This window comes from Chaetodon auriga, chromosome 5 (genome assembly GCF_051107435.1).
Source record: "Chaetodon auriga isolate fChaAug3 chromosome 5, fChaAug3.hap1, whole genome shotgun sequence".
Taxonomy (NCBI): Eukaryota; Metazoa; Chordata; class Actinopteri; order Chaetodontiformes; family Chaetodontidae; genus Chaetodon; species Chaetodon auriga.
The window spans coordinates 2,420,974-2,536,339 of NC_135078.1; the positions used below are offsets into that span (position 1 = coordinate 2,420,974).

The 115,366-nt window shown below is 40.3% G+C and overlaps 4 protein-coding genes across 7 annotated transcripts; 3 read left to right on the top strand and 1 right to left on the bottom strand.

The window, feature by feature from the left end:
* Positions 1 to 310: 310 nt before the first annotated feature.
* On the bottom strand, positions 311 to 40,739 carry LOC143320381 (multiple epidermal growth factor-like domains protein 9). The gene is made up of 6 exons (XM_076729943.1): positions 40,024 to 40,739; positions 32,992 to 33,196; positions 16,178 to 16,317; positions 12,861 to 13,010; positions 2,876 to 3,145; positions 311 to 2,412 (listed from the first exon to the last, which is right to left on the bottom strand). The coding sequence occupies exons 1-6, from the start codon at positions 40,589 to 40,591 to the stop codon at positions 1,868 to 1,870; spliced, it is 1,878 nt and encodes a 625-aa protein (XP_076586058.1). The 5' UTR covers positions 40,592 to 40,739; the 3' UTR covers positions 311 to 1,867.
* A 1,487-nt stretch (positions 40,740 to 42,226) lies between these two features.
* Positions 42,227 to 47,868, top strand: LOC143320382 (serine/threonine-protein phosphatase 6 catalytic subunit). Its single transcript, XM_076729944.1, has 7 exons — positions 42,227 to 42,369; positions 44,027 to 44,122; positions 44,278 to 44,343; positions 44,451 to 44,592; positions 44,701 to 44,780; positions 45,308 to 45,517; positions 46,942 to 47,868. Exons 1-7 carry the CDS (start codon positions 42,295 to 42,297, stop codon positions 47,188 to 47,190), a joined length of 918 nt encoding a protein of 305 aa, XP_076586059.1. The 5' UTR covers positions 42,227 to 42,294; the 3' UTR covers positions 47,191 to 47,868.
* Positions 47,869 to 49,283: 1,415 nt separating this feature from the next.
* golga1 (golgin A1) lies at positions 49,284 to 71,373 on the top strand. Of its 4 annotated transcripts, none has more exons than XM_076731385.1 (24): positions 49,284 to 49,443; positions 50,261 to 50,561; positions 54,009 to 54,099; positions 55,536 to 55,610; positions 56,788 to 56,885; positions 56,967 to 56,999; positions 57,851 to 57,979; positions 58,968 to 59,137; positions 59,325 to 59,436; positions 59,565 to 59,648; positions 60,665 to 60,790; positions 61,255 to 61,350; positions 61,540 to 61,635; positions 62,059 to 62,154; positions 63,700 to 63,840; positions 64,045 to 64,119; positions 64,490 to 64,579; positions 64,856 to 64,958; positions 65,519 to 65,679; positions 66,203 to 66,361; positions 66,495 to 66,554; positions 67,393 to 67,617; positions 67,742 to 67,828; positions 68,618 to 71,373. In XM_076731385.1, exons 2-24 carry the CDS (start codon positions 50,433 to 50,435, stop codon positions 68,696 to 68,698), a joined length of 2,517 nt encoding a protein of 838 aa, XP_076587500.1. In that variant the 5' UTR covers positions 49,284 to 49,443; positions 50,261 to 50,432; the 3' UTR covers positions 68,699 to 71,373. The 4 variants fall into 4 exon arrangements, with proteins under 4 accessions (XP_076587500.1, XP_076587501.1, XP_076587503.1 ...); XM_076731386.1 differs by having other exon boundaries at positions 49,295 to 49,443; positions 59,325 to 59,415; XM_076731388.1 differs by lacking the exon at positions 57,851 to 57,979 and having other exon boundaries at positions 49,295 to 49,443.
* Positions 71,374 to 71,758: 385 nt separating this feature from the next.
* Positions 71,759 to 74,320, top strand: rpl35 (ribosomal protein L35). The gene is made up of 4 exons (XM_076729845.1): positions 71,759 to 71,872; positions 72,401 to 72,537; positions 73,041 to 73,122; positions 74,128 to 74,320. Exons 1-4 carry the CDS (start codon positions 71,870 to 71,872, stop codon positions 74,275 to 74,277), a joined length of 372 nt encoding a protein of 123 aa, XP_076585960.1. The 5' UTR covers positions 71,759 to 71,869; the 3' UTR covers positions 74,278 to 74,320.
* Positions 74,321 to 115,366: the final 41,046 nt, after the last annotated feature.

Here is a 115,366-nt window from a genome sequence, read left to right on the forward strand (position 1 = left end):
TGAATCACTAATGGTGAGGCAGATTAATGAATACATCATTCATTCAAACATACGGTTTTCTTGATTTTTCACTGTGCAGACTGATGTATGTACAGAGGTCAAAGTTTGTTCTCATTCAGTTGCTGAAGGGAAAAGTGTGTGCGCTCACCTGAAATCTCAACATGTGAATGTTCAAACAGGATTTTGTGAAATCACAACTACATTGGAAGAATGAACTTTTTTTTGTCTCTTATTATTATGTCAAGCATACCTCTGGAGGAGATCTTTAAATGGTGCTAGTTAATTAAAGGCATGTGAGAAACACAAAGACAACAGTTAAACCCACTTTATTTGAGAGTTGAGCTCTGACTTTGGGGTATTATTTACATCACTTTATTCTTTGTTTTGAGTTCTTGGTGGTGCATTTTAGTCCTGCAGCTGTGTATATGGCAAAGTCCACTGAGAATAAGAAATAAAACAAAAATACAAAAAGCTGTGGGCGGACTGCAATATCACACCCTGCAGAGTGAAAGGTTGAGAGCTTGTTGAGTGACAGTGTACACACAATATTCTACCTGTACAATAATAGTGCTACTATTCACATTCATCTGTACAGTAATCATATTTACAGTGATCACATTAGGGAAAGAGCCAGTACCTGAGGAGTTAGTTCCATAATTAGCTTTACTCATTCACCGTGGTAAAATGAAGCACACCCAACCAATGAGAGCCTAAACAACACAGAAAACATGGAATCCGTGTCCAGAATCAGGTGTGAAGATTTGAAGTCATTTTACAGCAACTCACTGTTTTAGGTGATGCAACCTGATGGAGGCTGGTTTTACTCCATAGCAACAGCATCAACACTAGAGTACTGTTTATATTTAGATATCAAACAAACAGTCTTATACTGACTCTTTCTGAGTCACAGAACCCAACCTCTACACAAATGTGAAAAATGGTTTGTTTTTGCTGAGGTAGGCAGCAAAGAGTAGATTAGATTACAAGTAGGTTTACGTGAGTCTAGTATGAATCACTACCCTGTAGTAGTGCCAAGTGGTGAGAGTTTATAAACAGTAGCTGTAGTTTCTTTAAAAGAAACACTCCTCTTAGATACTTCAGGTGAGCTGGCACGATTTAACAAAAGACAGGAAGCTATAAACAAATGATGAGGTCATTAAAATGCTTGTGCCTGCAGCCTTCACCTTCCCCTATGACTCTCTCCTAAACACACAAACTATACATGAAAACATACTGGCCAATTCAAATTACCATTCAACAGCTCGTAAGATAAAACACCATGAATAAACACATCATACTGTGCAGAATTTCTCCCCCGACAAAGAAACATCAACCAATAAATAAGAACTGAATAAAAATTAATTAAATAACAATCAATGTCTCAGTTTAAGATCACTGTTCAAGTGACCCAGTTATAACTTAAACAGTCAAAAGTTCATTTTAAAAACATCTGAAATGCTAGGCTCCTGCAAGTCCTCTAGTCAGTGTCAGGATCACTGTTTCAGCTAACAGGTTTACGCTTTGCCCGTGTCTCACGCCATGCCAATTACCTTACTAGTCTGCACAACAGTGCCCTCTGCAGGCACAACTCAAAAACTTTTTTCTTTGGACCCATTTCAGTGATCGTCCATTCCACACAAAATAATATCAAAAAGGGAAAACCTTTCAAGTGGCAACTCTGCATTTCTTTTCCATATCTTGATGATGTCTGCTTGATTTCACTGTCAGTTTGCCAAATGTTGTGAAGTGCCACAGACCACTGGGTTACAACAAGCAGTCATACATGAAGGAGCTTTGGATTTGGTACTTTCCAGCAGCTTTGTGTCATCTGTTCATCTAGGTGTCCAGTCTGGGGATGGATGGAGTGCTAAGCCTTGTAGCAGTTACCCTGCGTGGTCAGTGCCAGCTGGCCGTTGGGCGCCACCTCATTGGCCTCGTCCTCCAGCAGGCCTGACACATCAGCATTGGGGATGCTGTCATGGTAGCTGCTGAAGCTGATGTTGTCCTCTTTCAGTTCGATGGTCCAGAACGGGGCGTTGAGCTTGCGGTTCTGGTACTCTCGGTAGGTGTACACGCCTCCTACAAAGCCCAGAAGCAGCAGCACCACCAGAATGATGATGGCTAGGATGATGATGTTGAACTGCGTCCAGGAAACTTCCGTCAGGGCCGCTGTGGTGTTGTCAGTGGGACTGCTCAGGCTGGTCAACAGGGCCTGGGTGGTGGCTGCAGTGCTCAGAGAGGTGTTCATGTTGCTTCTGGATGTGATGGCTGGGAAGCCTTTTGCTGTGGTGGAGATCAAAGTGGTGGTGGTGGTGGTGGTGGTGGTGGTGGTGGGTGTGGAGGGGGAGGATGTAGTCGATGTAGGGTCCTCTGTTGTGGTTTTATCTGCTGGTATGGCAACGAGCCGGGGTGCTGAGGAGAGAAAAGCATTGAAAATATTGATTAACATTTAAAGATTTTGTTTCTTAACATTGCTAAATTCGAAATCCTAATAGGCCAGTGCAATGAGGCCTGCAGTTACTGGACAAGCAACAGACTCTCAGGACTGCAGGTTGTTGATGTATAACCAAAGGAAACACTGACACCTTGTGGCAAAAAGAGACAACTAGTTAGTGCAGATACACCTGCTGTGTTCTTTTTTTCCTCTCCCAGTTGTAAGCTGTAAAGTATTGACTAATTGATTTAATGTCAGTATGTTATGTCACACAGTTGATGTCTTTGGTCCCTATATCATAGACACTCTAGTAGACTTAATAGTGAGCAGTTAAGTGAGATTTCACATTTATGAATCATTGTCATTTGGTGGTAAATTTCAGATGTATGTTTTTTTTTTTTAAATACACATTCAGTATGTCATGAAATCGTTTGGTCTTACTTGGACGGGTGCAGTTATGTGCTTGGGCATCCCCAATGAAGCCTGGAGCACAGAGCTGGCACTGGGGCCCGGTAGTGTTGTTGATGCAGCGGAGGCAGTGGCCGGTGTCGGGGTGACAGAGCTGGATGGGGCCATGAGGGTCTGCATTCCCATTGCACTCACATGGAACACAAACCCCAGATGCTCTGTAGAAGCCAGCGGTGCACTCGTCACACTGTGGGCCGCTGTACCGGGTAAGGCACTGGTCACACACAGGGAAGCCACTGGGATCTGCACAGGAACAGAACAGGACCGATACACATTAGCGTCTGACCTGTTTGGTTTTCAACAGATTTTCTTTAGATTCCACCTAATGCAGAGACACATCAGAAAATGCATTCTACTATTTTCCTGTGAAGTAACACTTTTGTACAATTCCCTGAGTTTCCAGTTTTTGTCTCCAGTCAGTATATCACAAATGCAGTCAGTATTTGATTGTATTTGTATTTGTTTTATTTGCTATTGTAAAAGGTAGTTTAAATGTCCAATTATAGCATTTTTTTTCTGTTTTAGGGAAAATAATGTGAACATGCATGCTCTCTGCAGAGCTCAGAGACAGGATTGTGTAAAATTTGAAGGCTTACATGAGCACAATGGCCTCCAAAATTCTTAAATGGAAGTTTGAAACAACCAGAACTCTTCAAAGAGCTAGCTGTTCAACTCAATGGTCAATCTAGCTGAGCTCCAAAGGTGTAGATATGGGAGAAACTTCCAGAAGGACAACTGTCACTGCAATACTCATCCTCCCAGAAGGACAACCATCAGAACAATACTCCACCAATCCGAGCTTTGTGGCAGAGTGGCCAGAATGAGGTGAAAGACACACAAAACCTGCTTGGAGTTTGCAAAAAAAGCACCTGCAGAACTCATACTGTGGGAAACAAAATTCTGATGAAACCAAATTTTAACTGTTTGGGGCTGAAATAAAAACCTGGTCCACACTACTCAGGACTTCAAACTAGCTTGATGGTTGACCTTCCAACAGGATAATGACCCAAAGCATACAGGGACCACTCTGTGAAAGTTCTTGAGTGGCCAAGGCAGAGCCTGGACTTGAACCCAATCAAACATCTCTGGAGAGACCTGAAAATGGCAGTCAACTGACGGTCACTATTCAATTTGACCTGAAAATGGCAGTCAACTGACGGTCACTATTCAATTTGACAGAGCTTGAGAAGATCTGCAGAGAAGTCTGTCAGAAAATCCCCAAATCCAGGTTGTTACGTCAAACCCAAGAAGACTCAAGGCTGTAATCGCTGCCAAAGGTCCTTAATCTAAGTACTGAGTTAACTATTTTGGTTTTGTCATCATGAGGTACTGAGTATAAATTAATGAAGGGAAAAATTACATTTATATTATTTTATCATAAGGCTGCAATATAATGAAATGTGAAACTAAAATTAGATAACAAGTTGCATTTACATTCATGTCTGTCTAGACTCATATATGCACTGAAGACTACGAAGGAATTCAATAAAAGGTATTAAGTGTCTGTTTTTAAATCAGTATATTGACCAGTGAATAATTTCCAGTAAGAAACATAGTGTCTTCACTTACAGACTATATTTACAGAGCTTTGTCACATGGACACTGAAAACTCAGTATCAGCGAAACCAGTGAACTTGTGGTGGACTACAATGACTCAAATGTGGTTGTTGCTGCACAGAAACTACAAATTGTAAAATGTGGATGTTTCACACACATCTTCAACCTGACAGCACACAAGATTTATGCAATCACCACATTTTCAAGATGGGCAGCCCAGATTTGTGTCACCAATTCAGTATCTGACCAAATGTGAAATATGGTCACAATCTCCTCCTCTGCTCCTGATTTATGGAGCTGAAAAATGGCCAGAAAGGTATTTTTGCAGAACAGTATGATGTCATAGTGAAGTTCACCTACTGGTCAAATTTTTCATAATTTGTGTGTGAATTCTTGAGTTATGGACAAAAAAATATTTAGTGAGTTCACAGTGACCTTGGCTTTTGTCCAACAGATCCTAATCCAACTGAATACCTACAGTATGAGAGATTTTTAGACCAGTGATTCTCATATGGGACCCATTTTCAGTGGGTCCCGGGCCAAACAAACAAACAAACAATGTTAAGAAAAAAAAAAAATCCTGTGCTTTTATTTTGAAGGGTTTTTTTTGCAGTGGAGTGCCATCTATTCCTGTCACGGCTTGGGTTGCAGCTTGTCATTAAGGGGTGACAGTGCTCTAGTGTTCTCCACCATCAAAACACACACCAAGTGATGGACTGTCTTTGGGAAGAATGCTGTTTATCCCTCCAGTAGTTTTCACACACTTGACAACTGATTTGACATGGAGGCTCCTGGTGGAACAAGGCCTTAATACGAGCTCACTTTATATTGGTTTTCTATTAATTTGCCACCAATCTGTATGGTATACTTTTAAATATGTACTTTTCTAATACCAAGCATATGTACTCATGGCTCTGTAGGTTCCATGAGTAAATCTAAAAGTGAAGATCTTAAAGAGAAGTGGAGTTTTTAAAGGTTCAGTTGGAGTTTGAATTGATCCCAGTTCCTTATGGTGACCATCAATCTTTATCAGCAAAACATGCATGCCATTTCAAAGGGTCAGCTTTCTCCTGCAACCTCTGGTCCTTGGTAATATGATGCCACAACAAACAGGAACTACAGTATAACAATATAATACTGTCAGCAGCACATTGTTCCTAACTTCTATTCCTATCACCTTTTAAGTCTGGTTGTAAAATCCTAAGTCAACTCAGAAAATTCTTAATACTATTCAAAGCCTTTTCTATCCTAGTTGTCATGTTATAGCTTTGTACTTAATGGTGTGAGGCATTCCTTTTATTTTATAGCACATTATAGATTTAAAAAAGATATTAAAATGGTGCAGATGAAGAAGTAGTAGTACTTCATCTAGTAGTCACAGTAGTAGCAATAATAGGACTAGCACATGTTATGGGGCAGCATTAGTATTTACAAAGTAATAGTGATTACACCTTAATTAGAGCCAGCATGTGTTAACCCTGTACCTAGCATTTTTAAAGTGGGTATTTGACAGTGTTTCAAGTCATGTCCTGAAAATTATAAATACATGTCCGCAAACACACATCTGTCCAGATGCCTTCAAAGCTGTTGCTAAATGCTTTCTACGGAATCCCAACACAAAAGATAATGCACTCATCAGCTATAGGCCAAGACTGGTGGTGAATCTCTGTCTGCAGACTGGGGGGCTCTGTTATGCTTGTTTGCTTAAAAGGCCTTGCCATCAATTGGAATGTGCATGCAAGCTATTAAGTCTCAAATTGCTGACCGCTACTGTAGTAAAGGAATAAGAAGAGTGTGGAAAACTTCTCAAGTTATAGGTATAAGAGCTTTTTCCTATCCTTATTCTTTTTTACAGTACACAGGGAGCAGGTAAAAGAAGGTAATGATTCATGTTCGGTACTTCTAAGTGCTTCCACAGGCAACTGGACTTGCTTGTGATTCTAGAAGACATTTTGCCTCTCATCCAAAAGGCCTCTTCAGTGGTGGGAAGTCCCAGGCATCTGTCCCCTTGCAGGATCATGGCTCTGCCCAGCTCTCATGCAAGCTGTTAGGATCACATGAATCATGGTGTTGATAGCTCAATATGAGTTGATCAGTGAGAATGGGTGGGTCGTTGACTCACTTGCCCATCATGTGACTCAATAGGGTCACATGAGTCCTCGTGTGAGTGGCTGTTAAGCTGCCTCAAGAGAGATCTCAGGGCTGCATTGTAAGTGGCTGATAAGCGGTGTCTTGTGCCAGCCATAGTCCACACTAATAATTAACACACACACAAGGATGAAGGTAGTGTTGTTAATACTATGTTCTAAAAACCTCACAAGCGATATTATTTTAATGAGTAGTTCAAGTTGTATGACGTAATCAGTAGGTCTCTACAGAGCTGAGGCATGTACAAATGCTTGGCAAAACACTCATTCGTTTCAAGTTTAACCGATATGCAAGCAAGAGCAGTTTTACTACACAGGCAACCTGCAAATCATGTTGTAACTGCATGTATAATATCACCATTTTTATCTAACACTGGTTTCAAGGTGGCATTTTTACTTAAGCATTTGTCTGTCTGGAGTAAACTTAGAAACGTATAATTTATAGGTTTATAAGTTTAAAAGTACAATGTGAAAATGTGGGCATCCAACCAGAGTAGACAAGATGGCTTTCTCCCCAGCCACTTCCTCCAGCTCCTCCTGGGGAATCTCAATGTCTTCCCTGGCCAAATGGAACATAAAATCCCCCCTAATATGTTTTAGATTTGCCCTGAGGTCTCTTCCCATTGGGTCATATCCAAAATACCTCTACAGGGGGGCATTTGAGATGCCCAAGGTTCAAGGTTCATTCTAACTGTCATGGAGGGAATCTCCGTCTGTATATATCCATGTGTGTGTTTGTCCTTTCAGACAGATCTTGAGTTTAGGTACATGGCTACCTCATGTATGGGTTAGGTATGGATTTCAAAAAGTATTTGGTGGGAATGCACCTCCTGTGTGACTTTGGTGATTCTGAGCTAATGCTTTAAAACACCATGTTAAAAGGAAAACACCGTTTTAAATGGTTAGTTTGGATGTTGTTGATGGTTGTTGACAACATACAGACATAGATGCAACTACTAGGCTACTTCAATACACATGGTGCTGTATGTTCTGGTCCTTTGCTTGAGGAAATTCTCTCTAACTGGACCTCTTTGAATTTTAATTGAATATCCCTAAAATATTACCTTGGGTAGCTGGCTAGCTTCAGCAGGTATTCATGATTTTTTTCAGTACTAATGATATAGCTGTGAAGATCTAATTCACTCACTGTTACGTCTGGAAGAAAAACGTCTGTTGTCATGTGTACAGTGTGTCTGGCCTACATTCAGTCAATTAAATGTCATTTAACAAAGAAGCAGAAATAGCAATGATTATTACTATTAATAATAATTTAAGTGTGGCTCAAGTTTTGTGAACACCTCAATAAACTGCCTAAAACTGGGGGCATATTATAATATTATTGTGCCGTTAATAGAGTTAAAAAATTGTAAAAAACAAAAACAACAAAAACTCTGGACCTGCTGCATCTAGAATTGCTGGAATTCTCCAGCTCTGCCAGTTGATGATATTGAGAAAACAATACCTGAGACAAAGCAATCGGCCTGTTCTGAACAGGCACATGCTGATTTTATACAACAAATTGCAAGCAGCAGTCCCTTTATGCTACCCCACCCTTCCAGCTCCCTATGTTAGAACACCCTGAGATGGATGTTCTTTCGGGCAATAGCTCCTGGTGGTCTTCTATAGAAAACTGTTTTCCAGTCAAGCACCCTTATGATGAGGTCAAAACAAGATATTGATATGTATGTACTGGTGTGGCAATAACAAAACTATTAAGCTGTATATATCTTTCTAAAAAACAGAATGGAATTTGTTGTATGTGTACACATTGGCTAATAAAGCTCATTCTGAGAATGAATTACTGTTAATTAGCCTTTTCTGCTGCTCTGTGGACCAACTGATGTTGCATTTTGACTCTAGTCCTTACCACACCAGAGTCCTCAGTGTTGAATCATTTAGACACAGATAGCTGCCCTCCAATGGCCTACATGTTGGTCTCTATCTAGTGTGGTCATGTGACTGTGTTGTATTCCAGCACTGAGCAGGCTGCTCCTGATAAGCTTGATTTAACCTCTGCTGGGGGTTCAAAGGCAGCCGGCCTGCTGGGTTATATAACCAGAAGGAAACATGAGCTGTTCTGCAATGCACAAGGCCAGAGGACCTGACCTGCTTGTTAACCATTGTCCTCCACTGTTTTGACACACAAACGGAGGTCTGGTAACTGCCAGCCAGGTAGGCACTGTCTAACACACACTTAAAAAAAGAAGGAAAAGAAGAAGAAACTAAAAAATAAATACAAATATTTAATGAACCTCAGGATAAAGTGAATGAGCCCAGCCACACTATCTATACCACTGAGTAAAGATACAATCATACATGGATGATTGAATATGTGTGACCCACATTCTGAACTGGTGCAATGCTCCATTTCACCTCTCTGTGTGTCAGTATGGAGGGATTTTCATTCACTGCAACAGGCCTCATCAGCACATTTAGAAAGCATCTATCCTCCAGTGTGGAGCCACTATATACCATTGTGGCATCTTCTCATTTGTCACTGTTTCCAAGGCAACCCGTATTTGGAGGCTGCTTCTCAGGGTTTCATTTAAAACAGCCTCCACAGCCACACACTATTAACGGAGAAACAGCTCTCTAAGGACACGATCCTGAGCATATTTCTGATCGCTACCTCTCAAACGCGGCTCTTCCTGTGGTGTTTCTGTCCAAACAGAGAGCGTGATGTTGCCCATCCCCCTAGTCTGTTGCAGCCTGACTGGCGCTGAAATGGCCCAGCTGTGTTCATGCTGTCCCAGCTCAGCACAGCCTGCTCATGTCCCTTCACCTCCCTCCCACATTGCGCAACCTCTGCAGTGGCCCCTGGCAGGGGCAAACATAACGTGACAGCCTAAGTACATCTATACATGGCTGTTGCCATGGAGTCCACTGGGGGGGGGGGGGGGGGGGGGGGGGGGGGTGTCAGGACATGGCAACACTGTTGATGATTGGTCCAGAAAGGGGAAGGGCAAGGTGAGAGAACATGATGAGGAAGAAGTGAGTAGAGTGAACACAGTGATGTAATGCTGAATGAAAGCCTCAATAGCCAGTTTGAAGAGAAGGTTCAAGAGCTGTTTGACGTGGATAAGCTGTGACCTAAGCCACTGTGCCACGGTGTGAAGTTCAAGCCCGATGAACTCAAACCATGACAGGCTGATGACATGCGCAACATGGCGTAACATGGCTCTTGGCCACACTGTAATTAAGGTCTTGGAACTGGAGTTAATCTCTTTCTGACTGATCACCCTATTAGCATAAATAAACCTCCAGCAAACAGAATGAAAAGGTTTGGTCTGGAGCATCACAACTTTTTTTTTTGGAATCTGGGTTGTATTTGTCAAATCCAGAAGGAATGATGAAGGTAAGCAGTGGTTTCCTTGGCAGTGTAGTCTGTATAATACAGGAGTAATCAGAAATGCTAATGAATTTAGCTGGGTTATTCTGTAGGTCTGAAATTCACACAAACACACGATGAACAAGATTACTTGATAAGTGTATTAATTTTGGGTACAGATATGCAATTGGTGTGTAGATGTTATCCAAGATGTGTGGTTTAATAGAAACCATACTATTGACCAAAATTGTTGGCTCAGACTTCAGAGGCTGGTTTAAACTAAAGGTAAACACAGTAGAGCAAACTTGGTAAATTAGCTGTGTGCAGAGGGGCATTTCACATATGGCTGGTGGAAGCTTGAAGTGGAGGGAGTGTAGTGGCATTTTCTCACAAAGACTTTGAGGAATTGTAGTGTCTGTTGTGACATGTCAGTGGCAGAAGGTAACATGAATTCAGCAATCTATCCAATTTCACCAACACAGTGTGAGGGTGTGCTGCTTTGGGATCCCCTTGCAGTTAGTTAAGCCATTTTAAAATAAAATTTGAATTGAGATATTAGAATTGAGGTGGTTTAGGAATATGACAGTGACTGTAGTTTAACCCAGATCTCAACCCAATAAAGACCTTTGGGTGTGTTTTGTAAGTGGGACAGCGGCAGCCTGGAGGTGAAAGAAGTGGGGTCATACAGAAAGGTCACTGTTAATCCCCGACTGTCTGGAAACAGAGATCGAAAGCACTCTAGTTAACTGTTTTGGAACTTTGGAAGATTAATTCTTACCACAACCAAAACATTATTTTGTAAATTAATAGAAATACTACAAGCAAATGTTTAATCATTTGTGTACAGTAATGGGAGCTGCCTGTAGAAGAAGAACTACATTGTCAATCCCCAAGGGGGAAATTCAGTTTTTCCACACCATTATACAGCTCACACACACACACACACACACACACACACACACACCCACACACACACACACACACACACACACACACACACACACACACACACACACACCTAGGGCCAAAATACCAACATACACACAGGACTCATAGCCATGTAGCACAAGTGCACAGTGCACTGAGTTTGGACAAATAAGGGAGTGGCGTGCAGAATCGGTGTGGATTGTGAAGCAGATATGTAAATGCACCTCTCTCTCCACAATTGGAGACTGGAACTAATGGCTGAATTTGTCAGCTTTTTGTTGTCTTGTTGGAGAATTTTGGAGAGCTTCATGTGTCCACTAAGGAAACTGAATTTAAACTTCAGTTTTGGTCACTGTGTCCATGGAGGCACTGAGTTGGTAATGCCTTAAATGGTCACTCTGAACAAATGGTTTTAACCAACCGCAGCTGACAAACTCTTAAGACTTTGACTATGAGGCTTTTACAACCATTAAAGGAATAGGTTGACATTCAGTTAATTGAAATATGCTTCTGGCAGGGAGTTAGCTGACAAGATTGATTCCAGCATTACATCTGTCTGTTAACTGTAGACTACAGCAAACAGCAAATTAGCTTAGCTTAGCACCAATACTGGAAATGGAGAAACAGCCAGCCTGATGTTGTCCAAAGATAAAATCCACCCAGCAAAATTTGCATCCCTTGGTGAAGAAGCTGGCTGAAAACCACCACGCACAGGGCTTGCACTAAAGCCCAGTTCTCTGACCCGACGCAAATCACACACAGAAATAGAATGCGCATATTAAAAAGCCTTTTTTGTCAGCTTAGCAGTTAGGTTACCGTTAATGTCAGTTAAGCCAATTTACTGTGTTCTCTCTGTACTCTCTGTTGCGCAAACCCATTGTATTTTTTGATTGGCCAGGATTTTTTTGAACTATTATTCTGAACTGTGATTGGTTCCTCAAGTTAGATCTGTGAAGGAGCCTAATTAATGTTGGAATTTGATAATAACTATATGTTCAACCAATAAAAAAAGCGTAACCTTCATTGATTTTACATTTAACAATACATTTACATTATTATTTGAGCGAAGAATTCTAATTATTATTAAACCAGGCCTACATCTCCAATAGGTCAGTGAAATACACAATTTCAATCATAAATATCAATATAGAGGGGTTCCAACTGCTTTCTTGCTGATGGGGGTCAGCAAGACGTGTGGGCAATGAGTAGAGGGGTGTTCATCCAAAAAAGGTTGAGAACCACTGCTTTACACAATCATGTATACCACCTGTTTACCTGTGGAATGTTCCAAAAGTGTTCTTGGAGCATTCCACAACTTTCCCAGTCTTTTGTTGCTTCTGTCCCAACTCGTTTGAAACACGTTGCTGCGTCAAAGTCAGAATAAGAAAATCAATGAAGCTGATGAGGTCAAACATTAAATCTTTTGTCTTTGTACTGTTTTCAATTGAATACATGTCATAAACGAATAGCAAATTATCACATTCTATTTTCTTATGTTTTACACAGCTTCACAACTGTTTTAGAATCAGGGTTGTAAGAGGGGTGATGTCATTTAAGTGTGACATTTTGTTTTACCAAAATTGCTACTGTGGTCCAAATAGTTTTTTATGTCAAATATATATATATATATATATATATGTATTTTACACACACACACACACACACACACACACACACACACACACACACTTTTTGGTTAGCCACTTCTTGTTTCTTGCTTGCTCAAGCAGTGCTCATCTTGTTCCTAAATATGTGTGTCAGGCTGATATTACTGGTGACATCATCAGTGTCAGGTTTTGGTGTCAGACTTCACAGGATTAAAGAGCAAAGATTTCTTTGTCAAATAAATGACAGTGCTCATATAGAATCCACATACCATTCAGACAACATTCCAACACTGACTGAGTGGTGTGTATTCAGCCAGTGAAGACAAACCTGCTCAATCACAGAGCACGAAACTGATGTGTGTGATGTGTGGCTGTGAGCAGCAGGGACTGACCAGTGTGACAGGTGCCGGTAGAGGTGGAGTTGGAGCAGGGACACGGAGCACAGATTTCGGTCAGGGCAGTTTCAGGGCTGCGGTAGAAACCAGGTTTACACTCCTCACAGTTGGATCCCTGGGTGTTGCCATCACAGTTCAGACACACTCCTGGAAGACAGAACAAGCATTACACAGTTACAGGGGTATTTCCTGGATGTGCACACAAAGTGACATGTGGTTATATAACTCACATTTTTGTTTATTAATCTCAAGATGGTCACTGCAAAATCTTCTCACCAATGTGGCTTTTTGACAGCTGCATGTGTAAAGTATTTGAATATGGGGGGAATGAGCTGGGCTAAAGTGGCTGTTTGAGGAACTGCAGTTTTTGCCACTTGCCACGTTAGCTTCATTTTTCAGACCTGGAGGTTGCTGCTTGCTCATGGTTAGAGTTTTCAAGCATTTAGTTTAACTGTTAGTTCGTTCTGGCTTCATATCATCACATGAAGTTAGTATATTTGTTGCCACATTTTTAACTTACCCTGCAATACTGACTAGTGTTTATTTCATTACTTAGATAAAAAAAAATAAAACTTCATATTCTCAGAATGAAGTCATTCATTGTAAATATTAATGAAGGTATTCTGACTGTTGTGCTGTACCTGAGCCTCTGTCTGTGGTTGAGCTGGTGTGCCTCTATGATCATAGAGAGAAGTTATGTAGACATGACTAAACGTGTCCACAGACCGCCTACTTGGTACATATAACTTTGCATAAAAGTGTTTTCAACCATGAGCCACAGAAGACTCTGCAGGCTCTCCTTCAAACCATGCATTAGCCCAGTGTCAACAGAGGAGCTGCTAATAAGTGAAATCAGCTGCTGAAAACCAACAGAGCCTCTGCATCAAACCCTGAGCATTACAGCTAAAATTGTTGGTTGGAGAGGGGTTCGGCCTAGAGAAAAGGGCTTTCCTACACCAAATTGTGGACCAGTGATGACAAATAACAGCTTCCATCCAGCATCTGCTGATAAATGATGGGTTTTCTGAGTGAAATTAGTCTAAATTAAAGTTTATGGTCACATAAGGGAGTAGCATATTATGTATTGTGCTAAATTGAAGCAATTGGATTTAATGTATTCCCAACACCCCAGTTTTACAGTGCAAGTTTTAAATACTCAAAGTTGAGAGATGAATATCATATCATAAATGTGTATTATTGGTAAAAATGTCCCCCAGTGACAAACAGTATTTTTTTTCTCTGCATGCTTTTATTGAGTCTTTATATATTACTTGAGCTGAAAACAGTGGGTCAGTGTGGGGACAATCTACCTCTGTTCTGTTGGAAATGACGACTTCTTGTCATGTTTACCTCAGGTCCACAGTGTTTGGGATACTGTATAATTTGCATTTACACAACGTGTTCTTGTGTAAGCAGCCCCGGGGAGAGGCCAGGGTCAGTCTCTAAAGGGAGCTGTCAAACCTGTGCTATGCTAATCCACAGTGAGCCAAGGTGAGGCTGCAGCACTCCATCTGCCCCTGCATTATAATGGAAAGACATATGGTTTCTAAAACTACCCCCTACCACCACTCTGTCCCCTCCACCTCTCCTCCTGCCTGTCGATGGTGGTTTAGTCTCAAAGCCTGACTGCTGGGGACACAGAGGAGGATGAATCCACTTTAAATTACATACAAACCAGATTGGAAACTGCATTTGTGATATTCTACATTTTACAATTCATGTGCTTCTGATTCTGCACCTTTCCTGTTCTCCTCAGGTTCCTTCTTACCCTTCTCTTGTGGCTCCACCTTAAATATTTACTTTAGAGACACTGGAGGGTTTGTGTACTGCCAAAGTCTCTAATCAAACACAACGGATGATTGTCAGAGTACAGTTAAGAGGTGTTTGTTTATGGGGATCATCATGAGCAGTTTATTGGCAAAGATTGGACTTTTAAGCTTCAGTTCTTTTTATGCAGGGGACATTTGCAAAGGCACTACATGCTAAAAGGAGCAGACACAGCTACTTCTTTCAATACAGGCACCAACAGATCAGTGATGTCACTGTTAGGGTCTTAGAGGGGAATCACCAAGACTTTCTGGTGTCTGAATGATACTGTCAGTCTAATTAACACACAGCTTCATTTAGATCCATTCATTTGTCAGAAGCAACTTTTTTTGCTTTTTTGTTCTTACACATATTAGGAACAATTTAGGGTTCTGTTTTTTGCTCAAGGAAGCTTCAACATGGCGATGGGAAGAACTGGGCATAAAATCAGCAACCCTGACATTAATAGTCACCCACACCTACCATCCAAAGTCCTCCTGCCCACAAACTACACCCTTGCGCGGGCTCATAACATGGTGAAACAGTATTCAGATCAGATAACAATGCCATGATGTAAAAATACTCTGTTACAAGTAGAAATGTTAAAGTTCTTGAAGTTACTTACAGTTATTCTCCATTCTTCCGATGCATTGTCAGAAACTAAAGCTCAGTTTTGAGAATAGGAGACACAAACACCAAATCTGTTTCCATTTCCAATTCAGCAAAAGAACATGTGAAAGGGTGTTGTGTTCTCAAAACTCTACACACGCTGTCACACATCACATACTGGTGTCTGAAATGTCTCACTCAAACAACCCTGTTTTTTAATGTCAGTTCAAACCTGCAGTCATTTCATGGAAATGAACGAGACTGAGAGTAAGATGAACAAATACAAATGTATTTTAAATATCTTTAAATATCTTGCTTGAAGTCATTGATTTACATCCACTATTCCTCTATTTCATCTTAGATGAGATAGGAGACACAGTGTGACCTGGACATCAGATCAGTAATTTTTCCATCATCACACTACAGAACTATCTGGCACTCATTGGGGAGGAGAGACCGTTGATATTGTTGGATGGACTTGGAACCTTTACATTGTCGAATATGACACAACAAAGTAGGACAACAGCTGTTCATTCAGAGATTTTCCCACCTTTCATTCACACACTGTGCATCACAGCTGCTTTTCCTACTCTCTTTGCTTATCTTTATGATTTTACTCAGCATCACACCTGTGTGGCCCTATGAGATTACAATGAGAACACATATGGAAGGTAAAGTATGTGACTGGTCCAATGACAAATCGTGCTGCAGCATGTTGTTTTTACTATTATTATTAATCCCGTTGCCCACAGTGTGAAAAAACATTTGGAAAAAGTCACTGCATCAAAGGGGACCAGTGCTGACTTGCCCAAATATTGTTTTTTTATTAATAGGAAAACAGCAACCAGCTTCTTGTATTGGTCTAACACTGACATTTTCTGTGTCCTCAGCAGACTCACCGGACTGTGGATGGCAGTAGTTGGTGTGGTTCTGACACTGGCAAGGCCGACAGCCAGTGCTGCTGAAGTGGAAGAAACCTGGGTGGCATTCATCACACTTGGGTCCATACACTCCCGTCTTGCACACACATATCCCTGAGCTGAAAAGGGCAGAACAGAAGACAAAGTCAATAAAGTGCAAAATACAGTCCCCAAGCATTTTGTTAATGAAACAGAACACCAAAAGCGAGAGGTGTGAGGGTCGCTGTGTGCATTTTGGCTTTGGAACACAGTTCTGACAGCTGATGTCCAGACTGCTGTGGTGATTCCACACTTGACCTCCTGCAGGTTCGTCCATTCATCCATCTGCTCTCTATAACTCTGTTCCAGGTATGCATGTGGGAAGCACCCTGAGTCACAGTATCGAGCTATCAAGACTGCTCATATCAGTTTGTCTGCTGTGTTTGGCATGCAGCGCTAGGCAGTGTTGAAGAGTGGTGTCCAGCACCTCACTGCATAAAACCTATTATTTTTCTTTCATAAGTAAAGGATTGGTCCACCAATACCACTAAATAACACCTCACCTACCACTAATATTAATCTAGTGATACAGATAGTTTTGGTTTTATTTGGCCTTGTTTACAGATTATTGCTGCCACCCCAATACAACTAATTCAATATGTGGTGATCAACAATACATTGAACAATTCTGTTCATATATTATACAACAAAACATACAATTGCTGCATTAACACAGAGCAAAATCAAAAAGTAAGGAAACAAAAACCAAAAACTGCATTGTGCACAATAATCACTCATTCGTCGATTAAATCTAGGTCTTTAACATAATTAATGAAGGGCCTCCATATACTCTGAAATGCATGGTGTTTAGCCCTTAATATGTAAGTTATCGTTTCTAATGGAAGGCTTGATAACATCTGTCTTACCCACTGACTAGTGCTTGGTCTGAATCAATACGTTTTTGGGGATAAGCAAGCTGAGGTCTATACGTGCTTGTTCATTTTTACTGTAATTATGATTTTCTTTATATAAAGCCAACAAAAATGTTTGGGTCCAACAAGATTTGAAATAGTCTTCTCTGTTACAACTCTTACCTCTTCCCAGAGCATCATAATCTTTCTACATTGCCAAATACAATGAAGCACTGTTCCTGTACTTCCTGTACATGCTGTGCATATCTTGTATGTTTTTGCCATACCTATTTAATTCCACCGGTGTCATATATGTCCACACTAACCATTTATATTGTATTAGCTTAAGGCATGTGCAAGTGCTTTCCACCCAAGAAATATACCCCATTAACCACAACATGCATCTTGAACAAATCAGATATGGTTACAATCCTATAGTGATGCCCCTGTAGTGATGGTAGCTTAAAGGCACTAAAAATACTCTGAAATCAGCCATCTGTTTCCCCGTTACATTAAAGCGACAGGAAGAAGGGAGCGCCAGAGATTCTAATTAGCAGCTCCAGCGATTTCAGCACACTATCCAACAGAAAGTGTAGAGTGCTGTTGTAGCATTTATGTGATCCCTGATCAGTGCAGCCATGGAATGATCTGTATGGGTGAGAGAGCTGAGAGGCTGCAAAGACGTGGTAACAATGTGTTCCACCTGTATGGCCAATTGGATCACAAACCATCCTCAATGCATTTTGGGTACATTTACACTGGCACCTTCATATGGTCAACCACTATTTGACTGTGATCTAATCACCCAAAACACATTTTAATGTGAATCAGCCCACAACAGTTTAATGGCCATGTGTTTATGGCAGCTGATTCGATACAGGAAATTTCAGTACAAAAATGCCAAACTAGGTTTTAAGTAATTAAGAAAAAGTGTCACCTCTGTGTAGTTTGTCCACCAGAGAGCACTGACAAGTTGATTTTTACAATGTAAAATGTCCCACTAAGTATGTATTGCACTGACAACTCTTAGAAATCCGTGTTGAGGTTCTGTTTATGAAAATAAAAATAAAAAATATTGGGCAAAAATTGTACTTTTGTTTTTTTGGATGGGCCATAAACAAAACTAAATACAATAAATCAGAGCACTGAACATAATTGAGCATTATTGGCTTTATGCGTTCTACATAACAGAGTACGATTGCTCTCAGTGAACATTGCCTTCAGGAATGCTCCAGTAAGGTTAAATCCAATTATGTTTGAGCTCTTCAACAATAATGCACACTACACACATGGCTTATTTCATTTGTTAATGTGTTTTTCCTAGGTTGCAGCTGCACTCCTCCATCATGTGCTTTTTTATCCCTTCCACACTTGGGGTAATTTCCTTGGAAAAGTACAAAGCCAAGTCAAGTCTGATGAGCCCTCAAACCCAGACAATGGGCTCAGAAACATAATCTGGGGACAATAACTTCAAAACAATAGAAGTAAATCAATAGTGACTGTGAGCACTTTCCATGAGCGTGTGCGTGGGTCTTCAGACAAACAGGGCTTTGTTAAAACAACTGCACTTAATGCAAATGAAGAGGCCCATGGCGATGCTTAGTGGGGCGTGGGCACTGCTGAGGACAAGGCTGGGAGATCAACAGTCCTCATTCTTCCAGCTAAAAACACACGCACACACATGCCCACACACACAAACGCGCGCACACACACAAACGCGCGCGCACACACACACACACACACACAGAGACAGACAGACAGACAGACAGACAGACAGACAGACACACACACACACACACACACACACACACACACACACACAACAATAACAAAAAATTCCAACATGCAGCATCATGACCTCAGCATGTCCAACTGTCACAGAGACAGCGAGCAAAAACTCCACTCATGATTTTATCATAAAAGTAAACATTAAGCAGTGAAGGTCTTGAGATCAGGGATGCACTGTTGATAAGTTTGGCAATATTCATCTGCATGTATTTCACTTCTGTGCTTATTCTGTCTTCACAATAATCACAAATCACAATAAGAATATGAAAAAGATGCTAAAAGACACAAGGAAAAAAACTTCTCAGGTATCAGAAGTTCTGAATAATCTGTATTGATGTATTAAAAGCCCCTATTGGCCTATCATTAACCCCAAACTGAATATATACTGTAGTTAATATTTATTAATTAGATCATTACATGAAAAGTTTTAAAGCAAATTCGTAGCAAAGAAATTAGCAAAAATTTGATCTGTGTGGTTAAAGTTACTGCATTGTCAAAAACAAATCCATCTGCAAATCATCAATGAATCTCTCGATTGTTGTCTCAATTAAATGATGAATTGTTTGCTCATCAATATTGTGAAAAATGTCAAGGTCATAATTTCCTGAACCAAAAGTAGCGCCTTCAAAGGTCCTGTTGTCTCCAACCAATAGTCTAAGTCCAAAGATGTTCAACTGACAATGAAGCAAAGGCACATCTGAGTGTAAAAACAGAGAATGCTTGACATTGGTTATTTGATAATCAAAATAGTGAATAATTATTTGTCAATCCACTAATTAATTAACTGACTAATCATTTCAGCCCTAGAAATGTAATACAATTTGAATTCTAAGAAAATCAAAATGGTGTTTATTCCCTGATCAGCAGTTAGTGAAACAAAGAGCAGCTTAAAGCTGTGATTAAGCCTGCAGTGGGCAGGACGGATTTGAAATAACTCTCATTTACATATTTTCACCCACCTCTTATTACAGAAGGAGCAGTGAACCTCTCGGAATGGTCCCTGTCCTAAGTGTCCTTGTTGTGTGTCTGACATAAATTTTCTGATGTTTGATGTTCAGGGCTCTAAATTAACATTTTTCATCACCAGCCAAAATGGCTAGTAGATGTTCATCTTACTATCCAAACACACACTCCCTAATGGGTCAAAGTGGCTAGTAAGGTGGTCTTTTCTACCAGCCAGACTGAAATTTCACCAGCATTTGGCCGGTTGGCTGGTGTTAATTTAGAGCCCTGTTGATGTTTCCAGGCCCGTCATTGGTTGATTGACTATTATAAACACTGAAATCTACGAATTGAAATTCTTAAAAGTTTTATCTTACAAAAGGCCATCAGGTTGCAAATATTAACAAGTTGCCGATGTTGTGGACAAGAATGGTGAAGGAAGATCAGTGTAACTTTGTTTCTGCACTAACCAACTTCCTACATCTCTCGGTGGACTAAAGCCCAACAGGCACAGTGCTGGTTCATGCCAGAGGGCCAGGCTTTCTACACCATTTATACTCAGCATACAAACAGCATGTCGCTTGTGCTGACATGCATTGGCGGTTTGTGGAAATACCATGTGTACCACACAATAGACACTGCTTAACACATGGCCTGGCATGGTTGAAACCACTTCCCATACTGCCTCTGCCAACAGCTCACCGTCTGAAAGCTGGCAGGAATGATGGCTGCATACAGCACTACTGACTGGGATACTGTCATTGTCTACAATGCTGACTTTTTCTGGTACACACTGGTACAACTCATTCTCAATAAGCAGCAAATCAGCACCTTCAGCCACCAGGAGAGGTAATATGAATAAATCCTCTATCACTGTAAACATGTTTTAAAATCTTAGCATGAATCTGACAGTTGACAAATGTATATTCTTTCATGGTATATATTAGAGCTTAAATGATCAGTCAATCAATTAGATGATCTACAGAAAATTAATCTATAAATACTTTACCCAAAGCTCTCTCAGTTTTCAGGATTTTCTTTATTATTTCTTTAACATCATTTGAAGATGTCACATTTGGTTTTAGGGAATTATGACATAAAATTCTAATTTCTCACTATTTTTTGACAATTATAGAGAAAATAATTGATTATATCGATAGTGAAAGGAATTCTAAGTTGAAGCCCTAGTTTATATCATCATCCTGTTGCCCAACCTCCCTGTTGCTGCCCATGATCAGCTGATAAAGATTCAAGGCAAAGTAAAACCTGCTGCCCACACAGCTCTTCCCACAGGGGCAGGCAAATTCCAGCACACGAGTAAGGCCAGATTATCTGTTGCCTTTGATTTATGTGTTTTTTTCTTGTAAAATAAAACCTTCAACCTACGGCTAATCATCGCTACAGTAATGTCTGAATATTGTTTGATTTCACTTAATTTCAGATTGTTATTAGAAGAATGAAAAGAGTGAGAGGAAGAAAGAATGGGCAAACTAGAACTACTGCCTCGTGGCTATATGCCTCTGCCAGCCAGTCAAGCTGCAGTTCAGATTAGATGCATGTCTGTCTAGACTCATATCTGTAGTGAAGACTTTGAGGGAATTTAGCAATAGGAAATAAGTGTCTTTTTTGGTGAAATGGAAGTTAGGTCTATATTGACATGTATGATTCCAGAGAGTCATTTCCAGTGAGAAACATGCTGTCTGTGTCAGAGGAGTACAGAGGACTGATGGAGAGCTTCATCACATGAGGCAACAACAATCATCTGAAGCTCAATATCAGCAAAACCAATGAGCCTGTGGGGACTACAATGCTGCAAAGAAACTAGAAATTATAAAATGTGGACCTTCACACACATTTTCAACCCGACAGCACAGGACATCTAAACAATCAGCACAGTTTCAAGGTGGATGCGCAAAAAGTTAGTATCTGACCAAATGTGAAATGTGGTCACAATCTCCCCCTCTGCTCCTGAGTTATGGTGTTGAACAATGGACAGAAAAGGGTTTTTGCAGACCACTATGTCACAGTCAAATTGACCTTTGACCTTTTGGATATGAACGGTTAATAATAATAATAATAATAATAATAATAATATAGAAAAGAGGTGTCCAAGAAGTTAGCTGTAATACAACACACACCTCACATAATAGAGGCTGGAAAACCATCCAGTGAGGTGTAAATCAATTAGGCAATGTTGGAAATTAACAAAGATCAAACAAATCACCCTAGAACAGTCTTTTAATGTGCTGCCACTGCCTGCTATCTGCTCTGACTATCAGTCTGTCGGGCTGGGAGCCAGTCAGACACTGACCTGTGGCAATGAAGCACTATCTGCCATCTGTGTCTACTGAGCCTTCATCTTAGACTGAACAGGTCAAAAATGAAACTGTCTCTTATCAAGAAGTTTGTCATCTAATGTGCAGCCTGCACAGCCACCAGGTCCACTGCTGCCCCAGTGGTGAGGGGACTCAAGGACAGATTATTCTCTTGGATGCACAGAGGTGAGGCTTTGGAGATGCTGAAACCTCCTCTCTCAGTGATCAGTAATCCTGGTGTTAATGTGTGTCCTCTTGGCCCGGAGGAGGGGGTTGTTATTGTTTTGGTGTGATTTCACTTCACTGTGCTGGCCTAGCCACTCCGCGTCAGATCTACATGTTAAGTAGGTCAGTATTACATGGACGACAAAGCTTAACCCCATTCTACGGCTGCCGCGGCAATGCTAGCAATCGGCTGTAACTTGTGTCAGATAAGAGTGGATAGTTGCAAGCATCCTCTTAGCAACAAGGAAGAGATCACCGGTTTAATTAACAGGAGGTAAATGGTTGGCAAAAATAAACAGTGAACTACACTTAACGGGTTTAGTTGCACTGCTGGGTGTGCAGCCAAATCCTGAAAGGGTATATTAAGCAACAGAGCAGCAAGACTTTTCCTGGCTCATGCAAGGCTCTGCTGGCTTACCTCCTCAGCACAAGTGTGAACAAGTCAAGTCCTAACATTTAGGAGAGCAAATGAACCAGTATTCAGAAGACAGGCTGAAGACTGAAAGAGCCCAAGTCATGTAGTCAGAGAAATGTTGATGCTTAAATGGAAATATCTCAAGGGACACTGAAACATCAGGACTGACCGGGTGTTACCTGAGACTTTTGGAAACAGTTACGCAGACGTAAACTTCGTGATTGGGTCTTATCAGTCATGAGTGTCCATCACGTGACTTTTCCAGAAGAAATCAAACAATGTCAGCCTGTGTATACTGATGAGCCTTGATTACCAGTGGATAATTTAATATGAGTAACGAATTACAGGCATTGCCAACCTTGTTGTCTATACCAGTAGCTATTGTGCAGTAACATTCTGTATTTTATCATGTTACTATTGTCTACATGTGCAGGAGGAAAACACCAAACACCAGCATGCGAAAGGCCAGTGTATGTGACTGGTCTGATGTGTATTATCAGGTGTGTTAGTCTGGATGGGGATCATTTCTGATACTCTGCTAAAACATTCACCTGGATGGCAATCATTTTCTCTTAAAACAACATTTTAAAATAAAAACATATTAGTGTGAACATATCCTCAGGCATGTGGCTCTAACCCTGCAGTTACTGTTGCTTTCTGATGATAGTAGGATTCTGGGAATCAGCTCACTGCTTCAACCACATGCATTATGTCAAATGTTTGAATAAAAACAGGTGTTGTTGCTTACACTTTGGTTTAAAACTGTAACCTAGTTTGTGGAACCTGCTTAGTGGGCCATTTGTTTGATCTCTGAAAAAAATGTACATACATTTTAGCCAAAAATAACAATTGCAAAATGATGAATTCAGAATTTTTTCAGTGTACATTTTCTCCAAGCAGCCTGATAAAAAACATAAATATACCTGATGCAGTGCTTCCTGAATATAAAATGTATTAAATTACAGAAAAACATAGAATTTTCACTAAAGTACTCATTTTACCAGCAAATAAAATCAAACAATATCAACAAGACCAATACAGAGTAAAGATACTGTACAGTGATGGCAATAATGCACCCACTACAGAGTGACACATGATGCAGAGGCGGAAACATCTGGCCCCGCAATCAATATTTCATTGCAGACTGTGGTGCCTTCCATACTGTAGTGTAAATAAAAAAAAAAAAAAAAGCTTCCAGACAATGCCCACAGGAGCAGACCCAAATACAGTACTAGTACAACTTTTAGTTTAGACTTAGGGTTAGGGTTTCATTTCATTCTAAGGGGAACATGAATATCTGATCCAGTCTATTCAGTTGTGACACCTCAATCAAAACCTCATGAACCTCATGGTGACTACAAAAGAAAGTCAGTGAGTGCTTTAATTAGGGTTCATTCTATGGGAACCATGTACAAAATTTCATGGTAATCCAACTACTAGTAAATCTTTCAGATTTTGAACCATAAACACTTCAATATGTCTTGGATCAACTGTGTTAATACTAATACTAAATACTAAGAATAATCCACTTGTCAGTGGCAGTCACACATCATCAGAAAAATATTGCTAAACCAGTTGTCAATTGTCAGACTTTCCTGGAACACCGAACTTAACTAAAACTGAGACTAATGAAATTCCTTCAGGTTAGCAGCTCTTTAAAGTTGGGTGAGATCTTTATTCAATGTTCTTAACAGCCCTAATGAGATTTCCTCCTTTTGTCCTCTCATAATGTGCCATTCTGCCTGCAGTCATTCTATAAATCATATGATGTACATGGACACACACTGTTAACCACGTTGTTAGGCTGTGCCAATATTTGACAAAAAAAGCTGTATTAACCACTTGTATGTCACTAATAGACATTACATTACATTACATAAAAATACATTACATAAACATTAAATAATTTTCCAAATTGGGATCAATAAAGTAAAAGTCTAAGTCTAACTTGGCTAATCCTCTAACTTTTCATTTAGCGTTATCTGGACAAAACATTCGTTTATTTAATAGTTTGGTTTATGGATAAATACCTGCAAAACAATAACATTCCCATCAACCTCAGCTGTATTCATATTTAGTAGGGCCTGCTAATTAGCATATGTTAGCATGCTACAGCACTAAAATAAGATGGTGAACATGGTAAACAAACATAACCTGAAACATCAAAATGCCATTATTAGCATGTTTGCATGCTGAGGTTAGCATTTAGCTCATAACACTGTTGCACATAAGTGCTACCTCAAATAGCCACTAGCAAGGCTGCCTCTTAAGGTGGCCATATACTCCATAAGATCTGCTTGCTGGGTGGTTGCAGCTTTGGAAAACCCTCTGCCCACAGCTTTCTGAGGTCAGTATTGGGGGTGTTGGGTCCAAAAAGTTGTGTGACTCTCTCAAACAATCCAACATTCAAGCAGTGACTGGGCAGATGTGCAGGGGTAGGAAAGTAAGCAGGGTTTGAACTTATCTTGCAAGCACAATTTTTTCAATTGATATATAATTACTCGATCTGTTGCTTTTCATGCTACCCTGCATTTGAGTAAGACCATATAGAATAGCTGTAATCACATCTGATTTCAGATGTGGTCGCACAACATGCTGTACAAACTAGTTCTTTTCTAGCATTACCTGGCCCTTGTTTTGTATTTAAGTGTGTATCATCCATTCATTATCATTCATAGCTTTATGCCTTCATATCCCACATCCATCACACTCAACTCTATAAAACAAAATGTGACATAGCACAGGATTTCATTCATTCAAAATATCAAGAGTGCTGCGAGAAATACACTCTGATTATCACACTGAATCACAGTCGATCTGTCAAGGGAAAAAGGATGTAAACCTTTGGTATTGGTTCCAGAGATAAGGTTACATATCAATTTCTCCTTGTAACAGCAAGTTTGTCTTTGCTAGATGTACAGTACATTTCCCCTGTGTAGCAGAACACTGGTAGGGAGCATACATGCATGCACGCACGCACGCATGCAATACACTACCGTTGGCCAAAGATAAACTTCCACCATCAAGACAGGGAGCATAGGTCACATCATTATCAGTAATTCTTGTGAAAGGTGAGTTAATCAATAACCTGAAGCTCTAAAAAGAGCTTGGTGCTTGTTTGTACAGATGGATGGCTGTTTCCCCATTTCATGCACCCACTGGGATCTATGCTGTTAAAGAGCACAGCCGGCTGTTTGCAGCCTCAACTTCATATTCTCACACTGAGAATAACTAGGGACATCTGAGGGCAAATCAGATGTCCAAATGCAAGGTACAAGAATGCAAACATCCAGCGCATTTTAACCTCTTCAAATTGAGTGCTACTGGACAGGATTTTGATCAAATTGAACTTAGTGTTCTTGACATTAAATACAATAATCTGTGTAACTGCCAGCATAAAGTCATTAGTTTGTGATACTAAATGGATTTTATTTTTAAGTGAATTAACTCTGATCCTGAATTTGAGGACATGGAGAATCTGTTTACTCAAAATACAACATGTCTTGTGGCTTTCTGTGCATTCTACTTCTTTGAGGTTAGAACAAAATGACATTCCATATTGCATTTTATGTTGTATATTGCTGAATGACTGTGCAAACTATTTGCTCTAGAGAGAAGGTCTTGCTCTTTGATGCAAAGGAGCTGATGTGGAATTCTGACGTTTAAACTGATGTTTAATATAGCTGAAAATAAGTCTTCTATTACAGTCAGCCCTAGCTGCTGGATATATCTCCCTGTGATGTCATGTCATCTATATTTGGCAAGCTAGTAAGACAGATGCACCACCATACAAAAACAGTGACTCAAAAATGCAAAGAACATTCTTAATACTGTCCAGGATGTGTATGTAGTTGAGTTGGCATTACTTTATAACTAAAGCCATGCAAAAATCCAGATCTTGGGGTTTCACAACAAATGAGAGCCTTTTGTTAGAAAGTTCTGCCTGCTTTGATCTATATATTTTACTGCAGTTGCATAATGCTGCCTCAGACAAACTGTGGGACTGCTTTATCACAGTGAACACTTCAAAACAGCTCCGACTGAGTTACATGTGCGGGATTGTTTGTGTGTTGAGAATATTTCCAGCTTTTCCCTCATCCTATGCTGTCAGTCAGCTCTCAGGTATCTGGAAGTAAACCTGCCTCTCACAGTGTGTGTCTATCATAAATGGATTAAAACAAGAACTGAGCGAAATCATGAGGGGACTCAGCTCTTGTCTGAGTATCAATTAGAAGGTCTTCTACTTAGCATATAACAATTGGATACTGCAACTGAAGAACAAGTTAACACCAGAGGCTGCTAAAGGCTATAACTCCTGCTGCTATGAAGCTCATGTTAAATTGCATGTATTGTACACTGTACGGCCCTGTGTACTTTTGGTCTGGGGCTAATTCCATTTAAGGGATATGTTAATGCCTCAACATGATATTTTAGGCAATAACGCCCTTTAACTTTGTGACAGCAGTTTGGACTAGAGGACCCTTTCCTGCTTCAACATGATTGCCCTGTGTACAAAGCAGCTCTATAAGAAATGGTCTTTCCAGTTTGGTGTGGACAACTGCATAGATCCCTGGCCTCAACCACACCCAACACCACTGGGATGAATTTGAACACCAACTGAGAGCCAGACCTAGTCCCACAACATAACTGTTGGATCTCACTAATGCTCTTGTGGCTGAATGGGAGCAAAACTGGCAGCCAGGTTCCAAATTTTGCAGAGAGCTTTCCCAGAGGAATGGAGACTGTTATGGAGCAGATTCAAGGAATAGTATGACATTTTGGAATATAGGCTTTGCTTTATTTTTGACAGTTAGATGAGATGTTATCATGAATTAGTTTGTTATTTAGTTTGTGCACAAAAAACAAAGTGTAAAAACAACAATTCCACATGTATGAGGGGTTATCCCCAGATTCCACCAGGTGCATCTCCGTGATGTTGTGTCTGTGATGTGATTTTGTTCCATCCTTCACATGGCTGCAAACACCACCGGGCACATTTCAGAAGCGGAGCATTTTGCCTGCCTGTTAAGGGACAGAAGATGTCTGGTTCGTTAGCCTTCTTCCAGCCTCTTGACACCATCCCTTTACGAGCTGAATTGCCTCCTGTATGATGGACTTGCAAGGCAATGACATCGAAGACAAGTATGCTCAGAACACAAGATAACCTTGGGCCAGGGCCTGGACATTAGGCCCACGGTCATCTTGTGGTAGCAGTCCCCAGACTTCTCTTGGGGCCCGCTACCAACTGGATCCAAAGGCAAGTCAGTATGCGGAGATTACTGCAGTGCCCACCATGTTCCAACAAGACGGCGAGTTAGCTATTGTGCAGCATCTGCTCTGACTGCATCTACACTTGTCAAAGCTTCAGTCCTCATGTGCTATCCTCAAGTTCGCTTAGAAGGAAGTCAAACATTTGGACTGTCTTGGCTTACGACTGACTTGTGGTTGTATCAAAAGATGGTCCAAGGTCATTGTCAATTCTCCAGTCCTAACAAGGATGGTAATGACAAAGCCGACCACCTTGCCTAGCTATGTGTGGAAGAGGGCATGTCCTGGGAGCTTCAGGATGACTGTTTCCTGATATCCAAGCTTGCTCTTTGAATGTCATTACCCATCAACAGGTGAGAGAAAAACCAAGAAGAATACTCCAACTTGTACAAAGACCTTGCACATGGGTTGCAAACCCAGTGATGCAGATTTGACCACCATGCAGAAGCGAGATCTAGCTATTGAAGACATCCAGCCGCTGGTGTTGAACCCTATGCTGCAAGGGCCTTCACAAAACCCACCTGTCAGAGCTAGAAAAGCTGCAAGCTTTCTGCCATGACCAGTTACACTTCGAGCTGGAAAAGGGTTTGTTGGTCTCTGCTTACAACCGCCAGGGACCAGCTTGTTGGGTCGTCCCAACTGATCATGTGGTGGTGATGCTAGCCCATGCTCACACCTCTCCTGTCAGAGACATAATAACAGGATGTTGCAGATCAGTGTGTATTTGAACGCTACAGGCCAGACTGTTTGTTCCACCATGTTTTGTCACCAATCCAAGACCATCCCACTGAGAGAAGGATAACTTTTAAGTCCCACTCAGTTTCAATTAAGGCAACTTTCGCTGTTTCCTCCACCTGCTGTCAAACTCGCTTACTAATCAATACCTGTCACTCAACTTGGAAAAACTCTGTTGGATATACCAGACGGACAAACCCATACATTAATCTCTCCCTATGGTGATCTCAAGTAAGAGGCTTTTGTCTGGGCAGAGACAGGTTAATAACAGTATGTTAATGTAAAGTCTATTTTGCAAGCTTTACTGTATTGTTGTGAAGTTAATGAACCACTAAGTCCTGTGTTGCAGTTTGAAATACATCATTCTGCTTTCTGCTTGCTTCTGTGTAACACATGATATGAATTGTGTTGTCTCACATCATTGGGCTTTGCTTGTGTTAGTTTCTGACACTGCACAAAAAATTAAGTTGTAAAGTTATGTTACAATAAGTTGCATTTTATCAGTTAAAAAACTAGTGCCTGGTTGCAAAGCTGAGTTCCCATGGCCGCTTCCTGAGTGATAAAAGGGACAGTTATTGTGTCCTTATGCAGCAGTTAAAGTCTTCTTTGCCTCACTTTGAGTGAAGACTTCTCTTTCTCTTCCCTTTACTAACCTACGCACGCACACACCTACGGATTATACACACATCCACACACACTGAAATGCACAGATAGTGTAGCAGCCTAACTGAGCTTTGCTCCACGGCATCTTGTTGTCAGAGACATGTAAATCAAGTTCTCCATGTCACTTCTCATTCTCTGTTTAACTTCTGTGGTTCCGCATGGTCATGGTCATGACCGCCATCTTGCCTTCCCCGTCTCTCTTCCCTCTCCTCCTCTTAAACACACACACACACACACACACACACACACACACACACACACACAAACAACAATTGAAATGAAGTCGTAAGTTACCGAATGTGGACAGTAGCAAGAAAGAGGGCGAACATCAGAGAAGCATCAGGGGAAACAGCATAAGGCTGGAATATTTTCACATCTAACTCAGGAATTAATTTCACCTGACATTGCGACAGAAGAATTTTCTGACTCCTGTCTGTCATGCATTGCTTTCAGTACAGTCATCACAGATATGATGTTTTTTTTGTTTTTTTGTTTTTTTTAAACACAATGGAATATTCATTTTCACAATCAAATGTCAAATCATTGTTTTACAATTCAAATATAAATTTGAATTTAGAATAGTCAATGACAGCCTTAGTATTAAGCAAATAAGCATATTTCCTAAAATGTCAAACTTATCTTTTAACGCCCATGGTTTTTATAGTGACAGGTTCAGCTATCAAACATGGCAGTAATGTCCACATACTTTGTTCAGGTGTCCACATACTTCATTGTTTTAATAATTCTCAATTTTAATTTTCAGTTTTCAGTATCTTAAATGTATTGTGGGCTGTTAATAATAAAAATTGAAATTACCTGGAGGTTTAAACAAGTAAGATGAAATATGATATACCGACTGTAACATTGTTTCATGACATTTATAAGGCCACCCAAACATTGGATAGCCTTGTCTACCTAGCGTGCATCCTTCTGACAGGATGAAGACAGTAAAACCCACTGTGTTAAATCTCTAAAAGTACCAAGATGTATCTGCAGCTTGTTGGTTCATTGTGTAGTTTCTGAACATACAAACTAATTTGTTCATCAAGATTTGTTCTGTTCTCATTGCCACTGGTGTGTTCCTATAGCAGTGAACACAACTAAAAACCACCTCTATCTCATCTAGATTGCTCTATACTTAATGGGAAAGGTACCTAAAGCAGCAGGGTGGGGGGTAGGAAAGCTGGCTAATCTGTGTAACTCACAGTGCTAAGCTTCTGAGGGGGGCTAGGGTAGGCTAGCAGGGTAAGAAGTGGCAAGGCTTGGCTCAGACTGTCTGAGAAGGATTGTAATAGGTGTGTTTCTATGTGAAAGCCCTCAAATAACCCTTCACCTACATGCCATTGAGCTCCAGATGTATTTTAAACTTTATAAATATGAAAAATACAGACTGCATTTCCAGCGAAGGACTACACCTATTAGGATTTAGCTTATGTAAGCCTGTGACGTACTTTTTAGAGCATGACAACACAAATCTTCCACGCACTGTGGACATTGACTCAAGCTTTTGAAAAGCAGCAGTATTCCTTTTCATGGATAGAGGCAGAAAGTACAGTCGCTATTTTTATCACGTTCCTAACCCACACACTCAGCCTCTTTTCCAAATCACAGTTCTTGTGACTTGCGGAGAAGCTGTAAGGTCCGCCATGTGTTTTCTGGCTTTGATTTTAAGGACTAAGGCTCCTGAGGGTCTGAAAATTCTGCTGCCTTCAGGGTGGTTGGCAGGATGATGGCCTGATTCAGAGGGCAGAATAATGATTCTGCAGGGCTATGACGTTATGACGAGCATGAGCACAATAACATCTTGTTCCAGTCTTTATGAGATAACAAACACTAATTCACAAAAGACAGTCTGTTTAGGCTTGGCAAGCCACAGCACCTTTTTGCTGCTAAAGATAGTACTCCTTTAAAAAGCTGATGCCACTTGGCAGGTACGTCACATCTTCCAGAGGCCATGTCTGTCTTCTAAGGAAAATCCATTGCAGATAATGCATACAGCCAGGCTAAGTATAAGGGAGACCTGAAAACATCCATTAATGCTCAAAATAAATCTCAACAGTCTGATAAACAGGATTTGTTTCCAAGTTTAGATCACAGTGGCACAATTAGTCGTCTTGTTTTTCCCACGCTCTGCAGAATGCTGTGGTGGGCTGTCAGTCATAAACAGCACTCACTCTGTGGTCAAGCCGCTAGTTCTCAAAAACTCTTGAAGGCTCAGTGAACAGTATAACTAATTGTGAAACACAACAATTTCCATTTCTCAATCTATGCTTGGCTGCCAGACAGTTTTGTCATCTCCATCTAATCACCATTGAATAGCTTATGGAACCCATATACAACTACTAGCCACAGCTAATGCTAGTGTAACAGATATTGCAATTCCCTGACTGATATGACTGTGTTTTCAGTCTCATTTGTTGCCTGATTACATTTTGTGGAAGGTTAGACCACGGACTGAAAATCAAGCTTTATAGCTTGTTTATGATTTAGGAAATAAAACTGAAGTGGAACAAGCTGTAAACATAACATCTCACCTATTATCTTCTTATTATATTGTTTTGGCAAAAGTGTTATCAAACAGTTGCCTATTTACAAATCCAGCAGGCAAGGAGGTGAGCATACAGTATATGGCTTTATTTATAAGTAGATGTGGAGAGGAAGTCAGTGAAATTGTGAGAAGATAGTGAGGATGAAGATGAGGGAAAGAGAGCCAAATTCAGAGTCTGAGCCAGGAGTTGTGGGATTGTGATGTAAATGGCTTCACAGAAACAGACTTCAGCTCAGTTCAGGCTAGCGAGTGACGTAAAAGTCGCATGAATTCTGACTAGACTGTTCAGACTGAGGTCACATTGAAAAAAAAATCTAAACAAAATCAGACATTTATCTGATTTAGAACCACATAGGAAAGTGGGCCACACCAGAATCAAAGAGATTACATTCCATGTGATTTGTGCTGTTCACATAGTCCAGAGAAAAAACAAAAACAAAACAAATGGATGTGGGGCACCTGTCCCTGCACTGAATGTAGCTGTGTCTATCTGTTTGGTGCTGGGAATTTAGGAGAACAGTGAGTCCATCAGAGTATTTCACTGAAAACAGCTGCCTACTGCTGAAAACAAGGTTGATGAGAGCTGTGAGATGGAACCAAACAGTCATGTTGCAGGCTGTAAAACTAAAACACTGTGCTTATGAGACACTACAGAGCTGATGGAACTCCCAAATTGAGTGATAATTCTCTGTGGGTTTATACTGTAACTGCAAGGAACTCCTTTCATTTAACACATAATCACTTTAATCAATATCAATATAAAAAAATGTGATTATTGCATCTTTAACCTCTCATATAATATAGTTAGCTAGTGAACAAGTTAATATTGTCTGAATACAAATTCAGACCAATTCATTATTGCTGAGACAAACACTTTCCAGCCAAATACAGCACAGAAATTAACCAGGTCTGTTCAGTTACAGCATGTTGACACAACAAAAATACACTTCCAACATAAGGGTGTGTTATTTCAACCCTACACAAAGCATGGAAAGCAGCCTGACCTGTCACAGAGGTGGTTCACTGCACCGAAGGAGTCGCAGGCGCAGGGCAGGCAGCCACTAGTGCCGTTGGTGAAGTATCTCTCATCGCAGTCCTCACACTGCAGCCCAACGTAGCCCAACAGACACAAACACTGACCGGTGCTCTGATCACACTCGTCCGGATCCAAAATCCCCTCACCACCACTGCTGCAGTTACAAGGGCCCTCTGGGTAGATGAATGGAGACGTTACAGTGAAAAGGACAGACAAGAAATGGGAAATATTGCATGAGGTGTACTAGCATTGGCTTAAGTCTGAATGATTACATTTTATTTTCATTTATATGGTTTATATTGTATAAAAATAATTACAACATGGACGATTTCACCAACTGACCAATTATTAATTGAGCTAGAAAAAAAAAAATCAGGACTGAAACAATTGGTCCATTAATTCACAGACAGAAATTTGATTGACAACAATTGTGATTATTGCTTAATCACTTGTAATTTATAAATAAGAAAATGCTGTCAGCTTTCCTGATTTGCTGCTTTTCTCTGTTTAATATCACTGTAAATCAAACACATTTGGGTTATGATGTCTGATCTCATGATGTCACCTGGAACAGGACCTTTCAATGACACTTATGCATTGATGTTTTCCAGCCTGCCATAAAAGAAACCAAAGCACTGGTCTTTGACATGAGCAAGCCTGTTATTTCCTGACAGATGAAAACACTCACTACAGTCTATTGACATATATTTCATGTATATCCATTCTGGTAGTACGACTCAGGAAGCATGCTGTTGGTATACAGGAAGCATGGCATTGACTGACAGTTTCAGCTATCTGACAATCTCAGATACTTCAACTATCTCGGTGTTACAGTTCAAAGTAACTACTGCTATGAAAAAAAATAAAAAAATCCCCAAAATTTGGATCATGCAACAAGGCAGGCCAGCTTGGTTCCTTTGCAGGGATTTAGCCATTTTAATGCCAGGATTTGCCTATGCACGTGAAAATGTTCAACCATAACAACTTCTCCATATTATTTTGCAAGGGCACCATCGCTGCATCCAGGCCAGAGTGTTCTTTCACCTATTTCAGAATGATAATGGGTTGAGCCAGACCTTTCTTGAATGCTGACACAGCGCTAAAACAAAGTGTGGAGATAGGTCTGGCTATGTGAAACTACTATTCTGGTAGCATGGTTTCAGAATTCAGAGCAACCATTAGTGTTTGGTCGATTTGGATGTCCATCAGAGGACCTTTCCTAGTGGGAAGTCCTTGACCACATTAAACAATAGGGTGACCAGCCTCAGTGCCACTACTGGTCAGACCATAACACCTCACTTCATGGATATCAAAACAGACATGTAAAAATTAGTTTGCAGAATATGCTACATTTTCCTTAATCAAAACCATCTAATAGGTGGAGTTAAGACAGTTCAATACTCTTTTCCACTAACATCCAACTTGACATTCATACAGTTCGAATGTGTGGTAACATTAGCACCAATGTCTCAGAATTATTTCACTTAAATTGAAGCCTGTATGCATAAAAGAACATGTGACATATTTAAGACAGCATTTCCTGTTTTGATGAAATCTTGTGGCTGACTAAGGCAGACTTGCTCAGGTTAGAGTTTACCTTTGCTGCTTGGATTTGACAGTAGAAACTACATTTACATGCACATTAATATTCCACTATTGTTACAAATAGGACAATATTTCAATTTGAGACAGATCAAGTAGACAGCGTATTCAGTTTGAATATTCCAAATCAGGTCTTATTCCAAATGTAGCATTTTCTGATTAAGACCTGTGGGATATGCCAATATAATTTGGGTTTCAGGAGCATTCTTTGGACATGTACCGTACACAGCACATTCAGAATATATGTCTCAATTGATGCTTTCGCTGCAGTTTACGACACATGGCCTCTTGCATGTTTACAGTCAGCTCTGTGTGTAACCTGTTGTTTAGCCAACAGTTTGCAAGGCTGGAGTAGACATGCATGCACAAAAGAAAAAAAAAACATATTGCTGGTCTGAAGGAGAAACACATCTACTTTTAACATTATGAAGGACTTGGATATCAACAGGTTTTTAGATATGCACAGTCTTAATCTCATCCTTGCAAATGGCAAGGACGAAACACTACATTGAATGCATGTGACCCCGATCCCTCAGGTGGCACTGCATTAAAAACCAATATGACTGTATAAAGGATATTAGTACAGGGACTCTGGAACACTTTGGAAAACCATTACTGGTAAACAGAGTTGATTGCTCCATCTACAAATGCAAAGCGAAAAGCATGTATCAACAACACGCACACACGCTGCAGACTTCTCTGGGGCTGAGCTCATCTGAGATAGACTGACACAAAGTGGAAAAGTGTGCTTTCAGTGTTTTTGGAGATCATGGACTTCGTGTCCTCTGGCCTAAGGAGGATCATCATGGGACCATCCAGACTATTACCAGTGTTAAGTTCAACAGTCAGCATCTGTGACAGTATAGGGGTGTCGTGGGTGTCCATGGCAACTTTCACATCTGTGAAGGCACCATTAATGCTGAAAGGTACATACAGGTTTTGGAGCAGCATAAGCTGCTATTGAGATGATTGCTGCTTATTCGAGCAAGACGATGCCAAGCTGCATTCTGCATGTGTTACAACAGCACAGATTCGTCGTAAAAGCGTGCAGGTTCTAGACTGGCCTGCAGTCCAGATCAGTCTCCCATTGAACATGTGTGGTGCACTCTAAAGAGTAAAATGCGACAAAGGAGACCCTGGAAGATTGAGCAATGACAGCAATATATCAAGTAAGAATGGGAATGAATTTCACTTCCAAAACATCAGCAGTGTCCTCAGTTCTCAAATATTAACTGAGCTTGGAACACATGGCAGGCATCCGATGCAGAGTGAGTGGATATTTACCAAAAACAATGAATTTACTTTAAACCTGAAATATTGTGTCTTTGTATTGAATTCAATTAAATATAGCTCAGTAAATCAATGCATTCTGTTTTTATTTACATTTTACACAGCGTCCCAACTTTTTTGGAATTGTAGTCACACAAACTGTAGAACTGCTCCCATGAGCACATGAGCACTGCTTACAGTCACTGTGCTCAACATTTATTCATTGCCCACACTTGAGCTGTGGATTACATCCTTTTTTGGGCCTGAGTCAATGGAAATTTCATTTAGATGATGAGCTAGTGTGACCATTCCTACAAACAGTAACACTAGTGCAACTAACCTTCCATTATTTACTTAAAGCTGCTGAGACAATGCACAGTCTTCTTCCTGTGTCATCAGCTCCTGGGAGCTTAGATGTGCTAAAAGAGTATGGAGAGTTGTTAATTCACTTTCCCCATCCATATTTCTCTCATTAATAAAGTAATTCAGACAGGCAGCCCTTTCTCTATTCTCTACTATACATAAGCAAATTGAATGTGGTTTTCAATAAGCATGATTAATGCTTTTTGAAAGACCACATTGGCATCAGATCCATTTATACTACTTGATGTAATTTTGAGTGTAATTAATTCACCTCATGAAATTTTATGCCAGTCAACAACAAAGATACCTGGAAAACTTGGTTAACTGAGTCCTGCTGTGTTACCAATGAATGATTTTGCTTGTTCAAGCCTTGAGAGACCAGAGGATATAATAACAGACATGTGCATGACCCTGTAGAGTAGTGGCAATCTATTATTCATCTGATCTCAGGTTAGGCTAGGTGTGGCAAGTGATGACTGAACGCCTGACTATATGTCTCCAGTTGGTGCTCGGCAGTCACACATAGAAAGCAGACAGATAAGAGATGCGAAGGCAAAACATTTGGTATGTGCACAGATTGCACGTAATGCCTCTGATAGATTAAGTAAGTAATGTATTCCTGTCCTGGCATCCCACTCAGATTATGCTCCTCTTTCTCTGTTGCTTGGACTTTTATGTAACTAAGAAAGGCCTATGGTTATGCAAGCCAGTGGAGTACACTGTCAGACCCTTTGTTACCGTGACGCCTACTGAAGAACTGTTGGCCCCAATCATGCCTGAGATCCAGTGAATGCATATCACCTCACACACACACACTGCAGTTCAGTCTTAAAACCAGGCTTTCTCTGGGTGGGACAGGGCTGATCTGTGAAGCCACACAACAGGTTTGATGTAGATTAGACTGGGCCTGTGTGTAGTGGAGAGAGAAGTAGGGAAGCGGAGGCAGAGTTCACCTCTCTTCTATCTATCTGACTGCTGTAAAGTGGTGTGACAACATGGCTGGTATTCAGGCATGGGCAGCAGCAGGCTGTTCAGAACAAGTCATGTCTCAAAACTCCTCCCTTGCCTAATTCTCCACTTGCCTGTCTGCACAGCTAAACAGAAAACTACTGCACAGAAACAACTGCTGCACTTTCAATTTTAGTTCGCACGTCAAACATGGTTGACTGAAAATGGGAAGAGATGTTTCAGCTAAAGAAAGTAGACGGGAATGCCTGAACTATGTGAAAACACACACGATATCTGCCTGCAAGGCACCTGCCCTGACAGGGACTGCACAGTATATCAGTAGCTGGGCGAGGTGTTCACTCAGGTGATATCTTTGTTGGAGTGATATTATCGTGTGAGTGACCTTTACACTAGAACAATGACAAGTGTTGAGGTTGCTGAACATACTTTCAATATGGCAAGGTGACGGTTTTATGCATGATCTCACCAAAGACAGAAGGTTTCATTTTGACTTTTGGGTTCAAATGAATGGCAATAAACAACACTGGCACATCTACACGTTCCCTAAGGGAACTGCCTAAATGCCAATTCAATTCATCTGCATTACTGAGAAAAAAATGCACACACTAACGTGCACAAACATATTTTTAAGTATGTTGATTGATCATTTGGCTGCAACTAGCAGTTTCATTATTGATGACCCTGTCCTTGCCTTTTTGATTTCTGTACCTATTTTCTTGTTTGGTCTATAAAATGTCAGAAAATGTGAGCCCCATCTCCTAGAAATCCTGTTTATATAGAACTTATTAGCAACAGCAAATACATTTTGAAGGAAACATAATGCCAACAAAATCACGTTTTGTAGAAACACAATGAGGAATTGTTGTTAATTTATGTACTTGGCAAGTTGCAAAAATGTTGATACTGAATGCATGTTTACTGACAACAGATTTCATTTGTTTTCTGCCAAAATAGGCAATCATGCAATGAACTATCTACTCGTAGTGACAACAGTACTTTTCAGCTTTTTTATGGTAATGACGAGGCACTGACAGCACTTGGTTAATGTTCGGGACAGATCATGGTCTATTTTAATGCAGAAAAAGTAAGCAGCAATTGTGATCTTTCCCTAACCTGAACCAAAGTGTTTTTGTCACCTAAACCTGACCACAGTCTGGACTCAAACCCTGGATTCTGATGTGACTGACCTCTGTGCCATCACCTCGACCACATCCATGTGACTCCAGTGCCGTACAGTGTCGACTCAGCAGCGATTACGTTTGCCAACAAATGTAATTATGGATGCAAATTAGTTGTATATAAACAGAATTTATAGGAGATAGGGTTGAAAATACCTAAAACCAAATGGCTTCATATTCCTGGTTTTAACAGACAGTACAAAACCCAAACATATTTAGTTCACATATACATATACGACAAACAAAGGCAGCAAATCTTCACAATGAACAGCTAGAAACATTGAAGGTCTGCCGTTATTGCATAAATCTTCTTGCAATCACTGAGATATTAATGCTGCTTAAGTAAGGTAGAGTCTGGAGAACAAAGGGTCAATCTATAAAGCATGTCTGGACTGGACTAATGATGTGAGGGGCCAATATCATTGAGAATATGCAATAAAACAGAGTCTAGATTTTCTGCTCTGGCTTGGGGGTAACATGAAGTCACAACTAGAATATGATATTTTCTGGGAAGAAAAATAATTTGTGTAAGTTGTGATAGACAATAAGGGAAAGTAAGGATTTTGCAAATAACATATGAAGCCATTTTTATTTTGTATTCTTTGTATTCTCAAACTGGATCGTCAATTCGGCTTCTAACGCATACTTTGGGAAGAGCTAATAAGCTTCATCTATGAATAACGAGGCAGAACAACCTCTTACAGTATTTGCTGTAAACCCACACCTCTGGCATCAGCACACTTGCCCAGCCATTAAAGAACCATTTCGTGCAGGATCCCTCGTCTGTGCTGCTGTGTTGGCTGGAGAACAACACATCCACATGGAGACTGGGATATGTGAGGTGTGAAAGGAGGGGCTCCTCTGTCATTGCTCATTCATGACTTGGCCTGCCTGGCCATTTTGGTTGGACGGCCCTGTTCTGTATAAGCCATGCAACCAACAATAGAGGGGATGAAGCAGCTATCTGAGCAGCTTCTTCTAATTTCCTGTCAATATCAGACATGTCTGGCCTAACACAAAGGGATCACAAGTCTGTATGGATGCTACACTGATGGATTGGATAAATTGACTGAAAAACAACAGGATCAACCTTACACCCCTCCACCCCCCATAGCCCCCCTTTTCTAGCCCACTGTAATATGTGGCACACTGATTCTATAATAAAAGGCCTCTGGAATATAATATAGACTACACAGCAAAATAGCTAAATCCACATTGAATAGATTGTGCATGAACGGTGTTTTTATGATAATACATTTTGGTGGTTTTCCGATCGTTTGAAGGGTTATACCATGCAATCTGAGGGGTCTGCCCATTGTTGCAATCTGGTTTATTCGGTCGCTCTCTGCGTCAAAACCACAGTGCGACCACCCTGCTCCCTCTAGCAGCCTGCATTAGACATGAGTGTCCTCCTCCGACTGCTTTTCTCAACATGAATGTATTGAAAAAAAAAAAAAAATACGTAGTCCATCATTTCTCACTTAATTGTCTCTTTTTTGTGATCGTAAAGCAGCATCTACAAAAGGCAAAAAATCGGATTTTTTTTCTTTTTCTTTCTTTTTTTTTTTTTTTTTTCTTTTGCATTGTTTCTGGGAGCTCTTTCATTCAAAGGTACTCACCTTGATTATTCTCAGCTGAGGTAATAGTTGTGCCAATATAATCTGCAGCCCAGGCATCGTTTGCTGAGCGCTGGGAAACCATAGACACCATGGTCTGCAGCATTTTCTCTGGAGCAAAAAGTGATGTTTGTGCATCAGCAGATCTTTTGCGTATGCCGGTTAATCTGGAAGTCGGCGCTGATATTTGCTCTTTTGTGTCTGAAATTATTCCAGTATCAGGGGCGGTAGTAGTACTACTAGTGGTGGCGGTGGTCGGGTCTGTTGTTGGAGGCTGGAAGGTGGTTGCAGTTTTAGAGATAGGGCTAGTAGTGGTCGGGCCGGCAGAAACAATGCCAGGCGACGGTGTTAGTCCGGTTAGAGGCCCGAGAGCGAACCTGCTCTCGGGTAAAGTACGAGGCATGTCGGTGTGGAAGGTCTCCCAGGTGTCGGAGGCTGAGCCGGGCTTTCTGGAGATAGGCGACGCATCGTAGGGGCTGATGCGAGGTGCAGCTTCAGAAAATCCAATATATACATACAAAATAACTAGCAGAACCGGAGATATGTACATCATTAAGGACGTTAACCTCATATTCAGTTTCAGCTCTCCATGTAAGCCCCAGTAATGGTCTCTCTCAGACCTTTCCCTGAATGGACGCGTACTCCACCATTGATGTCCCCCGGTGGCGTACGCTGCTGTTTGTTGCCTTATGAACCACAGTCAACACTTCACCTGCTCTGCAACCTACCATGAGCCACCCGCGATTGACGTACTTACGAGCCAATGGCAAAAGCGGTTTTGGGCACTCCTTCATTTGCTGCTTGGATAGACGTTGTGACGCCCTATCGAGACACGACAGTTTTCATTTTTATACAGTATATTGCAAATGATCAAACGGCCTCGATGAAAATTAAAACACAACCCAATTCATTCACAAACTGAACAATATAGGGAAGCCTATTTTATAAAGGAAGGGTACCTGTAGAGCAGAATTTGACAGTGTGATGCTGTTAGAATTATATACCTAAGGTATGCTCCGCTATCTGTTGTGAAGATGCCCAATTGTGGCGTGTCGAGGTAATGATGTTTTTAGTAAATTTATTATTGGCTACCTCTGTTTAAGTTTGCAACACTCAAACAATACTGGTTTCACATCAGAATCTGTATGAAACTGTACCTGAGTCATATATTTTTATGAAAATAAAAAACTTCATTGATGGCTCAGTTAAATAAGGCAATCCAAATCCCACATTTTTTCAGTGACACAGAACATTTGTGATGACAATATCAGGTACAGTTTTCATTTGACTTTGTTTACCTTAGCTAATGCGACTGGACACTTAAAACATCGTCTCTTTGGGCTAAAATATATTTGAGCACCAACATTGCATACGTGCACTTCTAGTTTAAACCTTTTTTATTTTGAATGTTGCCACCGGAAGTAATACCATGTTTTTGCCTTGACGCTTTGTTGTGTCTATTCCCGAGTGATTATATACGGTGGCCGACAGAGGCAAACGCGCAGCAACGGCCCTCACATCAGGAGAGAAGTGCTGCAGGATCAGAAACGGTGCCAGTCCCGAGCACATACAAAAATACAAAACAAATATAACAACGGAAACGTGCTGCAATGTCAACACGGAAAGTTCTCGTTTCTAAAGCTGCAGCACTTTCTCCAATGGATTTTTTTGGGCCGTTGCAGCGCGTTTGTCATTGTCGGTCACCGTTATTCACCTCGGTTTTCACAGTGAATAACCATACTGCTTGTCTATCGTACACGGTGATCATATGTCCAGCTAAATCTCTGTGTAATGCAATAGTTGTATTATGAATGTGATTGTTTTTTCTAGTTCTGAACCGTAATTTGGTTAAATTATCATTTTTTTCTGGGTTGCTAGTGAAGTCAAATTTGTAATCTTTCCGAATGTGCAGTTGTAGTTACTCATTGTGAACATTAAAGGGCAGGAATACTCAATATTATAGATACGATATTTATACCTGTTGAGTCAGACACAAAATCACAGCAATGATTCCAGTGACAAACAATCAAAACGTCCCTAACAAATATACATTCTTATATTTATTACTGCGGACGAAAGACATTGTGTGTTCATTCTGTTTTTCAATCTGATGTTGCAGTTTGCTTTTCAATAAGTCACAAGTTAAAATCATAAAATGCTACTTAGTTCTATTCGTGAATACAGACGATAGGTGGCAGTCGAGAGCGAAGAACAGGTGTGGAAGTGGAAGCTGAAGTGTTGCAGGAAGTTGCGCATGACGACTAGCTTGGTATAATGGCGCCTCTAGACTTGGATAAATATGCAGAGATTGCAAAACAGTGTAAATACCTCCCAGAGAATGACCTCAAGGTAAATTTGTCTTGATAGAAATATTTTTGAAGAGGATATGCGATGAGCTAATAATGGTATCGTTAGCTCACTGCTGTTTTATGTTGTAATAAATAGTGTGATTAGCTAACGTTAGCTTCAGTTAGCTAGTAACGTTAGCCTGCTAACCTTGTCTTTTCACCAGGAAATCAAAACTGTGTAAGTGTATTGTTCATCCTAGCTACAACAGCTAAATACAACTCCAACTATCATATGAAACGTTATCGAAACAGGAATGACAGTGACCTGCTTTGGCATGCCATTATATGCCGACGTTAAACTGACCAGATAGCCATAGTAACGTGATGATGCTGACTGTCATGATGTTGTGACAGCTGATTGTTTATTGCCAGTCTGGACTTTTTCAGTTTTCAGGCAGTCGACAAGAGTCAGTACCAACCACTGACTAGTCAGAATTATGATGATTAAACAAAGTTTGTCTTAATCTGACCCTTTGCGTTTGGTCCTCTACAATTGTAGGGTTATTCAATGATTCCCACACTGTACACACGCGAATGTGTGCTCCCTCAAGCAGTTGATGCCAACAATACTTAACAGTTTTCTGTACTTTGTTTTGTAGTCACAGTTTGATTTTGATTATGAACAGCCCGTGTCACTTCACTATGAGAAGGTCCTGGCTTCATATTTCAGCCCTGTGTCCGTCAGTGTGATGTTTGCTTGTCTTATAAAGATGAAATATTGCAGCTATCCAGTGTTCCCTCCTCAGTCCACATAAATGTTGTTAAATAGGACATTTTAAATATCTTACAGTGACTATCACACATATGTTTTATGTAATATGTGTTTCTGTCTGTGATAGCCCAGCAATAGACTGGTAGCATGCCCAGGATGCCTCTTGAAATGTACTGTGCACATCAGCATTCCCAAGATTTGTTTTATGTTGATTCTATAAAGTTAATTTAAGTTTATAATTGGGCTGTCATCCCCAGTAGGTCTGGGACAATATGCTTATCAGGTGGTTCAACACAGTGACACTTGGGTGCTGATTCAATATGTATTGCGATTCTTAAGTATTATGATTCTCCAAGTGTTGCGATGCAATATTACATTTTTGTTTGCTTTTTTTTAGCACTTATTTATGGGATAAAGTTGAATCATGCACTTTTATAGACTGTATATCATGATTCATATTTCCAAAAACAATGCTTGTTCCATGTCAGTTAAACTTGCTGAGTTTTATTTCAGCAGCGTCATTGCTCTACTGCATATAAAAGCAGTAAATAAAATATTTTGCTCTTCCTGCTTATTGTATATAGTATATATGCACTGCCCTTTCCTGGCTCCTGCTCTTGAAGCTGTTTTATGTGCAACCCTGTCCTGACATGCATTCCTTCTGCTTAATGCTGGATGCATTTTTTTTTTTTTTTTGATTAAAAATGTTTTGCTGTAGTAGGTTTTCTTTTGAAAACATTATTCTGGCATCTCGATGTGTCATTGTTATTGAACAAGTGACATTAAAAGAATCTCATTAGTCCAGGTGTCACTGGAGGGGTTTAGTGTCCCTTGATGAACTAAATGATGTTTTAATAAGCTTTATGTTTGATAAACATTGAATACTTCTGATTCTGTCATGAACCCATATCACTTATGTCTGTGTGTTCTGTCTTTATCTACACAGAGGTTATGTGACTATGTGTGCGACCTGCTGCTGGAGGAGTCCAACGTTCAGCCAGTTTCTACTCCTGTAACAGTGTGTGGTGACATACATGGACAGGTAAAAGCAGTGATTAAACAGGAAGAGCAAGTGCACCACAAAAACACGTGGTTTACACTCATACTGCAGAGCTGATGCACACATTTATTTATTCATATTGGTCTGTTGAACACATGAAATGTTTACATGATATTTTTGATGTCTTTGTGTCTTAGTTTTATGATCTTTGTGAACTGTTCCGAACTGGTGGCCAGGTTCCAGACACCAATTACATATTTATGGTTTGTATATTGAAATCAGTTTGAACTTGAGAGGCGTCTATTTTAAAGCATTCTTTTTAACTCATGTTTAGGCACAGTGATGGTTATAAACTTTTTGTCATCTGCAGGGCGACTTTGTTGACAGAGGGTATTACAGTTTGGAGACATTCACTTACCTGCTGGTGCTGAAAGCCAAATGGCCCGACCGCATCACGCTCCTACGTGGAAACCATGAGAGCAGACAGATCACCCAAGTTTATGGTTTTTATGGTGAGATCAGTTTTTGGTCATCTGCAAACTGCATTGTTGCTAATCTGGCTTCCTGAACAATAATCACACTCTTCTGTTTGAAGTGAATGAGAGCTTTTTGTCTTACAGATGAGTGCCAGACCAAGTATGGGAATGCAAATGCCTGGCGTTATTGCACCAAAGTGTTTGATATGTTAACAGTTGCTGCTGTAAGTACTGAAGTGTAACTGTGCTTATTTGTTGTTATTTCATGTAAGAAGATTGACAATGTGAATTCCTAGATTGAGGCTCATGTGGAGTCATTTCTTAGTAGGGAGCAGCTGAACTATAATGAGCAGCAGTGTTTGGTAACTGTGAGGTTGTAGATTCATGGCTGTTTCCTAACCTTGTCTTAAAAGCTGCATTGCATAATGTGATGCTGCTATGTGAGCTGACTTTTTACGATCTTAGGATTGACATGGAAATGTGTAAGTTCACTGTATTTTGCAGACACCATTGTCAGTTGACACTGTAGTGTCAAACTACAGCAAGCACCCAATGCTTCTTCAACAACTGCTTAGAAATAGCCAATTGGTTTTTACATGTCAAACCATATTTTTCTCAATTCCTTAATTACTATTTTGTAGCATAATCTTAGTCTGGACTGCAGCCCTTGGTCACACATTTCCAACTGTCAACACAAACATGATGTATGGATAGTGTCCTAACTTTTCTATTCCCGTGTGTTTTTTGTCAGCTGATGGACGAGCAGATCCTGTGTGTCCACGGAGGCCTCTCCCCAGACATAAAAACTCTAGATCAAATTCGAACCATTGAGCGGAACCAGGAGATCCCTCACAAAGGAGCATTTTGTGATCTGGTGTGGTCAGACCCTGAGGACGTGGACACTTGGGCCATCAGCCCCAGAGGAGCTGGCTGGCTCTTTGGCGCAAAGGTCACAAATGAGGTTGGTTGCTTTTACTTTTTTCAGCTCAAACATAGTTTGAGTGACTTGCAGTGAGTTCACATGTACGTTAAGGTTGAATTCCATGATCATCAACATTATTTACAAAAGCTGCAACAGGTGCAGTTGTTAAAGCCACAAGGTAGAGCAAATACAGACCTGTTTTGCTTTATCTTATTTTATAGTTGTTATATACAAAGGATTGTTTCACACAGAATGAAATCACAGAGTTTTACTGCACTAGCAAACATTTTTATGTAAAAATACCTCTGTAATATCAGTGTAAAGGCAGTTTTACTAATATAGTTGTTGTCACATGATGACGTAACAACAATGGCAGGTCACCATATTGTTTACATCTCACAGCTTGCAGTCTTTGAAGAAAGCCTAAAAAAATACACTCAGACACTGGCACTTAGACCCAGTTATCAGTAAACTGAAAACACATACAAACACATACTCAGATAAATCCATAGATGTTTACAGTCCACAAAGGAACAGCTGCTGGTTTAGTGTATCTTAGAATAAAAACTCAAAAAGGTGCTGGTTTTTCAGACCATACCCCCCCCGTCTTCTGACACATAGTTAAAAGGCACAGCTGATATCAGTGTGGTATTTGGGGACGACTCCTCAGAGTCAGGGACACACCTAACGTGCGAAAATTGCATTTTTCACACACCATGAGTGCGCACTCTGGAAAGGTAGTATGACAGGGTCTTCCATGATAAGATGGAGTGTGTTTATGGGTTCATATCTCTGTGCACATATCAACATGGTTTGTTTTGGGCACAATCTCTCTTTATATACAGTTTATCCCCAGAAAATACAATTACAACAAACAACAGCATCAAACCAACAATGGCTATATTCCATTTTGCTGCTTCAGTTTCAGGCTCCTGGTATGGTTCATGCTGGCTCACTGTCACACTGAAAAGAGCAGAGCCATTATTAATGATATTAGTAACACCTATGCTTTCCTGCTATGACAAGTCACAATGTCTGCTGTGAAAAAGGCCTGCAGTCCTGATTCCAAAGAAGTTGGGACACTGAAGCATAAATAAGACAGAATGTGATCATTTGCTAATCCTTTTTGACATATACTCAGGTGAAAACAACACAAAGACAATATGTTTAATGTGTTGCCTCATCAGCATGCACAGCTGCAGCCAAATACTAATGACAGCAAAGAAAAACTCTTTGTGCTGACTTGTGGTAAATGTAAGAATATTTCTCAGACTCCATTCAGAACAGAAGTCTCAAGCCTTGGCCGAACAATCAGAGAGTACTTTTTCCATCTGGTGGGAAACATGGTCTCATGTCAAGTGGTGATCACTCACTGCCCTCTGGGGTCACCAAAGAAATATTCATATTGGCTTTGTTTCTGTTTTTTAACATATATTTACCCTCTGTCTTCCAAAAAACTGCAGTTTGTTCACATCAACAACCTGAAGCTGATCTGCAGGGCGCATCAACTTGTCCATGAAGGCTACAAGTTCATGTTTGATGAGAAGCTGGTCACAGTGTGGTCGGCTCCTAACTACTGCTATCGCTGTGGCAACATCGCCTCCATAATGGTCTTCAAGGACGCCAACACAAGAGAGCCAAAGCTCTTCAGAGCAGTGCCTGACTCTGAAAGGGTGATTCCACCTCGTACAACAACACCTTATTTCCTGTAAGCACATCATACGAAGAGAATGCAGCAATCAGTTCAGTGCACGGATACCAACTGGAAGAGTGCATCAGCACTTGTGAACCCATTTTAATTTTGTATAGTACATTTATAGTATTTACAGTGTATTTCTTGGTGCCAAATGTCAGTTCTTATTCTCGCTCTGCTCTGGCATTTAATGCTATCATTCTACAGACTAAATTACGGCGAAGTTAGTTGGCTCAGCAGTATCATCGTGCCGTTGAAATGCTTCAGAGGAAGGATTCAAATCTTCATATTTAGAAATCTCTGTTTCACTATACAATAAAAATTCACTCTGCTGAGCAAACTGCAGGTGCAGCATTATCTACAATGTTTCATTTTGTTTTGTTAGAGTAATGTATTACAGCTGGGTGTAAAAACATAAAGCACTGCACAAAAAAACTGCATCTATTCTGACAAATGTCATTGGAGTTATAGACTTACTGTTATTATGTGATCTTATATGATGAAAACCTGAGAGTTAATGTATAAAAAGTTATGATATCCACTTGTTAGAAATCTCAGTATTGTCAAGCCTGTGGTACCTTAAAATATTATCTGTAATTGCCAGATTTGGAATCAGCTCTTGTAATTATTTTTCTGTGTGTCACCATACTGTTTTTAAATAAAGAAATCAAAAAATTGAAAGAAGATAGACATCAGTGCTGGGATGAAAAGGACTCCATGCTTAACCAATGTCAATAACTCATTATGTTGGGTAGAATAGATAAAATAAATAGCATCTTCAAACATCAGCATATCCATTGCAGAAATCGAATGAGAAGAATTGCATTTTATGGTAATGCAATCAGATCATGTCGCTAGATGTTCTATATTTGAGTTGCAATAACTGGATTCACTTGGCACGTGTAGAATTGATCAAAGACTGAAGCAGACCACAGCTAACTTGTTTCATTATTAAATCAACACTGTCATTAAGCTTGACCATCTAGGAGAGGCCATTGAGCAGTTATATCTTGATGGAAGTAAGCAGCCTTCAAGTGTTGATTGAAGTGGCCTTCGTAGGAGTCACAAGTGTGTGCAGCAGCCTGTCTGATGGGCTTCTAGGGTCATGTTTAGGGATGATTTTGCCTTAAGGTGACATCAGAGTGGCACTTGACCAAGCTAGATCTTTAGAGGTCACTTGTGCTGTGACATGCATGCAAAGATGATGTACATTATTCCCCCTCTAGAGCACAGACAATATCCTTTTTTAAAAAAAGGTTAGAACAAGAATTAAAGGGCAGATGCAGCTGCCTCTCTTTGGGCATACTGCTCTCAGGTCAGTGAATGGAGAAGTGTGTGGCAGAGAGCATTTTTTAGCCTTTGCCTTTTTTTTTTCTTTTTTTTTTTTTTTTAGCAAATAACCAAAATAACCTAATTTCTTTGTTACTGTGTTACATGACTGCAAGTACTGTAGCCATAATTTGTTAGGCTGTGTCAATTTCTCAGTATTTCCCTCTGGGTTCAATCAACAATTCACAGGTTTCAGCTGAAGAACACCAGCCGGAGAACATGCTAGTCGCCTCAGCTTTTTATGCAGGTGCAATCGAACATCAACAATACTGTTCCCCAAAGGCTTTGCAATAATTCTACATGAAAGGAAGAAAGCATTTGCTTAAGCACACACGGTTGTTCCAACAACACAAATGTCAGAAGGTGGTGGAAGAAATATACACCAAATTAGGTCATTACAGGAGGAAAAGAGAACCAATTTCAATGGTTAATGAAACTCTTACTACAAAAACAGTTTCCTCTTTCAGGTCACTGAAAGTGAAGAACGGACACTGAGTAGTCGCTTGGAGAATTTTATAAGGTCTATAAGGACAGTGGAAGTATAGATTTCCATTACATGATAAAGCCTGTTGTGTTATATCATTAGTTATGGTCAGAAATAATAAGCAGCCTGACAAAGACGCCGTCGTCTGCAAGCCTGAAACTGCTGCTGCTGGTACTTTTCGTGCGTCTAGGGGGCGCGTGTCACCAGCTACATAGAAACGCCTCTTAGTTCTTCCACCCAATGAGCGGAGAGGCACAGCCGTGACGTCATCAGTCACCTGTGTTGGGGTGATTACGTGTAGCTCGCCAACGAACAGCTAGCTTGTCAGAGGAGACGGTTCCCAGCGAGTTCGTGTCGGTTGCCACAGCGATTCTTTGAGTGCATACCGAGAGAAGGCAAATGTACAGTCATTGAGGGACTGAAAGAGCCGTACACTGATATTTTATGGAAGTTAATATGGTAAGAGAAAAGCGACTTTAGAGAACGAGCAAGCTAACGACAGCTAACATCACCCGGCGGTGGTAAGGTTGACGTTAACTCTCATTGTTCTGGCTAAAGAGCTAGCCGTTAGCTGTCTGTCAAAACAGAGTCCGTACCAGTAAATGTACATTTTCTCATGAGACTAACGCTGATGCGACACATCAGAGAGAGCTTTTACTTCACAGCAATTACGTATGACATAGTTTATCCACACATTAGCTAGAAGGTTGATTTAGCGTCAGTTTGGACTCACTGTAGCCCAGCCAAATTTAACGTCAACCTCGTAACAAACTCAAAATCTGTTTTTGCTTTCTAATAGTCATTTTTACTCCAGAGTGAACCCCGTGGTGTCATGTTGACATACACGTGATGTTTGGTCCAATTGGTACTACTAAAGATTCATTCAGAAGGTCGTCATCTGCCTTCAGTAACGAAATTATCAGCAAAATATGAGTGTACTGTGGGAAACATGTTGTCTCCCAAGCCAGTGACTTATCAGTTTGAGTAACCCTTGTTTTTGCAGTGAAATAACCTTTAATCATTAGTAAAAGACTTCCAAATGATGGCTATATGCTTTGCTCGACGTGGCCAATAGACCGAACAAGGCTAATAACTACAGCCAAATTGTTCTAGCGTTTGTCGGTCTGTCCTTGATGTGTCAAAATTGGCCGCCTGTTATAAGATAATAATAACAGATGCAAAACGGAGTGAGTCCAGATCTGACGTAACAGATGTTACAGACAAGTAGCCACTGTTGTCAAACCTGGCTTTTTAATAATGTCTTTTTTCTTTCTAGATGTAGCAGAATGGAATTACCAGCACAACCTTGTTCTGAGTGGCACTGCATAAGGACGCGGCTCTGTTTCAGCCCACACAACAAGGAGCCGTGAACTCCATGCATCACGTGAACTTCCGTACTCTCCAGAAACTGCAGTTTGCACCCAAAAAGAGACACTGAAAGGACAGACATGTTTGCCAAGTTGAAGAAGAAGATTGCCGAGGAGGCGGCCACAGGACCTCGGAGTGGCGTCCGTATACCGCGGACCATCAGCAAGGAATCCATCACCTCAGTGGGCGCAGATTCAGGGGATGACTTTGTAAGTACTCTGTGGAATCATCACCAGTCACTAGTTTAATTCTCTGAAATGTTTGCTTCTGGTTTTCTTGATGTTGTGCCACATTTTGAGTGCATAATCAGCCATTGTAGCCATAATTACAGTTTAAAACAGTCACACCTTCGTGTTCTAAATTGCAGTGACAAGTAGGGATAACTTTTAAGAGTTAATAAAGCTGGAAAAACCATATCAATAAAAACTGGTATTTGTAGATCAGTTTATTTCAAAGTAGTTGAGTACTTAGCTAATAAATGTTAATAAAAATAGTAATAGTTAGAATTCTTTCTGACTTGAGAAGAAAGAAAATTGTTGTAGAGTTTTGCAGCTCTCATAGAGACAAATCCATCTGTCAGCAGAATGTCTTTGTATTGCACCACTTATTGATAAAAGCCCCACTGGAAAAGTGGACTTTCATTCAGAGAGATAGACCAGTCTGTGCTTTTCTTCTGTATGCTTCAGATTAACTAGCACTGTATATCATGATCGCTCTCTATATACTCACATACCTTTGCTTTTTGGATTAAGTTCCTGTGTTTGAGTAGCATAATGTCGCTGTACCTTAAATGAGCACTATGTAGTACTTCTGTGGATTTTAAAGGGGTTCTCCAATGTAAGCTTGCAAGAAACACATTTAAAATAAGAATAGTCAAAATCGCTGCAGAGGTGGGTGAGATGTCCAGGCTGGATTGTGCATTTCCTTTACTGCAACTTGATAGCATCTTTCATTCAACTTCCCCTGCCAGGTGTCGCTCCAAGTCCATGCCCCTGTTTGTGATGCAGGGTTTCTGTCATAAATTTGTGTTCTCCAAGCCCAAACATTCAATGACACATTAGAAGTTTTGAGGGTGTGTCCTCCTCGCCCTGTAAAACAGCTTGTATGAGAGTATACTTAATAATCACACCTGTCAGTGGAACAACTGCTCGTCTTTGTTTTGTGCTGTCCTACATTCCAGAGTTTTGTAAGGTAAAACAAACACCTGCGTAGTTGACTTGCTAGCAGAGAGAGGACTTTTTTGCTCTGACCAGATTCTCATGGATGGAACAGGAATTCCTGTAAACAGCAGGAGCTGCGACTAGCCAGCCTAATGTGCCTCTTCCTCTAAAGCAGTGATGCTGCTCTGAACATGGCAGTGAACACAGCAGCCTTTATAACAAATTGACCCATGCTGTGCTGAAACAACAACAATAACAACAAACTAATTGTCAACTCAAGGAATATTGTCAGTCAATTCCAAATTTCTGTATATAAGATTTGAACATATAGCAGCAATCATCTATTACTGATTATATGATCTGGTTCAGCGATGACATTCTGAGCAGAGAATGAAATTGCAGTCCCTTTGTTTCTGTGGCCAGTCTGGCCGTGGGTACTGGTGTGTACGTCTGTTTGTGTTCACTTCGCCTCTGACTGAACTCAGCAGTTACCAGAAACTCTGGTTCTTTCTGTTATTTCCCTCCCGTTTCTCTTCTTCTTCTCCTATCGTTTCTGTATGTTCATGAGGTGCATTTACCTTCCAGTCAGAAATCAGCATGGACAAACACAGACTAATTACATTATAACACCTGGCAGTAAAGGTCAGCACCTTCGTGACAGGTTGAGAGGTGAGAGTGAAGATAAAATCTACTTTTCAATAGCAAAACTTTAAAAAATAGACCCTGAGCTCTCATCCTGGCTCTGCGTCAGAGCAGAATTCAGTGTGGCTCTGGGTGTTTGTTCCTCCAGAAGCTCCTCTCTGCACCCAGCTCTCTCCTCCACAGCTCCTGGTTCCTTCATGGCTATTTGTTTTGGTGAGATTTTGGTACTCTAGTGTGACATCTACTGGTAGTGAGTATCCTATATTGAACCTTTAATAAGGGTCAATAATATTGATCAAAGGGTGTGTTGACTGCTTTTGAAAGCAGAAAGACAGAACATGATGAAAACAATGCAGCATAAATGTCTGTAGATGCTTTTTGTGTCCACCCTACAAGGCAGAACTGTTCTATTTAAGCCAGTTACCTAAATGTAAGAGACACTCTGGCAGCTTTTGCTGATGCAGATGGCTGTGGTCCAGCTGCGTTAGTAACCCCCTCTGTGAAACATCCCAATGTGCAACATCACTGCCAACTGTATAGATGTCATCATTATCTCTCCTCTCAGTGATGGTCACAGAAGAGTAAAAACAGCAGCTGTATTATGAGATAATTAATTGAAATCTAGATGTAAACTCTACAGAAAAACCTGAAAGCTTTTCATACCTACAGTTTATCTTTAGTCTCATCTCATTACTTGTGGTGATATTAGAAGGATGAGAAATTTAATTAGTTCTCTCAAGGAAGTCAAGTTAAATGTCACAGTAGTTTCCGAGCAGGTCTTTGTACAGAAAGTAGTAGGTTTTATTTTTTAACTTTGTTCTTGCATTGATTGCGTTGCACTGTTTTTAGTCAAGCTGTAATGGAATTTAGTCACTTGTCGCTCTGAATTAGTTCAGAGAGTCCTGGAATTTGAGGTCAGTGCTCTGATTGGAACCTTAGCTGCCTTAACAAGTCACAAGTCAGGCAGTTCTAGCAAGGCTTGGGTGTGACTGACATTACTGTAGAATGGGGATGACTTAGTGGGTTGTTCTCCATTGTATTGACTGCATGTAGCCAGGATACGGTGTTACTCAGTCTTAAGACCAACCAGTGTCACATGAAGCGCTGTTGATAAAGTTCTCTTTCCATGACAGACAAAACACACTCATAGCTGACTTTTATTCCTGAGTTTTTTTATCTGTTTGGTTGTAACTGCTCATTTTACAGTGGTTTCTGCTGCAAGTGCAGTGACATTTTTTTAGGATTTTGCTGATGTTTCCTTATTGTTTTCAAGAGAAGTGTTTTTTTCATAGCTTGTATAGGAAATCCATTTCTGTGGTACAGCTCTGGTGACTGCATCTAACAGGGTAGTGCAATCTGTCACAGGGGAAGCTAGACTCCTGAGGCTGTAGTGCCATCTCAGTTGCACATAACTAAATTATTTAGTGAAGTTGCTGAGTAGCAATACAGCCAGCTGATATGCGACATTGTGTTTCTGTTACAATGAATACTTTAATAGTGTGGGTGTCACAGTTCACCCATCCCACTTGCGTGACATTGGCTGATAGCATTTTTCCTTTCTGTATCCATTTCACATATTGTATTATTCTTGCAGCTGACTAGCCAAATACCACTGACATTATCATACAGAGGTATTTGCTGTGCAACAGCAATGTAATGTAATAACAGAACATCTTTCTGTGATCAGAAACATCAAGGATAAATTTCAGGTTTTGGACTTGATTTCCAGAGAGTTCCTAAAATGAGTTACCAACTTGATGATTTCTGAGTGTGAAAGAACACCTTTTGCTTTTAATTTCCCACTTGAATAGAATGAATATTAAACGCTACCTTATGCTTCATGTGTGTCTTCAGGCATCTGATGGCAGCAGCTCCAGGGACGACCTGCCTGCCCAGCTTCTTAGAAGGAATGATCAGATCCGGAAGCTAGAGGCCAAGCTATCAGGTAGGACATGTCAGACCAGGCTTAAGCAGCTGGAGTGGCTGAGTCTGTAGTTCTCCGGAGACATCAGTATCCAGAGCCAGAGAAAGTTAAACCCAAGTGCATCTCGTTAATGATCTAATAAATTATCTGCTGAGAGCCTACTGCCTTGAAGGCAGCCCTGATGGCCAAGCTCACATAGTGTCCCATTTTTAAAAGAAAAAAAAAAAGTCAATTTTACTTTGTCTGCCTCTCGTTTTTTTCTGAAAACCACAATCACGCTCACAATAAATCAAAGCACTTTACTTCATAACTGCCAGACCATGAGAAAGTGTAAAAACGTAGATAGGCCTGTCTGTGTGACCGCGCAGGATCAACCATCTGAAGCACTCATCAAAGTAAACAAAAGAACCATCTGGACAAACATCACACACATAACAGACATAATGTAGGATAAAACAGTGGTCTTGGTAATGAAAATTGAGTGCTTCTGCTCTATGAGACTGGCCACAGCAGCATAAATGCAAGCTGTGTTAAAGCAAATTCCATTTAATCAGTCCTGCTTCTGTCATTAGGTACTTACATTTCTGTGCTTTATTCTTTGTGTGACAAACACAAAGGAAACAAACAAAAGCTACAAACACTTCATGCGCCTAGCTGCATCACTTTCACTTTTGTTCAGCTCACTTTATTGAACACACAGTGTTTCTGCCAGAGATCCAGTTTCTGATCTTGAATGAGTCAGTTTTTAAGTAAGATTATGGCAGCTTATCAGAAATGACACACTTGGTAAACATCAATATGCAGCACCAATGCCAAGTTAATTGTGATGCTGTCAAAAGTGCTAACTATTTTGCATTTGGCCTTTCACTTCCTCAAACATCTTAATTTGCCACAAGTCTGAAACCTTAAGCTCTGTGTGCCGGGATGAACAGGTCACTTCCTGTGTACCATTTAAAGGGAAAGCTGACATGACATGCTGTAGAAGGCAGCACTGTGCGTGTCTATGGTGTTATTTTAATATCTCGGAATGAAAATGGTCATTTGTTGCAGTTAAAATGTTTTATATTGAACGGGGCAGAGTTAACACATATTTACCGTTTTGGGGTGTTTTTTCTCCTCTGCTAGGTATAATGACTCCCCTTTTCTTTGGGTGGTTTATGTGATTTTGCACCCTAGACAGGTTAAAGGTTGCACATTCTCATGCAGCCTTTTAACCAGCATGGTTTTCTCAGATAAGAAAATCATTAATAGTTTTACCTTCCATTATTTCTCAATCATGTTTTCCCTTTTGCTTTCTCCCTCTCCTTTTATTCACTTTCTCTCCTGCCTCTCTCTTTACCGTCATCTGCCTGTTCCTCCTTCCTGTTTGTATTTTGTGTGTGTGGTTGTGTGTTGGTGTGTGGGTGTGTGTATGTACTGTTGATACCCCATCCCATCACCCTACTTCCCAACACTAGACTACGCTGAGCAGCTACGAATTATGCAGAAGACCAAGGACAAGCTTGAAATTGCATTAGAAAAGCATCAGGATTGTACGTACCTCTACTCTCCTCCCAATTAGCTTCCTTTCTCTCATCTGTCTGTCAGCTGTAATAACCATCACCTAGTGTATCATCACTTCCTCTCATGAAGATCTTTTTTTTTTAAAATTCTGGATGCTAATATTATGGGCTTTTGAGGTTTGCTTTGGGAGCACTGAATGCTTTTTCCTTTTAATCTAAAAATCCACCCTCAGATCTTTTACACTGGTATTTGTTCAGCACATTGATTTCAGAGTTATGTATGCCTTTTCTGTTACTTCGCTGGTGTACCCATTTTACTTCAGTTTTCCCAACGTATCTACTTCAGTTCATAGTTTCCTACTTTTCCTACTATATGTGGTAATAGAGATGTGACTGGAACGTATTTCTTTCAGCTCAACAAATGTGCTGAAGAAACCGTATGATATAAACATAGCTTACTATGCTTATGAACATTAGGGAAATATCAGCATGCCGTGCTGCTTGCTGGTCTGTTGGCCTTTGAGTCGTAGCTCAACAGGAAAGTGACACAGCTGCATGCATTGGACAGGAGGTGTTATCAGCAGGTTGCCATTAAATTTACAAAGCACATTCGTGTTCCCAGGAGGATGAACCACTTCCATTTTGGGCACTCCATGAATCTCTAGTGCAACCATCAGGCCACAATGTCATCTTTTTTCTCAAAACAAATTATTTAGGCATAAACCTTTTAATTTGGATGACCCCACATCTCCCCTCTCAGAACTGATCATAAAGGTTTAGTTTAGCATAAAGAAATACTGATTACTGAGGTTTATTTTCAAGTGTTGCATATTAAGGCTCTAAGAATAGTTTGCTGTTGGTTCTATTTGGTGCTTTAGTGTTGTGAGTTGTGATAAACAGTGCAGTTCCAGGAGACGTTGACTTCTGGGTGGATTTTTTTCTTAGTTCACATACAGATATTGCAGTAAGCTTTTGCTTTAACTAACTGTTTTAGTTTTTGTCAGTTGCCATGCATCGCTTGTCTGTGCTTGTCTTTGCTTCTGGGATGAACTCACTTCTTAATTGGATTCTAACTTTTCACAGCTTCTAACGGTGCCACTGTCTTTGCTATTTAATATTTCTGTTCTTTTTGGTTGCATACAAACCTCTCTGTATGGTTTCTATCTTTCCCTTTTTCTTCTCCCTCTCTCTCATTTTGACTGTCTAGCATCGATAAAGAAACTTCAAGACCAGAATGAGTCTCATCAGGCCAACAGAACAAAAATGGCAGAGGCGATGACTTTAGCACTGGAAAAGAAGGATCAGGTAAATATGTCTCTGTCTTTCTAATTGTACAGTCCTGATTTGTGGATTGTATAGTTATTTCTTTCTATCCTTTACCTGCAGGAGTGGATGGAGAAGATGGATGTTGTGGAAAAGGTAAGTCTTTAAATCTATCTTTGTTGACTCTCAATAACATGCTGTTTTATGATGATATTGACTATGATCATAAAATTTGGCTGTTTGTGCCACACCTAACAAAAATGGATCAAGAACTTGATCAGCCGGCTGTGGCTCAGGAGATAGAGCGCTCTTTCACCAATCGGGGGGTCGTTGGTTCGATACCTGGCCTCGGCAGTTCATATGCCGAAGTATCCTTGGGCAAGATACTGAACCCCAAAACTGCCCCCGATGCTGTGCCATCGGTGTGTGAATTCATATGTACGTCGTTTAGATAAAAGTGTCTGCCAAAATGACTAATTGTAATTGTAAAGAACTTAAATAACAGTGCAAGACTGAAATTAAGTAATCATACCTAACCTGTCAGGTGCAGTTCAATTAACCTGTGGATCATTTACCTGTGTAGTTCAGTTTGCTTGAGCTGGTGTGAAAGTTGTCTATTGAAGTCTGATGTGGAGTAAACAATTGGGCTGAGACCCTCAGAAAAGGAGGGCCTTGGTTTGGTTCCAGTCGAACTCTGGTGCAGTTTGGTTGTGAAATGCAAACAAAGCAGACCAGCCACAGGGTTTTATGGTGGCACATATATGATTTTAACATGAATTCAAAGGGTATGTGGTAATGTGAACTGTTCAGAAAATAATTTCCTGGTGGAGGCTGTAAGAGATGCAGAGCCGGTATTTCTGGCAAACAAAGTTACATGTATGTGTATTGCAGGGATCCCCCTCCACACACACACACACACACACACACACATATTCACAAAATTTGCCTTCTTGAAACCTGCACATGCACCTGTATGTTGGTATAACACAACTGTTGTGTTTGTTCAGGAGAAGGCTTCCCTGTCAGCCCGGTTAGAGGAAATGATGGAGCAAAGCTTAGCACTCTTCCAGAAAAGAGATGACCTGGATGAACTGGAGGGCTTTCAGCAGCAGGAGCTCGCTAAAGTTAAACACATGGTGGGTACATGTGGAGTTAGATGGTTGGGTTTACAGCATTACTTAAGAACAGTGATACAATTTACTACCCTAATTTTTTCACTTTGCAAAGCACTTGAAAATAGGAGATGCGCTGGAAAGGATTTTCAGTCATTTGAAGAACTATACTTTAGAACAGGGGTGGGGAACCTCCGGCCTCCAGGTGAAACTGTTTGATCCAGGCCGTGGGGCAGTTCATAAATACGAACAAGCAATTACTTTTTTTCAGCAATAAAGAAAATATCATAAATTAGAAGACTAATATGTTCTCTCTGAACGCAACACACGTGGGGCGGTTGATATCACATCAGTGAATTGTAGCACCTGTCACCCAAAAAAAGTAGTGTTGAAGAGAAATGGACAAATGATTATTTTTCTGTTGAAGTGAAAGGTAAGGCAGTGTACCTAAGTTAATTTGTGGGGATGAGCTCGCAGTGATGAAAAAGCCAATGTGAAGACTCTACAACTGCAAACATGTTTAACTGGATGAGCTACAGGGACAGATGTGCTGGGATGAAGTTCACTCTTCAGTTTTCACAAGACCACATTCTGACAGTGTTATGTATGTTTTGTGGTGATCTGAAAGCTCATTCAGTGGGAGAATGTGAAGGAGAACCTTGTTGCTACTGCAGGCCTGCTCCTAGTGTCAGTTTGGCTGGAATAACTTATACAGATGAAGGAAAACCTGATGTGGAAACTCAGTGATAGCAGTTGTCTTTATGATTTGACCTTCATGGTGGACATTGAGTATTCTCAGGCCAAACTGATACAATTGCTGCCCCCAAAGGAGAATTTAAAAATTGAAATGGTCCTTGATAGGAAAAAGGTTCCCCATCCCTCCTCCAGAGTAATTGCAGTCTCTGAGCCTCAGTGCTGGAGAGTTTCTTTGGCACTGAATGCGTTTGAAAGCACTTTCGTTAGTGCATGGATGTTATTTCATTATGATTTATTTCCCATTTATGTGTATCAGTTGCTGAAGAAGGAGGAGCAGTTGAGCCAACGGGAGCGGGAGCTCCAGCAGAAGGAGGCTGAAGTTCAGTCTGCAAAGCGAGGGCTGTCTGAGACTCGGGGGAAACTCCAGGCCCTGAAACAGCAGCATGAGGAGAGCTGCAGACTCAATGCTGAGCTTGAAATAGAGCGGTAAGAAGGAATGCAACAGGCAGCGGTATGTGATAGTGTGCTCTTAAATGTCATCTGATGAAAAACTGTGGGAATCTTTAAAAAGTTCAGTATACACCGCACTGTAGAAATCTGCATTTGTTGTTGAGCTGTGATTTCTGTGAAGGAACACCAGAAGACTAAGTGGTATCTCGCTGAATTTGTGCAGAGAGGAACTCCTGCTGCTGAGAGAGGAGGCAGACACAAAGATCAGCGAGCTGGAGGGACAGTGTCGAGAGCTGCAGTCAGTCATCCAGCAGGTCTCTGAAGACTTCCAGAAAGTCAGTCCTGAACACAAGCTGCATTCTGCTACTTCTTTCCCAAAGTTATTAACACTATTAATTCATACATCATTTTTCAATTCAGTTGCCTATGAATGAAGTGAGTATGTGGAATGTTTGTTTTGCAGTCACAGAGTATGGTGTCAACTTTAGAGAGGTCCCTCCAGGAACTGCAGACCAAATATGATGGCCTGAAGTTGGAACAACAAAAGGTCAGAACATAATCAAACTGGGGTTCTCCATCCATGTGTATGGTCATTTGCAGACATTTCATGTAGAGGCCACCCGATAATGGATTCAGGGGGCCAGTGCCAATACTGTTATTAGGGATTTAAAAAGTCTGATATTGATGTATTGGCTAATGTGCTTACACACACACACACACACACACACACACACACACATATATATATTGAATGGCAGTCAGAAACACTTTCTTGCTTTGCACAACATGTCATGTTACTGTATAATCATCACAGATATTAACTCATGGCTCACTGCTGCGTAGTCAAGAAATGAACATGAGCTGTTCATGAAATGAACATGAACTGTATCTCACCTGCTCGATAACAATGAATGATAAATGATAATAAAGAAATGAACATGAACTGTATCTCACCTGCTCGATAACAATGAATGATAAATGATAATAAAGAAATGAACATGAACTGTATCTCACCTGCTCAATAACAATGGAGCACAAAGTTATCTCTCAACACACTCAAACCACTGTCGTCTGCTGAGCTGCAGAATGAATAGAAAGAGATTCTCTGCTGCTTATTTTTCAATCTGCTATGTTGCTCACTCTACTGACAAATTTTAACAAACAGATTTGGTAAGCATGAGTGGTGCAATGGCTGTCAGGTTGAGGGTTATATTGAAGTTAGACTGAAAAGGGAAAATCATAGAGTCATTGTTAATTAAGTTTCCAGAAATGTATTTCACAAACTTGTCAGCAGCACTTGACTCTGCACCACCGTCTGCTCAACTGTGAATCATACTCCATACCTGTCAAAACTGGGATTTGAAAATAAGGGAAATTTCTGACACCCTGCCCCTGGGCCCTCCCACCACCCTTACCACTGTCCACATAGCCCTTATATTCAGAGTACAAGTATGGTTTTTTTCATTTTGAAACATCTTGTCAGGCTAGAAGAACAATATCAACAATCTAGGTTTTACAATTGAGTTGTGAGGCCCGTTTTAAGCTTTCTCTTGACATCATCAGGTTGCAGTAACAGAGGAGGACAAGGAGCGCTTGTTAACGGACCTTCAGAAGAAAGTGACATCTCTGGAGAGACGGCTGCAGGGGAACCTGAGCCAGGATGAGCATCTACAGGAGCTTCTCCTGGAGGTGAAGAACCTCTAGAGGATGACTTAGTTTAGGCCAGCGTTGGGTGGAACCTACGACTTTATTTGATGTGGCAGACATTGAAAAAATCTTGAGACAAAATGTATCTTTTGGAAACCATTCAGCATGGCTTTTCATTCAGTAATATATTCACAATTGTATTTCCATACCAACTTAATAAGTTTCATTCAGTCATTTATAAGGCTGTGACCAATCATCCATTCAGACTGAAAATTAGCATTATGAACTGTATGTTATGTGCAATAGAATTTATTTGACCATTTTACTGCAGCATTTACAAACATTACTGATGTAAACACACATTCAGCATCAGAAAGTGTTCTGATCTTAGATTGTAATGTTGTCTATTGGCCAGTTTTTCTAGAAAAGCTTTAGATCCTTGTTTCATCTGATCAGTTTGTGGTCGTTGTACACCTGTTGTTCATTGTGCATTGTTGCTTTTTCAGAAGTCCAGCCTGGAGCAGAGTCTTGCAGAGACCAGAGCAGAGTTGCTGGCGGTTCGGACAAACCATGCTGATACTGTCAGCTCTCTGGAGGCACAGGTAAACCAGTGCATCTGTTCCCTAACCCCTGACCTTTGGTAAGGTCCCTACATCTATTATCATTTGCCAACAAATCTGCAAACCTGTGATTCGAAATGAATATCATTTTATGAATGAATAGTATTTTTTGCAAATTAAGTAGAGTAATGACTCCTGAGATCCAGCTGTGTCTCCTCTGTCTGACCTCAGGTATCTAGAATGAGCTGCAGCATTACTGAGCTACAGACGCTTCTCCGACACAAAGATGACTCCTCCAGAGCCTACAGAGAGAGAACAGACAGACAGGTAAGCAAGCAGGCACAGTACTGCAAGCCACCAAATATCACCAGAGTCTTATGTTTTTATGGCTGCTGCGTGAGGCGTTAACTCCCAGTGAGCAAAACCCTTCCACGCTACAGTCGTGTGACTCATTTGATTTCAAAGTTAATAGCAAAAATTCTGCAGGTGTCATATTTGAGATTTTAGTTGCTGTAGATGTTTAGTTATCAGCTAGAGAACTTCTTGATCCTTTTGAAGCATTTTTCCATTAACAAAATCACATGGCTATGGAGACCAAGGAAACATGCAATAATGACTAGCAGCAATGAAAAATATGTCTGGTTCCTCACCTTAATAGTAAATAAATGGATTTCTGCTGAGTTGATGATGATGTTGCTCACAGTGTTGAAGCCTGGTCACAATTAATCATTGTACATTTTTCTGCTTCAGATTGCTGATCTGGAACAGCAGGTCAAGGACAGCAGTGAGAGACTGAAGAGTGCAGAGCAGCAGATCACAGAGAAACAGCAGCACATGGCTAAACTGGTGAGTACTACAACAGCCAAGAGCACAAAATGAGTCTTTTTTTGGAGAAAGAAATAGGCTTGATATTTTCCCAAGTGGCTGTTCGAGTAGACAGGCTGCACTGAACTTATAAACGTGTGGTTGAAGTATGCTCTCTGAGCTCATGTGACATATAATTCCCAGCCAACTGGGAAAAATAGCCTGGTACAACTTAAAACCAACCAAAAATAGAATATAAGTGAGAACTATGAACAGAAAGTTTAAGCACTTTCCTCTGTCAGTTACTGGCCTGTTATCAATTAATGGTTAATCTTTAAGATTTTGTTAGATATTAAATGCATGTTTTCCTTTACAAATTCACACAAGTAAATTATCAGAATTAAATATTACATAAAAATAAAAAATACTGCTCCTGCTCTACATGTCATTACTCAACAAATGACCACACAAAATAAAAAATATGAACCTACAGCTGAGATCATCAACTACATTTATCAAGGGCCAGAATGTTTCTAAGCAGACACTGTGGGGTGGGTGCAGGGCTTTTAAATAAGAAAACTAATGTATTTAGGCCTAATTAGATTATTATCCATAATTATACTAGAAAGTTGACTAGAAAATGACTAGGAAACACTTTTGCCAAGAAGGAAGTCAATGCTTAATACAAAACCCTCAGTTCAGTTACCAATGAATGAGTCATTATCTCAACAAACGCTCCTCTTCAGGTTCCCAGGAAGCAAATAAAAACATTCAGTATGGGACTCAGTACAGCAGTTGGCCAACGAAAACAAACCCAAGTGACACGTCTTGCGACTAAGACAAGCTTTGTGATTCTCCAATAACTCCTGAATTAACCCCTGTTATCCAGCCAATGAGCTGCTGTCAGCTCCAGGGAATGGGCAGCCTGGGAGCTGAGCAGTTTCATGATAGGTCAACGGAGTAGAGAAGACGGATGTGGAGAATAGTCTGATGAACTATGAATTATGGACTTTTTGGCCCATTGCCAGGGTTTGTAAAGCTAATCAAGGATCATTCTCAGCACAGATTGGACCTCTTCCACTGGTGGTTAACGGTATATCTGCACATTTTCTGAATTCCTGAATATTCTTTACTTTGCTCTCATATGGTGGTAGTATCAAGAATGACACTGTGACAGACAGCAGAGGACACGGCATCATTTCAGTGCAAATATTCAGACTGTCAGATCGTTGAAAGTTGTCCTGGCCATGCATCACCACTGCTTGTACAAAAGTGCATGTGGAACAGTATATATTAGAACCCACATCTTTTTAACATCACAGTAGAATTCTGTTGTTAGTAGAGACAGTTTTGGTTAATGTCCAGGAAGTAAAATGTTAAAAGCAAAATGCGCAGTCTCAGTGTACATGGTAATTAGTACAATGAGCTAATGAGCTATAAAGAAGGATATGTTGCTACTAAAAACCTGAAATCATCCACTCATGTCCTGTTTGAGGGAAAATATGGATTTTAAATTGGGTTAAAAGGAGTTTAATTCAGTTTTTGTATGAGTATGTTTAACTTTGCATTTGCGTGTGTTTTGTTCAGCAAGGAGAGTGGAATGCACAGAAGGCATTTCTGGATCAGCAGGTGTGTTTGTTGGAGCAGCAGAGCCAAGAGAAGGCCAGTCGGCTGGAGGAGAACATCACCTCTTTACAGACAGAGAGACAGATGCTGCAGGATAGGGTGGTATGTTCTGCTCCCATTTTCAACTCTTGATCTTTCAAAGATTTATTTGTAATCTATAACACTGTGCAGTAGTCATGGTGTTACACTGAGAGACGTGGGTTAATGGGGCCGTCATTCAAATAAATGGATTTATTGCAGTGAAGAGAGCAGAGCAGAGTTTGCTCTACAGTATATTGACTAATAGTTTCCTTTCTTGTGTGCAAGGCTGATCTGGACAAGCAGATGGGCGAGGCAAACTCCACCCTGAGGCAGCGGACAGAGGAGCTGGAACAGAGCAGGGTAAGAACAACTACAACACACCAGGTTTTTTGAAATGCCCATATTCATTTTTGACTGACTTCTTAAAGCTGAGAACTCATAGTTTTTAAATATAGACATGGCAATATTTGTGTTTTTAAATACAAACATGTCATTGAAAAATCCATTTATTCCAACTATTCCATTCTAAAGTCTGTAAATATATAGACATACTGTGCAAACTGAGCTTCAATGACAGTCATGCTACAATGCCAAATGCTTTATACATACTGTACAATTTCACCAAAATCGTCAGATCCGCTAGAAGGTCTAAAATAAAAAAATAAAAAAATAAAAAGATTTTAATATTTTTTGTCCTCAATGCTGTCTTGTTTTTGATGTGTTCCCTCAGGCGGAGCTGAACAATCGCCAGACAGTGAGCACTGAAATTGCCAAAGCTCTCGAAGAAACCAGACAACAGAAGGAGGAGCTGCAATCGAAGGTCTGTGGGCAGACACACGTCATGCAACATTGACTAAAATAGAAAGGCAACAGCTAACATGTGGCCCCCCAAAAATGATGCAGCCAGTCTTCCTCTCACAAACACACGTATTCCTTTGTAGAAAAGAAACAGAAGAGCTGTTATTCAGTGGGCTGTGGCTTTATTTGATCTCTCACAGATTATAAGACAATGTTAAAGAATGTGAAAGCTGGGTGTCATTCTGTGTAGGAATGTGAAACTTGTGCTGTGTAGTGAAAAGCCTTTGATTGTTGTCAGGTTGGAGAGCTGACCTCGTCTCTCCAGAGCTCACAGCAGGAGCTGTCCACAGCCACTGAGAAGCTCACACTGAGAGAAGAAGATATCAAAGCACTCCAGAGTGGTACATACACACACGCAAACACATGAATGTATCTAGCTAATGTATTTCCTCTTTGTGTAACAATAATTGTTGATTTGTTTAAATAGTGGACTCTAGGGTGACTCAATCATACAAATCAGATGTGGTCCATACAGTGTGATTCATCGCTGTAAGAAGGGATGCAGATTTCAGGAGAGAGATTTAACATGACATGATGCTAAACAGTGCTGTTTCAAAGGCCTTTCCATCTTAACCAGACTGAAAATATAGGTGATGCTGTGAATACCATACTTATGCCAGCTATTAGCAACTTAAATTAACAATTTAAAAATAGTGGTACTGGCATTTGAAACACCTCTTAGAAATGCAATCACAAACACTACAAAGAGGATTTGGCTATGTTCAGCTGTCTGTCACTCTGCAGAATGTGTCAAAACAAAAGATGTCTAATTACTTTTTTTTTCTTTGATAAACACAATTGTTGCAACTTTCATGAAGTGGCTGATTTTGTCCACCATTACTGTACAATTTTTGGCATGAAAACAATCAAATGTACATGCATGCGTGCATGTGTGTTGCAGAGGTGCAGCAGCGGCAGGCATCACTGGTCCAGCTGCAGGAGGAGGCGGAGCAGCAGCAAGCCCAGCTGGAGCAGCTGGCGCTGGACAAAGACTCCCAGCTGATCAGCCTGAGGGAGGAGCTGCTCAGCCAGACACAGCAGCTAGACAGCTGCCAGGCACGGGTCAGAGACTGAAACACCTACAGAAATGCATCTTCTCATATGTTGTGTACAGTATTTATGCAGCAAGCTAATTCAGTAAATTGTTTGGTATTTTAACTCAAACCAAAGTTTCTCTTGTAAACGTTCAACACTAACCAGAAGTCAGCAAGTCACCAATTGTTCATCTCTAGCTCATTATTGACCTGTTCATCACATAAAAAACAGCAAGCCAGGGATGACAGTATTGAATATTTGGAGCTCAAACTGAAGCCCAAAGTTTAATAATGATGAATTAATTTTCATATCATGTATATTTTCATTTGTCTTGGGTGTTTTACTGCCAGTGGTTTGCACAGCTTTGGAACTGTAATCACTTTTTCTCAATGTGTTTGTTCTCTTTGTGTGTGCCACCATCGGTTTGGTCTAATCTTGTTTATATTCTCATTTTCTCGTATTTTGTAAACTATTTTCTGCTACAGCTTCTCAGCTGCTACAAATTCAAACACGAATTAATGCTCGGTGTGGTTTGATATGTGTCACCCAGATTTCATACCTGGAGGTGGAGGTGGAAACGCTGACTGAACAGCTTCACAGCCCTGAAGTGTGTGAGGAGGATCAGAATGGCAGTGTGACAGTGGATGATCTGGATCACATTCAGAAGGTCAACAGAGAGCTGGAGCAGCAGCTCAGTGACAAGAACAGGGTCAGCTACCTTTATACTCCTCCTGCTGTTCCTCCCGCTTTTGATAAAATATTCATATCAGATACACTCTGCAGATACATACCAGCAGATCCACCCATCACCATACATAAAACAGACTGATGTTCTTTTCCAGACCATCAAGCAGCTGCAACAGAGGCTGGCAGAGCTGAAGAGGACGCTGCAGAAGGAACTGGTGAGACACACTGAATCTCATCATGGGTTTACTGTTTTCTTTTGTTCAACAATATGTCTGCAAACTAAACTTTACTTGATGAGAGAGCTAGTCCACCCTGCAAAAACAAAATGAATGAATGTGTCTTTGAGCAGTGATGCGTTCACTTACTGGTGTACAGACAGAAGTGAATTTGTATGGGGAAAAGTGGACAAGCTACATCGTCACTGACTACAAATAGTTGAACTGAACTGAATGAAGTGATTGGAATCAGTAAAGTGGTGAGGACAATATTCTTATTTTTCTCTCTTCTGGTTTAGGCTTGATGTCAAGCCAACAAGGCCACAAATCCAAATCCGTATTAAGCCCAGCGAGACCCGCTGAAATAATTCCAACACAAATACAACTTAAAAGTTGACTCATGGGCATGAGAAATTGATCTGAAAAGTGTGAACTTGCACAAGCGGTGTGAAATAATTCAGAAATATGAAAGTAGATCACCAATCTGATCTATCAATCTATGAAGCAGCTGTGTAATATCCAACTACATACAGTTTACCTTTCTGAGTAACTTCATTGTTCTATACTGAATGTTGTAGACATACTAATAAAATGACCCTGTTTGTAAAAGTGTTCATTTCATCATTCATGTCTGCTACCCCTTGCATGTGAACAACACATAGAACACACCTTCCTGTATGATACAGTCCAGTACACTGTCATAACTACCAGCTATGGCTTTAGAAGTGACTGTTGAATCAGCTCTGCCCTGAACATTAGAATCTATTGCAGGGACACTGTGTGGGATATAAAAATAGAATAATGATGAAAATTGTGTTTCTTTCTTTGTGCTCTATAGAAGCTAAAGCCTGAGCCAGAAGCTGAAGGGAAGGAGAAGTTGCCAGAAAGCCGTGTAGAAAAACAAGAGAGGGTTTGTCCAGACCCACAGCCAGCATCCACCCCGAGCCCCCCAACCTCCAACACCACGGTGACCAACACCTCAGACCTCAACGACTCGAGAGAAATCAACTTTGAGTATCTCAAACATGTCGTCCTCAAGTTTATGTCATCCAGAGAGGCTGAGGTAAGTCCGCCGTGCTCATTTTTAAAGTCCCTTCAATTCAACAACCAAGCAAGCTCAAAGAGGTGCAGCCTGCCATGACCTCGGTTACAAACCCAACCTGTATCTGTGTGTCTCGGTCTGTCAGGCATTCCAGCTAATACGAGCCGTATCTGTGCTGCTGAACTTCACTCGTGAGGAAGAGGACATGTTGAAACAAACTCTAGAGTACAAGGTTGGTGTTTCATTAACTGTATTCAGTTCAGCTTCAAGTGCTTTATCGCAAACCAGACCACTGCTTTAGACACCCTGTTTGAGTTAAAGGAAAATGAGAAGGCTACTAAAGCTTGTTTCTTGAAAATCAAATATAATTTGCATCCAAAGTCAAAGGTGTTACCGTGATGAGGATGGAAAAGTCTCAAACATCTACACCATCATGGGACACTGACGAAAACTATACATTTCAACTTACTCACTTCAACAGCAGTACCCTGTTATAACACCTCACAGTGCAACACCACGTATCATAGAATGTATGCTCCATCTCTCACACTCACTTGACCACCTCCCGTCTAAGTCATGCATTTTCTTTTGCCAGATCTTTTTTAGCAACATCATATCAAACCATTCTTTCTTTGTTTCTATCATGGCACGCCTCTGTGATGACATGATGTTTGCAGCTGTGTGGATATTTTATAACTGTTTTGGGTCCTCTTATGTGACCATTGACACTGTTAAATTTGTTAGGTTTTGACTGCTTACTTAAAGCTCTGCAGTGTGAAGGTCTTATTTTTAGCCTTGGCTAGTTTTTCAACTTGGGCTTCAATGAGCAAACCTCTCAGAAAAAAATAACAGGGCTTGAGGAAAGAAGAATATGAAGTTTTTCGTTTAGGAGCCAATCTTGTGTGTGTGTGTGTGTGTGTGTGTGTGTGTGTGTGTGTGTGTGTGTGTGTGTGTGTGTGTGTGTGTTCATTGAAGCTAGTTTCGTTGTAAGCTATGATTGATGGTATGTTTTGTGTTGTAGATGTCCTGGTTTGGATCCAAGCCTTCTCCAAAGGGAATCATCCGGCCTTCAGTCTCAGGCACTTCGTTTCACTGGAGCTGATGAGCAGCAGAAGGGACTAAAGGACCATCTCCTTGAGGAAAAAGTCCTTTCTCTGTGGTTCCCAGCATTGAGCAGGACTCTAGCTTTAAACTTTGAACAGCCTCCCACAGTTTTCTCTGGCTCTGTGTGGAAAGGACTTTTGTTTTCCGCTCTGTGGGGACAGAGAAGGGCTGCACAGTATGTTTGGAGGATTAAGGCCTATTCATAATCAGTTGTTGATTTTAAAATGACATTATTTTCTTGTCAGTGGTGAAGGCAGGTGGACTTTCGACTAAATGCGAGAGCATCATTCACACTGGAGTTTTACGTGTCTCATTTTTCTTCCCTGACATATGACACCGATCTGATAGTGAGATATCATGGAAGAAAATGAGAGAAAACATTAGAAAGAAATCACAGACTGACTTGTCATTTTAGGAACTGCCTCGGAAGTCATGTGCTTTTGTTTGTGGCTTGTTGTGACTGTCTTCACTGGACTAACAGTCCAGTCGTTGATTGTTGAAGGACCTTTAGCCTCTCACTTTGTTAATTTTTTGAAGTTGAAATCGCAGAGGGATTCTTAATGCAAATTTGTCAGTTAGTGACCTGTACAGGATACCAAAGCTCATTTGGTTTCAGTATCAGTGAGAATTCATTGAATAGTACCTACCAAATGGACATAAATGGTTCACATTTGTGTCAAAGGATCTAAATTTGTCTGCATGTAACATTTGAAGCCCTTTTTCTGAATTTGTCATCCAAATGTCATCAACGATTTTCTTTACTGGAATAGCAGTAAATCTGTTGCGTTATCTGTTGAAACATTTATGATGGCATTGAAAGGTATGTGTGTCTACTATGTTTTCCAGGGAAGGGGATCCAGGCGTGGACTTGTGTCCAATAGCACTCCCAAATTCCAGAATTTTCTTGAGAAATGAGAATGCCGAAATTTTACCGTTTGTGATTGACAATTAATGGTTACTCATGATTAGCTGTGTTGGAAGTGAAATGATAAAGAGTGTGCTGAGTGTGCATGTTAACAAAACCTCATTGTTCTCATTTCTCTTTAGAATTATATTTTCATCATATTTTTTCATGCTGTATCATTGAAATCCCCAATATAAGATGGTCTGAGCTAGAGCCTGACTGGGACTGAATTTTGAAGTCGATACCAGTATTATAGTCAGTGCAGAGTAAAAAATCTTAGAACAGTTTGTCAGCCAATCATTTTTTTACATATACACATAAACCTTTTTGATAAAGATCCCTTGAATTTGGTTAATAAATAATTGGGACCAAGCTACCTACTGAGAGCAACACATCAACCTGTCAGTGCCCTCTGGTGAACAAACTATGTAATGGTGACACCGTTCTTTTTTAAAAATCCTGAAACTCTCTACATATCTGTAATTTTTTGTTACCTACTGGCAGACATAAGCGTACAGACTGATACATTGGCTGGGCTATAGTTCAACAGGTCATTGAAATGGATATGAAAACCTAACTACTTGGCCACGACTGTTATCATTACTATGAGCTGAGCCTCCCAGCAGACCTTGCTCTCAAATCTCTCTGCTGTCACCTGGATTGGCAGCCCCTAATCTATCCACGGCCCTACACTAAACCGCCTATAAGATAAAAGTAGGAGAGCTTGTTGTGGGATTATGTACAGTATATGTATGATGGAAGCGCTTGCCATGGAGGCTTAGGTCAGGAAAAGACTACACACAGACCAATTTAGGTCCTTTAACATCAATATGAATCATTTAGAGTGTAATTGTCCATCTGGACGTTAAAATGTGATGAAAGAAATGAATGCTATGTAAAAGGTGACTGGAGGACATGCTCTACCTTTACCTGCCTTTGCTAATGTAAATGAAAGTACATTCCACATGTCTATTTATATATAGAAATATGTACACACTGTATGCAATGAGAACTTTATAAATCAGTTGATGTAAATGGTTTGATGTGACCAGTTTGCAGTATTTATCATCATCATCATTATCATCATCAACCAGTGCTGATATCTGTCTCTGCCTTGGCTTGTCACTCAGTCCCACTGCCCATCGCTGTCCTTCTTCCTCAGTGTAATGTCCGTCACAACATACATGATGAGGTTTATTTTTCTATCAGTGGGAAGCCCAGGGAATCTGCATGCCTCCTGTTAAAATGCATTGTTGAATCCGTGAAGCAAACTGGTCAGTCTTTTTCAATGGTTCTCATTTCTAAAGGCCAGGGGATTCTGCATTTGTATTCATCCTGGTAATATGCATCAGGGTGCTGTCTGCATCAGATTATCAGTCACAGAAAAGAAAAGTCATTTTAGGTCCAATTGTTGTTTTTCTGGTGTGTGAAGTTGTATTGCTGAATACATTATTTGTATATTTGGATGCAGGAGTACATCTTTGCAGTACTGTCATCTCCTGGTACTAATCACGGGCAGCACACTGATGTCATCACCCAGACTCTGCTGGGTAATACTGTATGTCTCCATGAGAATCAAAAGAAACAATGAATGCACTTTTTAACCTGATTGATTCTGCTGTGTTAGACCCGAACACAACTGTACAATCACTACAGCATTTCTGTCTTTTGCATTTTATAATTTATCAATTTCTGCCCCTAAAAATGTTTTCTTTTCCCACATTTATTAATAATAAATCTCAAATAATAAAACAATGCTTTCTGGCTCCAAATCCTGCGTGTTTTGGGAGGAAAATCAATTTTCCCTCAATTTTTCCATGTTATGGTATACATTAAAACATGTCATTTTATTTATTATTCATATCCTCATCAATACATTTTTCCTTCATATGGCATCAGAATATTTCAACTTTGTGTTTGTTGCAGACATGTAGAATAACCTGTTTTCAGTTTAAGTGAAAACATTTAATTGCAAAATATAGAGATAAACTACATATACATATATTTCGATTATTGTAATGTATATCGTATTTTCTTTTAAATTACCAGAAACGTCTTAATTTTCTCAGGGATTATAAAGGAATTATAAAATGTTAACCTCTTGATTTTGCGTTGTTCCTGCTTTTCTAACGCTCTGTCCATCAGCGGCGCTGTTTGCATGTCGTCAAACTGAAGCTTAAACCGACGAAGAAGAAATTCTCCGGAAGCTACTTTTTCTGAGCACGCGGTGTGTCCGGCCTTTCCAACAGGGCAGCGAGAAGGAACATGGTGAGTAGTCGATTCTCGTCTATCAATTGTGATTTTCTAGGTTTATCTCAACTAAACCCCATCAAATGTGTATTATGTGTACACATAAGCTTCTTGTGTAGTTGTTCATGCATGTGTTTGCAAGCAGGCTGCTACCGGAATGGAATAAAATGTTATATTATGGAGCGCTGTTAGCGACCGACGCCGTTGAACGGAGTTGCTAGCCATAAGCTAATGAAAATATGGCAGCCTGCTAGCTAAAATGAGTTACTGCATAGTCGTGATAGATGATGTACAACCAATGTTTTCTCGTAAATATTGGTCGGGGATAGCTTGAATTAGCGTTAGCTGTGTTGCGTCAAACGGATAAATGATTGTATAAAGTGATAATGTTTTCGGTCTGCCAAACTCACCAAACTGTGTTAGCTTGGCTGACTCGTGTCGGAAGAAGAGCTCTACCGATCTGAGAATAAGTGTGCGGGTCTCGCCTGAGACTGTGTTTTATGCGGCGATGTCACTTACCAATGCTTTTCTTTTGTCACGGTCCAGGCCAAGATCAAGGCAAGAGATCTGCGGGGTAAGAAGAAAGAGGAGCTGCTTAAGCAGCTGGACGACCTGAAAAATGAACTGTCCCAGCTCCGTGTGGCCAAGGTTACCGGCGGAGCTGCTTCCAAACTCTCTAAGATGTACGTACAATATGAAAATGATTTAACACTTGGCGCCTACTTTTCTGCCAGTGGACAATGTTGGCACAGATTTGACATGACTGGTGTTGGCTAGAAGGTCGTAGCACGTACAGGTGCTTATTTTTTTCTTCTTCTTCTTTTTTTTTTTTTTTGGTGTCTGTACAGAACATCACAGTGTAGTTCATTGGTACTGTGAAAGCCAGGAGGCTAGGGCCATAATTCATTTGCTGTCTCCCAACAAAGTTACTATTTTTAAATGTGTCTCAGGTTCTCCAGACCATTGTAAATTATAGGTTTTGGATTCTCCAAACTCCACACTATTGTCACTGAATAAGAAAAGGGCACAAATGGCAGTATTTAATAGCATGCAAGTCCTTTGAGTTAGTGGGGAGTTGGACATGTGCATACTAAACACTCAATTGTGTTCTGTTTCAGTGTGATTTAACATAATGTAATCTGTGGTGCAAAAAAGGGGGTCTGATTTTGCTGTTTATTCCTTCCAGCCGTGTTGTCCGTAAATCCATCGCCAGAGTCCTGACTGTAATCAACCAGACACAGAAGGAGAACCTGAGGAAGTTCTACAAGGTGAGAGCTGCGAGATCTCTTCACTGAGAACACAGACATGCCTTCTTAGACTAGGCTTTTCCTCTTAGGTTCTCTCGTCGAAGATGATATTTGTTGAGCTGATGCTTTGCTGATGCATTCACAACTGCTTACCAAAAGACTGAGACTTGAGATTACCTGAGTGAGCCTCATAATCAGTGGCTGTTTATATGGACTGCAGTAATTCTAATTAAGACATTTTCATTTGGCTGTTCACTGGTGTTGCATACTAAACAATTTTAGTAACATTTCTATTACCCCAATGTACACAAAGGCCCAGTTAATTACAGATAATGGCATAATTTTCCCTGCAACATAAAGCACAGCTGTCATGTTGCTACTCTTTTTTTTTTGGTCATAATTTACATAGTTTTTCTACAGTTTAAAAATGTTCTCTTGGCACACGAGCAGATTAAGATGATACATATAGTTTCCCAAGATGACACCATTCAGGAAATAGCCACAAGGGGAAATGTAACCAGTATGTGCTGCTGTTTGTGGTGCTTAAAGAAGAGACAAAACAGAGTGAAAGGATGACAATGAATTTCCAGAGGAATGTCCTGCGTTATAATTACGAGATTTCTGTTTGTGTGAACGTAGTGAACATTACAGTAATGTTCTCCTTTTCTGATGCATTACATGTCTTGTGTCCTTGAGCTGGCCACTGAACACAAGTGTTTTTTTTTTTTTCCCTTGTCTTTCTTTCCCTCAGCATTAAATGTAGTGGCTGCAGATTATTTAAATAACATTAGTGAAATGCATTAAAACCCAACATTGTGCTTCTTTGGGTTAACAAAATGCATGAGAATATTCAACTTAATGGTTCTTTGTGAAATTTTAAAATGATTAAGCATAGTATACTTCAGCCAAGTGTCAAACCCTCTAGGTCTTAACAGCTGCAGATGAGCCTCGTCCCTCCCTTTTGTCAGTTAGCATTTTGATAATAGTTGTTTCAGCTCAACTAAGAGTTAATTGAATTTCTTTCAGGGTAAGAAGTACAAGCCCTTGGATCTGAGACCCAAGAAGACCAGAGCTCTGCGCCGCCGGCTTAACAAGCACGAAGAAAGTCTGCGGACCAAGAAACAGCAGAGGAAAGATCTCCTCTACTCCATTCGCAAATTTGCAGTCAAAGCTTAGAGGCTTTTTCTATAGACAAAATAAAACCTCTAAAAGACCAGAATCATTTGTGCAGTATTTTCTCCACAAATATCATCATGCTTGCACTTCGGTCACACTTGAACCAGTCAGATTATTTCTATTGAAGCAAATAAGATCAATAAACACTGTTTTCATTTACATGAAGCTTCCACCTGTTAAATGGACAATTTGTTGTGACATCTTCAAAATCTCAATTTCAGTGGTTTGTCTCTTCAGTGTTAGAATGAAGCTTACTTTGCTGATTATTAAGCTTTTGTTGTCACTAGTTAATTCAAATGTATGGAGGCTGTTTAAGCAGCCCACCACAGGAGGGCAGAAAACTTCCACATGAAGTCCAAACGTGACATCAAAGCCAGTAATGGACAACATTGATGTTCTTTCCCACTTCCTGTGCGGCTGTGGGCCTGTCATAACAGCCTTACACGTTTTATTATCTTTGTTTTAAGTGGATAACACAAGGAGTGTGTTTTCATGCACATTGGTATAAAAAGTACAGTTAATTGGTTTCCTGTGGAGAGTCAGAAGAACAAAGTAAATAATGATGCATATGATGAATAATAAGTGCAAAGGTTTGTTTTTTAAAGAAATTTCAGTGAATTTCAACAATGACAATACAACTGCAGCAAGCACTAAAATGAGCTGACGTCTGCTGTTTCCGGAATATAACACTGTTACAGTCAAATATTTAGGTGTGATCATTACATAAGATCAGAGGAGTGAAGAGAATGAAGTTAAAGGGTCAGTTCATCCACATCATTGTTTTCCACTTCGCTCCAATGGTACAAAGTCATGCAGATAGTTTTGGGTTTGTTTGTCCAGGTATTAGATATCTGCCTCTGTCCCATTGCGATGTGCGTGAATGGGATTGTGTTTGCTGTGCTACCTGCAAAACTCAAGAACATTATATTTTTCCAGTTTCCTGAGTACTCTGGGTAATCCACAGACCTTACTCTCTAACACAGGACACTACAGTCTTTCCTGCCTGTGCTTTGCTGCATTTGGAAAGACACTGATCTGAGCACGGTGGGCTGCAGGAATGCCGGGAATGGCAATCACCTTTATTCTAATTACTTTCCAACCGTCACCATGCTGTTAGCCGCTCCTTAGTTACCTAACAACACACATCTTTACTCACTGTCACTGTCCTCTGCACTGCAGTACACTGTCACCATGAGCTTTCAAACTGTCTTTCTCACGCTCTCAGTTTGTTTTTGCTTGTCTTCTTCATCTGACTCCCCTCATCCCAACTCGAAGAAGTCAGACTGCTTCAAAGTCAACAACTGCAAATGCATCATGAAGGATGGGAGCGGTGTGATAAACCTGAAAGCTATGGGAGATGTAGATGGTTTCCTGGGGCGTTTGAAGCCTGTGTCAGCAGAGAACGTGCCAGTGAGTGCAGAGATCCTCCTGTCCTTCAGCCCCTGCCAGCCCTTCTCACAGCCAGAGGACCTGACAGGAGCTGGCTGCACCAACGTCGCTGCATGCCTCATTGTCAGGTAGAGTAAACAAGACTCTGTGCTGAGATTCATGAGACAGACTTCCTCAGTGTTTACAGTGAAGCAAGATTTTGTTGGACACATTCTGCATGTGCTTTTTCAGAACATTAGGATCCAGCTGCACACAGCCACACCTTCCTCCTCCACTTCCACCTCTTCATGTCACTCTCGCTGTAACTGTAGGTGTTATGACTTTAACCCTTCCACTTCTCGCTATTGCTACTACATAAGAAATGAAAGTTTGAAGTGTTTGGAGAGCGGGATGGTGTGTCGTGGTAATGAAGGAACATTTCACTCTGTGCAGTAGTGAGGCTCATTGATGTGTTTCTGGACAACAGTGGAGCTCTAGAGGAAGAAGATAAAGCAGGCTTTAGATGCACACCTGTTAGTAGGACAGCTCTATTCATTGGATTTATTTACAATGAGGAAAACAGAATATCACTTTTGTGACAGCAAAGGCAGAAAGCTTGCACTTCTTTTCCCTCTCATAGTAATTCAAAGCAATTTTCACTTTGAAGCCAAGTGAAGATCTGGGTTATTCCTGTTAACGTTGAATGACAATTATTTTTGGAATTTGTAAGGTTGACTTTTAATTTATCAAATTCATGTGACTTGTATCAAACACCTCAGGTTATGGAAGATGTTGACAGGATTTAGTTCATTTACTCCATTAAAAGTACCAGTACCACACAGTACAAATATCCCCTTACATGTACAGCTCTGCATATGAAACAGAAATAACGTACAGATGAGCCATAAAGTCACTGTACTCTACATGGCAGCACATTTCTTGCAGTAAGGTGGATAAAGACTTACTGAGCAGTTTATTAAATGTGTCTGCCACATGTGCAAGTCTTCGATTTTGTTCCATTTAAAAGAGATATCTATATTTCCTGCTTCTTTTAAAACTAAGCAGCTGTTTAGGAGGTGGTGGCCACCAAGTGGCGTCCAAACACAAACTGAAACTATGGAGACTTTTGTACTTTTGTCAGATTTGAAGGATTTAATGCTCCCCATAGTGAAGAAAGCATGCTCACTGTCGCTGATTGCAGTGCACATTGTGCACCTCCTTTGTTTTTAAATAGCAAGGCATCAGCCCCTGATACTGAAATATTATATATGTTTTTAAGAAAAGCAACTTTTCATGTTTTGGATTGAATTCAGCTTTGGGCTTTTAGTAAATATCCCTTCATCAACACATATTTAACTTGATTTATTAGTAAAGGTTGTATCTTTAGAAAAATGTTCCCATCTGTCTGCTTTACTCATCCAGCAGATGACTCAAAAATTCAAAGAATGCTCTGTTCTTGTCACGTGATATTTTGCCATGTGAACAGGTATCACAGGCTCAGCAGATACATTAGCCGCTATATCAGCTATGGGAGACATGAAGGGAATGAATTCCACTACAACAACACCCTGAAGATGCTGTCTGTCTCATATTTTTGTGAGCTGCAACACACACATTCCATCTGATTCATGTCACCGATCACTTTGTGACTGTAGTGTGATGACTTCTTCTTCTCCTGTCCCAGCTCATGATGAGCAGCTGCTGACAGTAGTGCATTACCACTGTAATCCAAATCAGTCCACCTCTTCCATCCGGGACCTGAGCCTCAGCATGGAGGAATCCTTGCAGATCTGGGTGGAAAGCCCCTGTGCTTGTCCAAACGCCTGTGCCATGGGAGATCTGGGTTTAGGCACCATCTTCCTCATCATCCTCTCCGTCAGTGCTGCTGTATACTTCATCCTTGGTAATGCCTTGTATGATACTAATTTTGTGTTCTGGGCACCTATAGTCTGTAATGTTTATGACACAACACCTTAGTGTTGGACTACCATAGGCTACACTGAAGAAATTAAATTATACAGCACATTTCAAGAACACAATGTCACAAAGTGGCGGCACGGTGGTACAGCAGGTAGTGCCTCACAGCAAGAAGGTTGCAGGTTCGATCCCCGGGTCGGACAGGGCCTTTATGTGTGAAGTTTGCATGTTTTTCCCGTGCATGTGTGGGTTCTTTCTGGGCACTCTGGCTTCCTCCCACAGACCAAAATTGGTGACTCTAAATTGTCCTTAGCTGTGAGTGTGAATGTGTCTCTATATGTTGACTGGTTCAGGGTGTACCCCTGCCTCTTGCCCGTTGACAGCTGGGATAGGCTCCCCCCCCCCCCCCGCAACCTCGAAAGGGATAATCGGTGTAGAAAATGAATGAATGTCACAAAGTGCTTCACACAAAGAAAACTTGCAAGTTCACTGACAAAGTGTTGAACTCAGAGGTGATTGTTTCTGAAATTGAAATTAAAATGAATTTGTTTTTGCTCTCCTACCTTTTCATTTGTTTTTTGTGGAATGGACGTCCAAGAATGACACAGCGAGCTTAACACACAAAGTCTTAATTGGTTTCATCTCTGTGTGACCCTCATCTCCCTCTCACTGTGCCCACAGGCTCCTGTGCTCTGAGGCCTTTTCGGAGCAGCAGTGGAGTCCAGATCTCTCCAGATCACAGTGTGTGGTGTATGATCTGTTACCTCTGTGCTGAGAGAAGGCCAGCAAGAAGACACTACACAGACATGACACACTGTGAACGATAAACAGCTGCACACCTCTGGAACACTACAAGAAGTCTTGTGTCAAGTTTTTTGACCTCCAGGTGTCATGTCCCATTGAGGGCAAAGAGTAAGCATGGTTTGTATCACAGTTTTCTGAAAGTGACAGGCTTGTGCTCTGTAAACTTTTACAGAGCATTGTATGAACTCAATCAGCAAATGAAAAATGTCCTTTGGTTTGTTTGTTTTGCATAAAAATTACTCTGTTTTGTGTCCATATATTTAATAAATGTTGAAGGTATTTATTACTCATTATGCCAAAAATGTGACAGTCCTACAAAACCACCGTTCGATTAGACCCGTCTTTATGAAAAGAAACACAGACCTACTTTCCACAAATACGAATGACTGATTATCAAGTTCTTGTTTTTTCTTACATCTGTGTGTATTATAGCAAGAAAGAAATTCACGTCCCAGCTTTGTGAAAAAAAACTCCACTGAAAACCTAGAAAACATTTAAAAAAAAAATTTCTTTACTGGTCCCAAATGTCAAGAATGAACATCCATATGAAGGCAGTAGCCGGGATTTAAAAAATACTGAGGTCATGCAGGTGGTTTTTATGGATACAATTTTTTTTTACCTTGTGTGGTTAAAAAATGACTCGAACACTTAAATTACATGTGATTCTACACACATTTCTCTAATAGGGACTAAAAGTGTTACAAACAAATGTGTGCATGGAAGCAAACAAAGCAGATTCGTTAAAGCAAACTTGATGGTGAAGCATATTATACATTTTCATTTTTTGAAAAAAAAAAAGTGTCTGTGACTATCAAAAATAAAATCACACCAAAGAAATGTACAGAAGGCCATGGATGCCAACACATCTGACAAACCTGCTGCAGGGCCTGACAATGTCCATCAGCATTAACATGTACACATTGTAACAGGCTGCGAAACCCCACAATGGTACAGCTCTGATACATGCTTTCATACTTGACACTCTGCATTGTCCTTTTCAAATAAACAAACCTCTTTGGTCAAATTTGTTGAATTAACAATATTTTGTTCTTTGCATAACTTTCTCCTCTGTTCATAGTCTCTGTATATCACATTATATTTACAGCTAATTTGTGGCGAAATATTTTTACTATATTTTGTTTTCAGTTGCTCTCCTGTGTTATATGTTTGTATATAACTTGTATGTGTGTACACACACACACACACACACACACACACACACACACACACACACACACACAGATAGGGGGCAGCATATCACCGGAGTAACTTTTAACTGTTTGCTATGTTCTTGGCTGTAATTATCTTTGGCAGTAGCTCCTAGCTGCCGCTCAGTTAGCCATGCAGCTAATGGTTCCATTAGCTGACTGGAGTCTGCACCAGTTTTGTTGGTTCTGCAGGCACTGGATCTGGCCTCAGCAGCCCCCCAGTGAACAGGCAGATCAGCACTGAACACAGAGACTCAGAGACTGATTTACAGCACCTCCGACAGGGACTCTATCCAAAAGATTTTCACAGCTTACCTGGAGAACCAAACCAGAGTTGGTCATTGTTGAAACGCTGGACAAGATGGTTTTGGTGAGTTTTATTTTGTTTCTGTTGAGTGTGAGTGTTTTATGATGAGTCATCCCAGCAACTAAGCTCAACTTGAATTCAGAAGGTATACTGTTGTATTATTCTGTCTAATAAAGAAAAGTGGCGTAAGAGAATATTTTGTGAGTTGATTTTGTTTGTTTACTGGACTTAAAAAGCTATAGCACTGTGAATCATAGCAAGCTCGCATACATCTCCCAGCTGAAAATGCAGGGTGCTGCACTGTTGAGGTACAAAGTGGTATTATGAGACAGGAAGGGCCAGAGCTAGCTGGTTAGCATGCTGACTTATTAATTTGTTACTGTACTTACATTACGTTGTTGTTTGCTTTTATCTGTATTTGTGGCACTGATGTGCTCAGTTGTATTGTGATTACATGATGTCATGTTCTACAGATCCCTGTTTGAACTTTTCTATTCAACAAAGTGAGAGGAAAAAGTAGATGAACAAAAAAACCTTTGAACTCATCTATCGTGAAATGAAAAGCCCTGTGCACATAGTGGATGCCTAGTCTCAAAAAGTGAGAGATGCACGATCACACACTGTGGCAACTTCTCACTCAATGCAAGCGGCACGATGACACCACTTTTTCAAATGCACCCTCGTACCAGTGACACTGCTTCGAGCATAAATAAAGCTTTACAATGTCTGGCGTGGGAAGTCCAGACAGTTCTCAATTACATCCTCAGAAGTACATTGACCATACATTGTCCAGCCATACACTCAGGTTTGATCTCTTGTTATTTTGGGTAGACTCTCCAGCATCCCATCATGGAGCCCATGTTTTTAATCCATCTGTGGGGCCTCCATCTGTGGACAGCTGCAGACATTATTAGCAGAGGGCTGTTTTCCCATTGCTCTTTTCTGCTCTGCCCACATGGAGGTTCTTAAGGGGTAAATTGGCTCAATCTGTTATCTGCTCTGAGCTCTGCTGTCCTCTATACTTTGCAGCTGTGTTCAAAGTCCTCTGATGTGAGGTCATCAGAAGGTGTGCCGTGGAGTGTCGGGTCCTGTGTTGGGCTGGTCTTGGCTGGTGTGTGAAGGGTTGGGAGACACAAGATGTTTTTTATTGTCAGGTTTGACCGCGGATCCTTGAGTGATAGTCTTCTCTGCTGAAAGGAAAGGAGTACAGATACTTTATATGCAGTCATGTAGTGGTTAGGTCCTGAAACACATCACAACTTTTGATGGCTGTAAATTCCCCCCCAGCTTCCAGTCTTCATTAGTTTTATCTTCTGACTCTGTAAGACAACAAACAAGAGAATTTCCCAAAATGCTGCAACGTGCCTTTAAAGTTAAGCATGCAATATAAAAATGTCATAGTGTGATTACCTTGTGAATTACCTTGGTATTACTTTGGTAGTGAATGAAAATCTCTGATCAGTATTAAAACATGAATAATAATAATAATAATAATAATAATAATAATAATAATAATAATAATAATAATAATAATAATAATAATACCTTTATTATTTGTCCCTTAGGGAAAATTCTTTTTTTTCCACTCTGTTAGTGTGTTCACACACATACACACACACATGGAACTGATATGGAGAGATGCCACACCGCTAGATCTGCTGCATAGCAGACCACTGTAAGTGGTTGGAGCTTAGATACCTTGCTCAAGGGCCCCTCAACAGTGGCCTAAAGGTGAACTGGCTCCTCTCAGTCAACAGTCCGTATCGACCGGTCCATACTGGAGAGAGCTACTGCTGCCCCAAGCATGCAGCATAGCACACAACTATTGTGTCCAACCCACTGTGTGTGGCACAGGATGGACTGACTCTGCTGCTAATGACAACTAAACTATACTACAACCATGGCTGTAGTGAAGATTTTAGAAAAATCAGGGTCAAAATGAACTGAGGAGGGTACAGAGGGAGCTGAAAAAGGAGATAAGGAGAGGCAAGGACAGCTACAGGAGGATACTGGAGGAGCGTCTTCAATGGAGGGGCGGAGAAGAGCTCAGGAAGATGAAGGTGAGGAAGGCTACAGGCCTGGATGGCATCAGATATTTATCACAGCTGAATGAAATGGAATACAGTGAAGTTATCACTAGCTTTGTTAAATGGTGTGGACTGAACCACTTGCACATAAACACCAGCAAGATGAAAGAGATGATGATTGACTTCTGCAGGAAGGTGCCACAGACTGCACCAGTGAACATCCGGGGTTTGAACATCGAGATTGTGAGCGAGTACACAAAGTTGACTCCATCTGCCAAGAGGACTGAGGTCCTTTGGAGTATGTAGGAAACTGTTCAAAAACAGAAAAAGACTGAACACACTGGTCAGGACAGCTGGCTCTGTCCTGGACTGTCCTCTGGACACCATCGAGGAGGTGGGTGAGAGGAGGATGTTAGCTAAGCTGACACTGATCATGGAGAACCCCTCTCACCCCCTGCATGAGACAGTGGGAGGCTTAAGCAGCTCCTTCAGTGGCAGACTGCTGCATCCAGTGTGTAAGCAGGAACGCTACAGCTGTCAGACTGTTCAACTGTAGCACTGTTTAATTTAGCACTGTGTTAACACATCTACTGTTTGCACTACTGTGATTTATGTTTAACATTTTGCTACTACATCCATGCAATATTTTATCTTATCTTACATATTACAAGGTATCTATGAATATGTTAATTGAAAATAATTTTTAGGTAACATGAGGCAGTTCAACAAGCTGTAAACACTGGCATATTATCACCTCATAAAGACGTTAATTTACACATCCAGCAGACACAGAGCAACATTAACATTCATTTGGAGTCATATTTGTTTCCAACTGATGAATGTACATTTAATATTGACTCTCCTTTAAGCTCTGGTTTGGTCTCCACTAACTCCTGAGAAAAATGTCTGGCTCCTGAGCTGCTTCATGTTCCACCATGTTCACCAGGTTGTCACTAACTTTGTCAGTCTGCTGAACAGATAGTGAACAGTAGGTTTATCAGAGCCTTTTCACCAAAAACAGTAGTCTGTTGCTGCTCTGAACAAAGTTAATGAGAGCACTGAAACTGAACCAGAACAGTAAAGCTGTGGTCCTGAAAACCAAAACAATTAGAGACTATAATAAGCTCAACTGCAGAGATGAGTGGATAGACTCACAGTATGTGGGTTCATCACTACAAGCGACACCTTTCATATTACAGTCTTTTGATCAATTTTCCATATAAAAATATGAATTAGTGCAGCTTTAACAAAGTGGTAAACTCGTTCAGGTTTATTGAGTTCACACTCCTCCATAACATGTGTCTCCATCAGTCTGTACATTGATGTTTCACAGGACTCCTGTAACTTCATCCTCTTTGTCTTTGTTGCACGGAATGATTCCATGGATATAACAGATCCCATTTAGACCCAGTGGGCATGCCTTTACATGCACTGCAGTTGTTGTAATTGCTTGGGAAAATATTTTTTGTCTCCCCACCCTCCAACTGACATCACTTCTGAGACCTGTCTTGGAACTCTGTTCCAGATTTTGGAAAGGAGGTTGAAAACCACAGATGTGACGTGAAAGACATTATCCAAAGAACAGTTCACGAAAATGATGCAGATGTCTGCTCTCCTATGACTTGCAACGGCCTCCACACCCCAAACACCACCAGTAAGAACTCATACCTCATCTCCTCCGTCTCAGCGTCCTGCTCCTCATCATCAAAGATCGATGAAGGCAGATACAGATGGAGCTCTGCAACCTTTGTGGCGTCGGGCTGTCTGTGATGAGCCTGCCTCTCATTGTTGCTGGGGGTTGTGGGAGTTTCTGAGAGGAAAATGTGTTTCAAAGACTAAGTCATGGTCAGGGATGCAGCTCTGAATTCAGTCACATTCATGCTGCAGATGTCATTTACAGCTTGCCAACAATCCAGACATTACAATCTGGGACTGGGTGATAGATTGAGCACAACTACAGTCCACTTGAACAACTGTGTCTGCTTATCACACAGTGCAAACCCAAAAGGCAATTACCAAAACTGCAGAAAAAACATACACTGCCCTCAATCCAAATAACATATAAAGAATGCCATATACAGACACTTTCATGTCAATTGGCAATGAAATTGGATTGTTTGAGTCATCACAAATAAGCACAGCTGTTCCTGCCCAAAGCCAGAAGAAAAATGTCATGCATGTTGTCTGGATATGATTATGGAGATTTTCAGGCAGATGAAGCTGTTGTGTTTATTGATCAAGAATTTCTTTCAAGTGGTTGGCAGTGTGTGAATAAACAGCAGCTTTAGTCCCCATTGTGAAAAGTCAACGAAGAGTCAGTGTTAACTGCAGTATCTATCAGTACTAAACTGTTTGTCTGTCTGTGAGAGACCTTAATATAAACTGATTCTGATCAGTCCTTTTGATCAGATTTCTCAAGTAAGCATGGATTCATTCTGTTACTCATGGTTTCACATGAGAGTTTTAGCTTCACCTAATATCTAAATGAAGTTTTTTGGTTAAAAACATACGTACTGATTTCCAGCAACCTGTATTGCTCAAAACTACAGCAGGTCCTCAAGCACACATTGCACAATTATTTTGATTAACGGTGTTGGATTGTCAGTTGTAGACAGTTCCAAAGATCATCAGATATGTCACTCCGAATTCCAACATTATAAAGGTGTGGTATTTGATGATCCAGCAAACATGCAGCATACTGACGCCTTTGCTTTCTGAAACAGACAATTCGACAATCCTGCCTACATAGAGATTGGCCAAGTGTGTGGCAGTGAGAAAGGCAGTGTGATGCAGCAGGAAGAGGTTATGAAGGCTTTTCGCCTTACTGGTGGCCATTGGGGATAACACCTTTGACATGAACTGATGACACATACAACCTACAGTAGTTTGTTTCAAGCATACTGAACCCGACATCAAGCTTCATTCCAACTAAACTGGCTTCATCTGAGTGTAAAAACAATGTACATCTACACTTCTGGGTTTTTTGTGTGTTTTGTCAAAATCTCCATCACTGAAATGCCAAATATGAAACAATTGGAAAATCTTTCCTCATTTTGTTCCTCTGCTTTCAGCCAGCAGACAACATCTGGTAAGGGACAGACAGCTGGATTTCTCTGCAACTCAACACATCTAACCTTAAAAAATGTATCTTTGTTTAAAATCACATTTGGAGTCTCTGAATTTGATAAAAGCACAATGTTTTTAAACTTTGAACAAATACCAGTAATTTGTATGCAATAAGGAGTATCATGCAAAAATGTGCGATTGACAGATATCACGTGTAGCAGTGCCCATACTGTATAGTGAAACTGATTCATCCGTCACCATAGAGGAAACATGGATATGAACATATGCACATGTAATTCATTCACCTGCTGTTTCACTGACTGGATCTCTGTGATGGCACACAGTGGGAGCTCCACCTTCTGGGGTCATCTCAGGTCTGCCCCCAGTCCTTGACCTTGATGCTGGTTTTGCTCTGCTCTCCACCCTTCCCTTGAGACTGCTTGGCAGTGTGAGGCTCCCATCTCCTCCCCATCTGCTCTGTGGTGTCACCCTGTGTGTTATCCTTCCACTGCTGGCCCTCTGCTGGAGAGGACAGCAGAACCCCTGCACTGTGATGGAAATAATGGTGAGATGATTACAATTTATCATGTTGATTGTTTTGTATATGCTAAAATATATTTACTTTAACACAATAACATGTGAAGATGAAAGGACATGAAATGGCAAGAGATTACAGGACATGATGGTCATTAACAAAATCATGTGGCATGACACAGAATGAAATGACAGCACACAAAATGAAAAGAAATGACACTACATGAGATTAAATGACATGACACAAGACAAAATGAAATGAAACAAGATAACATGAAACGGCAGGACTCGAAATTACATAACACAACTCATCACAGATGGGGATGACAGAGAGTACAGAGAACTGACGCAGGACTTCGTGCACTGGTGCCAGTGGAACTGCCTCCAGATCAGCGCAGGTATTTCCACAGACGAACACTCTGCCCCCTGACACCGGTGAACATCCAGGGAACTGACATCGAGATGGTGACATCTTATAAGTGACTGGGTGTTCACCTGAACAATAAACTAGATGGGACTCACAACACAACTGCACTTTACAAGAAAGGCCAAAGCAGACTTTATCTGCTCAGGAGACTGAGGTGGTTTGGAGTGCAGGGGGCACTCTGAAAACCTTTTATGACACTGTGGTGGCATCAGCCATCTTTTATGGAGTGGTCTGCTGGGGGAGCAGCTGACAGGAAGAGACTTGACAAACTGATCAGGAAGGCCAGCTCTGTCCTGGGATGCCCCCTCGACTTAGTGGAGGTGGTAGGAGAGAGGAGGATGATGGCTAAGCTGTCATCCATGATTGAGAATGACTCCCACCCCCTGCAGAACACTTTAACAGCACTGGAGAGCTCCTTCAGCGACAGACTGCTTCACCCAAAGTGTGTGAAGGAACGCTATCGCAGGTCCTTCCTTCCTGCAGCCATCAGACTTTACAACCAGCAGTGCTCCCAGTAGACCACACACTCACCAAGACTTTCAATATGACTGCACTATAATACACATCAACTGTGTTCACTCACACTGTGAAAATAATTAGCTAAGGTGACTTTCAACTTAAGGTGCAATATATCAATCTTTCAATCAGGTGTATTATTACTCCTATGTGCAATATCAATACTCCAGTCAGGAGTACTATCATCCAATTACAATATCAGTACCTATTGTTCATATTTCATTATTCCTTGTTTATATTGTTTATATTGCTTGTTTGATATTTAATGTCCTTTTTACTGATGCCCTCCCTGTTTGCTATCCACTTTGCTGCTGTAATACCTGACATTTCTCCACTGTGGGACTAATAAAGGTATATCTTATCTTATCTTATCTGAAACAACATGAAATGAAACGACATAGCTTGAAATAACATGACCAGAAAACACAAACACATATGTCAGGATAAGACAAAATCAACTGGGAAAACATGAAATGACCAGAAACAACACAAAATGAACTGATGCATCACAAAATGACACAATATGAAATCAAACAGCAGAAAACAAAAGGACACAACTTGAAATGACACGGCATGGCAAAATGAAATGAGAGGAAACAACACTGAATGAAAAGACATTAAAAGAAGTAACACAAAATAAAATGACACAACACAAGACTAAATGAAAGAATCTAAAATTACATGATGTGAACTTCTGTGTCAAGACACTGAATGAAATGACACAACATAAAGTGACACGAAATGATATGTCATGGTACAAAATGACATAACATGATATTGAATGGTATGACTCAAAACGACAAGGAAAAAAATTACATAACATGACACTTTAAAAAACTTGACATGCCACAATGTGACATTTATGCCATGTCATAATTGTATGGCATGGCATGCAATTATGACGTGGGATAACATAATTGCATGCCATGCCATGTAATTGTAGGGAACAGTGAAACACAGCATGTAGTCACCTTGCAGTCCCAGGAGCTCAGAGCCTCTGGAGGAAAGCCCTGTGTCTCCATAGGACCGCGGCCGTGGTGGAAGCAAAGTACACAGTGTGTTCTCATGAAAGGATTTGGACTGAAAGCTTCTCCTCTGCTCGCTGTGGACATGCATGCTTTCATCTGCACCGCACTCTCCTTGATGCTTCCTCCTCTCATTCATCACACATCCAACCTGTTTTTCTGCAAAGACACATGCTGCACAGTCAGTATATGTATAGTAAGTAAGCAATACTGTATGACTCACAATACATATTTGATGAGGTTGTTTGTATTGTTAAGTTTAAAGGCAATACTGACCAGTTTTCTAGGCCATGCTATGGATTTATAAGGTTCAGATGATGAAATTTTATCAATGGATATTCCCTGCATCTGAAGAGTTAGGTGGGAGGAATGTATTACATAAAGAAAAATACTTCAAAGTATCTATTCAAAATCTGTATGAAATTTATTGTTATGGAGCTCAAACATTCTTTAAAAATCTGGCTCTGTTGTTTGCATGCACTAAGTGAAACCAGGATTTACATTGGATTCAGTATGTTCAAGTAATGTGTCAACCACATGGCCTGGCCTGAATATTTCTTACTCTGCATGCAGGAAGCTATTTCATGCTGTATGTAAAAAAAGCTTTTACCTACAGATGGGTGACAAAGGATGAAATAAAAAAAACAACATAGTGTCTTGGTGAGGTGCTGTTCTACCACCAGCCTCCAGAATAGCTTCAGAGTTATTATAAAGTCTCCAAGTCTTTGTAAATCTACTTTGATGATGATGGTGGTAGAGAACGCCTTCTACTACATCGCTCCAAAATCTCTCATAAGTGTTTAACTGGGTCATTTGGGATGGGTTGTTAACTATGAGGCACATGATTCATGATTCATCAACCCACTCAGCGAGCCCCATCAGCAGTGTATCAGTACTGACAGGTATTGCAGATCATGTTTTTCCTTTTTTTTTTCTGTCCTCCACAATTTCCTCACTTATAATTTCACATTTCCTGGCTCCACTGTAGTGCAGTTCATGGTTAGATGCCAACAATGATCTGCAATGTCCCCAGGGACCTTTATTGCATTCCCCATTTCTCTTCCTGTCATCTGTTCAATATTTATTTATTTATTCTCTTTATAGTGTTTTTAAATTTCATTATGAACACATATAAATCTAAATAAAAGTAACACAAGTGCTTTTCTTTTACATTTTACAGTATCCCCAACGTGGTTGTATTTTTGTGCTCTGGGAAGCTCTCAGGGCTCCCACAGCTTCATGGTAAATGCAGATTATAGTATATGTGCCTGTGGGAAGGTCATTCAGAGCTTAACATTGAGTTTACTCAACATATAGTGCAGCTGCAGGGATGGATTATCTCTAGTTTCCCTGTAAGTGGATGGTTGTTTTCAAAAGCAAAGAAAAACTGACTACAGTGCCTAAGAAAATGAATGCCACACCACATGATCCTGAAGGCAGTGACAACAGTTTCTTTACTGAGGAGTTTATAAGTGGTAAATGCAGACTGGGTGTACAGACAGGAGGACATTTGCATGTTGTATGTAGCCTGCTGTGTATAGTCTTGTGTGCATACCATGAGGTGTGGGAAACTTGGCATTTCAGCCACTGAATACTCAGTTCAGTTAAAAACAACTTTGCTTGTCCCCTAAACAACAATTGTATGCAGCAGGTTGCTACCCAGGTTATTATATGCAGACAGAATAAGTAAGAGAAGTAAAAAGAAAGAAAGAAAGAAAGAAAGAAAGGAAGGAAAGAAAAAAGAAATTACAGAATTAATTACTTAATTACAGAGCTGAAATAATCAAAGGCTATAAAACTGTGTGTAGATTCTGGAATAAACACAGAAATTCTAATTATTTATTTTTTACTTTGTTTAGAGATTCTCTATAAAGTCGCAATAAAGCACGGTGCCATCACACAATTAACAATGAACAGAGCCCCACCCACCCTACCATGGTACAATCCTCCCCCTAAAATACCAACGAAGTGACCTATAAACAAACATAATAAACACAATTACGGATAAAGCATAAAACTATAATAAATAAATTCAACTATGTCATATTTAATAAGAACTGAAATGAAAAAAGAAAAAGAAGAAACGAGGTAGGATACTCTTGACATATAAAAGAAAGGGGTTCCAAAGCTTTACTAGATTGTTAGAGGAACCAGTCAAGGACAATCAAATCATTTCTTTATGAAGAAAGTATAGAAATACGTCAATTGCTAATTCAATATACATCTGCAAAAGCAAACAAATCACACAAAGCATTGGAGCCATGCTGATCAGAACAAGACTAAGAGTGCACAGCCATGACAGTGGTGTTTTGGGCTAAATGCTAACATCAGCATACTAACATGATTGCACACTGATGAGAATGCCATTAGTTTTCTATGAATCAAAGAATTGGAAGAGTTGAAATTTTGATCTGATGGTGGTGCTAGAGGTTAAGTCATTTGTTCTCATCCTCTGTAAACCATGAATGTCTACACCAAAGTTTGTGCCAATCTGCCCAGTAGATGAAGAGATATTTCAAAGATAAAGTGTAAACTTTGACCAGCTGGTGGTGCCAGAGGAGAAGTCAGGGGATCACCAAAGACAAGTAAGCTGTTATCTTCTGGGCACCATGGATATCTTCACCAAATCTCTTGACAGTTGTCAATGTTTTTCACTAAAAGCAGAAAATATCAATGTGCCAGTGACGCCTGAGGAAAAGGGTTTCCCTGACATCAGTGGGATTCATCCTTTGGGAACAATAAATGTAAGAACTGTACAACATTTCATGGCAATCCATTCAACAGCTGTTGACATCAGTCTGGATTTCTTTATGATTTGTTGCTAATCAAAGGTCCCTGGTCCCTCTGTTTAGTCTTTGAACAGATTTCCCTAATACTGTTCAGGTTGTTTCTCTCCTTCAGAGGAGAGGATGTGGAGCCAGCAAATGAAATAAAAAGTCAAAATATTGTTAGTCAAAAGAATGATAAAAGAAAATGGCTATAAATAATAGAAAAGCTGTTTTTGAAGAAGGCACACTCATTGCTGCAAATACGAGTGGATGCACTCTTTGTGACATTATTCAGCATTATTCAGCTTTTTTATGTTTAGGCACTGGCAGCACCGGGTTAGGGAAAAATTCTGTTCTATTTTAATAGTCTACAGAAAATGTCAGCAGCAACACTTCATTTCAACCAAATCACAATCTTTCCTGAACCTGAACCAAAGTGATTTTGTTACCTAAGCCTAACCGCAGTCTGCATGCCAACCCTGGATTCTGGTGTCACAGTCCTGCACTTTATATGCCCACCGTCCACCCTGACCTCCTCCCTGCCACTCCAGCATGCTACATTTAACATAGTGTTTCATTCACTCAAAGAAACATTGACTCTGAACATAATCCAGGCAGCGATTATGTTGTCACAACACAATTCTGAATGCAAATGAGTTGTATCTAAACATGATTTCTAGGAGACAGGGTTGATCTTATGATCCTGGTCCAAAGAGCTGACAATTCTTAACACTTTTGTCATGTATAATGCTCACTGTGGTGTTTAAATCAATAACTAGTGTTCCTCTTTAAGACAAAGTAAGCACCTTTTTGAACATCTGCCCAGCAGCAGACATTGTCACCAAACCAACCAAACCAAAAATCTTATCAAATTCAAACAGTGAGAATGATGCCCAGTGACTAACTTGTATATCCCTACCAGTGTAGTCAGAAGAGTACAGAGTTGGTTGATTGATTGATTGGAGATTGGAGAAAAACTGTATAGATTCTAAGAGGATATAGCTATCCTGGAACAATACTGGTCAGAGGTTCACACAGCCAGCACTTTTTATAAGCCAATTTTAACAGCCTGACACATTTTAAAGAAAAACAGAAGGTACACACCTCTGGAACTGAGTCAGCCATTTAGTTTCATTGACTTGGACAAGCAGGGTTATCAGCAGCGTTTTAACAGAAAGCATGTGTGTGGTTAGGGTTACAGTTCATTACACTGCCTTTCAGCAACTCTCCCACAGTGATAAAAGTTCAGTTACTGCTCTTACCTGCTCTCATTCAGACATTCAAGTCTTTCAGCAGAGCTCCCTGAGGATTCATATATGCAGAGTTGAATGAAATCCCATTTTGTAATGTTCCTCAGAATATGGATCCACACCCAAACGCTGGTTTTACCAGCAGCACAGTTACTGTAGATCCAGTCAGCTGTTGCTATGGGACCGTGAGCTCACTCTCTGGGTTTGTTTGTGGTTGGCAGGAGGGTTGGGGGGTAGGGTGTCATAGTTTTCTACTGTCATAGTTACAAGCCTTGGACTGTGTGACACAATGACATTATGGTTGATATTTTAACAAGACATTCAGGGGATGTAACCTGCTCTTCGGTTACCATGTAAAGATCCACAGATCAACAGTGGGCTGAAAAGATTTTTGGAGTTAGTTGGTGTGTGTTCACACCCAGCATTAGTGCTTTATTTGACCTCTGGTGTGTGTGCTCCTTTGCCCTGGGTCATTTGATGGAAACAGTGCAGCTGGAACATGGCAGCAGCAAATAAACACATTGAAATGCCTGTCAGTCCACTGCCAGGAGAGCTGTGGTACAGGTTGTTAAAAACTGAGAATAAAATCCAAACCAACTGCAGTAAACTACCCCCAAATGCAAGGTTTTATGGGTAATAATAAAAAGGATGCAGTTATTCAAGCAAGATAGGCATTGCAAAATGACGTCTGGACAGATACTCATTTTCTCTTTCTTCATGTTGTCTTGATATGATCACCAGAGAAGAAGAATTACTACAGTCGCTGGAATCAGATTTATTTTGACTAAAATCTCTACAGGTTCTAATAACTCCTTATTTTATTTTTCATAGGGAACCTCAAGCCAAATCCAAATATGCAACAAAGATAACTACAACACTATAAGTTAGGCCAAAGAAAACAAAGTGAAAGCAGTGACACTTTCTTTGAAGAGCACATCTACAGTGCGTCATGGAGGCATTCATATTGTATGACAATGCATTCATAATGTTTGTGACTACACTCCAACACATGCAATGCTTTCTGATGCACCATATCAACAGCCGCGAAACATAGATGTGACTTAGAGATAATTTTGAGTCTTATGGATGTTCTTTATTAACTATACGCTTGAGGTTGACTGATGGAGTTTAGAATACATTATGACTAATAAGGTAAAAAACATGTTAGGACCCCTGAAACTGCTTTACTGGGGAATTGACCACTACAGCTCAGAGAGCAGTCATCAGCTGGATTTGAACTCTTGACTTGCAGAATGGAAATAGTACGAGTGGCAACAAGTCCTTACCAATGTTACAGTGGTACCATGAATACACTCAACACAGACTAGACAGCACCATCATGAAATCCAGAGAGAGCCGAGTTATTGGGCTACATGAAGTTTTTAATTTACATTGTCAGTAACTCCTGCACTGGAAACAACAAGAGAAACAACAGAGAAGATGACTGGTGGAAGTTATAATTCATTATAACTCACATCTATAATGTTTCAAGACTGCTGCTAAAGTGCATCAGAGAGCATTATGTGTGTTTATGATCGTAGTCATTAAGCATTATCAATGTGCCATGATTCACTATGAATGCTCTCATAATGAACAACAAATGTGGTCTTCATAGATAGAGGAGCGTGACAGCTGTAGTCACAGCTCATTTCTGTGCGGTTGCTAACTTTGTAATTTCACAACTGGAACATGATCTGGTCCGTTTGTGTTGAAACAACTTCAGTGTGTTAACTTAAGTTTGTTTGGTTTAAAGCCACATTAAATTTCATCTATATTTCTCTAAAACTATGATCACTAAATAACTACAAACAAGGTTTAAAAAATATCTTTTAGTATTATTTAAGAGTATACATGAAGCTAACCTGCTTCATCAGGGCTGTGTTAGTGTGGTGTGATTAGATTTAACCAAACAAAAAATAAACTGTTATCAGATTCTGATTCAGGCGTTGTGAAACCCTGACTGGTGCACAAGAGTGTGACGTTACATTAAGAAGTAGTAAGTAAGTAAGAAGTAAATTGAGAAAATAGGTTTTCAGGGACTTAAAGGGATTAGGCTACTAAAGCAATTTAGAATTTCATTTGTATAAAGGTGGATTAGAAGAAGTTAAGAATGGTCAAAATCCGTTCAGCAGAGGCCAATATATCAAGACTTTAATTCTACAGTGTGGCAGAAGCTCCAGAAGAGCTGGATCCTATAATCCTCACAATGCAGTTAAATATCATCTTCTCCTCACACCCTCCATGTCACTCCAAACTTTTTCAAACTTTCTTTTCAAATTGTTTTCACTGGCTCAGTTGCACTCCCCATGAGGAGTAAATTAACTTTGGCATAGAAAATCGATTGAGTGTTGATTTAACTGAGCTGATGTGTCTCAAGCAACAATTCAGAATATTGTGAAATACTCAGATTTACTTTGTAAATGAATGTCAATCTAGTCTATGCTGTAATAGAAATAGTGAAATAATGCATCACAAGTATGATCATACTATCAACAATGTCAAAATGTTAAAATACTTATATTTTGTAGACATTTGACATGAGAAGAGACAAGGTATAGATGAATTATGGTTCTTTGTCTAACTGTAATGCATGAAGAGTGTGGTTATGGCTGTGACAATATAAAAAGCCTTATATTCAAAAAATGTTACACTGCATTTGTATGCAAGCTTTTCTTTTCAATACAATACCTCAGTAGTTTTATATGGTGTCATGTTTGAGTTTTGCATTATGTCATTTAAGGGAAGCTGAACCTTGGATCCTATTTTTCTCTGATTTTAATGTGGAAATTGGTTCTTCTTCTTCCTCTCTTCATTACACAGACAGAGAGCACAGTGCAGTGGTAACTGCAGCGCAGGGTGTTTAATTATATTTAAATGCTATCAGCATTGAATTCCAGGCATCCATGTCAGCCAAGATATGTGTTTGTCTTTGACATAACCTCCGTTGGAAAATATCTATTTCCAAATAAATATCAAACATTACAATTTTGAGGCACTTTTTATATTCAAATACAGAATGATGCTCGTTTTCCTGTCTTTTTGCCTGATACCACATTAAGTCACTACCCTATTTATAAAAACAAATCTCCAGTGTACCACTAGGCTCCACAGTTGCTTCAGCTATTGTAAGAACATGTGTGAAGCAACTGCAAAGCCTCTTCAGGGAGTGGAGTTTATATGTTCACTCATCCACGTGCACTCTATTGTAATTTGGACAGTAACGAAAGGTTCCCTCATGAGCTGCTATAAGCCTTAGGTAAAAGTTCAGAAAGTGAGCGACTAAAACAAAAGTGTGTGCGTGTGGAGTCAGCTTAACATTACCGAGTGGATTTGGGGCTCCTCAGTGATGCTTTTACCACCACATCATACTGATTTAACTTAAAAGGAGGACAGGTGCAGAAGGAATTCTTACTGTCTGCACTTCGTCTGTCTTCACTTTCACCTTCACTTGGGACTGAGTCCAGCAGAGGAGGGTTTGTGGCTCTCAGGGGCTGTTGTCTGTTTTCATTTACACACCATTCACACCGGCAGCATGGAGCTTGCTTTTTTGATGGTATCCAGGTGAGATCTGGTGCAGAATACAGAAGCTAAGTTCACAGTACAGCCATCAGCATCCATGAGCTGGGTTTATTTCTTGACCTCTGTTAATCCAGGGACAACTGACTGAGCAGGAGTCACTTAAATTAGGCACATGTGCATCTACTGTGGGAGCTGCCTTCTGTTATTCTATTTTCAATTCCTTTTTATGGCCCGACTACTGACGTAAGCTTCTCATCCACGTTGAAAAACTTCACAGGATAAGTGAAAACCTGCTGGTGGTGCTGGATGTGGTGCTGGAAGTCTCTTCATATTCTGGGTGCCATAAATGTCTTTACCAAATTTCATGGCAATTAATCCAGTGGTTATTGGGACACTTCCATCTGGACTAATGTGATAGACTGACTGACCAAAACATTAACATGACTAAAAATTCAACTTTGCAGACAGGTTATGTCATTTTCAGGCACAGTGACATGAAAATTAGCTTAGTAAGCTCAGAGGATACGTGAACACATTAAACAGTAGAGATTTGGTTGCTGTAGATACTTTTCAACAAAATCACAAAATCTTAAGCATTTAATAAAACAGCTCCATTTGACAATGATTGTCATCTACTTAAAAGCATTATTCCATTTGAAAAGAATCATGTTGGCTGGGTTCTCTGTCTTGAATTTCCATGTTTCCTCAAATTTCCCCCCACAGTCCCAGGAAACATGAATTTTATTTTTACAGTTGTTTGCTCCAGTCTGACCAGCTGCAATGTTCAAATGCTGTTAATGCATAATTAGACCACAGTGGTCATTCAACATAATAAGTACTTTTACTTTTCATACTTAAGTTATTTACTAAAAGCCTTTTTATGTGTTCTTTTACTTGTTCTATCTTACATTTTCAGCTCCATGACAGTAGGGATTTAAGAACAGTAAAACGATCACTATGTCCACTTTTGCATTGGAGGGTGTAATAATCATTGCAGCCTCATGATGGTGTGAGCATGTCTTTTGACTTCAATCTTATTTTGCAAAGATCAGAGGGCAAGCAGCTCTGGAACTGATTCAATAAGGATGTTTATGTTTAGCACATTAGAAAAATCAGCATCATCTACAAGATTAGAATAGAAAGCATGTGTGTGTGCTTTCCGAAGGCCTTTGGGGACAACGTTTCACAGGCCCTTTCAACACTGCTGCCACAAGCATTAAGCTGTGCAGCGTTTCTTACCTGCTATGAACGAGTTCAGGCAGTTGGATTTTGAGCAGCTCCAGTGGAGCAACAGCTGCGATAAATGCTGTGAGTAAGACAGCTCAATAACAGTTATTGAGGGCTGAGATGGCATCACAAACTGGTTTTCAAACCATCAATCTTCTGCTCATTTCTGTAACCACAATTTTATCTATTACTGCAAGAGGAAACTTTCATTATCCCTGTGGGAAAATTGGGTTGCTACAGTAATAAACAGTCTCAACAAATAGTTTTCCCTTATTCCTCCCGCCCCCTCTTTCACCACTCCAGACTCCCTAACTCACTCAGTCCCCTACATACACACATACATATATCCCTTTATTTCTAAATTAACCCAGCTAAAGCTTCTCTCTTCCACTGAGTCTGTCTGCTGCCAAACAGAAGGGTAAACCCTTCTCATCCAAAATCTATCTTTATACACAAATTCCAGTTCCCCTTAATGTGCTCTCTTCTTGACCCCAAGAACGCCAAAGAATCTTCACATTCATTAAATGGCTAAGGTCACCCAAAACACCATTCTTTATCATTTTGCAACATTTTGATGTAGTGCTTATAAGGTATTATTTCGACATTGCAAACATGTGAGAGCTTTAGAGCACGTTATTGCAAATGTGCAAATAGAAATCCCAGGTTTAATCATTTATGTGGGAACTATACTTAAAGAGACTGCCACTGACCTCCTCTCCTCCAAGTGTCCTTTTCATGCTCTCCCTCCCTACAGTCCCAGGGAACGAGTGCCTGTAGAGGGACAAGCTAATTAAACAACAACAACAACAACAACAACAATAATAATGCATCAATACGACTATGAGCATACAGCCATAGTGTGCAACTAGCTTGGCTAGCTTGCTGTGTTTAGGCACAGTGTTGTGAGCTGCAAACATCAGCATGCTAACATGTTTATAATGGCAAGGCTTACATGCAGGTGTTCAGCAGGTGTAATGTTTCCCATGTTCACCATCTTGGTTTACTTTAACATTCATGCTCACGTGGACATAGGGAAATTTGGACCTGATTGTGCCGTCTGGACCAGCTGGCCAAGCGGCAGACTGGCTGACTGATAATGCAATCCATAGGAACAAAACAACAAAAAAACATCAGATCACCAAGGTAATAAATCAAATACAAAAGCTGTTCAACTCAAACTCAAATGCAATATATTTGGATTTGTGGGATGAGAATATAGCATAATGTGTCTCTTGTCAACCAGCAAAATGAAAATAAAAATCCCAGTCGGTTCCGATAGTGTGAGTGTTTAAAATCAAATAACAGAGACAGTGACTCACTGGCTTTACAGAACTCCCAAACAAATATCTTTGTACCTAAGAATGTATTATTTATTGGTAGACTGTCAGAGGCCATAAGTAGAAAATCCTACACATTGCCTCTCGCCCACTATTTATCTAGACTTTGGAAATGTTACCAAAGTTCCCACTGCCACAACAATGCTTGGCAACAAAAGGTTTCCCCAAAACAAATCTTTGGTGCAATACCCTCTCAAAACTCCAAGTCAGCTGCAATTCTGGAGACTTTGAGGCAACTTGGCCTGTTTCTCAACTATGTTGATTTTGAGTTTTATTGGACTGGGCACATTTTGAAACCATCATCTCTTCTGGCACTTTGTATGATCAGTGTTGCATAACTTCTGCATTCGGTGTAGTGGTGATCTAGTGGCAACCACTGGAGCAGATGAGGTCATGAAAATCCAAGAGAATTCTCAGTTATTCCATTTTTGACACAGGACGTATTGACCAAATTCTCACCAACTTCCCCTCCTCCTCAGGGGTCCCCTCTGTGAAAAGAGTGCTCGTGTGAGCTGGAAATGTTTCTCCACACTGCTGCCCTTGTCTAAAGGATCTTCATGCTATGTCCCTCTCGACATCATTTTGGGGGTTTTCCTGGTCTGAACCATGATATCATTGTGGTTTTCTCAAACTCAGCATGTTGGACATGTTCCATTCTGTGGGCGGGGGGTAAAGAAGCTTCACTGGGTCAAGACTCCCACCCATTCCTCTTGGATCTCCACCTCACTGATGAGGTGTTTCATTACACCTCTTGTGAGCTTGTGTGACGTCAGTTGGGAGAAACATTTCATTGTCACACCCTTTCAGCTGCTGCAGGTTTTGAGTAATGAAGCAGCAGTATTTCAGCACCATGAAATCTGCTTTAAGCCTGAAGTACTTTGTGAAAAGAGGATGTTTAAACATAGTGTAAGCTGAAAAGGATCACAGGACAGATGGAAGACACATGATCTGCTGCAGGCATGGATGACTTTTCACACTGGGCAAAGCAATCAAGCAAAAAATTGGCCAACATTATTTTGTAAATGTTGCAAAACTTTGTTTAAGTGCTTTCCAACTACTGACATGCCATAACAGTCACAAATAAGTTATTCCAGTGTAAGTCTTTGGAAAGTCTACTCTGGTAAGTTACCAGTTACTTACCCCATTCAGATACTAGTGCTGGCTCTGGTTGCTGCACCAGCATTGGACACCCTCTTCAAAATACATGAATATTCAAAACCCAAACATTCTAGCCCACATTTTAAGTTTTGAACTATCCAAACTATAAAATGCTACTGCCAGCCATTGAGTTAAGAATCATTTGCTGGACATGAGATCACCCTTGTGGCTTAGTTAAAGCTGCCTTACTCAATATTGTATGTTGGTAACAGTGAATCAAATGACTGAGTGTGACGTGAAAGAAACTTAATTCATTAGTTGACAAAAGTTCCAATTTGTAAGTAAACAATTGTCTGCTAACATGTTAGTCATAGCAACTGTTTCAGATAAAGTCAGACTGTATATCTGGCAAACTGAGTTGAATACAGAAGAATGTTGCTGAAGCAACAACATACTGTACATATGATGTACTATACTGTTGTGTGTTTTCATGGTTCGTTTTAGTGGAACGTGGCTCACTGCACACAGAGTTTCTCTTAGTGTTGAATTGAGTGTTCTGGAGGTTGCATCAAAACACATAAAGGAAGATAAGAGAAGTTCAAAAATGAACAAAAAGTATCTATTAAGCAAGTTTAAAGTCTAGCTGCCATTGCTTCTCAGCTCTTCTCTCTACACAACGTGTATGACAGTTTTTGTAAGATGTAAGTATCAAAGTAAATGTTTGGTTTCATAGTGAACACTGTACATGAAAGCTAGAGTGAGTTTTGGCTTTGTTACTTGGCCAGAGAGCCCCAGACATGTTGATAGAAGTTGTGGGAATGTTGTTCAGACCCTTAGCGTTACCTCACTGAGGACAGACTGAAGTTTTTATCAGTGGAAAAAGACATTTCTCCTGGGAGCAGCATAGCAGGCAGGGATTTCCACACATTCTTGCCAGTGTGAACAGCATATCATAAGTGTTATGAAACCCCTGATGTGTTCTGAACCCAGATGAATTTCACATAAAAATGTGTTTCGATGCAACGCTTTTCAAAGAGGAAGCAGTTCTTTTGCACACACTACTTCTGAGAAAATAACCTTTTGCACAGTGCAGCCTTATTCAGAATCCTTGATTTTTTTTATTTATTTGATTTGTGAGGTCAGTTCTTCTGGGAGAGTATGGATTGTGATTTCTGACAATGAGCCAAGTGAGAGCTGGTAATCGCCACAGCAGAGCAACGTGTGCTTGTGTCTGTAACTGCACTGGAATCCAAAACAAACTACTCATGTCCCACTGAACCACTGCTGGGGTCTTCAAAACACACACATGTACATGCATGCATATGACCCCAGCTGCAGAAGCACGGGAGGATGGGATGGCTTTATCTATATTTCCACATCGGCAGTGTGCATATTCTTCTATTTATTTTGTGATGTAGCATCACAGTGATGCATATGCTTATCTAACTGGAGTTACATCCTGGTAACCTGTATTTTGCCATGTCCCATAACTGAATAGGAGATTACTGCTGTACAATTACTATTTAGCCTTATTTCATTCACTGTTCTGAAGGGTGGTGATTGCAGGGATCAGAAGCTTTTGCGAGTGTGGGCTTTGCGAGGTGTATATAACTGAAAAAGAGATAATTCTTGACAAAGCTTGTGTCATATTTTCCTCACTTTCAACACCTGGAACAACAAGTTTAAGTTGGACAACTGGAATCAGAAACTTGTAGGAGAAAACACAAGAAGTCCAAAGTCACCACTCACATTCCTTGTAACCAAGACATAGAGTTACATTTTGAACAAGCCCAACTCAGCAACAGCGCAGCTAGCACAGCTACATGTTTAGGCTCTGTAGCTACACCATAACCTCACCCACTCACATTCCCAGGTCATCAAACACCGACATTTTGTGAAGTCCCTCAGCATCTCATAGAGACACACAAAGCACCCTTTGGCATCAGTAAAAGATGCTGAGGAGCGTGACAAAACATTAGTATTTGATGATCTGGCAATGAGAACAGTCTGTTAATGAAACATCCATTTAAAAACAATCTCCTGACAAAGTTCATTTTGTAGCTCTTCAGGAGTGTTTCACTCCATCATACAACTGTGATGGTGATGGAGTTGCCCACTTGTCATGGAATTACACATGTTCAAATTTCCACTTTTCGTGCTGGCCTCTTTTATGTCAGTTGAATATTTTGTTCTGGCAACTCATGCCTTTCTTAGATGAGAGAGCTGACCGGAAATAAGACGATAGAAAACATGCGAACAAAGGTATCCAGCCGGACCTCAACCAAGTATGTTTACAAGTGTGGCAGACCCAGTAGCTGATGTTAATGTAGTATGTGTCAGATGTGATAAGTAGAGTAAGCATTTGTGGACCTGAGTTGTCTGACCTCTGTTGACATTTTCACCTTACAGGAAATATGAGTTTAATCAATTTAATGTGAAAGCCAGCTGATCTAAAGACTGTGTGGCTTGGTTGAGGGCATTTCCAATGAAACAGGCCTATTGACTGAGATCATCTGATCTGCTCTCATTTCACTGTTGACACTGTTGATGTGCTGGGTTATTAACACAGCTTTTAGAGTTACTATATAAGGAAAATTGAAACACTTGAAAACACTCTTCACATGTCCTATGGAGATTAGAGTCCAATTACTGTAGACCAATCCAGTCTGAAGTCCTGTGGAAAAGCACAGTGTATGTGTGTGTTGTCACAAGGTAGAGCAATCAAGCATGGGTTTCATCAGCATGTGAAGAAAAGGTTCCACAGAACATTACAATACAAACAAATACAGCCTTAAACTGGCAGACACCCAGTAGAACAGCATGCTCACCTGTGTTTTAGTTTACAGTTCACATTATTGCTCAGTGCTGTTTTACTGATAACACTATTTTCATCAAACACTGCTATATTGTTTAATTCAATGCAAACATTTTGTAAATAAGACATATTAGACCTTTCAGAAAAAATTTCCCAGTCATGATTAGGACTTGGTGTATATTGGTATCCATAACTGGAGGAGACAGGTGCAAAAAGAGCAGCAAGTGGTCTGGATCCTCATTAAAACCATCTTAACAAGGTTCATTATTACTGAGGGAGATTCCAGATGTCCTTTGTTTAAAAAAAAAAAAAAACTTAACAAGTCAGTTAATGCACTACAGGCTGTGTGACATTTCTGAGAAATAACTCTGTTGGCATGTTTCCATAATATGATGAGTGCATTCACATCTTTGTCGCACATGTCCATTGTTTCGCTCAGAGTCTGACTTGAACCCATGTTGTCTTATGATTTTGGTTCCTTGAAGGGTTTTATGCTTCTTATGGTTGAATCCAGCATCAGTTGATTTATATATCCCTTTTGGATTAAGAACTGTAAAATGAACCATATCATACTGAGGCTATTGTTCTGTGCCCCTGACAAGCTGCCATTTTAGAGACACTAAGTTTCACCCAATAGCTATGTTAAGTCAGGTCAACCCAAAATCACAAGCTTGCCTCAGAGGACTTTGTACAAGCTCTCTATCCCTGGAGGCTACCTTTCATAACGACAAACTTCACCAAAGCAGCTCTTAAACAGAAACAAAAATGGATGAAACCTGAGGACAAGCAGCAGAGAAGGGATGGACAGACATGCAAAAGATACGAGTAAAGAGACTAAACTAGAATTACAATATGGAAAAACAGAATGAAGTCAACCAATGTGAAATTAAGATTAAATATAATATGGAAAAAATGTATGGCTGGGTATGTTTTTCTCATTTAATGTGCGCCAGCAGGCCAATCGCATAAATCTTGGGGTGCTCTGTAAAATCTAAATGGTCTTAGATATTTCCCTAAATCCAGTGATGCTGTCCTGATGCTCATGTGTTCGGATAACATTCACCGTACAAATGGTACTGGAAGAAAAACAAGTGACAAAAAAAGACAAAGAATATTCATCCATATGTGAAAAGTAGAGTTTGTAATGTGTGAGAAATGTTTTCTTGTTAGTGTTGATGACTTTAAAACAGTATATTATCTCATGATTTATGACGTTGACAGTGTTTTTTGTGGCTTCCACAGTGTTTTGATTCATATAATCATTTATTTTGTTGTACTGCGTGTTTGTGTATTCAGGTCTGATTGAATAGATTTCTTTCACAGTTAAAGTACTTGCCCAAATAACTGAGAAATACAATACAGTGCAGAAGTTTATGTAAACTTACAGCATATACACTAGACTAATAGGTAATATATCACAGTAGGAGTGACTCATCTGGCATCCACCCTGATCAGTGCTCAGTATCTGGTTTCATGTGCTGATTGTGCTGCAGGTTCTCATTCCTCCTGCAGACAGTCAGCTCACTTTAAACTGAGATGCATATGTTGCTGTCGAAATCAGTGCACACACAGATGCTCCTCTGAGATACTATACTGCTCTCCAAAATATCTACACGCTCATCACCAGAGCACCCATGATACTGTAGAGTTTATTTCATTGACTCCCATTGAAATGTCCACTTTGCTTCCTTGATGCAGATTGAGATGTTACAGCAGTGACTGAAACTATCACCACATGAAACTTCACTAGTTTTCTCAGCACAGGAAGAAACACATTTTACATTTATTCCAGCTCCAGAGGGCCAAAAAGAATCTTGCAGTCATAAACTCAGCTAACCTGCTTCGTCAGAACTGTGTGGGTGTTGTTTGAAAAGGTTTGATTGACAGGGACCAAATAAGCACATGACTGTCATCAGATTCTGATTCAAACATTGACTCATGTTCAGAAGTGCATGACGTTGCCTTTTCCAGTTGAGTCTCGTCAACTTTAAAGCAGTGAGAGCACAGACGAAGATACAGAAATCTCGCAACTGAAACCAAAACTTTGTGTTCACGTAGACCTCATTACTCTTTAACAAGCATTCATTTACGCTATAAATCACAAATTTCATGGAAATCATTGATTTTTGACAGCCTTTGTCACTGGATAAAGTTCAACAGTAGCCCGTTTAGCATTAAAAGTACCAATCGTAAAGCATTCACATTGAATAGTTATCTTTGTTATTTATTAATATTATTATGATAATGATGATGATTATTATTACTGGTAGTAGTCGTAGCAGCGGGATTATTTCCTTCCATTTTTTGAGTGCTACACATGTGCCACTGTGACTTTTGGTGTTGATATCTGTCAGGGTTGATTTTGTATTATTATTATTATTATTATTATTATTATATGGTTTTCTATGGGGAATAAGTGAATATGATGACTATCTCAAAATCTATAGGGCTACAATGCTAAAACTCGGTGAACAGCTTCCCCAGATTTCAGTACCTCACATACTTAAGAAGAAGTCATAGCACGCTGCATGTGGTGAGAAATCAGCTAAAAAAATATTACCAAATGTTTTGGTTAATATCTTCACAAACATGAGACAGATCAAAAAATCTACTGTCTATGCATTTAGTGGATGATGCTGAAAAGCTTGACATAGGCCTGCCAGTTTCCAGTCCAGTGACATGCAACAAAGGGCCGTGGCTGGAAGTGAACTGCTGCAGTAAGGACTCCTTAATATGAATCTTAGTACATGGTACACGCTCTACCAGCTGAATTACCTGAGACAAACAAAACTCTCAAACAAAACACATCATTTTGTTTTGATTAGATATCCGACAATTGTATGTTCTTCTGTGTGGCCTGTAATGTGGAAGAGGTGATATGAAACAGATTATTCCTTTAACTGAGATTCTGTGCACTCCACAAATAGTATTTTTATGTTTTCAGAATCTCTGCAGACACCTCGGCAACCATTTCCTTCATAAGACAACTCAGACAATTCACCAGAAAGAATGTCTTGGAATTATTCATGCTTTCATGCTCACTCTGCTTTCCTCTCTGTTTTACAAGTGAAATGAAGCATGCTCTGCCAACATCTGGCAGTAAATCTACTTTCATATTTGACTCTTTATCATTCAGCGTGCTGGGCTGGGCCACATGATCCCTGTCTCTGAGGACGGCAGGATACAGAAACTGGATTCCTTTCATTGATATGCTTGGCATGGCCAACCTAATGGGTGAAATCACTGCCATGCCGGAAGTCTGGCCGTCTCTGTTCCCATCCCTTGTCTCTAGAGGAAGAATTGCTGCTCACTTTTATACAAAGACCCAGAGCTTTGCATATGAGCTGATGGAATATCTGCTGTGGTGTGTAAACCATGAAGGCCTCTTCATGACGATGACCACAGGCTGCTTTCCTTTGTTCTGAATGCTTGCTCTCTTAGGTCAGTGCACAAGGCCACCTGTAAGAGGACAGAGATACGATTCCCTTTTGTTTTTCATAATGCTCCATATGTGTTTGCAGGGTATCAGATACATTCCCTACTAATTAGATTAACCACATCTTGAGCACAGATGATGACAGTGTAAACAGTGTGTCATTTTGGAATATGATGCAAAAGTGGCTGTGAGATACATCAGCCTACATTATCTATTAAACAAAGCATGAGTCATTACAGGGCTGTAATGCATCTCACCTCATGTTTCACAACACGGTCAGTTTCCTGAGCTGTTCTTTGTCAGATCTGCATTTTGAGTGCTGGTAATTTGACATCTGCGAGAGGCAGCATTAGGTGTTGAATATTTGACACGTCCCTATGGATCTAGAGGCATTAAGTGCATTAAAAATGGTAAACCTCAACACACCCAGTGGTGAAACTGATCTGCACCGCTGGATGGGTGTCAGTGTGGACCAGCCAGAGGGGATTACACAGATTTTTCCCCTTCTGACACCAGGGTGAATTTGATTTAAACAGCAGTTGGCCTCAATGCATCACATTTGCTGTCAAGCATGTGACTATGTTCTTACAGTGTGCTGGTGCTCTTCAAATGTGGGTCATTTTCAACACTTTATGGGTGACACAGTGACTAGGTGGTTAGCTGGCTGACTTTTGTCTTTCCATGTTTTCCCTATGGCTCCATGAGTTCCATATCAGACTGCAAATACTGACAATGTGGGGTATACTGAATACACAAAAATGTATGTTAGATGTGTGTGTACTGGCTCCTGCAACCGTGAAAAAACCTGTCAGAGAACGGACTCTTTTCAACACTTTAATGTGAATGATGTTTTGCGAGTTTCCCTTTTTTAAAGAGCATGACCTGTATCAAAATATGAAAAAATGTATTCATAGGAAGGACAGCAACAGTCTGTTTCAGTGCTGAAGACAGGATGAAACATTAATAATCTAGTGAAATTGGCTCCATGGAGCTTTACGTCCTGCATGAAAATGCAAGTGGGGATAATTCAACATACTACATCTCTCAGCTACAGACAAAGGGATCCACCAAGGGTTCTGACCATGTAACAGAGATTTACACCCACCCACCCACCCACCCACACACACACACACACACACACACACACAAATGCAGTAAAAAAGAAAAAACAATCTTCCGACCAGTAAAACAGGACAGTGAACAGAAGCATCAGCTGGTTCGTGAAAGCTTCTTCATACATGGCAGGCATTAAATGAAAAGGCCCATTTCTTTGATACATCGTGTATTCTGTTAAACAAGAAGAAGGAAGAAGGAAATTAGGAAATTGAAGATAATTGCATGTATAATGATTTCTTGGTTTGATAAATCATTACAAGCTTTGATGTAAAAGGAGCCTTTTGTTTTGTTTCTGCCAGGATTGACTCAGAGGAGAAGCAGACAAGTGACTCCTGTCATGCTGCTCTCTGATGGCAGACATGATAATAGCTTCCTTTTCCTCTTCAAATGTGGGACTGGATCACCAGTCCACAATCATACTCCAACACAGCAGACAGAAGTCATAGGATACACTGAAAGGACACCTGGTTAATGCAGTTAGGAGTTTTCTGCTGTGGAGTATTAGTCTAAGTAAGAGCATGGGTGTAGACAGAACACCCAAGCACTAAACACGTTGAGGGAAGACTCTTTCATCTTCCAGAATTCTTGTCATCTGTATTAATGATTCAAATGCTGCCCTGATCACTTCCAGAAGTTCCCTCTGGTATTGTGTGATGAATAAAGCCTGTGTGAGTGTGTGAATGCAGGAGAAATGTGTGTCATAGCCTTTAGCCTCTAGACAACAGCTGTCTGTGTTGCATGCAGCGGTTCTGGACAGAAAAAGAAGATCTGACTGTCACCACAATGGTCACATTCTTTATTAGCCTAGATTCAAGCTGTTGTCACTCTGCCAGCATTCCTCAAGGCCAGGGGAGAAACTGGCTTTGTGCTGAATGTCAAGTATGTCTGGGATTGCATGGGACCATCAACAAATGCTTTGATCAAAGCTTTTGCAAAAGGACATTCACTCTTTGCACAGTTACAAATAAATACAAAATACAGAGTACAAAATGTTTCTAAACGGGTGCCGAAAAGTCAGGACTGGATTTCTACAGCATTTAACAAGTTATGGGACAGTCTATGACATTAAACAACATTATATCCATAATATGAAGCAAATGTATAATTATTACAGCGTGATGGACAACAGCTTATATAACATTACAACCATCACAAGCAATAAGATCACACCAGCTGTACTGCAAACAGCTGAAACTACTACAAGGCTCCTACTGCAACTTTCATACCGTTGTTACCCCTGCCAGTGCTACTGTAGCATTTGGCAAAATGTTACAGTAGCTGCCATTACCTTTACTATTAAACTACTGCTGCTGTTACTATAGTTACTGCTTCAAGCAACAGCAAGAGCAACAGCAAAGGCAGTAAAACTAGTGACAGCTGCAGCAACAATACCAGGAGAGCAGTAGCATTTGTATATCCCAGCAGCAGCAGCAGCAGCAGCAGCAGCAGCAGCAGTGTTAGTATTACTTGTATTGTCACCTGTCAGTAGTGGTTGTAAAGTTGCAACAACAGAGCCTCATCTTTTAATGCTACTCCAAATGCCCATCTTTGAAGGGAAAATTTACTCAAACCACAAAAACAACATATTTTAGCTGTGGTATCCAGCTGCACAGTCTTTATGTACTCTGATTTTGGTTTACATGGGCAAACAAGGCCTGCTGCGCCTATTGCTGTGGCAACTGATGTGCACTCACTCAAACAACTGTCATATAAGTTCATTTTACTTCGGCTACCGACTAATTTTTTAAGCTAAAATCTTCTGACCAGGCTGAAACAGGACACTTTCTATACAATTCCACCCCAGCAGCCTTTTGAAATGGAGTATATATACAATCATTATAAACTGTCTAACTGGCCCATCTCAAGGCATTATTTATTTCCACTTGTTAAAGGTTGTTATTTCAAATGCCACTACTGTTGAGTTGCATGCAACACAATTGAGTGCAAACTACTCAGTTCAGTTCAGTTCAGTTCAGTTCAGTTCGAAATACTCTGTTCATTCCTCAAGGGGAAATCTGAGGCAAGCAAGATCACAAACACAAATACACATGAACAATGATTCATGACATAAAAAAAAATCTAAACATACACAAATGATTAGTAAGAAAAGAACTGAAATACACAAGAGCTGATGACAATATTCAATCCGTAGCTGACTGACAATATCCAACACCACAAAGACACATGTGACCAAAAGCGTCAATGTGCGTCAACAGTATTTATCCATCTATGCACCAAGTAAACTGACCATTCCTTATTCTGTGCCTGTTCACAAGTCGAATGGTTTCTGGAAAAGTGTAAAACAAAGCTTCCTTCTATTGATTTTACATAAAAGCAATCTAAAAGGCATCCCTCATGCTATCATTTGTTTGACTGACATTGTTACTTCAGAGTGGTAATATTCATCTTATGCCTGTTCAATACATATGCACCCGAATCTTTATTAACAAATTTTCAAAGTAAGCTGACAACACTGGATCACCGTTGTCACTGACTGATCAGTAGCTTTTAGCAGTGGAGCTCCTCACTGGTGACTGAGAGCACAGGTGTGAGCTCAGCTGTGATTCACACTATGCTACATCCTAGTAAAAAGTTTACTAAAATAACCATGAAAGCAATCATCATCTGATACCTTGGTCATAAATGAAAGGCTGCTGAGCTATTAACCCTATATAACATAGGCTAGTTTTGTACTTCTCAGCTTGGACTAGCAACAGACTGAAAGTACCACTGAACTGAACCGACGGTTGAGCAGAATGAATAGTTACAGTGCCTTTGAACAGTGACACAGCCACCTCACTTGGGAAAAAGATGGCCGTCTCGGTGCTGTGCTCTCTGGTACTTGCTTTGTTTTTGTTTATTTGCCGTGCTTTAGTTAGCCAGTCATACAGAGTCACCGACCCTCTGACACACACTGATTGGCCATTCATCACCCAGTAATGTCAGGTTTTTTGCTGTCACTGTCAATATGAATACCTGCACATTCTAACTTTCAGTTTATATATTGTTAAGTGAATCATCATTCTTTGTATACATTCACACATCGTTCTGTCTTTTGTATTTTTCTTTTCTTTTTCTTCTGTCTTTTCTCCTTGTTGGGCTGTATGTCCTTTTTCCCGATGTGAGTACGTTGAGTGCAATGTTTAAACTCAAATTTCTTGTATGTGCATACATGCTTGGCCAGTAAAGCCGTTTCTGTAAACAAACTACATAGTCAATGGCTACCAATCTGACTCATTCATAATGCACGAACACAAGCAATTGCTCTTTTGGTTCCATTATGTCCACACATGTTGATCTAACATAAAACACTCACTCTGGTTTTATTTGTGAAGGTGGTTTTTGCTTTTTTCTTTATAATATCTGTGATCAGTCTTTTAGTTTGTGGTCTGAAGGAAGCGTTCTGCCAGTCTTGATTCCTTTAAACAGGCCCGCATTAGGCCGATTATCTTAGCTCTGAGTTGTTTTTGTGGACTGTCTTCAACCTCAATCAGCTGTTAATGTTAACTGAAAAGCGGGCCCTATGCCCAGCTTTAATTGTTGTGCTCTGTTTGTGAGATACAAGAGTCATTTCTTTAACAGCTGTGAAGAATTTTCTGACATTTATCACAAATCAATCCTGTTTCGGATGAGATGACACCTCAACACTCCTTCAGCCCCCAACAGCTGCAAAGTGGTGTTGATATTTGGCCTCACTGGCGTGTGGTGTTGGGTGGGGATGGTGTGTGACGGATGGCAGGGCTGACTGAGGCTGAAGTCACTCTGGTGCTGTTGTTCCATAAGTGCCAGCCAATGGCAGCTGTTGGGATGGAACGTGTGGCTGTGTAGATTGCATTAAGCCTTCTGGTGGGTGGCTTGTCTCTAAAACCTACAGTACATTGCTGTTGGCCTAAAAGCAAGACCAGGCTACAAGTGCCAACTCCATGACACTGACCAATCAGGTTTCCCGTCATGGCTGTGAGCCCAGAAAAAAATATATAGATAGCTTTCTATGTATTTGTTACTCTGTTCTCAAAAAGACGCATAGAAGGTGTTGTCTGTATAAATGTGGTCTGGAAGTAATTTGCAGGGTTTTTTGTGAAGGGGATTTCTCTCTGGCGAGCTCTATGTTTCTCTCTCTCTGGCTTGTAAAAGAGTCATCATTGTTGCTTCAGTTCTTATGGCAAGGGAAGTCCTGAAAGATGACGTGATTACTGAACACAAATGGAAACCAACTTATCCCCTCTGAGCACAATGTGTGTGTGTTTAGGACTCAGATACCCACACTGACAACAGTCTGATAAAGGCTTGTAGTTAGCTGGAGTTTAAGATGGAATATGTACAATGAAATTTGAATCTTTGCTCAGGGTACAATGCATTATTGGCAGGGCAGAGGAAAAAGAAAACAGTACTAACAAAGCAGATGGCTGGATATTAAATGCATTACAGCCCATGGAAAACAGTTAATACATTGTCAAATGAAATGCCTCTGAAAAAGAAGAGTGATGCTTTGTCATTCAGGCATAGGTGACTTTTACATTAATGTTCTGTCTAGATTTAGTCAGACAACAGCCGTATTGTAATCTTATTGTCAAGTGAATTTGAAGTGAGCTTTTGAAATGATACATGTACCTTGTGCTGCTACAGTCTTTACATAAATCTGATGGCAAATTTAGACTTGTTCTAAAGCATTCTGGAAATGCTTGGTCCAAGCTATAGCACTAAGACTACCATCACAACTTTAGTGTAAAAATGTCTCAAGTGCTTATTCAGACATGAAACCAACATGCTCAATTGTCTGCAAGAGGCTAAAATAAAAACTAATGAAGAACATAAAGATACCAAGAAAAGAATTACATAGGAAAAACTAAACAAAACATGACAGACGAGAGGCAGAATGTTGATAACTCCAGTAAAGGTCTGCTAAGGAAAATCTGTCAGACACATGCCCGAACTCATACAGTGTGAGCCAGGCTGCTCTCACTGAAGCTAACCCTGTGAAGCAGTGAATGGATGGATATCAAGCAAGGCTTTACTTCATGCTCATTTTACCGTCCTTCCTTTTATGTATCTCTTAATTTCATCTAAGATATCAGCACTAAAGAGCATTCATACAGTGCAGCAGCTCTATTGTTCCTGTGTGTTGACAGTGTGATTTTCCTGTCACCATAGTGAACAGATGGGGCTCCCTTCCTTGCCAAAACATTAAAAGAAATCTATTGTGTATTTTTGGAAAGACATATTAGATTCCATTTGCCAGACTACCTGTTATTTCATCATCTCATCTGAAAGATTCTCTTCAAATCAAAATGAAGCAGGGACCTGAGGTCAACACTTCATCAAAGTGACTTATGACTGTATTTGGAAGAATTTTTCACCTCCATAAATAATCTTTGTTGAGATTTGTTTATGCCCTGCAGTGTTTTGCCTCGATCACATGCCAAAATCTGTGGGTGTTTTGGGAGATCTTTGTCTGCGCCTCTCCTACAATATGTTGATGTGAGGTCCTGACACAAGCACTCCTCCTCCGTAATTTCCAAAGGCCTACATTGTATCTCGTACAATGGCCTTCTTTGGTGCGCTCCCTGGTCGTTAGTCTAAACCTCAGGAAAGCCCCCTCTGCAAAGAGCATGAGACATTATTGAGTGTGTTCCAGCTGCCATAGACAAGCTCGGAGAAAAGCACTTCATAATTGGATTATTATTGAGTATTAGCCCCTCTGGCTTTATTTTACACACAAGATTTCATAAAGCTTAGGGGATTGACTGAAGGTTGACCAAGCATAAGTTTCCATGCAGTTTTCAAAAGGATGGTGCTGCATGTTCACTGTCCTTGCTCTGCTCTTACATCCTGTTCAGCCAACTCTTTCTCCTAAGTGACTGCTACAGGAAATAGCTCAAAGAGTCTTAATTAAAGTCACGTTGAAGTTCTCTGCATTCTGTTCAGCACAACACTCGAGTTGTCACGAGTCCCATTTCCGTTTACACATACTTCAGTGTGAGCACCAATGTGTTTGCAATGTGTTGTTGAGGAGAGCTCAAAATTTAAACCTTACACCAACCTGCAAATCTAAAACATCTCACACTGCAGTGTTTTACACTTTTTTTTTTTGAATACTTGTTTTTTTTTCTCATCAAACTAACTAAAAGCATATGTAACACAAAGAGCTGCAGTGTGATTGGCAGCAAATCAGATGTCCATGCCCTGCAATCATCATGTCATTTCTTGTCGTGTTTTAACCATCAGAATGATTCTCGCCAGACTTGTCAACCCTCTTGTTTTTCCTGGGATTCTTTCATATTTTACCCATCTCTTCTGCTGTCCTCCTGGTTAAATATGTTCCAGTAAATCTCCTGTATTTTCAACCTTTCAAAACAAAGAAAAAAGGAAAGAAAAAGTTTGGTTGTAATGTTGACAGAAGGCATGACTGCTGGGTCCTCCAGTAACGCATGTCGCAGTATGTAGAATATGGAACACCTAGTGAGGACAAGTCATTGACTCAAACGGCTCCCATCAATAAAACAAAACGAAGATGAAGAATAAGGATGAACGTGAGAGGGATTCATCCCAAGCTACTTGGAAAGTGTAGTGAGCTAAGCTACCAGTTACTCTACATCAAATGAAGCTTCACTGCACTGCAGCTACCCCCAGAGAAATGTAGCACGCTAAGCTACAGCAACATGGCAGAATCAGTTCACTACATCCAAGATGTTTTTGTTTTCATTCAAGCAACTTCATTCAAAGTCAGTGCTATCTCAGCTGTCAGTCAAACAGATAGGTAGGAAAAAATGCTCAATTGTTAATTAAAGAATAATCTGTGCTTTTTGCTCTCACTGCTCCAAAAACCAACATGGCAACAAAACAAACAAACAAAACATGTGCTGCACATAATAACAAAAAGCAGAGTGTGTGTTTGTTCATCTGTGTGTGTGTGTGTGTGTGTGTGCGTGCGTGCGTGCGCACGTGTGCCTGTGCTTGCATGGATATGCTCAATCTAGACTTGGGCATATTTGCAAGGCAAACTTTAACTCAACATACAATAACTGTAGCAAAAAAACAGCAAATCACAAAATCCCTCAGGATCAATTCCAATCAAGTGTGGCTGTGTCGTCTTTCACTGATCTTCAGCAATTTATTTCAAACTGCAGCAGAAAACTGTGTTTGAGCTTCAGAAATACTTCAGAATACCGCTCTACTTGATCGGAGTCAAGAGCTGAGCTACTGAGAAGATATTTGATTCAGAAAACAGCAATGCTTTCACCACGCTAATGAGAAATGTATTTAAAGTAGTATTGTCACTATTGTCCAACACTGTCAACTGTCAAAAGTCTAAAATTTTCTGTAAGTATCTCATCAAATGGGAGGAAGCTTACACGTACTTAATGAATGTCGGTCAAAGTCATCCTTCTGGTAAAATATGCCACACAGATTTTAGTGTATCACACAGAGGGAAAAGCCAGCATGACAAATTTGTCAAGCATAAGTCGGCCCCCGAAAAATGACTGGATCTCTCTCATGCATTTTCATAATCACCCTCTCCTACCAACTGTCTGTCTTGGCAGTAGCCTCTCTCAAAATCACAACTGAAGCATGCATGTGTGTTTGTACAAGTAATGTGTACATATCCTGCCCCAAGTCAGGACAAAAAAAGACCCAAATCAAGTCTCAAGTCCTAATTTTTTAAACTTTATGCAGCAATTTGAAAAGTTGAAAAGTGAGTTCACCAGTTATTTATACTTATTATTATTTTTGTAAGTCCACCACACTCAGAAGTACTCTTTTAGAACTTTTACTATATGCTTGAAGAATTAAATGTATTCTTCCATTCTGTTTTGTTGCCATTGTTATTATTGTTATTTCAAAATTATCCCTTTGTGTGATACGCTGTCTTTAAGAACTCAGTATTGTCCCTAACCAAAATTTTGAAACGACAAAAAATAACTAACAGCTGTAAAAAAAAAAAAAAAAAAAAAAAAAAAAAAGAGGAAAAATCATCCCCTCTCCCACACACACTGGCCACATCCACAGACAGTTGGGGAGGATAGAACTGGCAAACAGGGAGGTAAAGACAATACAAAGCTGTATTGTACAGGGCATATTCTGACTTGGGTGAAGACCAGAGCAATCAAGGTCAAGGATATTTGTGCTGAGGGCCTGTTCAAGAATTCCAAATGCACTGGAACAAAAGCTGCTCTGCTTTGGACATATCCAAAACATACAGTATCAGCTAGGGCTTGCTAACATCTATTACAGGCATTGCATCCATTGGGGAATATTTTTGCTAATTCGGTGTTGGTCAAATGACCTCTGTGGGGAATTTTGCATTGCAGTAGCCATGTCTGCCACATATAGATGAAATGCACGAGACCGGCAATGTCAGAATGGATCTTCCAGTGGTTGGTTTATGAAAAATAATCAGTTCTTCTGGAGATTTAATTTGCAACCTGATAAGCCACCAAACTGCCTCAAAACAGCTCCCCTTCCCCAGTGGCAGCACTGGGGGAGGGGAACATATGAGGTTGGAAAAGTATAGGAGAAGGTCTTGATTGGAGTAGTATTCAGCAAAAGACATATTCATTTCAACGGAATCAGAGATTATGCGCGTCATCAATAGACCATGTTATGAACGGCAGGAGGTGGGGAGGAGGAGTAATTTCTGTCAATTTTGAGAAACTTATCTGTGATTTATGACAGCCTAGCCTTTCCAACCTTTCTCAAGTGGGAAATGTGGGAGACAACTTGCCTTCGCTCAGATGTTTTGAGTAACACTGCTGACATTGGTTATCAGTGAATATGATACACATGTGAATCTGTGTGACGACAGTCTTTAAACTCACTATATGATAACAATAACAAGAGATGAATTGGAAAAAACTTTTGCTCTTTTTCTTTTTTAATCCCTGGAGTTTTGAGATTCCTAATTGGGATGCAAACTTTAACATTACATTAGAGGACGTGGGGGGTGCTTGGTGGAACGCCTGCCTAGATTAAAATCTCCACCTAGAATTATGTGGTGATTGTCAGGGATTTCAGCTATTGGTCATCTTCCCAGGTGAGTGCAGAAATGGAATCAAAATTACAGGTGTGTTCTGTAACATGCCTGAAACTATGACATACTGGCCGTTAGTAAGAGTAAGGTAGCAAGATGTTGCAGCCATGTCAACACCTTACCAATTTTAACGGCTTTGTTCATTCCATTAGTATTCCAATATTCCAGATGAACTCCTCCTCCCGTTGTCATTCCAATGGCTTAATGACTTGTGCACTGAGGAGGGAGGGAGGGGAACAAGAAGAAAGAGATGACAAAAGAGAGAAGCCGGGGGAAAGAACAAAAAGACTACTACA

What these genes read in the sequence shown, in the direction of transcription:
- LOC143320381 (XM_076729943.1), bottom strand. Translation starts at nt 40,591, where the DNA reads ATGAGGTTAACGTCCTTAATGATGTACATATCTCCGGTTCTGCTAGTT. An exon ending in CTCAGCTGAGAATAATCAAG is followed by an intron (nt 33,197 to 40,023) that starts GTGAGTACCTTT and finishes TCATCTACCCAG; the next exon opens with AGGGCCCTTGTAACTGCAGC. An exon ending in TACCGGCACCTGTCACACTG is followed by an intron (nt 3,146 to 12,860) that starts GTCAGTCCCTGC and finishes GTTCCTGTGCAG; the next exon opens with ATCCCAGTGGCTTCCCTGTG.
- LOC143320382 (XM_076729944.1), top strand. Translation starts at nt 42,295, where the DNA reads ATGGCGCCTCTAGACTTGGATAAATATGCAGAGATTGCAAAACAGTGT. An exon ending in TCCCAGAGAATGACCTCAAG is followed by an intron (nt 42,370 to 44,026) that starts GTAAATTTGTCT and finishes TTATCTACACAG; the next exon opens with AGGTTATGTGACTATGTGTG. An exon ending in GTGGTGACATACATGGACAG is followed by an intron (nt 44,123 to 44,277) that starts GTAAAAGCAGTG and finishes TTTGTGTCTTAG; the next exon opens with TTTTATGATCTTTGTGAACT.
- golga1 (XM_076731385.1), top strand. Translation starts at nt 50,433, where the DNA reads ATGTTTGCCAAGTTGAAGAAGAAGATTGCCGAGGAGGCGGCCACAGGA. An exon ending in GCTAGAGGCCAAGCTATCAG is followed by an intron (nt 54,100 to 55,535) that starts GTAGGACATGTC and finishes TCCCAACACTAG; the next exon opens with ACTACGCTGAGCAGCTACGA. An exon ending in AGATGCTGCAGGATAGGGTG is followed by an intron (nt 63,841 to 64,044) that starts GTATGTTCTGCT and finishes CTTGTGTGCAAG; the next exon opens with GCTGATCTGGACAAGCAGAT.
- rpl35 (XM_076729845.1), top strand. An exon ending in GCTTCCAAACTCTCTAAGAT is followed by an intron (nt 72,538 to 73,040) that starts GTACGTACAATA and finishes TATTCCTTCCAG; the next exon opens with CCGTGTTGTCCGTAAATCCA. An exon ending in ACCTGAGGAAGTTCTACAAG is followed by an intron (nt 73,123 to 74,127) that starts GTGAGAGCTGCG and finishes AATTTCTTTCAG; the next exon opens with GGTAAGAAGTACAAGCCCTT.